The 144179-nt window shown below is 32.4% G+C and overlaps 1 non-coding gene across 1 annotated transcript; it reads right to left on the bottom strand.

Moving 5' to 3' along the window:
* Positions 1 to 132938: 132938 nt before the first annotated feature.
* On the bottom strand, positions 132939 to 133000 carry LOC123644226. The gene has a single exon (XR_006737045.1). It is a non-coding gene; the product is annotated as a U7 small nuclear RNA (small nuclear RNA).
* Between the last annotated feature and the right edge of the window lie 11179 nt (positions 133001 to 144179).

The following is a 144179-nucleotide window of genomic DNA, read 5'->3' as shown; positions in this document are numbered from 1 at the left end:
CTCAGTGATATGTAAGAGAACACAGAAAAAAAATACAAAGAAATAAAAAGAATTCAGGATCTGAATGAGTAATTCAGACCACAGTGAAATAAAACTAGAAACCAATAAGAGGAAGAACTTGAATTGTTTTGGAGGAGTCTTTAGGGTTTTGTAAATATAAGATCCTATCATCAGTAAACACGGTAGTTTGACCTCCCCTTTCTGAACTGGATGCCCTTTATTTCTTTCTCTTGTCTGATTGCTCTGCCTAGGCCTTCCAGGACTATGTTGAATAGAAGTGGCCAAAGTGGGCATCCTTGTCTTGTTCCAGTTCTTTGGGGAAATGCTTTCAACTTTTTCCTATTCATTATGATGTTGGCTGTTGGTCTGTCATATGTGGATTTTATCATTTTGTAATATATAAGTGGACATTTTAGATAATGTATTATGGCATTTGAGATAATTATAACAACTCTGGAAAGTGATTCAAGTAACTTACCTTTCTGGGACTTGTTATATTGTTTGCTTACTTATTTAGCAACTTGGCTGAACTATATTTGTGAAATTTATGTGCCCCCACAGAATGCATCCCCTGATGTTCCCTAGAGAGTGCAGTCTTGGCTTGCACACAGTCTCTCTGACAACTGGGAGGGACTATAATTTTTGCCTGACTCTCATCAATTGTGCCTTTCCCTGGTCTCCTTGTTAAACTTTTTGCTGGTCTGTCTCTATTATTTGATATTCAGTTGTTAATCTCCAGTAATAGCTCTCAGATGTGCTATTGTTTTTGACATCTTGATGGAGTATAAATTGCTCCACAGTCCAGCCCAGTAAAATTTGTGTCCTTTTGCAGGGATAGGGTGCTGCCACACTCTGACAGTGATCCCATGAATTTTCTTTTTAGATTTTTCTTTCGTTAGTTATTTTCTGTTTATACCTGGCCTATTATTTTCTGGGTCTTTGTATTATAGAGCTACCATCCCTTCTTAGGTGCCATTAGTGATGAACTTCCATTCTCTGTTACAAATAAAGGTAGTCTCAGGCAGCCTGGAAAGAACCTCTGTACCACTGTTCTGGAGCTGAGGTAGAGGACAGCAGCCTGCATCTGCTCAGTGATATTCTTGCTCTCTGAGTAGGGCACTGGCCAGTGATTGCAGTTCCTAGTCTTCTTGGCTTGCCCCTCTCAAAGGGGAACCTCTACCTCATGAGAAACCTGTGGTAGAGGCAATTGGGGCTCAGTATTCTTTGCCTGTTGTGCTTGAGGTAGAACTTCTGCCCTATAATTTGTTAGAGATGGGTTAAAGGAACCAGAGTCCTCTTGGTAACACCTAATTAAAAAAGTTTCTGCAACTCAGAGACCAGAATAAGAGATGTCAGCAAGCTGGCTCTCCTAGCGTGAAACTGAAGCCCTAGACTGAACACATAGCCCTAAACTAGGAGTTGGTTGGGAGAAGGAACCTGGTCTTTTGGTTACACGTGACCAGAGAAGAGCTGTAGTAACAATGAGCTGGGGGAGAAAAAATAGGAAATTGAAGTAGACTTTGGCTGAAATGCCACAGACTTTCACTCTTTTTACTGAGATTAAATATAAACTTTAAGCACATATTTAAGCACAATTTGCTCTTTGCCCTTAAAAAATGTCTGCAGACTATATACAGCTTTCATAATTTTTCACTAGTCAAAAATTGTTTCACTGAGACAATGTCTACTGAGCTCCTCTTACCACCATTCTAGAGGTCCCCTCCACCAACTATTGAGATTTCAAAAATATGGTGTCCATTCTCAGTTACAGCATTGTTATGTTATGGAAATGATTACAAAGACCTTTGTAGTAGAAAATGTTTCATCATTTATAAATTTGAAACATGAAATGACCATATAAAGGCTGAATGTGGATAAATCAGGAAGGTGTAATGCATAATCATACATTAGCAATGCTGAATTTCAAAGTTAATTTCAAAGAAGATGGTTTATATGTAACAGTAAAAAGTAAAGATAAGAGCACTGTTGTGTAAAATTGAGATGGATATATCTGTCTCTGTAAATATATCTATATCTATTACTATATCTGAGTGGAAGCAGAACAGAACGATTGGTAAGAACAAAGTAATTATTAGTGAAGTTGTAGACAAGGGTATGTAGGAGTGACAAGTAGGAGATGAAGAAAAAATATAGCTATATAGATATATATAACACATATCTATTAATTATGTATTTTGTGTATATTTTGAATATATCTGTAGGATGATATATTTGTAAAAGTCAAAAATTGTTCTGTTAAATACATGAATATTTAAATTCTGTAAACTATGAAAAATTTCCTTAAAAAGAAGTGAGCTGTTCATTCTTAGGAATAGGAAAAAAAAAAAAGAGATGTTGGATTTAAGGAAATTAGTCATTTTCACCTAAGCATATAACTTAATATATTAGCTCTCTCACAATTTAGAATGTTTATGATGTACCCATTTTATCCATATCTACATTACAACCACAAAGACAACTGTGCTGTTTCTTTTCAATATACATTCAGGAATAAAGAATAATCTATTGTTTTCTGGACATTACATTTATGTTATTAGAAAGTATGGGTTTTATTTATTTTAAAATCACTAAACATAGACATTGACTTACCCTTTTAAGAACAGTGCTTGCTTCAGCAATGTTTTGGAAAGGTAAATTCATTCAGAGTAAGTCAAAATAAAATGTGAGATGACTGTGAAAAATAAGTAAATTTATGGAAAATTAGATAATTTAGCATCAAATGAACAGCATTTTCTCTGCTATAGTTTCCTGCACAACATTTTAAGGTTGATATTTTGGGAAATAATCTCAATCCGTTGATTTTATTATCTTCTGCCACTGCTAAGAGAACAGATGAATCGTTTCTATGCCAGAATAAAATTCTATAAATAAATTATAGATGAACACACAAAAAGTCATTGAGTGGGAGAAAACTGATATCTGTACCACTGTGTGATATGTTTTACTCCCCAACAAACACAGAAAAAGCTAAAAGTGAAATTTAGATTGAGGAATATTTAAATTCTTGGGATTCTTTTAATATGGAGACATTTCATGATTTTTATGACATTTTATAAAAGCCAGAAAATCAGTAAAATGGAAGTAAAGAACTTAGCTACACAGTGGTATGCTGGAAAAAAAAATTTAATGTAAAATGGGTACAAAAAATATTGAAAAAATAAAGTAAGTCCTTTTGAAAAGACCAATTTGTGGGAGTATGTACACAAATGAATAAAACATACCATTTACAAGTTTTATAAAGAGCTTTAGCTCATGCTTTTCCATTTTTTGTTAGTGATTTGTGTTAGTAATTTTATTCTAGCAAGAAAATTTGACTTAATGTTTTAAAAATGATTTATTTCTTTGCAGTTCTGGCTGTATATGGAGGCAAATTTTTTTGGCTCTGTACATACTCAATGGTTTTTGAAATGGAAAACATGCCCCCTTCTGTCAGTGCTCTCCCCTCCTCACTATCCGCCACAGCACAATGTTGAAAAGACCCATAAAAAGATTCACAATAATTATTTGATAAACTTTTTTATTTTAGAATATTATGGGGATGCCAACAGTTTGGTTATATAATTTGTTTTTGTACAGTTTGAGTCGAAGCTATAAGTATGTCCATCACCCAGATAGTGTGCATTGTACCCATTACGTATAAATTTACCATCTCCTCTTCCCCTTCCCACCTGCTTGATTTATGCTGTTTTAGTTCCATATGTGCACATAAGTGTTGATCCATTAGTTCCAATCTGGTAGTGAGTACATGTGGTGTTTGTTTTTCCACTCTTGTGTTACTTTGCTTAGAAGAATGGTCTCAAGTTCCATCTAGGTTGTTACAAAAGGTATAGGTTCACCATTTTTTTAATGGCTGAATACTACTCCATGGTATATATATACCAAATTTTATTAATCCACTCATGTATTGATGGGCACTTGGGTTGTTTCCACATCTATGCAATTGTGAAGTGTGCTGCTATAAACATTCGAGTGCAAGTGTCTTTTTTTATAAAATGTCTTTTTTTCCTTTGGGTAAATACCCAGTAGTGGGATTTTTAGATCAAATGGTAGGTCTACTTTTAGTTCTTTGAAGTATCTCCATACTGCTTTCCAGAGAGGTTGTACTAGTTTGCAGTCCTACCAACAGGATATAAGTGTTCCTTTCTCTCTTTATCCACACCAGCATCTGTTATTTTAGGACTTTTTGATAAAAACAATTCTCATTATTGAAAAAGTCTTGTTTGATAAAGCCTTATTTGATAAAGCCATACATTATCAGCATATACAAACACATGATTAAATTAAATATGGATTATCTAAAACTTTCCTATGCAATCCTTTTTAGTCTTTCTGACTGCGTTGCTTCCTTTTGACCTTTATTAAAATATCTCTAAATTTTGTAAAATGTTTCTGTTACCTTGACTTAATATCCCTTTAAGGATGTCTTAGAAAAGACTCACGTAGCTGATTTTCTCATCATATTTTATTTCTAATCCAGTAAATGTTTCTGAAACCAGTCCTGTTTTCCAATTCTCTCCTTAGTATCCCCACTTAGATATTTCATTCTCATAAGCAGCCCAAGTCCTAGTTTGTGATTTGCAGGTGGCTTCCCTGGAAGGAGGAAGTTTCCTGCAGACTAGAAGTAATGAGGAACAAGAGGACACACAGTGGTCTTGTAGTTTTGATCCAATTTTATCTCTATTAGATTTCTATGTTTTTTGAAATGTTTGCTTCCTTTTTAGAATGCAAAACTCTAGAAAATAAGCTTTGCTTCTGCTGATGCTTTGCTCTATGTCTTTCACACAAAAAAAGAGCCAATAAATGTTTACTCATTGTGTGTGTACTCTGTTTTCAAACGGTTACGTTTTGTTTGTAAAGATTTATTTATTTATTTTATTTCTTGCCTTCCAGAAGATCATTGTTTAAGAGGAAAACAGACAGCTTTATTGAAAAACACAACAGAGAGTAGTCCATACAATTGTGTCATGTGCCTTCCACATTCTATACTTTCTGGAAAACCCCTAGTTTTCTTCTCTCACTTCTCCTAGAATGAAAGCTATTACATAGCTCACAGATGTGGGAACTGCGTTGAACCATCAAATTAGGAACCAGAATATTTATCAGGAGATTCCCCTCTTTTTTTTTTTTTTTTTGCTGCTTTTCACTTTTTCACTTTGGATCTACACTTTCTTCTGTAACTTGTTCCACGTATCTGGTACAGTTAGAGGAATTGGGATCTTCTTTCACTTCAAAAAGAATATATTAGTTAGCTCAGACTTCTGTAAAAAGATATCACAGACGAGCTGGCTTTATTAAGCACCAGACATTGATTTTCTCATAGTTATGGAAACTGAAAGTCCAAAATCAAGGTGTTACAGGGTTGGTTTTTACGTGAGACTTTTTCCTGGCTTGCAGAAGGCCACCTTCTGGATATGACCCCAAAATCACAGGCAACAAAAGCAAAAATAGACAAATGGGAATTTATGAAACTAAAAAGCTTCTGCTCTGCAAAGGAAATATTTAGTGTAATAAAAAGACAACCACTGACTAGGAGAAAATATTTGCGAATCATATATAGGATAAGGGCTAATATCAAATACATACAAGGAACTCACACTACTTAATAACAAGAAAACAAATAACTCTACTAAAAATGGGGGAAGGACTTGAATAGATGTTTCTCAGAAGATTTATTTTATTTATGTATTTATTTTATTTTTTTTATTTTTTTATTTTTTTTTGAGAAAGAGTCTTGCTCTGTTGCCCGGGCTAGAGTGAGTACCGTGGCATCAGCCTAGCTCACAGCAACCTCAAACTCCTGGGCTTAAGCGATCCTACTGCCTCAGCCTCCCGAGTAGCTGGGACTACAGGCATGCGCCACCATGCCCAGCTAATTTTTTGTATATATATTTTTAGTTGTCCAGATAATTTTTATTTCTATTTTTAGTAGAGACGGGGTCTCTCTCAGGCTGGTCTCGAACTCCTGACCTCGAACGATCCACCCACCTCGGCCTCCCAGAGTGCTTGGATTACAGGCATGAGCCACCACACCCGGCCATGTATTTATTTTAGACATTCTTATAGATATATGGAATGGTATCTACTTTGAATTGGCATTTGGTTTTAATTTGCATTTCTGTAATAGCTAATGATATTGAACCTCTTTTCAAGTTCTTATTTGCCTTCTATATATTTTCTTCAGTGAAATATCTGTTTCTGTCACTCATTTTAATTGGATTTTTAAATGTTTAGTGCTGACAATCCTTTTTAAACTAAAAATAGTCTTACCCTGAGACTTAGCAATTGCACTCTTGCATGTATGTAAGAGAAATGAAAATCTATTTTTGTACAAAAATTTGTACATGAATGTTTATAGCAGCTTTATTTTTAATAGCCCAGAATTGAAAACTCTCAATGGGTAAATGGTTAAATAAACTGTAATGCATATATACCATGAAATACTACTAATCAACAAAAAGGAATAAGCTATTTATACATACTACTTTAATGTATCTTAAGCAAATTACCTTAGATAAATAAAGCCAATCTCAAAAAATACATATTGCACTATTCCACTTATCTAACATTTGTGTAATAGCATAATTATAAAGATGGAGAACAAATTAGTGACACTAAGGTTTAGGGATGGGAGGATAGTATATGACTGTAAAGGGGTAGTACAAGGGAGTCTTATGATGATGGTTTAGGTAAGAATATTGATTGTGGTGGTGTTTACATGAAAATACATTTGATAAAATAGTAATTGTGTAGAGCTATATACACACACAGGGAAACAGGGTACAAAAAGAGTGCATGTAAATGTTATGAAATTTGAAAAACCTCTAGGGTTTATATCAACGTTAATTTCCTAGCTTTGATATGGTACAGCAGATCAAATATATAGATATGCAAGATGATAACATTTAGTGTGTGGGACCTCCCTGTAGATTTCTTTGCAACTTCTTGTGATTTTATAATTATTTTAAACTAAAAAGTTAAAAAAAAATTGCCTAATTACTGGATAAGTTTAAAAAATAAATGACAACAGGCTTCAAAAGACCTGTTCTTTGTAGGCTTTATGTTATTAGTCAGCCTTGAATATCAAAAACAGGGTATTTTGTCATCAGAGTTGTGATTTTAGTGCATACTCTGAATAATAAATGTAGTCTGAATGCAGCAGTTTTCTGCTTGTAACAAGGAGTCTTCCAATACATTTCTTCACTTTTGCTGCTTTTCACCCGCAAACCTACTTTAGCCTGTCAGAACAATTAAGCTTTTCCTTGATCTTTCTTTTCCAAGTCTATCATATGAGTTCATTATGTATATAATTATTATATTTATTCTAAAAATTCATACATAAAAATGGGACAATTATTATTGAGTAACTATTTTACTTTGATGATGCAAATTGAAACTAGCATAAGTGTGTTTGTGTAGCCAAATCCTATACACCAGCTTAAAGATTTATATATATATGTAATTTATTATATGTTTGAATCAAAATCATCTCCAAATACTAAACATACACGTAAATTATGACTTTTAATTTACTTCTCCTAAAAGTGAAATAAACATAGTAGTATACAGAAACTTTTCGCATGAAAGCAAAACCTCATATTCCAGGATGAGATGATCATCACCCTTGAAATTAGTGAAATTTCTGTACACAGTAATGTGCCACATAATGACATTTTGGTGAACAACAAACCACATATCCAACAGTGGTCCCATAACATTATAATGAAACTTTAAAAAATCCTATAATTTAGTGACATCATAGCCATGGTAATGTCATAGTGCAATGCACTACTCACGTTTGTGGTCATGCTCATGTAAACACACCTCCTGCACTTCCAGCCATATGAAAGTACATAATAGTTGATAATAATTAATGACTATGTTACTGCCTTATATATTCACTATGCCTTTCATGGTTATTTTAGAGTGTACTCCTTCTAATTATTAAAAATATTAACTGTAAAACAGCTTTAGGCAGATCCTTCAGGAGGAATTCCAGAAGAATACATCGTGATCACAGATCCTGTTCCAAGCATGTTATTGCCCCCAAAGACCTTCCAGTGGGACAAGATGTGGAGGTGGGAACCAGTGATATGGATGATTCTGACTCTGTGTAGGCCTAGGTTAATGCGTGTGTTTGTATCATAATTCTCAACACAAAGATTTAAAAAGGAAAAAAATAAATAAAAAATTTTAAGAATAGAATGAAAACTTATAAAATAAGGATATTAAAAAGAAAATATTTTTGTATAGCTGTGCAATGTGTTTATATTTTAAGCTAAGTGTTATAAAATAGTCAAAAAAATTTAAAAAATAAAAAGTTTATAAAGTAAAAACAGTAACAGCAGTGTGCTAAGGTTATTCCATTAGGAAGCAAGAATATTTTTCTAAATTTAGTGTAGTGTACAGTGTTTATAAAATTTACCATAGTGTACAGCAATGTCCTAGGCCTGCACATTCACTCACCACTCACTCACTGACAAACCTAGAGCAACTTCCAGTCCTGTAAGCTCCATTCATAAGTGCCTTTTACAGGTGTACCATTTTTTACTGTATCTTTTCTATGTGTAGATATGTTTAGACATACAAATACTTACCATTGTGTTACAATTGCCTGCAGTATTCAGTACAGTAATATACTCTATAGGTTTATAGCCTAGGAGCAATAGACTACACCATATAGCCTGAGTGTGAGGTAGGCTATACCACACAGGCTTGTGTACATACACTCGGTGATGCTCACACAAGACAAAATCGCCTAAGGATGCTTTTCTAAGAAGACATCCTCATCATTAAGTGGTTAAGTGATGCATGAATGTATAGTGTGCTAAAGACAAGGACTGTAAAATTCAAACCAAATAGAAGTTAAATAACAAGAGGGGTCATTGAGTAGGAAGTGTATAGTGTGGGTCGGTGACTGATTACAGTGTTAAGTAGAGAAGTCAGAGTAGGCTTCATGATGAAGGTGAGATTTGAGTAAAAAGATGAAGAAGCTAGTTAAGATGACATGAAAGAGAAGGGTAGCGAAACAGCCTTCCAGGAAAATAAAAAGTTTAGCTCCAATGCTCTAAGGCAAGAATGTACCTAAAATATTTCAGGAAGAGCAAGGCCAGTGTGGCTAGGGGAGAGTGGCTAGAGCAGTGAGCTAGGGAGAGACTAGTAAGAAAGGAGGTCAGAAGCTAAGATTTAAAAAAAAGAAAAAGAAAAAGAAAAAAATGACTGATAACTTTTAAGAGAAAGAATAGAGTGTAATTTTTAAAAATGTAGTGTGACATGTCTATTAATCTAAGTTGGCAAGTCGAGTAGTCATTTGCTTATAAGGGCCTACCGTTAGGGAAGAAGATAATGAATTTGGGCATCATCAGCATTTAGTCAGCCCTCCACATCCATGGGTTTTGAATCAGCAGATTCAAGCAACTGTATATTAAAAATATTCAGAGAAAAAATAATGGTACAATAATAAAAATAATACAAATAAAAATATAGTCTATTTATACAGCATTTACATTGTATCAGGTATTATAAGTAATCTAGAAATGATCTAAAGTATATGGGAGGATATGCATAGGTTACACGCAAGTACTATGCCATTTTATATAAGGAACTTGAGCATCCACAGATTTTAGTATCCTGGAGGGGTCCTTGAACCAATCCTGTGTGGATACCGAGAGATGACTGTAGATGCTATTTAAAGCCATGTGACTGCATGATATTTCCAAAAAAGTGAGAATAGACAGAAAAGTAAAGAGATCAAGAACTAAACTTGAGAACTCCAAAATTAAATGTTCTCACAAAAGAGAATGAGCTATGGATGGATAAAGAGGAGGAGAGGTAAATAACGTAGGAACACCACCAAAAGAGTATATAGCCCTAGAGGCTACTCTTAAACTGACAATAACTATGATCATTTCTTTAAGAGAAACAAACTCAGCCATCTTATCTATAATTTATTGGATTAAGGTCAAGTGTATGTAGTTGAATTATTTATGTGGTCTACTCTAGTTGGGTAAAATAATGGCACTATTTTCCATTATCTGGGTCTAAGTGATGACTTGGCTTCCTTAAGGCATCTTAATATTTGTTAATAACTAACTTTGGTCAATGCCTCCCATATATAATCAATTTATAGAATCCCTCACTAGATCCCTGAGGCATGGTTTGTACCACACCTCTGTGATCCTGACATAGACTTAAATTGATAAGCAATTAAACCCAATTCAATAACCAGGAGGAGGGACTTACTTTGATGTGGATTTTCCAGAGATCACTGATAATCACAGAGTTCCAAGATCAAAGATTTTGTTTTCTTCATGTTCTGTTAGACTTGGGACTAATTGTTCAGGTTAGATTCTTAATAACAAAACAGATAGAGGCAAATTAATTCAATACACACAAAAACAGTCTATACGTATTCTCCTCTAAGATGGAGCCCCACAAAACTTTTTTTTTTAAACAGAGGGTTCCTAAAAAAGTGAGAAAAGGCAAAATAGACATGGTCCTTGGAAATAAAATCCATGATGTATATTTGGAAATTAGTCTTAAGGCTGATGACTAAACTTAAGGACAATAATTTTGTACATCTTCGTCTGGCCACAGGGAAAAGGCTTCTAATTTTAGGTGTTTCATCTCAAACTGGCAGAGAATTCAGGGTGGTACAATTTTTTCCTGTATTATTTTAATTGTTTGTTAAATATTTCAGTTAATAGTTTTCTTTTGTACTTTGGTTTGAAAAAATAATTTGACAGTAAAAAAGAAACACAAGACCAGGCATATTTATCTTAGCAAAAGAAGATAAATTACTGGCAGTTTCTTTCTTCACTCAAATTATCAACTATTAAATTAAAACACATGCACACACACACATTTTAATGAGAGGTTAAATAATTAATGCCTCTTAAAAAAATGAGTGTAAACCAAAATCTCTTAAGGAGCCCTTTTAATCATTAGTAAATAACATAAATAGCTGTCATCACAGAAAGACAGTCTAAATATGAACTCCCTTCAATAGTGCCTTTCAAGGGCAAAGAGGAAAGAGGAAGGGGGGTATGGTCACAAGAACTCTTTAAGCTTGTAACAGTTTTACATATAGGTATGGAGGAGGACAAAGGGCTTGGAAAATCTATTTTAGTACCATACTATACCAAAATACAATTCAAAGCCTTACTTCAGGAAGAATACGTTAGTTAGGTGAGCAGAAGGAAGTTGTGTTGTCTGGGATACTTGATTTTTGAGCTATGCCAAAAAGTGATAGATTTTATGACATATTCTCAGGTTTATTGATTATAAAATCCTGGGAGTGTATATGATTTAAATGTTGACCTTCTTTGACATCTTAAACTCCTGAATATTCTTGCAATTATCATCCATCTCTGAAGATGCTTTGGAACTGAACCAGAATGTAGCCTACATAGCAAACTAGAGGAAACACACTCTTGAACACTAAGTGTTTATATAAAATAAGATAGTAATAGGGATTAAGGAAGTTAATTTGTAGCCTTTGGTTTAAAGTTTGGATTATGAAGTATTGGGGTAAGTAAGTAATATTTATCTCTACTATTGCTACTACTGCCATTGCTACTACTATTACAACTACTGACGATATCAGAATCCTTTCTTCAAATTAAAATAGTAGAAAAATCAATCTATAAAACTGACAAAACCAGATTTGTTCTGTTTAAATTAGGGGATAAGGGTATCATAGCTGTGCTTCCTAAGGCACTATCCCTCACTGCACTCCAGAAAAACCATTAGGCTTACGGCCTTACACAATATAATTTGGAAACTCTGTATGATGATATTTAATGCCAAAAAAGCTGTGTTATAAAACAAAAATAAAAATATTTTAGGGGAGTGAAACTAGTGCTTTTGTATGGCTGTATTATCAGAGAGAAAAAGAATGAAAAAAAAAGCAGATACCAGATGATTGAGATAAAGTAGCTGTTGGATAAATGGACATAGAAAAAAATGTGATGAAAACAAATTGCTAGAACAAACAAATAAAAATAAAAATGAGGCTTGGTAACTGATTAGACAGGCATGACAAAGAAAAGTATCTGCATGTGCTAATGTGATGGTTAAGAGCAAGGGCTTTCTAGTGAGACTTATCTAGGTTGTATAGATATATATACATGGGTCTTAAACTTCTAGCTCTGCTACTTATCAGATTGTGAAGGTGGGCAAGGTACTTAAATTTGGTTAGCCTCAGATTCTGCATTAGTAATAGAAATAATATCTCCCTCTTCCAATCATTAACTTGTTTGTTCAATAAATGTTTATTGACTAAATACTATGTGACAGTTATATTATTGTGGATTATTTCTAGGAACAAGATAGATACATGTCAAGAGGGTCTTTAACTTGGAGCTTACAAATTAAGAGGAAAAAAGGGAAATTGAGCATATGCTTTCATGTGTAATGAACATGAGAAAAGAGAAATAGAGGGTGCCATGGTAGCACACAACAGGGTTGTTGAGAGGATTAATATAAGAGATAGCACCAGCAAAGGTTACAGTACAATGCCTGTCAAAAGCACAATTGCTTGTGCTTTGAGGATAAATAGGAGAGTGTCAAGTTTGGAAATGTTTGAGGGATTCCAAATTGGATGGAACCACAGGTTACCAATTCAACTGATTCACAAGGGAAAACATTTCAAAGAATAAAACAAGTTCTGATTATTCATAACGGGTTTGAGAATACAATAAAACAAGCTCTACTTTATAAAGTAAGTGATATAAACTTGGAGAGGTAGAAAATTGTGATTTTTCAAGAGGAATATTAATCATAATCATATATGTATGGTGGAAAAAAATTTTAAAAGCCATAAAAATATCCATAGGAGCAAAGTGGCATAACAGGAAAAAAATAAGTACAGAGGAATATACCCAGTCAGAAATTCTAGGATTTATTAAAGTGATTTAACAATTTACATTTCAGAAAGATGTTGTACCTTTTTGTTGCAAAGAATGGATTAAAAAGGACACAGATTTGATAAGTTTGGTTATATAATGAAGAATGAAGTAGCTTTCTATAGCTCACTTAGTTGAATTATCAAAATAGGCCATTTTTAATAGAAGTTTTGTCCAATAAAAGGGTGTATCTGAATTTGAGAATGAGATAATTCATATTAAGTGAGTTTTTAAACTTAATATTATATTTTATTACCTTTTCTATTCATAACGTGAAGATAAAGCAATTTTTGTTTGCTCTATTGGGTGATTTGGTCTAGTTATAAAATTATTCCAGTTGTTTCTTTTCTTATAAATGCATCTAGTGAGGAAATAAAAGTATGTATGTAAACAGAAAATATTCAAATAATTTTTACTGCATCCTATATTTCTGATTATTACTATTATTTATTTTGCCTACACACAGTCATTTTTACCAAAGAATACTGAGGAAATGGAAATCGTTTTCAGATATTTATAATTAGACAATAAAGGAAGCACAAGTTATTTAAACCAATGTAGATATTACTTAAATTTTAATTTAAAATGAGATAGAATTCTCAAAGTCATGTACATTCATGCTTCAATTACTTCACACTTTCCGTTCTCCATACCCCTAGGACACTAACTATTAATATATTCCACTATGGAGAATCAATAATATAGACAGTTAGGATGTCTTGTATTCTATAAAGCTAAAATGACTGCAAATCATTTGAACTGGATATTTATTCCTTGATTGCTTGCTTTCACGCTTGGAAAAATGATTTACATAGGATCTAGATTCCCTACAGGCAAGAAGGCATCACAGAGTGAAAAGTCAATATGCAAAGTGTCTCAGAATTATTTGGCACATCTCTCAAGCCTTCTGCATTTTGTCCTTACACAGTTTCTCTTTAAACATCTGATCTGTTCCTTTATAGAGTAAGGAAATCTTCTGATTAATATGCACTGGGGCACCACATGGTTGCCCATCTGTGTGGGTCAGTTTTGAATCACTGATCAGGGCTGAAATTGAGTTGAAATTTGGCCAAATAGCCAGCAACAATGACCTTCAAACCTGTCGTGGCTGGCTGATGGGCAGCTCTAGAGAATTTAATTTGCTTTAGAGCTTGTATCTCACATTCATGTCTGATTTTTAAAATGAATTTATTTCTTTTATTGATCTTTGCTTTCCTGATACTTAAGTTTTAGAGAGACCTCTTTCAGGTTTTGAATAACACACTCATCTAAATAACATTCTCTGAAAATAGAAACTTCAGGAAATCAATGTCAATCAAATAATTTATACATTTATGTAATTTTTAGTAAGAGAAATACTGTTCTCTCTTTTTTTTTTCCTTCTCAGTTAAAGGAAATTAATCTATATCTTTCTCTTTCTCTTAGCAGCTGGCATACCACAGTTAATACTTGGGTACTTTTTATTATCTAGATAGATATAAACAAATAAAGAAAATCAAATAAAGAACTGGGATGGATGACCTTTTATAAATGAATGAAATTTGGCAAAACATGTACATTTTGAAAGTAATCTAAGAGCTAACATTTTCATTTGTTTATTTGCTTTCTAATCTTCCACATTTAAGAAATAGATCTACAAAATGCCCTAAAACATAACAAAGCTGATTGTTCTTTCATGCCTCTGTAAAGGACATTTATATATATATTTTTTTTAATTGAGAGAAATATGTCCATGTCCTTAAAATTTCTATATATACAACTAGGGAAAGTTTTACATTGTCAAGTATCAGATTATCTGTATAAGAGGGGAGACAAATCTAACACTTTCTTATACAGAAAGGTCATCAGAGTTATCAATAATCTCTGAATTCCTTGCCTCACTTTCCTTTCCTCAACTTAATGATATCTAGGCTGTGTTACTGACTCCTTGCCAAGGGGTTCAAGAATAATAGCAAAAACTCAATAGATTCTCTTCTAGTCCAGGGCTTTGCTCCACACTGTGGGGACAGTCGATGATGGTGCCCCTTTAGTGATATATTTACATTACAGTTATATTCTAATGTAAAGTACATGTAAGTTATAAGTCTCTATAGTTTAAGGAAATATGCATTCCTTTAAATTTTTTAATAAATCACTTTATAATCAAACCAATTTTTTATATTTTACACATTATCTTATTCTCATTATTTTTGTGTCACCTTTTCACTTCACAATATCCAGTTTTGAACAAAAAGTATGCTGTCACCCTACTCTTAATAATCTATGAAGCTCCAGACAGTAATGCCATGAGTATCCTCACCATCTGTTCTCATTCCATAACTCAGACTGAAAGAGAAGCCTGGGTAGGCAAACTGCAGCCTTCTGATTTCCAGTTTATTCTCTCTTTTTATTTCAAAGTATTATGGGGTTACAAATGTTTTTGTTTACATGGATCGCTTTTGTAATACTCAAGTCAGGGTTAAAAGTGTGCCTGTCACCCAGATAGCGTTCATTGTACCCGTTAGGTAGCTTTTTGCCTATCCTCTCCTACCCCCTCCTCTCTGCTTGATTTCCTTTGAGATTTACTTCCCTCTATGCAAATGTGTGCTTATTGGTTAGTTCCAATTTAATAGCAAATACATGGGGTGCTTGTTTTTCCATTCGTTAGATACTTTACTTAGGATAATGGTTTCCAGTTCCATCCAAATTGTGTTAGAGGCATTAAATTATCCTAGAACTCAAGCAAATCAGCAAGAAAAAAATCAGACAACCCCACTAAAAAGTGAGCAAAAGACAAGAACAGACGCTTCTTAAAAGAATATAGACAAATAGTCAATAAACATAAGAAGAGAATACTCAATGTCACTAATCATCAGAGAAATACAAATCAAAACCACAATGAGATATCACCTTACCCCAGTCAGAATGCCTTTTATTAAAAGGTCCAAAACAATAGATGCTGGCATGGATGCAGAGAGCTAGGAACACTTATACTCTGTTGGTGGTACTGCAAATTACCTCTATGGAAAATAGTATGGAGATTCCTCAAAGAACTAAAAGTTGACTTACCATTTGATCCTGCAATCCCACTACTGGGCATTTACCCAAAGACTGTTCTATTTTAAGCACCAAAGGAGGCAAGAAAACTTAACTTTTCTCGGCTTCACCCCTTTTGATAAAAGGATTTGTTCTATACAATTTGGATTCAGTCAAAAGACAGCACTTAAGGACCTAAAAGTCCACATGCGGCTTTAAGGCAGCAGGTAACGCACCCCTGGCAGGTGTTAAAGAAAAAAATATTCAATGGTACTTGTTTAAGCATGGTAAGGAAGACTTTATTTCGGACCATCGCGATAGGTATAGGAACTGCTGCAATGGGGTCTTGTGGGGGGGGGGAGATATTGGGCTCAACTCCAAATGTAGCATGAGCAAGAGGAAATTTATAACCAAGGAGCAGGTTGAGGGGTAAGTGGGTAGAAAATTCTAAGAGGAAAATATCAGGGGTAAGGAGAATTCTGGCTAAACTGATTTAACAGAACTCTTGCTGAAGAAAGGCCAGGGTGATTAGACATCATCTGGAGGACAGTGGAGGATGAGGAACCCGATCAGATATTGAGGATAATCAAATATCAAGAATAGGGGGTTCTGGCTAAACTGATTTAGTAGGCTTCTTTTAATAAAACTGGATTTTATAAGAAAGTGCAGAGATGAGCCTAGGAGAAGATTCAGAAGCCTGAATAAACTTTGGCCAAGCAAAGAATATTTGTCATAGACAACATGGAAAACAAAAAGAGGAACCAATTCTGCTATATGATATATACTACATATACTACTATGATATATACTACATATACTACTATACTATATACTTCCATGATATATACTACATCCAAGCACAAGTTTTAAAAACTTTTAAAACTTGTGCTTGGGTTAATCAAATGGTCAAGCTCAAAATTCAACAGGGTGGGAAGTATATTCCTCATTCAAAGGGCATGGCAATGAGTAGGGAAGTAAATATTTGGGGTCAAAGATAATATACCATAGACATCTATCTCAATTACATGTATTCACTTCACTTTCATAAAACTAAACAAAATCCACCTGAAAACTCTTAAATTCTAAGAATTAGATGCCATTAATTATGAATACTTATATGTTATATTTCATACATATGTAAATACATTTATGTAACAATTATTTTTTGCACTTTGTTTTTCTTTTCATTTATAGTCTTTTTTTTTTTTTTTTTTTTTTTTTTTTTTGAGACAGAGTCTCACTTTGTTGCCCGGGCTAGAGTGAGTGCCGTGGCATCAGCCTAGCTCACAGCAACCTCAGACTCCTGGGCTTAAGCGATCCTACTGCCTCAGCCTCCCGAGTAGCTGGGACTACAGGCATGAGCCACCATGCCCGGCTAATTTTTTTGTATATATATTTTTAGTTGGCCGATAATTTCTTTCTAGTTTACTAGAGACGGGGTCTCACTCTTGCTCAGGCTGGTCTCGAACTCCTGACCTCGAGCGATCCACCCGCCTCGGCCTCCCAGAGCTAGGATTACAGGCGTGAGCCACCGCGCCCGGCTATAGTCTTATGTATCAAAATTTTGAAATCTATTATAAAACATTTCAATATTTCTCCTTTTGATTTCATCATTAGATAGATATAGATATATATATATACTTTTACAAATATTCTTCATTATTTAAAATAACTTCATTAAATATTAAGTTATGGGTATTTTTTGTGATACTATATTATTATTCTTTCTATTCTGCCATTAATGTCATTCTGGTGACTTACTATAGCTCCATTATAAGATTTAGGGAGAGCTGAAATCTTTAAAATATTGAGTCTTTCCATTAATTAACATGGCATTTCTATGAATATTTTTGGACCTTATTATTTTTATTCTTCAATAGACTGTCATCGTTCACTTCATAGAGATTTTGCACATATCTTGGTAACTTTATCCCTAAGTTTTGCTGTGAACAAAATATTCATCCATGACATATTCTCTCTCATTATTTTTGATTAATTGGAGAATTTTTGATTTCTATATCGATTGTATATGATGCCACTTTGCTGGGCTCCAATATTAATTGCAATAGTGTTTTAGCTGACTTTTCTCTCCCTTACGTGTTCTCTTAGTCTGAACGTTCTGCTTGTTAAGATGACATGTCACATGCTGACTAAGCACTTTGGCTTCTCCTCTTTGAAGAAGCAAAATGAAGAGAGCTGCCAAGTAATGATCAGTTTATAATCTAAGTGAACTTGCTGATATTACTAGCCATCACTGGGAATATTCTACATCATGTTGAACATCCAGACCCTGAGAATGAGCAGCCCTGGGACAACACATGAGAGTTAAAGGAAAATGACAATTTGGTATTATAATGTGTGTCTTTGCCTATTGCAACAATGAAGCAAGCCTTTAAAAACACAAGTGTAAACAATATTTGATAGCACAACAAAGTGACTATAATCAACAATAAGTTAGGGTATACTTTAAACTAACTAAAAGAGTGGAAATAGAATGTTCCTAACACAAAGAAATAATAAATGCCTGAGGTAATGGATACTCCAATTACCCTGATTTGATTAAGTCACATTGTATGCATGTATTAAAACATCACATGCACCCTATAAATACATACAACTATTGTGTACCCATAATAATTGAAAATAAAAACTTTAACAAATGAGAACAAAAACAAGTGTCAAGAATCTAGTGTTTAGAGGGATCAGTTTTATCATCTAATATAGACAAGGAAGAGGATTCTGAAAAAAACCTTTTCACCTTGCACTAAAACCTTCTAACTCTAGTGCCAGCTGAAATTCATGTTCTTAAAAGTATCCACACCATTTCTTGTGCTCTAATATAAAATACTGCAGATCTATTTATTCATTGAACAAATATATTTTAAAACAAATATATCCAATTGAAAATGTTTGTTGCATGTGGAACCTAAAATTACCTATGTATCTCTAAGTTTCCTATTACTCTCATTTTTTTATCCTATTTACTGAGACTGTTTACTAACAATTCTGTGTCAAATTTCCCTTTATTTTCCCAAATGTCTAGCTTTTCAGTGGGTAAGCTGTCAGTTCCTGAAACATATAAATGTAATGTGTTCTATCTGGTGTGCTTTTCTCGTTCACTTTCCCACATCTGCCCTTTACCAACAAAGTATTCTATGTTTTTGAAGAAAATAAGGCAAAATAAGTTATATTTACTCAAGTGGAAATATCTCTTTTCTCTGAAGTTGCCTACCCTTTTTCTTTATTCCTCATCTTCTCTATCCAACACCACCGTGTGAGCAAATCAATTTTATTTTCCTTGGAGTTTCAATTTGCATTTTTTGTTTCAACATTATATCCTCACAGGGCATGTCTGTCAGATCCTAAGTGTCACCATGGGCTACACGTGTTTAAGGGAACATGTATAATATATTGTGCAAAAAAGAAAATTATCATAATGACTGGTAAGATTACATTTTGTTAAAATAATTTGTGGCATTCAAAATATACTTTTAGTAAAAAGAGAAAAAAGAACCTAGCCATTCTCATAATTACCTATTCTTATTCCAAAATCAATTAAATGTACTATCATGTACTCTGGAATAAAGGGAGCATAATAACATAATCATGAAGTAACAACCAATGTCAAGGCCATCTAAAAAACACTGTAGCCCTAAATATTGTGAAAGATTTTTTGAGAACATAAAAAACACTCCTAGAGCTCTTTGTTCAATAGCATGAAGTAGTGGCTTTTTATGTATGATCTCCTCTCGTACAAAAAGTCTCACCTTCCATGGTGCTTTCTTAGACCACTCTATTTGATCTAGATGCCACATCTTATACTCTGTTAGAATTTTCTATAATGCATTACTATAACAATTAAAAATATTTATATATTTTATTTGTTTACTTCCTTACTTTCCCACCCCCATAAAAAAAGAGAAAAAAAGTCTTAAGTGCAGAGAAATTAATGTTGTTTCCATAGCTCTTAACACAATGATAGGTACATATTAACAACAAAAGTTTGGTGGATTGAAAAGAGAATGAATTCATTTTGCTTTTTAAAATTATCTATCTTGATAAGTTATTAAACTCAATGATATATGTTAGACCCCATTTGTTTCAACTGTTCCTTATTATTATGCTTGGATAATTCTAAAACATGAAATCCATGATGAAAATTATTTTTATCTTTTTTAATCTTGACCAAGTACAAAGAGTTTTCAAATTCAAAATAAACGAATATGTCAAGTTTTATACTCTTGCATAGACATAAAACATTTTTTCCAATGGCAGGTCAATTTCTAAAATCATCAATTCTTTAAATGAATAATTTCATGAGCACTTAAAAAAGAAAAAAAAATCCTAAAAGAAATATGCTCAACAAGACATCTTTTTAAAACTATTTTATGACACCATAAACTTTTAGCCTTTCCTTTCAACTCACATTCTTTGGAGTCAAATAAAACAAAAATAGAGATGACAATCAACAATATGAGAAAGTTGTTGAAGCATTGTATTGTCTGTGTGTGGGTAGGGTACCATAACCATGGACTCTGGTCTAACAGATGGACAGATGAACATCAGAGGGAAGCATATCATGGGACTTTAAGCTAAAGATCTAGTGAAAATTAGAAACATGTACATTTATAAGATTTTTAAAAATATTGTTTCCATCTAAGGGGCTTGGGCTAACAAATCAGACCTTCTAGTTAAAAATAATCATTACAATGTAAAAACATCCTGTGTCAATTCATGCTACAGTTTAAAAACTGTTGACAATGGGTCATCAGTTTTCAAATGTACATTGAAACACATTAAGAGTAGAAAAATGTTCATATCTACTTAACAAATATGATTTTTTCATAAGTATATTCCCTTAAATCTTTCAGAGTGGATGACCTGACACATAATGATTATTTATTCTCCCAACACACCATGGAAGAATTGTTTTGTCCTATTCAAAATACATCATCTCCTACATGTACATTCATTTGTACTTAGTATTAGTATAGATAGTAATAGATAGTAGCATATTACATGTATCTATGTGTTTGTGTGTATCATGGCTATTATAATACATATTGTATATTACATATATTATATGTGGTTTTATATTATTAAACCATTCTCTTTCAACATACTTGAATATTTCACAGGCATTGTATAAATTGCTGGGCATGATTTACAAAGTTAAATCACAAGGAGGAATAAATGTCTTGCCAGTTTTTCTTGATGGCATCATAAACGAGAGTGACTTGAATGGCCCACTGTATTTATGAATATTGACAATATGGAGAGGCCACTTCTTTTATTTGTTATTACAATATTGTGTATTCACACGTTCTAGTTATTCAGTACAGGTCTTATAATCTATTGCTAAATAAATAAGTGCATTGTTTGATATAGATACATATGCAAAACATCCAGAATTCCAATGGTCTATACATCTCCAGAGAGACCTTCAGGGTTTTAACTATCTATATAAATCAATTTGGCTGAAATAAGCTTATTTTTATTAGAGAATTTAAATAACTTTTGAAACAAATTTTAATGAAAAGAGAAAACAACAAAACATTAAGCTTGCCATCTAAGGTGGTGATCTAAAAGAAAAAGGAAAGATCAAAGAGTTTTACTTGTTTAACTCATCCATCTTACAAACATATATTGAAAACCTATTATGTGAAAAACACTGCTACTTTACAAAGGAAAAAATGATAACAAAACACAGAGAATTTCAGGTTACCATAAGACAATAGTGACCACCAAGATCTGAATCGCTCAGTATATCCCCCAGATTGTTGAGACCAAGAATAAACAAATAAATAATACTATTCATAATCCACATTCACAGCTTAATTATATTACAGATAATAAATACTACAAATGTGTAGTTACTTAAAATTAGGATAAAGGGTCCTGGAAGAAAAATAAAAGGAAATCACAAACTTAGAAAACGAATCAGTTTGTTCTTCCTCACCCGATACATACACAGGCAAGAAATATTTCTCTAGAGAAGATACCAAGAGCTAGAATTGCTTGGTGATAGTTTTGTCTGCCTGTCCTTTCTTCTTACTTTCCTTCCCCCTTTTCTCCTTTCTTCATTCCTTCTTTGTACTGTAAAAGGGAGTGGCATTCTGTTTTATATACACAGTAACCTTTCTTGGTACACATACATAAATATTAAATATATTTTTAAATTATTAATAATAAGACTGACAGAAAAGTTAAGAAATGTAAATAAATAAAAGTAAACATGCCTGTGAGTAAATTTGAGAAAGCCTAAAACAAAAATAGGCAAAAAACATGAATAGGCATTTCACTCCAGAAAAAACATAAATGGCCACTAATCATAAGAAAAAAAGTTAATTTTATTGGTAAATAGGAAATGAAAATTGAATCCAAAATAAGGCATTCTACATCTTCCTGAATGAACCTATTAAAAAGGCTCATGATATGCTCATCCTGGGATTATAATTTACATGAATAATTTGGAAAATAATTTGGTATTACTCACTAAATTTTAATAAGTATACTCGTACAATCTAGCAATTCTACTTACAGTTACAATGATAATGATTAAATTGATAGCTAAATAATGTACTATTTAGGACATTGTACATTTGTGGCCAAGCTATGCAGGAAATCAATAATATGTTTAACCCAATATTCAGTAGAAGAATTATCTCTTCCAATTTTTTAATTAATTTTTGTTAACTTTTTTCATTGAAGTTTTCACAGTACATGGAATAAAAGGTATTAATCAATATCCAATAGTAAATTTTAAATTTTTCTCCATCTATTTCATTTTGCTGATGGATATAAGGTCATTACTTTTAATATATGGAACCTGTATTAGGTCAATTTGCTGAACATGTTTAAATTAGAAGAGTTTGTTCATTGATGATTCATTCTATTGACCTTCTGTGTAGACAAACATATTATTTAAAATAATGACAGTTTTAGCTCTTATTTTCCCCTGATATTTATATTTTCCTGGATAATTTGCATTATCCAGAATATCTAATCAAATCTTAAAAGATTTACTGTTAGTGTGTATTCTTCATTGTGTTTATAATGAGTATGTTTATGCATTATTCATTTGGATTTATTTTTCTCTGGTTAGAATATGAATTAATGAAGATTATTTATTTTTTTAAAAAATCATTGTATTTTCAGTGCTTAGCTAGGTCTTTGCATTTTTTAAATACTGAAACATGTACCTGCATTAAATGAGTAAATAAGGAACAAATAGACTAAGAAATTACTAAAAACCGTTATTTAGGAGCCATGTTCTCTGTGTGGACTTTGTCCAATTTCCATTGCTTGAATACTTTCATTAGTTGAGGATTTTATCCGCCCTGTCATGATTTATCTATTGTTTTTAAATTTCAGAATATTATGGGGGTACAAACACTTTGGTTGCATATATTGCCTTTGCACCACCCAAGTCAGAGCCACAGCGAGCCCATCCCCCAGAAAGCACGCACCATATCCAATAGGTGTGAATTTGCTCATCCCCTCCTCCCCACTTCCACCTGCCTGACACCCGATGAATGTTACTTCCATATATGCACATAAGTGTTAATCAATTAGTGCTGATTTAATGGTAGGTATGTGTGGTGTTTTCCCATTTTTGTGATACTTTACCTCAAAGAATGGGCTCCAGTTTTAAAAATCAAAGATAGTGATACCAAATCTAACTGATATAGCACTGACTTTAAATGTGTCTTGCAGTGGTGCTATATTTTCTCTTTTATTATTAATAAAAATGATTCAAAATGTGAGATTATATCACTATAATATCACTAATAAAATTGACATTGTTTTCCCAAATCTTTTTAATTTTAATTGTTAATATAATAAAACATATGAAGAAAATAAAATGAAGTACTATTTTTATGCATTCTAAATATCTCTTTTGAAACCTAAGGTCTGTCTTTATAAGAATGCCATCAATCATTTTCAAAATGACCATCATAAAAATCCTCAAAAGGAACATAGGTCAGGTTGCTGTGTGTAGAGTAGGCACCATCTGTGCATAGTCTTGGTGCCTCAGGCAATGAATTTGGGGGGAAATTGTAAAAGCCAGAAGCACAAGTGTACAGTGACATGGTGACACAGTAACATAGTGCAGTTTTGATCTTGCCTATGATGAAATTAACAATAATCTCTAACCCAGTGCAAAGAATAGTGCAACATCCAGTGCCCTTTTGACAGCTTGTTTTCTTCTCAACGGCAAAAGATAATTAGGCTCATGGAATTGTACATCTGCCCATCCTTGCCTTTTTACAGATGAAATTCATAGTCATTGGGTTTATGTTCAAAAAATTGCTGTGAAAAAAATTGGATTGATGTAAATGGATATATGTAAATTTATATACAGGAGAACAAATTATAATTTTTATTTCTGTATGCCAGATCAATTAGATTTTGTTCATAGATATTAATAAAATTCATTTTTTTGCCAGGTACTGTGGTAAGTACTGAGAATAAGAAAGACTATGTGCCTTTGAGGAACAAACATATAAGTGGCTAAGATAGTCTCAAAAATAATTTTAACAAAATGTTTCAAAACTATGGTAAAATATTACAGGTGTGCAGAAAGATCTATGAGAGAGGTAGAAGAGCTAATCAACACAGCCTCAAATGTGGATGTTCTGAGAGTATATATAAACATACATATACATATATATGTATACACACACACACACACATATATATATATGTACCTGTTGACTCTTAAAAATGATGAGTGAATGATGATGAAATAAACCTTAAGTAAAAGCAATTGCCACATTGTAGTCTAAACATTCCAAGTTGCAGAGACGTGAAAGAACATGGTTTGCAAGGAAGTATTTTCAGTTCCATGTTGCTGAAAGGTAAACTACAAGCTAGGAAGTCAGTCAATGATGAGGCAGAGAGGTGCCATGGGTCTAGATATGGCAGAAGACTGTAAATTTGGGGAGGTGCTAGAGTTATCTATTGTTTAAGCAATTGTGTGTTGTGGTTACATTTACAGTTGAGTCAGATTCTATGATGTTCATAGTGGAACATTTTCTTTAACAGAGGCAAACAGAGAGGTCATTTAGGGGAGATTATACTTTTCTGAAATAAGGCACTATGAAATGGACTGTGTTAAATTATTAAATTATTAAATACTATTTATAAATAAGATGGTGATAATGTGATTAATTAAAGTGGCATAAAAAAATAAACTAAAATATCATTTATTTAAGCACTGCCACAAATAGCCTTTCTAATCTCAGGGATAGGAAACATCTTGAGGTGAGAAAATTCTGGAAAAAAATGTAGAATGGGAAAGAGGAGGACTTCTAGAATGGCTGAGTAAGAAGTGTGGTTAACCTTAATGATATGTTCCAAAAGCAATGGGTCTAAAACAACCAGCTAAAGACTCAACAAATTGAGAATCATTTATTCAAGAAAATCTACTAGATCTTGGTAAGACTGAGAGTCCACGGCATTGCAGCAAGGATTGTTCCTATCTCGCCAACATGTAGGACAGGCCTTAAGGACCAGCAGCCCTGCTGTGTTTTCAGATGGGTTAATTTTATCTGGAGTAAATTGTAGAAAAATCCATGTCCAGAACTGTCAAAAACAATAGAGATCTCAGTGGCGAATAATTAGGGCAGGTTAACATGGGATAGCTGGAGGTCACAGTCCTGACGGGAGTAAACAACACAGTGGTGGACCAGACATTTAACAGGGATATCCAGTGAAAGAGACAGCCAGAATGCCTTGCTAAAATCCCACTAATTCCTGGTGGTCTGAAAGGTTGTGTGTAAGTTTGAACCTGATTATAAAGATTAGCAAGGTTCTCAGTGAGTTACTTACACCTGGCTGAACATAGAGCCTACTGAATGCAGAAAGTAAAAAATGTGGAAGAATTGTAAATTCTTTGAACTTAAATAAAAGTATCCATTGAAGAAATAAGGACCATTGAGCAAGACAACTTTAACCCTTCCCTCAGTTTGATTCAACTTTAGATAGGCTTTAGGCCCCTGACATCCCTCTGTCCTTGGCCCTTACGGAATCCAGATGGCCTATAACAGAAGTATGGCCCTACTTTCTTCTAATTATTTCCATAAAGCTAATATAGCACTCTGCCAAATATCTTCGAATTCATTCTTCTCTGCCTCAGTGACGGGACTGTATGGACTTCTTACATCCGGCTCCTTGTCTATGCTTATGCTTGAGTTCAGCCAATGCTGAGCCCCAGAATGAGATTGAAGGGAGGGATCAGAGTTGATCAGGACATTTAATTTCTTAGATTCCTCTCCCTGCAAGTCTCTTTGGCTAAGTCACTTTTTAAAGGAGTTATCTTTTTTGGTTTCTGGTAACACCTCTATCCTCTCATCTCTTCAGTTCTAAATATGCTAGCAACTTGTGGTTCCCATACACCATCCCCAAACCTTTATGAATTTATCATTTATTAAAGTTTCCTTGGATTATTGTAATTTGAGAGTGCCATCTGTTTTCTATAGTGAAAATGACAGATGAAAGTACCAAAAGTAAAATCTGGGAAAAGAGAGGCTGCAATGAGTTAAGAGATACAGAATAATGAGGTGGTAGGATAAATTGAGGAATATTCTTACTGAAGGGTTTCAAAATTATTTAATAAAACATAAGAATATTGAATCAAGAAATATTTTAATTATACCCTGATATCATGAATGTATTATTTGCTTGGTTCTGTAGGACAAATTCTGTTAATGTAACTGCATATTATAATGAATGAAGAGGAAAAATGTGTTCATTTTAATAAATAAAAAAAGTCATTTAATTAAGAACCTTGAATATAAACCCTTTAATAAAATGAAAATAGTGCTAAGATGTAGTTTCAGTTTTATGACAATGACAGGTTAGCCATTATTTATTTTATACTCAATTAAATGTGGTGAGATACTTTTTCTGCTTTCTTTATTTTTCAATATTTTTTCAAATTTAATAATTTAAAAATTAAATATTACCCCCAAGTCAGAATTGAATCAAAATTATAATCACAACAACTAAATAATACAAACACAAAAAAGTTTTAGTGCACCCTGAAATGAAAAGCAGCATATATTTTCATATAAAATTTTATTTAATACCCATTTTAAATCCACAATTTAAGATTCTCTTTGGAATTTTTAATGAAATACCCATTATTTAAGCATTGTGTACACATGGTAAATTCTCATTTTGGGGTAAAGGTTGCATATTTTTTATATTTGGCTGATGTTTTATGATCAAAATAACAAGTAACAAATTCATTAATTTGTTTTTATATTTTTGCTTACAAGATTGATTTTGGGTTTGACTGAGCATGAAAATCTACACTTGAAAAATGCAAAGACATAAAATTCAAATATTAATTTATTCATTGAATACCCTAATTGAGTTAGAAGATTTTCACTTCCAAAATACATCTCTTTCCCTGCAAACGTGAAAATTTGTTACAAAGCTATAATAATCAAAACAGTACAGTGCTGTCATAAAAATAGTCACACAGGTAAATGGAATAGAATAGAGAGTCTAGAAATAAACTCAAACATATATGGTCAACTAACTTTTAACAAACCCACCAAGAAGACACAATGGGTAAATGATAGGCTCCAATAAACAGTATTGGGGAAACTTAATTTTCACATAAAAAAGAATGAAACTGGACACTTATCTTACACCACACATAAAAATCAAGTAAAAATGGATTAAATCCCTAAATGTAAGAACTGAAATCATAAAATTCCTAGAAGAAGACAGACATAAAACTTTTTGATATTGGTCTTGGCAATGATTTTTTTGAATATCACACCAAAAGTTTGGGCAACAAAAAGAAAAATAAACAAGTAGGACTACATCAGACTAAAAAGCTTCAGCATAGCAAATGAATGAATAGACAAAGTGAAAAAGTAACCTGTGGATTGGGAGAAAATATTTGCAAATCATACATCTGATGGGGGAATTCACCCAAAAACTCAAATAACTCAATTAACAAATGAGCAAAAGATCTGAACTGACATTTTTCTGAAGAATACATAAAAATGACCGATAAGTATATGAAAAGATGGTCAATATCACTAACTATCTCAAAATACAAATCAAAATCACAATGAAATATCACCACATAGAATGGCTACTAGGAAAAAGACAACAGATAACAGTTGTTGGCCAAGGGGTGGAGATAAGGAAAACTTTATACACTGTTGGTGAGAATGTAGTTGGTATAGCCAACTACTGCAGTTAATAATATTGCATATTGAAAATGTGCTAAGAGAATAGATTTTATGTGCTCTCACCACAAAAAAAAAGTAACTATAGAAGGTGATGGATATTTTGTTGTGTGTGGCTATAGTGAAGGTATCATTGTATATAGATCATTGTATATTTGAAAACATCATGTTATTTGCCTTAAATACACACAATAAAAATAAATTAAAGAAACATTGTAAACAAATATTTCAATTAAGTTATTATCCTCTAGATATTTCAGCTAATTAATTCATATTTTAGAGAACTGACTGTTCAGTTCCTGAACTAATTAACTCATTATTCTTTTGAACTTGAGCAAGGTGAAACAAAACATAGTACACATCTAATGTGAATTTCCTGATTTTTCTCGTGTTCTGATTTTCTCATCATGGTATTTATATTTTCCTGTCCATACCCAGCATCATCTAGTATGAGAAAAAATGGTCTCTGACAGGCTCTACAGAGCAGCAACCTCTAGCAATATGCGTTTTTGTTAGATATGAAACTGATTTTATGGGAGAAAGCCAATGATGATTACTCTCCTTTTGAAATGTTTCTAAGACCCAATTTCTTCATTAAGTTGGAGAGCATCAAATTTACTTTTAAATGTCACAGTTTTTTTTAATCAGTGAAGAGAATGCTTCAAATTGACTCAGTTTGTCTCCATATTATTTTCTAAATGCATTTCTAATTCATGAAATATCATGTATAAAGCCACATTAAGAGATTCAGCTTGCAATAAAAAGCTGAAAGTGGTTCAGCCAGGAAAAAAATCCACAACCAGGGATCTGATTAAAAATGTTCATAGATTAGGATAGATAATAAGTTGCAACATCTCTCATGTAAAAATAGGTTATTGTATAAGATATAAGACATACCAACAAACATAATATCTAAAATAACAGAAAGGAAGCACATCAAAACCCCTAGGTAAAGTTACCTAACAGGAATGGCTTTTAAATTTTTTATTAGAAACTGTTCATCTATGTAAACAAAAAATTGTTTCCTGAATCTATGAATGCAATTAATCAGTTGATTGAAAATCTAGTCTATATTTTAAACAATTTGCATTTCCTTACCAATTATTTCCTAGATAGTTATTCCCAAAGGCAAAATTAAGTAGGTAGGTAGGTTTTACATACCTTCAGTTCTTGGAGTAAAAACACTGGCAAGTCTATAGGAAAATATTTGAGGACTCTTAGTTATATTTTCTTATGGAAAATTTTAGGAAAATTTATTTTGTATGTCTATATGATTTAGCCCTTTGGTTTAAAGTACCAAAAAATAAGAGCACTTTAATTTGCTTACAGTGTTAAAATTAATAAATCATAGCTCCCATCTCTATTAGACCCATATTCTTCCTAGGGAGAAAGGAAATACTTATTTTCCTGCTTGCCTTTTACTTAAATTTTATTGAAATAAAGATATTTTAATGAAGATTTGAATTTAAAAAGCAAGACTAAGCTTGACTCATTTGTAAATCTCTCTAGCATACAATTTGTTTTACATGGTTTGATTAGTGTTTTTGCTAGTCATGATTAATTTGGTCATAATCAAGTAATGATATTGAAAAATTGCTTTATTATTTTTTAGTTTGGCTGTTTCAACGTGCCTGTGTTCTGTGAAACACTCAGCTTAACAACCTAGGCGGTCCCTGGACTTCAATGTCTTCTAATGAAAATATGTATATCATAACTACTTCTTTTACCCTTTTTTTGTCTTTTTTGAGGAAAGCAAGTAAAAGTGGATGTAATGGCACCTTTAATATGAATTATGCATCTATTGTTTAATTAACTGATTAATATGTTTATGTGGCATGACATAATTTCATAAATGTATCTACTGTGTTAAGGAATTCAAAAGAATTTACAATTAATTATAGCAGATGGTTTTGATGCACTAGACCAGTGATCCCCACCTTTTTGGCACCAGACACCAGTTTCATGGAAGACAATTTTCCATGGATTGGGGGAGTAGCTGGGGAGGGGAGAGCAAGGGAGCATGAGAAGGCAGAGGGTAGGCAGAGCTCAGGTGGAGTTGCAAGGCCCTGTTTTCCTAACAGGCCACGGGCTAGACCAGTACCCGGCCGTGGCTGGGGGTGGGGACTGCAGTGCTAGACCACATTTCCTCTGCTCACATAATGTAAGCACCTTGTGTATCATAAATAGACTTCTAAGATGGTCGATAATAATACAACTTCCTAGTATTCACACTCTTGTATAATTCCTTCCACTTGAGTGTGAATTGGACCTAGTGACTCACTTTTAAAGAATAGAAAACAACAACGACAGATTGTCACTGCTGTATTTAGGTTACAAAAAAGATTGACTTCTGTCTCCTTTGTGGGCTCTCTCTCTCTATTGCTTTCTTGGCTTATATGCTTTGATGAAGAAAACTGCAATATTGAAGAGGCTGTCCTGGCAAGACACCAAGGAAAGCCTGTAGCTATCAGTCAGATATGCACTAAGGTCTGTAGTTTAACTAGACCTTTAGTTTAATCAGTTCACAAAGAACTGAATTCTACTAACAACCATGTAAGTCAGTTTAGAAGCAAATTCTTCTCCATTTAAGCTTTAAGATGACTGAGGCCTTGCCTGACATCTTGATCACAAACATTTGAGTGACTTTGAAGCAAATGCCCTAGGTAAGCTGTGTCTAAATTCCTAACCCACAGAAACTATGAAATAATAAATGTGTGTTGTTTTAAGTCACTAAGTTTTGAGACATTTTATTATGTAGTAATTTAAAAAACACTTAACTTTTTTCTTATTTATTAAAATATAACAGGATAATGTGGTTAATAAATCATTAGTTATTAAACATGAAATATTATACATTCATGTTTGGAGAGTCAAGGGTAGTTCAAATATTTTACTATAGTGTGTTTTTCCCACATTTTTTAAATTTCAAAATATGAAGGGGGTACAAATGTTTTTGTTACATTGATTTTTGTAATGCTTGAGTCAGGGCTACAAGTGTACAACCCAATTATCTTCTGTCTCTAAGAAACACATCTAACCCACAAGGACTTATACTAACTCAAAGTGAAGGGATGGAAAAATACATTTCATACAAACAGAAATCAAACGAAAGCAGGTGTAGTTGTTCTCATATCAGATAAAATTGACTTTAAATCAATGGTGGTAAAGAAAGACAAAGATGGTCATTATATAATGGTAAAGGGAGAAATTCAATAAGAAGACATAACAATCCTAAATATATATGCACCTAACACAGGAGCTTCCAAATTCAAAAATCAATTTCTACTAGATCTAAGCAAAATAGGTAAACGGCAGCATCAAAATTTCCAGGGATTGCTACACCCCACTGACAGAGCTGTACAGATTATCAAAGCAGAAATTAAATAAACACTGGACTTAAATGGGACTCTAGAAAAAAATGGGCCTAACAGATATTTACAGAACATTCTACCCCAAAATTACTAAATGTACATTACAGTAATTGTTCATTCTTACAGTATAGGGTCGGCAGTTCCACACACTGCTGACTTCTCTAAGCTATAGAGAATTTCCAAGCTGCATGCAAGTATATCCCAAAAGTACTTCCTTCAATCAAATGGGGAAAGGAGTCAATGGATACATTCCTCGGTCTTCTCATCCTCCAGTGGGACATTTTTGAAGTATGCTCTGTGTGGTTTATCAGAATGTCTGTGGTGTGAGTGCGTATTCCTTTCTCAAATATCGCAGATAAGACAACAGAGACTCCAAGAAATAGGGGACATTAAAATATGTTACATGGAATAAAAAGAGCAGCAAACAGCAGAAATATAATTAATATTCTTGGATGGGATCTTAACACTCTCTGGTATCCTACTGCAAAAAAAAAAAAAGATAAATAAATTGTCATCTGTGGTCACTTAAAACCAAAGGTTTACTGTGGGTTATGCTCTGTGTAGCCATGTAGATTCTGCTATTGAATATTATAGGAGGTTAGAGAGGTTGTGACTGATGACAATGAATATAAAGCAAGCAAATAATAAGCTTCATTTTTACATTTTATAGCAAGATATAGGATATAATTCTGAACCTCTAAAGAGGCCTTGTTCAAGTAATCTCTTGTTTTATATAGACAGAGTCTCAAAATTCCTGAAAAACAAACTTAGGGCTTGATTCTGAGGGTTACTACATTGCAATTACAGTAAAATTCATAACTTCCTAGGTATCATGTGACAATGAGGATACTGATAAAAAAAGATTTTATTGTGGCCTCTTTGAAAACATTCCCTAATAATTTTCTTCAGCCCCTATTTTTTATATGTCTAAGTATGTCATCATATGCCAAGAAATCTAGCTAGCAATTTGGTAGTTTGTAGGAATCTGGGTTCACTTTTATCAGACATCCTGTCTTTGCAAGCGCTGCCATTCATGTATTTATTGATTGTCTTATATAACTTCATGATATTTCACCGAACAAAACATGGGGACATGAACCTCATTCGTAGTGAAGGATGTAAAGCAATAGATTAATGTTTGAGATCCAATGGTTTTAACATCTGCCTCATCAATCAGAAGCAGAAGGCTTTCTAAAACAGTGGATGACCCAATGTTTTAGCAATAGTGTTGAGATGCTGTCCTAAAGAATGATGCTATAAACTACTGAGCAATATAGAGGCGAGGGTCTCCTAAATCTTTCAAATACAATTGCTGTCTTCTTTCTTACTATCCTACTATTCTAGTCACTCTGGTTCAACTATAGGATTTAGTGCTTAGGGAAGAAATGTTTCCACTAGGGATAACAATTATGATATATTTCAATGGATTACGGGACAAGGCTGTCATTTGAGTTATTTGAAATCCACATTTAACAAGGTAATTAGGCAAAAAAAAAATAGTTATGATTTTTAATTGAAGTGATTGACCTTGACTGTCAAAGTTATGCCTGTGAAGTTGGGGAAGGAAAGGATATGGATGAAAATTGAAGCATCCTTTCTGTTTCACCTTATACTAACACATTTAATGAAAACAATCATCAGAGGCTTCTTCAAACTTCCCCAGGTAGTACAAACTTAGGCTTAGATTCATTAATAATGAATATTTGGGTCACCCTCATTGAACAAAAATGTTTCAGTCTTCTGAGGCTGTGGACAAAGAGAATATGTAGGACATGAAGGATGTGACAAATATTTGTTACATCTGGATGGTCAATCATGGACATGAGAACAATAATCTTAACCATAGTCACTGTCTTACAATATTTTTCTAGTCATGAAATTTCATCAACTTATTTTCTCTTTTCTTCTGTGACCATCCCCATACTCAAACATACACTCCATTTCCATTGTGTATGTATGCTGTATTGTCATAGTTAAATCTACCTTTTATTTTCCCTGCCACTTACTAGTTATATGACTTTGTGAAAGTGACTTTGAGAAGAAACTTTCTGTAGCTCAAAATTTATGTCTATAAAATAGGATCCAGAATTATTATAAGAAAAATAAGTGATATAAAAATTTCTTAGTAAATATTACTCTTACTCCTATATTATAGTTAGGTGAGAAGATCTCCAGAAGGGTAACATGTTACCTTTAAGATGATGGTACTAGAGCAAGGATCTGAATGTTATGTCCTTTTGGGGTTCTGTCTTTCTGCAGAAAGGATGTGTTTTCTGTTTTGTGTGGCATAATTGCATTATAATGAGTAGAGATATTGTGGAAGCATATGTACGGGAAAAGATGGTTAATTTTTGTTTAGCAGCAATAAGAAGAGATTATAGTGAGATCTTGAGTTTTATTTATTTGCTTTGTTTTTGCCTGCCCATAATCATTCTTTCTTCATAAAAACACCCAAATTTTCTTTTGAAAATCAATCCCTTTTGCATTATATATGATCTGGTGCCACTATTTTTAGCTCTATTCCTCCTTACCTAGGTGGTATGTTTATAAACATCCTTCATTTCCACCTGACACTTATGTTGGTAACCCAACTAGAGAGACAAAAAGACAAATAAACATTAGACTTCTTTGATTCTACAAGGGATTCAGTACTATGAGTGTACCTGCTCTGAGACGTTTCTAATAGTGTTTTTTATTTATCCTTCTGTGGCTGCCTTAGTTCTTGCCTATATTCAGATCTGGTTCTCCAAATAGCCTCTGCAGTTTTTTGTGTGCTGATTCCCATATTCTTCCAAAAATGCCCTTTAGCACAAGCTATCTAAGCAGCAGTTTCAGAATGCAGCATCTTGTGGAATTCTGTGACAATTCAATCATGGTATAGCATCATAGATTTATTTTGATATCAAAATAAATATGACATGTTTGTAAGAATCGGTAGTTTTATCAATTTTTAAAGATCAAACAAAACTTCAAATACTTTTGTAATTGTGTTATATTATGGAACAAAATGACCCCACATATGCCAGGGATCATTGTTTATTAAACTCTGCAATTAATATTATTTTGAAGGGGTCATAATAGGGCCTCTGTTTGAGAGAGGGAAATTATCATATTATAAGAGTTAGATTACAATGTAGAGAGAGGAAACCAAGTGGACTAAGATAAAAGTCTCTAAGAAGATTAAAACAAGCAGAACCTTGAAGAAATTGCATCCTATACAGCAGTTGTCAAAGTGTGGTCCCCAAACAAGAGGGATTGGCGTCATAAGGGAACTTGTTAGTAAAGCAAATTTGCAGGCCACCAATCCAGACATACAGAATCAAAAGCCATGGGAGTGATGTCCAACAGTATGTCTACTATTAATAATAAGCCTTCTGAGTCAGAGCTGCACTCAGGTGGGGAAAGCAACACATGTAACCTCAACATTTGTACCCCCGTAATATGCTGAAATAAAAACATGATAATAATAAGTTTTCCAAATGATTTTAATCTGTGCTGAAGCCTGAGAAGCACTGCCATGCCGAAAAGTGGAAGAAGTTTGCTTTAAGGCACAGAGAGTGAGTAAAATTCAGTCTGCTTTGTCAATGTCTCACAGTGTAGTATTGTTGGAGCATAGTGCATGAGGTGGAGATTTCAGGAGATGAAGTTGGTGAAAGAGGGAAGAAGTTTATTGTTCAGATTTTGAAGGACACTGTAAGCCAAACAAGGGAAATAGGATAGCAATAAATGAAAAGAAGTAGACTGTGAAGCCAGACAAGTCTCAGTTCAAATTTCATGATTATAATATGTCATTTAGTTTTCTGAATCTATAAAAGTTAAGATCCTCCAGATGAACATGTATAAATTAACAATTTGAGTTATTGTTCTTTACTATATAATATGAGGATATGCACAATACAACTTACTTAATGGTGTAATTATTAATCAATATGAACTATTTTGTTCAACTACATTTTATTTGAAAAATTTTTCATTATTTTATTTCTTGTTCATTTCATTGGCACCTGTTTCTTTCATAACTCTTAGATATAATAGATTTTAGAAAGCTTCATATCATATAGCTTCAAAATATTTTCTCAATTTGTTCAAATGTTAAGAAGATTAATACATTTTAATTCCTTCTTACTGACCTTATTCTCCAAAACGTTCATCTTAATTCCCCACTCATTTTATCTCTATTTTTCTCTGATATAATCCTGAAATTAAAAGAAATAAAATGTTAGGCTAGTCATTTTATGTATTTTTTCTAGTTTTGTCTTCTTTTCTTTTTTCTCAAGTAACTGGATTCAGCCTAGATTATTAGGAATTTCATGTGGAAAAGGGGAAATTACAATATGCTTTTCAGTGCTTCTAATATCATTCATACCCTCCAATGGTACAGTAGCCTTACTTCAAAGTATACTCAGTAAGTTGAGCTATAATTTCTTTATGTCTTGACTTACATTTTCCTGTGTTTGTATTTTCAGTTAATCTATCTTTTAAAAATGAAAGGTAAGCAAGAGAAAAGAAATTGAGGAGTTTTCTTTCCTTCTGTCATTGTGGGCTTGCTTACATTGTAATATTTAACCAACTGTCTTCCTTAGTAATGGTGATGGTTAGTCTTCTGTGTCAACTTGGTGAAGCCATATTACCCAGTTATTTAATCAAACACTAATCTAGGTGTTGCAGTGAAGGTGTTCTGTAGTTGTGGTTAACATCTACATTCAGTTGACTCAAAGATTACACTCAATGATGTGGGCCAGCCTCATCTAGTCAGTTGAAGGCCTTAAGAGCAAAAACTGAGGTTTCCCTGAGAAGAAAAAATTCTGCCCTCAGACTGTAGCATCAAATCCTGCCTGAGTTTCCAGGCTGCCCTAATGATTTCAGACTTGCCAGCCTCCATAATGGCATGAATCAATTCCTTAAAATAAATATCCCTCCCTCTCCATATGTATGTGTATATCTGTATATCATCTATCTATCCCGTTTCTCTAGAGAACTCCAATGTAAGTAATCTAACCATATTAATGGTTCTGTAAAAATATTTCTGTATCAGGTAGCTATGTATTCAATAATGTGCATCAAAACCATTTCAAAATTCAATAACATAAAAGAAAAGGCATTTAATGCCATGGTCACATGTCTGTCATTCAGCTGCTGTTGGTTTGCTTATCTTGGCAGAGATCAGCTGGGCTTAGATCCAAACTTTGCATTGGGTCCGTGTATCATCCAAATGTGTCTCCTTGGAGCGGAGAGCTATTTTGGCTTCTTTTCCCTCATTTTAATGGCAGAAATGTAAGACATAGCTGAGCAGAAAATAAGATGGCTCTTATCTTCTTAGCTTGGAAATGGCATACTATAACTTCAACCACATTCTTGTGGCCAAATTAAATCGCAGAGCCAAGCAAGATACCTACAGAGGGGGGAGGTGTATTCTCCCTCTAATGGGAGGATCTTTAGTCCTAGGGAAAAGAGTATAGATACACAGAGAAATAAAAACTTGGAACAATATTGCAATTTATCACAAATTTTGTAGCCAAATGTGTTTGGAAAATGTTATGTTCTGTACCTCCCTGTCTAGAAGCAGTTACAATTTATTTGGCATAGTAAGAGACTAATAAATCTTATAAGAAACATAAATACTGTTGACTATTTAAAATAGAATTTCACAGACTTTGTTCTAATAAAATATTTGTTAATATCCCACAGTACTTGTTGTTCTACACAAATCATGTAGAAAAGAATTGTTCAATCCACAGTCATAGTAAATTTGTTGTTCCTAATGAGTTTCCCAATATTTGAACTTGTGAAAAAATACCCATAGGTACAAAATTCACACATAAAACTTTATTCATAAAATCTGCACTGCAATAAGGAAAATAGGAAAATTTTAGCATGTGATCAAGTTCTGGCCAAAGGCTTATGACCAGATTGCCAAGTTTCTTCACAATCTCTAAAAGAAAACTCTAAGATTCCTTTTTCTTTTTCCTTTTCTACTTTCTATGAAGGGTACTAAAAATTATGCTTAAGATATAGAGATGGATACCACATGCTCAGGACAGTAGAATCAACTCTGAACATGTCTGCTCTAACTTGTTATGTACAAAAAAATAAATCACTGTCTTATTTGAATCATACTTGAGGTCTCTTTGTTACATTAGCATTGCCTTTATGTAGCAACAAATCTAATATTGGAGGTTCTGAAGTAGTGCTATGGTGAAATCTTTAAATATGTATCTCACAAATTGAAATTCTTGCACTGGGAAATAGATATTGAAGTTGGAAACCTGGTACCCCTTATTACATGATGGCAAAACTTCTGACCAGTTTCTCATCTTTAATAACTTAGAAGGTGGATCACATTCACAAAAACCTGAAGATCCATCAATAAAAATTGCAAGAAGTCTAAACATATTTTTACTTGTTATTACAAAAGAGCAAAAAAAAAAAAAAGAAAGAAAAGAAAATCCTCAGGAAAGAATTAATCAACTTGAGAACTTGAGAACAGAGATAATCGGAGTATAGCTGTGTTAACACACGTGTTCTCTGTGGGTAGCCTACCGTCAAGATTGACTAGTAGTCCAGTAATTTGGGTATTTGCAGAGTTGGAAAAGTTGACTATTTCTGAACCCCAAGCATGAAGAATATGAGTTTCACCCCAAATCTTTTTTATAACCTTCTCACTAAATACACTGTGCGTGAAAATCTTCAGTTTATGTTGAGGAATTTAATTTGTGATTCAATGACTTTCTTAAAGTTAGGATGAGACAAATAAATGTTTATGAATCAGAGTTGATAACCACATAGCTCCCATTTTCCCAACCTAATTTCTGAGAATGAGAAAGGAATCTAATTGATAGTAAACAAGATATCAATTCTCTTTCTTATAATAAGTAAATTTGAGGGGAACAAATCTTAATTTAGTGGATGCATTTAATAATATTCTCACCTGAATCAGATAGCCTTGATCATCAATTTTAGGAGGAAAAAATGAAAGCTCTTCACTTTTCTGTGGCTCCTTTTGGGATTGCTGATGGCAAAATAAATTTTGCTTTCAAATAATTTTAGTACCTGTCAGTAGAAAACTTGAATAAAATAACTCCAAGTTTATTCTCTATTCAAAGCTATTCCATTTCGCATCTCAAGTTTGGTTCAAGCTCATATGTACAATACAGTTCATCACAGGGATTGCAAAGAAACTAAATGACATTAGGAAAACAGAGTTTTAACATTATGGTCTTCCATTATAAAGTTTCTAGGGTGATGGGATAAGTGAAATTAAAATTTCTGTGAAAGTTAAATTTCAAAGTACAGACCAAGGGAATTGATGTCAAAATTAATTATCTTGTGCATTAATTGTCCTCAGCATTTGTAGTTCAAAATTTCTTCCCCCAAATCTCTTACTCCACTGAGTCTCAGTCAGAGAGAAGTTGACATAGGCAAGGTTCCTAAATTAAGTGCCTGTATGTAATTTCCTTGGTTGTGGTTCCTTTAGAACCTAAAAGTTTAAGTTAGTCTTACACGTATAAGGACATTTTAAAAGCTATGCAAATAGGCTGGGCTCAGTGGCTCACACCTATAATCCTAGCACTCTGGGAAGCTGAGGTGGGAGGATTGCTTCAGGTCAGGAGTTTGAGAACAGCCTGAGCAAGAGTGAGATCCCATCTCTACCGATAATAGAAAAAATTAGCTGGGCATGGTGCCACATGCCTGTAGTCCCAGCTACTTGGGAGGCTGAGGCAGGAAGATTGCTTGAGCCCAGGAGTTTGAGATTGCAATGACCTATGATGATGCCACCGTACTCTACCAAGGCAACAGAGTGAGACTCTGTCTAAAAACAAAATAAAACTATGGAAATTATATTAATACTATATGACTGCATACACATTAATTTTTTTAAAACAATTCTCAGGCTCTGTTTTGCACACTTGAATGAAAAAGACAGTAAAAACAGAAAATCTTTGTTATTGAAATATATGTTATCTGCCTGAGCTGAAAATTGAAAGCTAATTTTTGCTTATAACCCAATCCTTGCCACATCTGTGTATGCTTAGGTAAAGACTGCACCTATATAATTTGGTAGCAACTGCAACACTCAAAGTGCTAACAATCCACAAAGCTAGTACCTTTGTACCAAAATATTCACTCAACTTTGTACAAACCTTCTTTAATTTACAGTGACCTGAAAAGTGTCAGAATTCTATGTAACATATGCTTATTAAGTCTGAGCCTAAATCCATCCTCCATATTTTATTACTATAATTTTACTTGCTATTTTTTAATATTCATGGTCAATGCATTAGATACTATGGTTGAATAGGACTAATAAATAATAATCCCTTTTTCTTCCTTGAGTCCAGACAATGAGATCAAAATATCAGTTTTACTACCAATAACAAATGACTGGAGAATATGGCTTTCATATATATAGGCACATGAGTTTGCAAATATTTTTACCTTAACATAAGAAGACTTACACACCCAGGCATAGCAATAGCTTGGCAAGGCCAGGCTTCTCCAAAATAGACTATCCCCAAAACTTTCTGATACCAAAAGCTGAGAATATATGTCCTCTGCAGACAGGAGAAGCCTGTGGTAGCTGTGCTTATATTTTTCTCATTGTTATTAAAAACCACCGAATACTTATCAATTTTCATTTGATAAGTTTTGAGAAATACTATGAATAAAATAATTGAGGAAACCTCATAAAATATGCATTAATATCAGAATTCAAGTTGCTTTGGAAGAAGAGGAGAGAAGAAGAAACTGACATTTGCATTTGAAGTTTTTTTCTCCAAAACTCATTAAACAAATAAATCATTCCCTTTCCTTGGGGAATGGTGAAGAGGATGCCGCATAAGGTTAGGCATGGTTCCCTTAAAGGATGGTCCATCACATAGAACCACAATTCAAGGGTAAGAAGCCCTCAACTCCAGCACATCCCAACATGTACCGTGTGCCAAGTGCTAATTTAGACTGCATCTATAAAATTACATTATTGTCCTCAAGATATTCACAGCATAGAATAAAATATAAACATATATAAACAATTAGAACACAGTGAGGTAAATGTTAAAATAGAGATGTATGAGAGACTGGTAATGAAATTGGGGATAGAAAATTATTTCTTCCTCAGTCAGGGAAGTGGGAGGGGCACAGGGTAAGATTCATAGATTAGTGGCACTTAAACACTCAAATATCATAATGTGGCAGAAAGAAATATATAATTTTGTAAACAAGGAAATAAATACCTCTTCGAAGTACTTTCTATCATTTCTCTCATCCTACAGGAGTTACTCAGGTTCCGAAATGCTCACTCTCTTCAATAATATATGTGAAGTTTGGTGAATCATCTGGGACAAAAGATTGAAGGTTGTTTCCCATGATCTTTGATAGTTCTTGGAAATGTAAATTGTCTTCTCCGGTAATTGTAGGGTTGCAATAATGAAAAAAAATTACAACCATGCCTTACTCCACACTAATTAGCATTATGCCTGAAACCTTCTCAGTCTTAGCATAATCATTCTAAAATAAAGTTAAGACTTTCAAAAACATAGTGTTCTTATAGAAATTAAAGGAGAATAGATAAAATGCTTATAACACAATTTGATAATTAGTAGGTTTTTAATAAATGGTAGCTGTGCTTATATTTTTCTCATTGTTATTAAAAAACACCGAATACTTATCAATTTTCATTTGATAAGTTTTGAGTAAATACTATGAATAAAATAATGTCCCAGTTTCTTTGAGGAACCTCATAACAGTATGCATTAATATCAAAGTTCTAGTTGCTTTGGAATCGCACAAGCATGATATAGTTAAAATCTCTTACTACAAAACTTTTCAATAAATTTTCAGAAAAAAATTCTAACTTACAAAATCATGTCCTAGCAAGACCAAGAACATAAATGTTTTGTCCTAATGTCATGCAGTAGTTTGGGACATTTGATTTATTGTGAATTACCAGACTGATAGGATCATTTGCCTACTTAAAATAGGTAGTCCTGGGACCCAGGAACTCACAAATTTTTGAATGATAAGTATATAAATATCCAATATAAGAGGTAGATTTCAAAAGGCTAAGAATAAGGAGAAGAACAATGGAGAAGAATATTAATTGAGAAGGGGAGGGGTAGGAATATTTATTTTACATATACAATATGATAATATGCAGCCTACAGAAAAACTTAAATGATAAAACATGTCTATGATATGTTAAATTAATAATTACAGTGGATATGTACAAAATAACATTCACATATATACAATATGTATGACATACGTATATTAAATATCCTCATTTTTACATTCCTCTTTTTATTTCAAAATATTAAGGGGGTATAAATGTTTTTGTTACACGGATACATTTTGTAATGTTTTAGTCAGAGTTTCTAGTGTATCTGTCACCCAAATGGTGTTCAATGTACCTGATAGGTAGGTTTTTACTCCTCCCTTTCTCTTTCCCTCCCCTCTTCTTGATTTCCAATCATCTTTATTTTGCTTGTATGTGACCATCTATTAGCTCCCAATTATTAGAGAGTAAATATGGCGTTTGCTTTTCCATTCCTGAGATTATTAGGATAATGGTCCCCAAGTTGCTGCAAAAGATATTATTTTATTTCTTTTTATGGTTGTGTCATACTCCATGGTATATATATAATACATTTTCTTAATCTACTCATGAATTGATAGACACTCAGGTTGATTCCACAACTTTGAGATTGTGAATTTGTTACAAAAAACATTTGAGTGCCGGTGCCTTTTTGATAAAATTATTTCCTTTCCTTTGAGTAGATACCCAGCAGTGGGATTGCTGGGTTGAATGGTAAGTCTACATTTATTTCTTTGAGGAATCTCTATACTGTTTTCCATAGAGGTTGTACTAATTTCATTTGCACCAACAGTGTATAAGCATTCTTTTTTCTCTGCATCCATATCAGCATCTATTGTTTTTTTGACTTTTTGATAATGGGCATTCTGACAGGAGTAGGGTGATATCTCATTGTGGTTTCAATTTGCATTTCCCTGATGATTAGTGATGTTGAGCATCACTAATCATATGTTCATATGTTTCTTGGTTGTATGTTAATCTTCTTTTGAAAAACTTCTGTTAATGTCTTTTGACACTTTATAATGGGTTGTTTGACTTCTTTTTCTGATTTGTTTGAGTTCTTCGTAGATTCTGGATAGTAGTTCTTTATTGGGTGTATAGTTTGCGAATATTTTCTCCCATTCTGTATGTTGTCTATTTACTCTGTTGATTATTTCCTTTGCTGTGCAGAAAGTTTTTTATGATAAATTCTTCCTAAATCATCTCTCTTTATCTCTCTTTTTTTTTTTTTTTTTTTTTTTTTTAATTTGAGACAAGGTCTCAATCTGTTGCCTTGGCTAGAGTGCGGTGGAGTCGTGGCTCACAGCAACCTCAAACTCCTGGGCTCAAGCAATCTTCCTGCTTCAGCCTCCTGTGCAGCTGGGACCACAGGTCCATGCTTGTCTAAATTTTTCATGTTTGGTAGAGACAGAGTCTAGCTATGTTGCTCAGGCTGTTCTCAAATTCCAGGCGAACATCCTCTGCCTCCCAAAGTGCTAGAATTACAGGTGTGAACCACCATGCCCAGCCTCTCCTTTTTTTGTCTGTTGTTTTCTTCTTCTCTTTTTGATTTTACTTTCATTTCACCAAGAAGATTTAAAAATCACACTTTTGTACATAATAACAAAAATTCAAAATTATAAAGCCAAAATTGGCAGAACTACAAGAGCAAATGCAACCTTTATGGCAGATTGTAACACATATCTCAGTAACTATGATTACTTGTGAAAATTAAATAAAAATATCACTGCACAATATCTCTTTAAGAATGGAAGGTAAATAGTTATAGTTAAACTAATTTGAGATTAAGGAGTTGTCTATCAAAGAATGGATTTAGTAAACACTTTCTAATATTGCTACATTAATCATTTTTGTGTGCTACCTTAACCTGTCCTAAGACTGTTTAAACAGGCTCATTCTAATGCACATATATTCTATTTATTTATACCATTATATAATTTCTTCATTTTGGCTTGGATGTATGGCAAATGACTTGAGAATATTTCAGAATATTTTTGTAATTAGCATTATCATTTTATAAACCATTACAATATCGCCAGAGAAAACTTTAGAAGAATATAATCTAGACAGTAAATAAAAGGACTTTTTAAAATGAAAAGTAATATACACATGAATATATGTTTTTAAATATTCAAGAGATTATATAAAATATAAATCTTAATTGTGTCAACAGAATGTGAATAGAGAATTAGAAATTTTATTCCTGCCAAACTAAATTTATAGCAGCTTTTTAATTGGAAATAAAACAAATTTGAAAGAAAGAGAAGAGCATAAAATGTCCTTGATTCTAACTATGGATCATGCAAAATATGAAAAATCTCCAGTGTAAACAATACACTGTAATTAGAACAATAAATTTTATTCTGTATGCCAGGTATTTAGCTAAGGATGAAATAATTCCCAGATTGACACTTCACATTTCTCTTTTATATTCTTCTTGTTAATATTTGTACTAACCTCTTTGATATTCTACTTATTGTTACTGCTTGATATTTCCCCTTAAAAAATGTTGCTGTGGTTGTGAAGGTTATCTCTAATTCTTCACTTTGTTGTATTATTGGTGGAAAAAAATCATACTTGTCAAACTTTTGTTAAATAAGTTATAACCAATTTTTGACAAGGAAAGTGGGTTCAAAGTATCCAAAAAAATTACAAAAAAAAAAAAATCTTTTGGAAAACTAGCCAGGAGCAATGTAACCCATGGGATATCCTTGTTACAACATGATACAAGTCAGATAATAGTATTTTAGAATTTAATTAAGTCTGAAGGATTAAATATTGTAAAAATTTATTTAAAACTATTTTTATGGTGAAAAGAATAGGACAAAAAAAAGACACTAGTCAGCATCCAATTTCTAATACACCATAATTAAGAGAAATTTAGAGTAATACTGATAGTGGGAGCAAGGTTTGATAATGTTTAATACAAATTTTATTTGTAGCTCAAGTTAGATTTCTAACCTTATTAGGGACTTTTGTTTCTCTGATTTTGAAAGCCCTTTAGTTTTTCACAAAGCTGTGCTTATATAGTACTACTTAATAATTGTATTAGATGTTAAAATTCAATCTAGATATTATTCTACATATAAGTCAACATTTTCACTAGCTTATAAAAAGCCTGAATCATAACTTTCAGCATCTGAATTTCAAGATAATTGTTAATACGTGAATTCTGCTAAAATACAAAGAATAAATTCAGGTAAGAAAGAAAATTATAAATTTTTATACCCCAAACAGGATCTGATTTAAATTAAGGTATAATTATTTTTGCCTATTTATCTAACTATATATAATGATATTTTCCTTTTTGTATTTATTTTTTTAATTAGTTTGAAAATATCCACAAAATATATACACACCTTCTGAATATATCTTTTATATTTAGTAGGTACTGGAATCTAAATTTTCATGCCTAATAGGCATCAATATTTATTAGTGTAGTGTTATATCTGGTTAAAAGAGAATCAGACACAAGTAATATTGAATATTTTATTTTCCAGTGTGATACAAAATATTTCAAAATAATTATTAACATATTATGATTCCTTAATCATTACTTATAATTATAATCTTGCTTTAGACTGTCAGTTATCATACAGTTATATATATTATGGATAGAGAAAATCAACTCAAGTTGACTTTTAAAATTGTTAAAAAATTAGGAGAAGATTAAATTTATATTTCATAACTTTTTGTCTTTAAATATATCAGTTCCTTGATAATTTTGTTGAATTGAATAGCTCTTTTACTATCCTAAATAATAAAAAGAAAATTCATAATACAGGGGGATTTTGTTCACTATTATTCTCTGAGTAAAATTTGGCATCCTGCCTCTTCTTTCATAGAAACATATGAAGAAATATATTTGATATTTTTGAATGCATACAGCATCAGTTTTACCTAGGTAACAAATAAAATCCCTTTATTGGAGTGGGGGAGAGACAGAGACAGAAAATAGATGTGAAGATATGAAGAGTACTGTCCGACAGGGTCTGTGTGGTACAACTGGTGAATAAAATCATATGTATTTAAGGTAAACAATATTATGAATTAATATACATATACACTGTAAAATGATTAGCACAAATTAATTTACTAATATTAACACAAAATAATAAAAAACCTAAAAATTTAAAATAACATCAATTTGTTATAATTGACATTGTTATTCCACTATAATACACTTATTTGTACAATAAAAATGACATAAACAATGACATAAACAATGACAAAAATGATATAAACAATTTAGTTTCGAGTTTTATATATCTCCACTATTTGATACTGTGTGATGATTTGATTTTCCCATTACTGTTCTCTACTTAAAGCATTTCAAAATCAAAATGTTTGTTTAGCAAAGCATGGCATCTTTGGCCTTACTCATTTAAAATACATTATTTACTTTAATAAATCACCTCTATCCTTTTTATATCTATATTGCCACATATATTTTACCATGTACATTAAGATGGTACTAATAAAGCCAATGTAACTGTAAATGAAAAACAACATAGCAACAAAAATTTGCTTTGTAGCACTTGATTTAAGTTGATCATTCAAACAACTGAGAAAACTGTTCATATGACTCTTTTGTATGATTATCAAAAGTAAAACTACATATTTTACACACACACACACACACACGCACGTGTGTGTGTGTATGTGTTTGTATATTTTTTCTTCCAATAGATAATGTAAAATTTGGGAAAACTTTCCCATCTCTTTTCTTTTTTTTTTTTTTTTTTGAGACAGAGTCTCCCTTTGTTGCCCAGGCTAGAGTGAGTGCCGTGGCGTCAGCCTAGCTCACAGCAAACTCAAACTCCTGGGCTCAAGCGATCCTACTGCCTCAGCCTCCCCAGTAGCTGGGACTACAGGCATGCGCCACCATGCCCGGCTAATTTTTTTCTATATATATTTTTAGTTGCCCAGATAATTTCTTCCTATTTTTAGTAGAGACGAGGTCTCGCTCAGGCTGGTCTCGAACTCCTGACCTTGAGCGATCCACCCGCCTCGGCCTCCCAGAGGGCTAGGATTACAGGCGTGAGCCACCGCGCCCGGTCCCCATCTCTTTTCTAAGTCATTGGAGGATTGGAGAATCGTTAATCAAGAGCATCTTCCCATGACCCTGTCCTGTGTAATGGGCAATATGTAACATTTTTCTATAAAGTATTCTTTATTAGCAGTTGAATCTATGGTTGTGAAGTGAAAAGGATAATAAAATAACAATCTACAAAAATACTTTACCAATGACAAAGAAGTCACTATGTATAATTTTATATGTTGGTAATTTCTGAGATAGGGTTCACATTAAAAGGAACTACCAGAGTTACTTCTTTTGCTTGAAGGATGTAGAGTTATTACGTTGAAAATGTCAAAGATCATTCATTCTATCTTTAGCTGAATATTGTCAATTAAATGTACCTCACCAGAACAAAAGCTTGATTGGTTTGCGTTTCAAATGTGTTCTGGGACAGCATTAATTTTATGTCATCCAGAGCTATCTATAGTGATAGAATTAGGGGCAATTATATTTTCTTAATGAGATTCCTCCTAAGAGATTTAGGCAGAATACTTGTGATGAGAAACAAATGAGGAGGTTTAATATGAATTATATTAAAAAAATAGCCCTGGGGAAAATGTCATTTCTTTAAAAGTGTAAAATTAAAATAAACAAACAACAACAGCAAAATTTTGCTTGGAAGTATCTCTTCTCTGCAATTGATTCTTAAACATTAAGGCAATTTTAATACAATGAATCAATAAAAATGAAGGGGCTGATTTTTTTATTTTATCAATTGGCCACTACACATGCATTGAGATGACAGGTATTTATTTCCATTTCATGTTACCCGAAGTGATTGTGATTGGTTTAAAATTATTTGTACTCATTAGTATATTACATGTATTGTATAAATTTATTATTTATTACTTTATATTTTATTCTTAGGAGTATAGCTTTGAATTCTTTGTATCATTTGAAAATTGGAATAAAATGCATTGATAAAAATAAATCACAGAATACTCAAAATCCCAACTGAAGTCTTAGGCTTACATTGTAAAACAATTCTTATTTATTTGTGGTCAAATGGACTAATGAGATTTTTTAACTAGCTTCTTAAAGTAATGTAATTTAGTATATTCAATTTAAATATACGCAATTTATGTTAGAGATGGAACAATGATGGGTGATAGGTAGATAGTTGGATAGTCATATGATTCTGTATATGACAATATCTAAAAGTAGAAAAGGAAAGATAGACTTTAAGAGTGATAGCAGAATAAAAGGTGCGATGGGTACTTGCAGCTACAGTAGAAAAAGAAAAAAACTGCCCATCAGAATTTAAGCTCAAGTAAATGTAGAGACATCTGAGAACGCTTGGCAATTGGCAGATCATAATAATTCTGTGAGCCAACACTGGATCTTCAAAACATCTGTCTTCCTCTCCATCTTTTTTCCTCCTTCAAAATGTTTATCAACAAGGCCATCGATGGACTCCTCACTGCAAAATTCAAAAAATATTGTGGAAAATATGCCTTTTCAACAGCGTTTGAAGAATTACCCACTTTCCTCTTGCAAAAGGTCATGCTGAAGTTTTAAGTCAAACTGGAGTGATATTTTTTTTTGCTAATCCTCCTGAATATTTTCATAATTTCTCTGCAGTGTGTTAACTTAAAGTCTCCTTTTTTACTTTAAATATGCTGTTTACTTAATGCAGGTATATTAAAAACAAGATCCATTGAGAGGGCTAAATTATGGCTTGCATTTAATGGAGTTTTTCAAAACTCTCAAGTTAAATTCACTGGCAGTAGTTAAGAAAATATAAATGAGTATCCAAGACTGATTAATATTTTTAATGAAAAAGTTAAGTTGACATGTGTAACAATTTATTCCATCTACAAATATATTTAGCATCAGCTTGGCCATGTAGCTATGTGTCTATTTGTCTATCTATCTATTAATATCTATCATCTTTCAATCTGTCTCTCAATAACTATCCTGCAAAACAAATAGCAGAACTCAATTGACTATGTCAAGGATTCCCTAAGTCTCCAGATTTAGTCATCTCTACTATGGTAACACATAACTCCAAAATGTCAGCAAACTACACTGACAAATATTACATGTCAACTAAAGATTATCCTGAATCAGTTCCTTGATTCTAGATAATCATTTTCTTTGTGTCTGAAGAAAAAGAGCAAGAGAACTGGTGAAATTAGGTAATGACTCTTATTTGTTCAGATATGGTGTACAACAGATCTGCTCCCAGACACGGTTAAGGCCAATGTCATTAGGGTGGAACCAGAAATCCCATATCAGTGGTATGAGATATATTATCCTCTTACTAACAAAGACAATGAAAACTTAGGAAAATAAAATCTCTGATAGCTAATCCTGTGCCTAAAATTATTTACTTTTTAATTTCTGCCCTCCTTCTCCTAAATGTCTATCTAATCCAACCTATTTTTGTATTTATAATTAGCTATGTAGAGGAAATATTAATAAAAATTCTATAGAATATGCAACAGCTAGCTGCATGTTACATGGAACTTCCAACTTGAAAAGTTACTCCCTAGAGTAACTATGTAAAGAATATGAAAAATTTTATATTATCTTACATATTCTTATACTACTATTATTCCTCAACTTTAAGCTTTCATAAATTTGTTAGTGAGAATTATCCTTTGCAACCAAGTTTCCCTACTTCATTTCATCCTGGATTCCTTGATGATTTATCTTTAGACTCCTCAAGTACCTCTCCCCTCCACTGCTATTTATTAATGTTTCCCACATCATGGAAGGAAAGGAGCTGAAACTTTCATACAATCTTATTTTTATTCCTCTCTCCTAAGGAAAGACTGCTTTTTCCCTTCAGAGGACTCATTGCTTCTGATTGGATTTGAATTCATCGCTAATCATTTTGGCCTAGAGGATGGAATGTACTGTTGGAATAAGCCAATTGAGTCAACTCTAGAGTAATCTCCACCTAAAAGTACTTGGATTCATGCAGGTAGTGGTTGGCCAAAGGAAACTGGGAATTTATACAGAAAGTGGAACAAAAAAATTGAGCATTATAGCCCATCGTAAATTACTAGTTTTCTTCCCTCGGCCACATCACTTGTGTTGATATAACATTACGTTACATTGAAAATCCAGGCATAAGACTGAGAAATTATAATTAAGTAGGTAGATAAATAGATAGAGATAGATACATGTTTATTTGTCATAGAAATTTGTATAAATAAAGCTAATAATTTAGGCAGTGTTTCTTTAACTTTGTAAGAAATTAAAGTGAAAAGAAGTAATATAAAGATCAAAGTTTAAGTTTTAATCTTAAATGTTAGTTTTTGTTGGAAGATATTTTCAATCATTGTCTGTAGGAATTTTCAGCGCTAGAAACACCTACAAGTTGTAGACATAAGCGCGGCATTCTGTCCATCTTTGTTTTTATGTTGAATAACTTAGAAAATCTCAGAATGCTCAAAGCATTCCAATAAGTAAGTGGCTTATGCTTCTGTGTTTTAATCATTTCATTCAAGTACATAATTATCTTTATGATCTTGTTTGAGTTTTTCATTCTTTTTATGCATTCTTTTACTTGACCCCCATCTTAGTGTAAATACTCTTTTCAAAAACTAATATTGCAAACACATGTATTATCTGCCTTCCAAATGCATATGACTACAGTGGCAAAAACTTTACTCTAAAAACTTGAATATTTCTAAAAGATAAATAATTCTTCTAAAAACTTCTAAAAGATAAATAATTCTTTTCCCATGACCCTAGCAAAAGTAAAGCTATTTTTTGCATGTGCTCTTCCAATTACTGTACTATACATATTCATCTATTTGTCCAATAAAAAGCATGCAGTACCTACCATATGCCAAATTCTGTTTTAGCCACTGGAGATATGGTAATGTATCCAGCAGATAATGTTCTTTCCATTTTAGATGGTATATTCTAGTGCTCTTAGGGAACTTAATGGTATAATAGAATGACTTGATGAATCGAATACCATAGAGTGAATGACCAGGGAAGGCCTCTCTGAACATATATGTGAGCCAAAGAACAAAAGGTCATGTGAAAATCCAAATTTACTCAGCAGTGTCATGTAGATTATAAAAAGATGCTTACATTTTTCTTTAGTTAGCAGAATTTCATCAGAGGAATAAGAAAATATATTTTTAAATCGTCATTCTTTGTTTGATCTTAGCCAAGAGGCGGAGAAGTTATTAAATGGTCATTCTTAATGCTATGTGAAGAACTGGCTACAAAAGTACAGAAGGGACAGCAGAGAATCCAGTTAGGTGGCCATTACATTAGTAAGTGTGATTTAGACCAAGAAGGTGGCAGTAGAGATGAAAAGAAGATCGGTTTGAATTACCTTTTGATAGAACTGAAAGGATTTGTTGTTGTACTGGACATAAATGTTGAGTGAAAAGAAAGAGAAGAATCAAGAACACCTCTTGAGATTTTGCTTTACCATCTGTGGTTATGGTGAAGCCATTTATTAAGATAAGAGGAATATGGGAATAAGCATGTTATCTGGGGATGGGCAATGAAGTGTATACTATGATGTATGCTAATATCAAAACACAATTGAAGATATTGAGGAATTAGCTAGAAAAAACTATTTTGAAACACAGAAGGCCTTGTGAGATACATATTTTGGAGACACATGCATATTGATTATTCAAAAAATATTGGAGGGAGGTGGGCTTAGAAGTGTGTTCTGGGTCATTCCAACATTGAGCTTTAGTTAGGAGATAGAGAATCCAGCAGAGAGGATTTATAAATGGTCATTGAGTGAAAAACAAAAAAGAAAGAAGAGAAAATGCTGTGATGTCAACATATTATATCAAGAAAGAAATGTGTTTCAATAGAGACAGATGAAATGTGAATAAGGCAGGTGATAGTAATATTAAGGAATATACCAAAAGAAAAATACAGAATTTGACATAATGAAAACTGCTGGCCCTGATAAGATTAGTTTAATTGGAGTCCTTGACAGGGAAGTAAACTGAAGCTAAATCAATACCACAAGAGAGTTGAAAGAATGGCAACAGAGTTTTATCAGCCCTTCAAAATACATAATTTGAAAGGAAATCCTATTATTTGTGACAACATGGATGAACCCAGAGGACATCAGGCTAAGTGAAATAAGCCAGGCACAGAAAGGAAAATACTGTATGATCTTGCTTACATGTGGAACCTAAAAAAGTTCAACCCATGGAAGAGAGTAGTATGGTGGTTATCAGGAAATAGGGGTATGGTGATGTTGGGAAAATGTTGGTCAAAGGACACAAAAATTCAGTTAGGTAGAAGCAATACGTTCAAAAGCTCTATTACCCAACATGGTGACTATTTAATAGCAATGTATTGTATTCTTGGAAATTGCTAAGAGAGTAGATTTTATGGTCTTACCAAAAAAAGAAAGTATGTGAGATAATGCACATGTTAATTAGCTTGATACAGCCATACACAATATACATATATTTAAAACATCTACAAAACAAATATATACAATTCTTATTGTCAATTAAAAATAAATAAATAATTAATTAAAATATATAATTTGAGGGAAATTATATTTGTAAATGGAAATGTTTTGGTTGTAATTGAGTAGCAAGGAAATTAATAATTCAGTAGTAAATTAATCGCAGGAGCAAAGTTCTTGAGAAAGAGAAGACAGATGTGAACCAAAACATGAACGTGGGTTTGGGGTGGCACGTTTTACCCATTTTAAGAGAAAAGTTTATCCACTATGATATTAAAGAAAGAAGATTACACAAGTAAGAAAGAAGTTTTGTAGACATGGCATTATGTAATACAGGGAATTTCTGCCTGATTGCTTCCATTTCATTAAAAGACTCAATATATGTAAAGCTCTTAGAATGGTGTCTGGCACTAAGTATAATATAAGTGTTAGATATTAATATTTCTCAATGAAGTATGAAGTAAAGTCATCAGCTGAAAATAACAGGGAGGGCAGAAAAATGTGAGGAAAAAAGTGAAATGGTCACTGTTTGGAAGCAACATTTCTTCACAACTGTTTTTTTTTGTCTTGTGAATGATCCTATTTTGTGTCACTCCATTGGTCTTTCTCTGATCCTATACTAATTCTGCCCCTAGAGAGGTAGAGAATCATATCTTAGTGGCAAATTTCAAAATAAATCACTGGGTATGCATAATTTGGTCACACCCAAGTTTCCTCTTGGCAGCAATCTCTTTGAAGTTAGCAGGAAATCTCCTTTGTCTCTCCATGCCATGCCATTAATTTAACTGGGCTAAATTAATGCAATTGGCCTAAGCTCCTGCAAAGTTGAGATCTTTCTTTGTCCATCACTACCACGCCAGCATGTGTATATATCTGTCTCACACTGGAGTTTATTATGAGTAGGTTTATTTGCTTATGAAAAACCATGTCCTCTAACTTAAGACTTTATCATTAACAAAGGTGATGCTTCTGTCTACTATCCTTTTGTCTTATTGGTCACTTGCATTAGAACAGAAGCAAGGAACAAAGGAAATATTTAATTGTTCTCCTTAGAGACTACCGCTATCTTCCAAGAGATTACTGGTTGTGTAGTGTTGGGCAAATTAATTAATATATCTTTAAATCAATTTCCATATCAATTAAATATGGATAATAAGAGAATTGATCACATAGGGTGGCTTAGGGGACTTGTAATAATGATTAAAAGTAGACTTTCAAGTTAGTAAGTGCTTTATAAATGTGAGCTCTTTTTTTGAATGTAGATCCATAACAAGAACAGTGAAACCAAGGGCCAAGGGCAGAAAAATAATAGCACAGGAAACGGATAGAGAAACAGGAAGAGAGCGTATATTTAGAGAATCTCAATTAGTCCTCTGACATTTTTAGACTCAATTAGGAGATAATTCCTCAAGTGGCACATCAAAAATCAAAAGCTGTTCTCTACTTCATTTTCCAAGTTGTTTATAGGAAAGATGACAAGTTAAATGTGGGAGGACTACAAATAGATTTTTTAATCCAAGTTGGCAACTTAACATCATAAAAACAACAAGATTTTCTGCTAGGGTCCAAGTTTCATTCTATTGTGTTATTTGTTAAGTTTAGTACTAAATATTCATTGATGCAAACGTTCATTCAAATTGATAGAGGTCGTTGACTTGCTTGCTGAAGGAGAAAGATATAATTATGCCAATGCCTGGCACAGTGTTCACATGGAACAGGGTGATCACCAAAAGTGCATTAAGGAAATTTGGTTTTGGTTTTGTAGTTTATTTTCTCATACCCTCCTTTCCCATTGAAAAGAAACAAAAGGAATAGACTCAAGAGAAGATGGTATTTCAGGCAGAGGGAAAAATATATGCAAAGGAATGGAGATAAAGGAAATGCAAAATATATGCAAAGGCATAGAGATAAAAGAAATGCAAAATATTTACGAAATAAAATCTAACACGTAGGTCAGCAGATGGAAATAAGTAATCTGGAGGTTTAGTCCACAAAAGAGTTTGAATTTTATTCTTAAGGTGATGGAGAAACAGAGTAAGATGTTAAATAGAGAGTGATGTGAAAAGGCTTGTGTTTTAGAAAGTTTTCTTTTTTTGGCAAGATAGAATGAGAGCCTGTAAGACTAAAGGTAGGGAGGCCTGTAAATAGGTCATTACCATAAGTCAGTAGAAGCTTGACTGGAGTGTGGCAAATTGTCTTATTTTGCACTTTAGGAACATAACACAGCCCTACTCATTGCCATGTGACTTGCAGTGATTCCCTGTAAAAAAAAGTATATACTTCCCCATGCTGCTGATTGGCTTGGCTATATAACTTACTTGGGCCACTGAAATGTGAATGGAGTAGCAGTGTGTTACTCCTGTGGAACATTGGATATTTTCTTTTGCTTACTCATTTCCTTCTGCCACATAACAGCATGTCCCAAAGAAGGGCTGCTTTTTTTGGCCTAAGTACCAAATGTAAAGACATATATAGCAAAAGATGCTCACATCAAACATGAAAGAAAAAGAAATGTTTGTTGTTGGAGGCCATTGAAACGCTGACATTTCTTGTTACCTGCATAGTATATTGACAAAATACACTTACTTAAAGCTGCATCAACAGGAGTGAAAAAAGGGTGGATTAAAAGAGATATATAAGCAAATGATCAAAACAAATGAATGACTAGGAAAAATCAAAGGTGATTCTCAATCACCTGGGTGAATGACTAACCATTATAGAAGTGCAGGCACTGCATTCATTTTATTCTCAAAGCAATGCTATAACATAAACATTACATTTCTCCTTTTACAGGTAAAGTACCTCACACTCAACAAGAGTCTGTCCTACATCAAACAAGTAGTTAGTAGGAAAACAAGGATGGCAATATGACACCCCATTATAAGTGAAGAAGGGGGAATAAGTTTGTGACTAATAATGAGTAATAAATAATATTAAATGGTATTTTTCTAGTTGAGAGAGATCCCCACGTTAAGCATAATCAATTGATCCACGTCTCTGGTATATCCAAAGACTTATTCAAGCTGTAGACACGCTGCAAGCAAGAGCTCAATATCTTCAAGTTGCTGTTTTTCCTCCTGCAGATCTTGAATCTAATTTCTTTTTTATGGCTTAATTCTCAGTTTCCACTAATGGGTTAGAATACAGTTGCTGGCAATTTAGAGATAATGATCACAGAGGAAGCTATCCAAACTAAAATGAATTTATTGAAGAGATTCTTATTGAGATTATTTGGGCCAGATATCCATCTCCTGAACTAATTACTGTGGAATTAGGAATAACCGACTAGGCCTGGAGCTATGTGATGGGCAAGATAATGAAATAGAGCATCCCTTGAGAACCAGTTAAAGTTGTGAAAGGTTACTATAAAAAGTAAGCAGGGGGTAGGTAAAATAAAGTACGGAGGGTGCCACTATATACAATAGTGGCTTGCAAATTTATTTTGAGCATTAAGTAGTGTATCCAGTGACAGGTATATTATTGGGGTACAGAAGAAAGTCCTGGACTAAAGCTATAGATTTTGTAGTTACTGGCAGACAGATGGCAATTAGGGACTTCAGTTGTTCTCTACTATTTCTATCATTTTTTTCAGTGAATTTTATACTCATTTGCTTTTTCAATTTATACTTAAGCAGTCTTCATAATTTAAAAATTAATTTGAAAAAATAATAAGTAAATTAATAAATTATACTGATTTTGATTCCTTTGGGTATATATCCATAGTGGGAGTTCTGGATCGTATAGTAATTCTATTTTTAGTTTTTTCTGGAACCTCCATACTGTTTTCCAAAATGGCTGTAATAATTTAGTTTCCCACCAGCAGCATACAAGGGTTCCATTCTCTCTCTTTTTCTCAGGAATTGATGGAAATATATCATTTAAGTTATTTCCCTTTTTTATTATTTTTATCACATTATTTTTATCACATTGTGGTTATTAAAGTACCAATCCATATCTTAACAATGAAATAGCAAGATCAGTATCATCATTTACAGTGATATGAAGAAAAACTGAAATAATTTCAAGCAATTATGTTTAAATTGGTTGTATCTCAATCTTTGCTCAAATGCTCTTTTAAGCTATCGTGAGAAAAAAACTAAGAACAACTATCCACTTTTTATGGAAGTCAGACGTTTAGTATGCACTATTTTTTTATATAATTGAAAAAAATGAAGTTTTACAACCAAACAACTTGACAGGTGTTCCTACTGTAAGGTCTACTAGAATAAATATTTGTTTCTTTTGAACCTAAATGACAAGGAGTGCCTTGTTATAATAGGGGTATGCTATTTTAAAGGAAAATGATATTGTCTTGAAACATTCACATATAATTAGAATTAACACAAGTGAAGTTTATTACACCACCTTGTCAAATGGCAAAAAAGAAAGGATTTAATACTGTAAATATACTAAACAACATAAGTGTTCTAGAAAAGGCACATTTTAATAGACAGAACATAGTTCTGTCAAGTTAGCAATTATTCTAAACCGTCTGGTTTAATGCTAATGAAAAATTCATTTTCCAAGTACTCTGTGAAAAAGAATTAATATAAATATTAATTCAAAGTTGATAGAAGAATTTGTTCCAAAAGCTCTTTCAACATGAAACTTCCTGTATGGTTTAGCAGAGCATAAATGTGCAACGCCATGACTTCTCTACTGACAATGAATGTTCTCTTTATTCTTATCAAGTCTCATTCATGCACTTATATAACTAGCTTTCCTTCTTTACATCCATATTTTTATTTCTGTTTACATCTGTTTTTAATTGTTGCCTTTAAACATTCTATATAGGATCATCAATTTAAAATGAATAAAATGAGAGAAATGATAAAAAACATTGACATGAACAATTTAATACTTATATTATTTTAAGGTACATGGCCATTATGCATATGTAAATAAAACTTCCAAGAATTAGAAAAGCAAACAAGAAGTATAAACCCTTAGCCACAAAGTACCTTACATTGGTACTGCCTAAGAAAAACAAAACAAAGACACATTCCCTCTTATGTCACTGAGAACCAGCTTGCAACCTGGACACTACAATGCAATTGCTGTCAATGGACAGCGAAATAGCAGCAGAGACCATGGGGCACACTTAATTGTCCATTAAGAAATAGCAGCAGAGTTTCAATTCCTGCTGGAAGAATGTATTGTCAAGGGAGCACAAGAGAGAGGGGAGAAGAAAATAAGAAAGGGAGAGAGGAAGGTGGTGGTGGGGAGATGGAGAATAGTCTAGGTAAGAATAACAGTGATGTTGTGCAAAAGAATGTTGCAACTGCCAAGAGGAACTGCACCTGTAGCAAGAGCTGCAAGAATAAGTTAGGTAGAGGAACAGAAGCTCTGAGCAATAGATTGAAATTATACAGGAGAGGAGCAAAAATACCCGATAGAAAAGAGATTTATTTTTCTTTTATTTATTTACTTATTTATTCTAAAAGATAGGGTATTGTTCTGTTTCCCAGACTGGAGTACAATTATGGGATCATAGCTCACTGCAGCCTGGAACTCAAGAGATCCTCCCACCTCAGCCTCCCAAGTAGCTGGAGTTATAGGCACAAACCACACTCCCCAGCTATTTTTCTTTTTCATTAGCTCAAGTGCACCTGGGAATTCCTAGTTTTGGTTTTTTTTTTCCTTATGGCTGGGGTAGAGTTGTGGTGAACTTTGTAGAGACTATAGATGTTACATGTTTTGCATGTTTGGGGCTACAGACAGTGAACCTGAGTGATAAGAATTACTAATACTCAAATTTTATACATAGGTGTGAAGCAGGTTCAATGTGTACTGGTTACCAACTTGTTGGAGTCCACTGAGACAGAACACCCACGTTTCAACAAGTTATACAAAACAGATGTGTTACTTACAGATAGGCAGCCAGGGAAAACAAGCCTGGGATTAATGACTAGCTGGTCCTCCAAGGCCCAGAAAAGTTGCCCAGGGCAGATGGAGTCTCGTTTGCATATGCCCCACTGGCACTGTTGCTGAGAGACCCCAGAAAGCAGCCCTGGGTTTATACCCTGGGGAAACATGACTGCTAGGCTGTCATACTGAAAGGCATCCTGTTTCTAGGAGGGACAGGAACAGATCTCGGACTATTCTGGCCAGTCCCTCTTTATCACAGGGTATTGCATTCCCAGCACAATCTACAGTTATTCTTGAGAACTACAGGTGAGAAAGAGGGAAGAACTGGGTCAGTCCAAGGCTACATAGGCAACAGTGCTACAATAGGAAATTGAGTCCTGAGAAGCATGAATTGTATTTAATCCCTAAAGAAAACTAATACTTATTTTCTATCATTGAATATGGAACTGGGGCCCCGTGGAATAGGAGAATCCCTATATAATAGATTAGCACAACTCAGAGTATTTATAAAAGCTACAGAATGATTGTCTTAAAAAGGAGTGATGATTGATGTTTTGGCCTGATTGTTGTAATAGTTTGTCTATAGGCAGTTGTCAGCAAAGACCCTAAACAGCATTTTCTCTAATAGTGTACTAAACAAAATACATTTACAAAAATTTTGGTCACACTAGTTTCTGGAACTATTCTGTTTCCATGTTTATATGTGGCTCGGAAAGTCTTGCTTACAAAGGCAGTCATATTTTCAGCACAGAAAGCATGTATAAGATTTTCATAAGGTACTTGGAAATGCCTCTAGGTTGTTTCTTGCAAAAAAGCATCCCAAATTATAAATTATTCTCCCATGCATTTTAAGTTAAAATTACACAAAATACATGTACAAATAACATATGGTGAGTAAAATGATTTACGTTCATGATTAAGAGAAAATGCTTTGGTTCATACTAAATCCTTCTGTAAAATTCTAAGATATATGCAAACAATAAGCATATTTTTTTTTATGGTTGGTTGCTCACAATGCCTAGTATGGTAACTTACTTAAATTAGAGGCTCCCTAAATGTGAGTAAATTGTTTTTTTGATGTCATTAATTTATGCGTCTCTCTCTTTCCATATATATATACACATATACATATACACACTTATAAAACTTTTGTACATTTCTTGAAACTATAATAATTTCATGAGTTTAAGCTTCACTGGGGAGTCTGGTCATGCATGAATTTTTGTGGCTGAGTACATTTCAAAACATTCTGTAGAAGACTTATGCTGTAAGTAAGAATCATAGAATATTATTAAATATAATTCAAGAATAATATTGAAAAAAGCAAAAAGAAAAAAGCTAATTCAATAAGACAGAGACCATAAAGATGTGGCTTATGTATTCTATATGACAAGATCAAATTGTATTAAAAGCTGAATGAAAAAGAAAATTCTAAATTGCTAAAGACATTAGCATTCAGACTTCATTACAAAGCCACAAGTGTATAGTATGTGTTTTAATTTCTCTTCACATTCATCTATAATTTGCTTGATAAAGCAAATGCTACACTGCTAGGAAAAAAATGATAAAAGACTCTGATGATGTCTTATATTCAAATCAATAATTCCCAAGGAGCTTGCCATTGAAAACTGAAGCATCTAGAGCTATTTTTATACATAGAGTAAAGAAAGGAAATGCGTAGAGACAAATGGAGAACCCAAGGGAATAGGGATCACTCATTTCCGGTATTCTAGTAAGTCAAACTATATGGGCCAAGCCAGTCCCCACAGAGTGTGTTTTAATTGGAATCATGTTGAAAGCGTACTTTGGGGAGATTTAATATCTTAAAGATATGTAGTCTTCCTATTCATGAACAAAAATGTGTGCCTGTTTTTAGTGAATAGCCTTTCTCACCATTCAATAAGATTTTATATATTGTAATATGTTTTTGGACTTAATTAGTATATTTAGTGTAATTTTAAACATGCTGCCTATTTCAGTAGCATACCTAGCATATTTGACATTTACGTATAACCATTTTTAGCACTCCCCTCTCTGTCAGAGAAATAATAAATTTTGGTAATTTACTATGTTATAATTATTTTATAAGTTTTTCAGATTTAAAGATTTTTTTTTCAAATAAGGATAGATTTACAATGTTAAGTCTATATGTTAAAAAATTTCATGGTGTGGGGAAAATAAAGCTGAGAAATCATTTAAAAATTCTCTTCCAAAAATCTAGTGAAGACACTGAATATCTGAGTTACCCATTTAATTGAAAATGCATGCCTACTTCCATGGGTATTTCCTGCTTTACACCTCTTTATACAAGTATAAAGTAACTTTTTATACAAACCTTGCTTTTATGTGTGTGAACCTTGTTTGGACTTAATAATTGTTTTCACCACTCAGTTCCACCATCTAAGAACTATGGTGCTGATACTAAAGTAGAAGTCAAGCTGTCATGGGTTTATTTACTTGACCAGAAATATCTGAGTTGATAGTTTTACATCGTGAAACCAGAGAATCTTTTTAAATAGATCTATTTTGAAAAATCCCTAGAGAAGAAAACCCATCAGCCCAGATTTTGTGAAAAGGATACAAACAGTTCCCAATTTAACTCATGGGTTTATCGCTGGATGAGGCAATTGACGAATGCAAAGAAACAGGGTAGTGTGATTGTACTCCAACTGGGAAGAGGGTACAACAATGTTGGAATAAATCAGTTTGAAAAAACACAACAGAAAGAAAACATTTGAACAGAAATATTTCAAATATATGTTTTAATAAATCTCTGGAAGTTTTAATAAAAACTGGAAGAGGGCACAACAATGTTAGATTGTCATGTGAGAAGCAGAATGAAATTACATACATAGGCTGGGTATTCGTTATCTTATTCTTTTTAGTTTTGTATTTTTCTTTTGAAAATTTCTATAACTGAATAAAAATAAATGCCTATCTTACTCCATTTGAAAGAAAAATAATTATATTAATGAATTTTAAAAAACCCTTAGATTTACCCTTAAATGTAAACATGTAAAAGAACCTTTTCACATGTTGAAGAGTCATCTAACTGAAATCTTCCAGCATAGGAAAGTCTGTGTTGTCATGTGTAGTTGATAAACTATTAACACACATTATAAAAGGAAACTCACATTCTCTATCTTCTAAAATATAAAGTTAATCTATTTATATCACTAGACAAATAGTCTTATAGAAGATTATGAAATGATATATGAAAAGAAGGCTTTTATTAGAATAGATATATTTAAAATATTTTTGTTCAAGTGTTTTTTCCTGCTGTTTTTTCAAAAATTTAATTCATGGAATGTTTTATCACAGGTACTTTGAAAGGTTCAACATGTACTCTTATGTTACTATTGTGACAAACTTGAAGTTTCTGACTCAACATCATTTCTTGTGCCTTAGAATTACTTCCCATCAATTAGTTATTGCATTGTCAGGTATTCTTCATTAATGTCATCATTGTTAGGTTTCACTGGCTTAATTTCTCTATGATAAAAGTGTCCCACCCTACTAATTATCTTTAATTTCAGTATAGAAATAATTTCATTTTACTCTTACAGTGTTAGTAACAATTTCTTAAGAATAAAAAGGAAAAATGTTTCTTTATAAGTAATTTGTAAACATAAAAAGTGGGTCTGAAGATAGGATGAGTTTCCATTATCTTCCATTATCTCTCTCGTCTCTTTACTTCTGAGGTTCAGAAATGAAATGTTAAGTACAGGGAACAAAAGACAAATGAGAAGTGCCACTTTGTTGATAGCTGGGTAGCACTCTAATACATTTTGAAGAAATTCAGAGCTCAGCCCAAAATGCATAAGGGGGAGCTCCAGTAGCCTTTCTCTTACAATTAAGATTGTCAACTCTGTAGAACAGATTATAATTTGAAGTAACCAATCAGTCCCACACAGAGATGCTGGAAGAGAGCCATAGAATGTCTGAACTTTCCTCAGAGTGGCAAGTCTTTGCAACATTTATCTCAGAAGGAGAAACAACAGAGTATATTACATACACATATGAAGCAGCATGCCAAAGGCCACAGTGGGGGTTTCTACCTCTAAAACACGGCACAGTTAACACAGCCAGTTAGTAAAATGTGCTGCAAATAAAATGTCTTAGTTCCCCAAATTCTGAGATTCTCTTAGATAATTTTAACTTTTTATTCTTTATGCAATACTTTTGATTTGCATGTACATGCCTATGGAATTCATTATCACCTGTCTACTATTGCCTATTTCCACCCCCGGCTAAAACGTAGCTGTATTCCACACTGCTCTGTTGAACCCTAGATAGTAACCCGAATTAATGACTCAACCCACACCACAGTATCCTTTTCAAAACACTTACCCTTCACATGCACCCATATCAACCACAGCAAATCAACAATTTGTTGAAAGCCTATGAGACCCAGGCACTGTTCTAGGAATAAAACACACACACAAAAATAGCCATAACCACCACCAAAAACGAACAAAATAGCAATCATTTTTCCCTCATGTAATTTATGTCCTTGTAGAGGGAGATTGGGAAAATTGTCCCTTGAGTGAAGAATTGAAGGACATGGTAGACGTAGCCATTGTAATAGCTGGCGAAGGGCATTGCAGGCAACTGTTCAAGAGTGCAGTGTGGCCACAGAAGCAGGGCCAGCCAGTATGGCTGGAACAGAGTGACAAAGACAGAGAATAGTTGGAGATTAGTTCAGAGAGATATTAGTAATTTCTAATCACTTCTTATATCCTCTTGATTTACACTTCTACATATTTGGCATACATGTTCCTACTTCTACATCTTTACTGCAACTGTTTTACATACATCCTCATCATCTTTTGGTTGGGTTATTATAATCGTCCTCATCCTTACACAAGCCTTAATGCAATACATCTTTCATTGGAGGTTTGCCAGAGCCCTTTAAATTTGGAAATTTGAATTCTTTCTAACATCCTTACTGGTTTCCATGGTTCTCCCCTAATTGATCTACTGAAATGCAGGTAGAAAAATACCTTCAAACAAGTTTATCTGACTCATACAAATGCCACCTCTGAGAAAGTCTTCAAAACCACATGTATGGCCTCGCCTTCCCTCTGCCGCCCCCTTCTGCTGCTGCTCAAGCTGATCCTCCTTCTTCCCACCATGCTTCAGCCACTCTTGTCTTTCTTTCAGGGTCTTAGACCCTCTGATCTTTTCCAACTTCAGACATGGGACATTCTTTTGCATCATTTCCTCTGTTAAAATGCTTCTTTATGCTGCATTCTATTTATTCTTCAGGGTACTGCTTAAACAGCCACCTACTGAAGATATTTCCTCTGATTCCTCTTCCTCTGCAATCTAAATTAGGTATATCCTTGTTATTTCTTTTCAGAACACACTGTATCTTCTTTGCACTGCTCATTTACCAGAATTTGTAATTTTGCGTTTATATGTAACTCCTCACTAAAACATATGTCTTCAAGACACAGATCTCATATATTTTGTTTACCCCTTTGTTTCCAGAGCCTAAGACAGCATGTATAGTGTAAATGCTCAGTAAAAACTTATTCAAGACTTATTGAGTAATATATTACTAATAACATTCATTTCCTGATTACCTAATAGGAGTAAGCCAATTTGTACTTTTGTAAATTCTAAAATTCTGATTTAAAATCTTAATAATTACCCCAAATCACAAAATTAACAGGGTTTAAATACATGCTGAAACTAAAGAACTCCAAAGTCTATGCCCTTTCCTCACATTTCTTTGTCATTATGCATTTGCATTTATATCACAATGGGAAACTTCAAAAACATACCCACAATGTTTTTAATATAGTTGGTGCTTGATTGCTTTCATGCTAGTGTACTGGCTTTTTAGTTCTGTTCAAAATGTAAAATATGCACGGTCTCTGAGCTTCTGCCAAGAAATGCATATCACAGAAATCACCAAGAATCTCATGTAAATAATTAAGCTACAATAAGCTTTATTGTTTTTTGTAGTAACATACCATTGCTGACACTGACAACCTAGAGACATGCTGTTTCTCCTAAAAATGGTGACGTATTTCATTTCTTTCAAAACCTTTTTGGCTTAATTGATGGCAAAACTTTCCCAGACTTACTGGATATTGACAATTCATACTATTGCATCTTTCAAAATATACACTTTACTCCATGCACCTTGTTCTAACACATTACTGTGCTTCTTTTTAAAAATAAATTATTATATTTCCATTTATTAAAATTGAAAGTTTCTTTTTACATAATTTTTCTTTAAACAATCTATTTATCTTTTCTGAAAAGCATCAATAATGGGGTATTTTTCCCTATAGATTGATATGTCATTATCATTAATAGTATGGCATCTTTTTCTATAAAAAAGACATTTTAAATCTATGTTGCAGCCTTCTTTTAACAAATGTGTAGCTATACCACTACCTTCACCTTCTTTTACTCTTTCTTGCATGAAGCTGGTAGGATCATTTTAACTTTTATCTCATTATAGTTTTTACTATAAAATTACTAGCATTATAAGTGAAACATGGTTTATTATTTTTTTTATGTTGACCTTATTAAATCCCATAAATTAAAGTGTTTTAATATACATGCAGTCTTGTAAGTCACATATAGTTCTGACTTGTATATTTAGGCATCTTGATTACATTGAGAACACTCAGTTTTTGTTCTCATGATGTGCTTAAGAGGTTGCTTTTTGATGGAAATATCCTTGTTCTGGGAAAAGAGGTGTTCCAAAGAAGTTTCCTGAGAGCATGACGATAGAAGAGCCATAAATCGTGATGGCATTCCATATTATATGCTACTTTTAGCTTGAAATGATTTGCAAATCTAAAGATATGGATGAATACTGACTTAGCCTCCCAAACTCCTTGTGTATTCAAACCCATCTTCTCCATGTGTAGATGCCTTGCCATGGTGGCAAAGTACCTGGCCTGGATTCTTCCATTTATGTTTAGCACTGGCCAAAAGGAGACTAAGATAAAGAATGGCTGGAAATCAGAAAACAGTTTTGCATTGTGAATTACTTACAGGAAATGTAAAGTTTCATCTATAACAGTCATAGTTACCACTATTTATCCTAGTATGTTCCTTAGGCTGACTCCAAGGAAAGGAGTTAGACATGAGCCTTATGAAAAAACAATTTTTAATGATAGGTACTTCTTACCTGGTTGCCCATCTTGACCACTACAATCTGTAATGCAGTGGTTAGGCAGAATCCAACCAGTTCAAATAGCTATTTGTAACAAGGCCAAGAATTTAAAGCCAAATCCAGCAATTCTTAAGAGATGCTTAATTACAGAGGTGATGTTGCTAGGCAACCACTTCACCTTCTGATTCCACTGCTTCGCCTAAGTGTGGTACTCAGTTTGCTCCATTGTTACTGAATGTTAAAAGAGATGGAGAAGTGCAGTATAAAAAATTTATTTTAAACCAGGTGAAAATAGAGATTTAGAAAACGAGTCTTTAAAATTCGGTTCTGACTAGGAAGGTATGTAAGCACACTTTTAAACATTTTTCCTCCTGGTTTGAGAGATTATTTTTAGTGAACAGAAATTTAGTATGGAATTTCAATAAGAATAAAAGGATTATTTGAATAAAAACTATTATATTTGAAATCACAATGATTTAGAGCAGATGCACCAGACAGCAGGATCCACGGGCTGTGCCACTGGACAGGCACAGGGTTCCCACAGCTGCAGGTCCCTGCTATTTCAATAGAATTGTCACGGCCAGTATCTCCTAAAAATATTACCTCAAACTTTCTGAAATTGAATTACGATTCCCACATTGTCTTTAATTTGAAATCCTCATTTCTTGACCCTAGATTTAGAATCTTGAATTTTTTTCTGCTAAGAATTTGCTATCTCTTGCTCAAACTATGAATTGTTTACCCATGGTCATGCCCTAACTTAATTATGATAGATAAAGTTTCAACATCATTTCTAGGCCTTTTCAACATGCCCTTTCACAAAACAGCTGTCTGTTTTTCCATGGCTTCAAGGGAATTAAAATTCATATTCGTATTTTTTTGTTTTTTGAAGTGGCCTGGATGGCGTGGGCTTCCCCACATATTTGATACTAAGGGGTAGTCCATCCTCTAACTTTGCTAGTTTGATAACTGAACTTGAATCCACCTCTAAATTCCTTCCCTTAGGATAGCTAGGTCAGTGAATATTAAGGGGAGTATTGCACATGATGAGCATCTGTCCTTAGTGTTAATAATATTCATAAATTGGCAATATTAATTCAATCATTCACTCATTAAGCCACTCAGCAAATACTAATTGTCTCCTAAGTGCCAAACACTATCAGTATTCCATGTAGAGTTTATTACCAGATGAGTACATCTGCCTTTATGCACATATCCTGGAAGAGAATGCCTCATTTCATGTTGATCTTCAGATCCTGTGTTCTTTAACAGAGATCCAACATTATTTTTCCTTGCTAACTAAAGCAAAATAATGAACTAATATACAGGAGACTCTCTCCAACTTCCGATTAACTGAATTGCCAGATTATTCAATGTTTCTGTTTTATTATAAGATATTCCATGCTATGTGCATTGCACACTAAAGTCTGTGGCTAGTTTGTTTATTAGATGTGCACTTACACATATCTACCCATTGAGATATATGTTTACCAAAAATCACAACCTATTTTTATTCACAACCCATTTCATTTGGTATTGAAATTACATGACAGGGTAAGATTTACTTAAAGTAAGAATAAAAGGCAAAAAGAAAGGGTATCTTTTCCTACGGAAAATATTTATGATTTATAATGTCATGATTTAAGATAAGTCCAAGAAAGAATTGCACATCTACAAAGGACTAAAACAAATTATCAACATCTGGAAAAAATCTTTCTTTATAATTGTTTCTCAAATATCTCTGAATCCAAAACACATATTGAAGAAATAGTTACTGCCAAACTAAGGCAATGAATTCTATGTGATTTATGTTTTGCCTGAAAGTGTTATGTCACTGTAATGTATGATGTGCTATTTATATTAGAACTTGAGGTTTAATGTCAACAAAACCCATTCATTTCTAAATAACTTTTAATTAACCTGGACTACAAAAATTACCTTCCTGGAAGGTACAATTGGTAGACGAGTGTACTTAAGACTTAATTTTAAGTAGGCGGTTTGATCTAGCTAAAAAAATAATAGTGGTCAAATAAATTTGAGAAACCCCACCTAGGGCATTCTTTTAGCTTTGCACCATGCATATTAACTGTTAGGAAGAGGTCTAAAATAAAGGAAACTATTTAACTAACTTTTTATAACTATTTCCCAACATCTTTGCCTATGTTTCCCAGTTTGATCTAGAAACTACTAACATTCCAAGAACTAGTGATTGTAACAGCTTTAGAAGTGCTGAGCTATAAAATGCCTTTCGTGTACGTCTATGTGTTTTAGTAGTCTATGTGAAATAGCCACATCACTGTGGATTACACATGCCTGCTGTAAATGAAAATATGTTACTAAAGTAATAATTTGAGAGTGACCATATACTATTAAGAAAGCTCTTTACAAAATGAGAATCTCCAGCCCTTCAGGATTTCTTTTAAAAAGTTTACACACTGAGCAAATACAGCACAGGGTAAATATTTTATTGAAATCTGATTTAGAGTATTTGGTCTTATTCTTCTTGTGCCTCAAATTTTTTTAAAAGATATGGTAAAAATAGTGGTAAGAACAGAGGACTATATATATACACACACACATACACTTTGTATTGTCTTCCAGGGTATAAATATGGGAAGATTTTATTGTAAAAAGGAAAGAAAATGAGTTGTTGCTTTTTCCCCCAATAACCCGAAATATCTTAGATAGAATTTAAAATGGAGAGAGTAAATGTAGATGAGACTTTAGCATATAAAACACTAAGAGAAGTATGTGGAGTAGTGTGTTCAGGGATCAGCCACTTACATCAATCTTTGCACCCTTCTCTGAATGCAAATGTAATTAATAAATGTAATGTGCACCAGAATAAAGGCGTACCTTTCACATCTATAAATATTACATTATCAGTATTCAAGAAAGAGAATATAAATATGCCCATTCTTATGTCAGGCAGATCCAGGTTGACGTAAAGTGCTTGCCAGAATATGCACCCACTTGAACATAACTACAGCTGCTGTCACATAATTCATGTTCTTAATGCAGTACTTGGCACAGGTAGAATTTCTTTTGAAGGGAAGGGGTGTCAGAGCTTACATTCTAGGCAATGGTTTTTTGATGGATTGTATAGAATGAACTACCTTTTGCATTACAATGCATTATTTAAAAGTCTAGAAATGGACAGGTACTGTCATCAGCATATGCCACTTTGTAGATGTTTTTTCACTTATTTGGCAACAAGCCCAAATAATATGATTAATCATATCAATGTATATAATATATATTTCAGATCAAAGTTAATTTTATATGGAAAATGTGAAGTAATACACTTCCCCATCTTATAAATATTATTTTATATTATCTTATGATACAATATTAATATACAATCAATCTTAAATTCTATCTTAACAATCTTGTAACAAAATATGCATCTATATGTACATTTATATATACACATATATGTATGTATACACACACCCTTTCACATGACTCATGCCTTTGCCTTACATTTAGCATTATAGTTTACGTAGGAATTCCATAAACAATATTCACAGTGGTCTTACCATAAACTGTCAACACGGCTAAATTTAATTAAAGTTAAGACAAGAAAAGTGATTATATTGGAAAATCATCTGTGTATGGGATCATGTGGGCTGCACAGGATTACCCTGTATAAGGGTCAGACACAGGTAGATTGGTGTCACTTAGAACACCCCATGACATGTCAGGCTCCATGATCAGCTTGTGAACTATGAGATTTAGTTATTTTCTACTATAATTTTGTTCTGAATGAATGCATCTATACAGCATTTACTTACTAAAATGTGGCAACTTGCTATGCAACTACCTATTAGATGTTCCCCTTGTGAAATATAGATGCACAGACAAAAGAATTTTAAGTCCCTGTACATATTTTATTGACCTATTTTTTGTTATTGCTACTACATTTAAAATTATTTATAGTAACCTTTTACTAGATACACGAGAAATTTTTTATAAAAGATTATAAACAAGTGGTACCTTTATAAATACCAAATTTATTTTTTTTTTAAAGTATCTCCTTAAATTTCTAGGCTCTTGTGAGCCCTTCCCTCATCTCATTCCTTCTTTCTCACTAGGAGGTGACCAATATTTTGAGGTTTTCAGAATTAATGTTTTTCTTGCTTTTTTAATTTTTACCACATATTTTATATACAAATACAATATATTGTATTCCAGGCTATTGTTCCTTATAAAATTGTAACCACACTACATATATATTTTATGCCTTATTTTTTGCACTTAACATTATGGATCTGAAACATATTTACACTGTTGAATGTAGGTGTAGTTGACACATTTCTACCACTGGTATTCCATGGTATGAATAAACCAAGAACTTTACTTGTTTATTCTAATATTGATGGACATTTGAATAAATTTTTGTAATTTGCTATCACAAAGTTCAGCTTTAAATAATCTTGTATATATCTTTTCGTGGCTTTGTGCAGGTTTTTCTCTAGGGTACATAGCCAGAGAACTATGTACCTAATCCTAAACCTAACCCTAAACCTTTTCAGTGTACTTAATACTTCCACTAGGAATGGAACTGCTAAGTTTTAAGGTATGCACATTGAAAATTTTACTATATAATATGAATTTCTTTCCCCAAAACGGTATAGTAATTTGTATTCATGCTAGTAGTCTATAAGGCCTACAGTTTTCTACTTTATTGTAAATACTTGATCTTGTTGGATTTTTAAGTTTTATGAATTTAGTAACCACTAAAGTGGGTAAAATAGTATCTTTTATTTTGCTTCAGTTCTTACTTCATTTATCTGATTACTAGTGTGACTGATAACTTTTAGATTGTTGTTTACCATTACGGTTTTTCCTTTTACTAAGTGCTTACTCGGGTATTTTGCTTATTTTTTCCTAAGCATTTATTTGCCTGTGTTCATATTTCTTTAAAAGATTTTTCAATATATACTTATACAATCCATTCTAATCTATCTTATATTGTTAATTAATCCTTTTTTTCTGCATTTTGCCCCTTCATTTTTTATACAATACTTTGATATATTTTAATCCACTAAAATTAAGAAATTCTGTTCATCAGTCCTTCCCTTTGGGATGTGTTCTCTCTGTTTTTTGCTTAAGATACGCTTTTATATCCCTAGCTCATATAGATACTCTCCTATATTTTATATTATAGTATCTTACATCTAGTGTTAATGTTAGGTCTTTAATCAACATTGAATTAATTTTGTATATATTGTGACAGAGTAGTCTAGTTCATTTTCTTTTGTTTATTGATTACTACCAGTAAAAAAATCAATAAATTTTGTTCAATTTCTTATTTCCTTAGTGAGTTTTAATTGGGTACCTTTAATTAATTACTGTATGTTAAAATTCCCCCTGTGTTGGTAGAAGTGTTTATTTTACTTTGCATTATTTTAAAACAAAACCAAGGAAAGTAATTGACTCAATAACTGAAAAGTTTACAAGTTGATCAAAGTTTTATGCACAGCAGGATCCAAAGATTTTAACAATGACATTAAAGCTGGTCATACTGCATCTCTCAGTTCTTCTTTGCTCTGTTTCATCTTCTTTCTCAGGTGGCTTGGTCTATGGTGGCTCCCAAGAGAGAGCCCCTCTTTCCCAGGGTTTTAATCAATATACTTGGCCTGATCTCATTGGTTCATACGAGATCACATGCCTATTTCTGATCAAAGCTAAGGAACAAAAACAGCTGATTGGTTTAGCATGTGCCGATCTCCGGAAGTGGGATTGAGTTGAACTTTATCTAAGCCATATAAACTAAAATGAGAGAGAGGGTGTGTACCCTGCCACTTATTACTCAGTCAAAGTAAGTACTAGATTCTTTTCTAACATTATAGATCATATTTTTATAAAATTTATATAAAAAATCATATAATGTGTAATATCTTATGTCTGTTTTGTGAATTGTATTGATGCTATTGCAAGGTGTAGTAGTTCACTAATTGTCATTGTTATATTGTATCATACTACATGAAAATATGATAAAATATCCATCTATTCTACTCTTGATAGATATTTCTTTAGTTTGAAATTTGAGGCTACTCAAAATGTGCCCATGTACATGTCTTTTGCATGGAAGTTTCTTTTTTTTCTTTCTGTGAGGGTGTGTGTGTATTTTTTCTTTTCTGAATATTCCACCTAGGGTTAGTACTGCTGGGTTATAAGATGAGCATATGTTCGGCTTTATTAGATATTTCTAAACGATTTGCAAAAATAGTTGTATTAATTTATAATTTCACCGATGACAGGAATTTTTCAAATCTGTGCCAACTCACTAATATTTCTTTTGCATTGTGGTTTTAATCTAAATTTAATTTGAGGCTGGGCCTGGTGGCTCATGCCTGTAATCCTAGCACTCTGAGAGGCCAAGTTGGGTGGATCATTTGAGCTCAGGAGTTCGAGACCAGCCTGAGCAAGAGCGAAACCCCATCTCTACTAAAAAAATAGAAAGAAATTATCTGGACAAATAAAAATATATAGAAAAAATTAGCCGGGCATGGTGGTGCATGCCTGTAGTCCCAGCTACTCAGGAGGCTGAGGCAGAAGGATCGCTTAAGCCCAGGAGTTTGAGGTTGCTGTGAGCTAGGATGATGCCATGGCACTCTAGCCTGGGCAACAGAGTGAGACTCTGTCTCAACAAAAATAAATAAATAAATTAATTAATTAATTAATTTAATTTGAAATCCCTTATGGTTGATAAACATAATTCACATGCTTAATGGCATATGCATATCTTATTTTATCTAGTGCCTACTAAAGTCTTTCCTCATTCTTCAATTGGGTTATCTTTTTCTAATTGATTTGTAAAAATTTTGAGCTGTCATTCATTATTAGTGCCCTGTTCATTTTGTTTTTATTCTTTATTCTCTGAATTTTATATCAGATGGTTTCTAATGAATGTCTTCAAATCCACCAAGCTTTCTTTTGCAATCATAAATTTGCTACCACTTCTACCCAGTTAATTTTTCATGTCACACATTGTAATCATCATCTCTAGATAATTGATTTAGACCATATGTATATCTTCCGTGTCTCTAAGTTATTTTTGAATATGTGGAATAGAGTCATAGCAACTCTTTTAATGTCTTTCTGTGTAAATTCTAACATCTGTGTCAGTTCTGGGTTGGTTTAAGATTGATATATCTCCTCAATATAGGTCACATTTTCCAGCTTCTTAGGATGCCTGGTATTTTTTGTTTTTTTTCAATTAGATGCCAGACATTGTGAATTTTATCTCGTTTAGTTTCAGACTTTTTTTTTTTTATTATTCCTATAAACGTTCTCAGGTCTGCACTTCTGTACTTGCTCACAGTTAAGTTACTTGGAAACAGGAAACAGTTTAATCATGTCAGGTAGTGATTTCTTTCCTTTTTTAAATTTTCTTTTGTTTTTCAGTTGGATCTGAATAGTGTTGTTGAGTCTAAGATTCATCTTTCCCAACTACTGAGGCAAAAACCTTCCTCATACTTTACCCAGTTGTCCAGGAATTCTGAAGTGTTCCATTCTGGTCTGTGGGGATAGAACTATCTGTAGTTTTGGCTTCTTTAGGATGGATATAGAGTAGCTTTTACTTTAAGGTGTGCTTTTTATTTTTAAGGCATGCCTTCAGGTGGTCTCTCACCTGAAGTCTCATTTCAGCTGGGCCTCTGCATTTTGTGATGTAACTTCAAATTCTCCTAGTCTCTACTGAACTGAATCTCTACTCAACAATAAGCAGCTTTTTTCTTTCAGGCCTGGCAGATTCTCCTCTGTACATGCACTGTTTAGTATTTCTCATGTTTCTGTTCTATCGGGCAACCTCTTCTCTGTTTGCCTGCCTCACAAATTAAACTCATTTCAGCAACTTTTATCTCTGTTTCCTCCACCCAGCAAGGTCACGTCTTTCTGTTTGTGCTCAAATCTCATTGCTGCATTTGGAAAATGCCTTTACAAAGAAAGCGTGGGTGAATATGGAACTTACCTCCTGTGTTTTCTTTTTATATAGGGATCACAACCTTACATTATCAGTTGTCCATTTCTTTAAAACCATTGCTGCACTTATTTTGTCCCAATTGTAGTTGTCTGTGGCAGAGGATAATTGCCATATCTAACACTATGTCGTAGTCAGAACCAGAATATAATTTGTAAATCTGAGATAAAACAATTCCTTCAGGAACTACAATTTTAAAATAACTCAATGCTAAAGTAAAATTCTCATTTCCAATTTTTTTTTTAGTAAGTAAGTAAATGCACCTGTAAGTACACATTTAGTCTTGTAATATGAGTATATTTTTAGATTCTGAGCTCTTTAACTATAGAGAAAAACCTTTATAATATGATTTATTTAAAATTTGATATTTAAATTTCTGTCTAGCTTTAATATAACTTATATTTTGCTTATTAATTAATACATTCATTATTACTCTTTTAAGTTATTCAGTAAATATTTATTTATTAAAGTCTACTGAGTGCATAAATTGTGTAGCGTACCAGGGATTCAATAATAAAATAGATGTACTTTTTCCTTAGGTAGTTTATATTCCATCAAAAAAGAAATTGAACAAGAATTTATGATAAGAATTGTGAAGGGAAAATACATAGTATTAGTACATAACTTTAAATGCTATTTTTAAATTAAAAATGTGGCCAATCCTTTTTTTTCTCATGCCTAGATTAATATTTTGTACATAGTGATATTTGCGTAATTATTTGCTTAGATTAGGTAGGATTTACATCTTTCCATTTGATTTTATGCAGTAAAGGACTTGGGTATATTTGTGGACATTTAACTTGAAGGTATATATTAGAATTTTATTTTCTTGAATGTTTTGTTTTTACTAATTCATAAGTGATTCTTTGAAGGATAAATATTAATGGCTATTTTTGTGTATACTATCAAAGGCAAATTTGTAAAGGCAGATAAAACCTTAATATAACAAATATATTATCCCAGACTTCAATATTTTTTATAACAATAATCATACAAATTATAATAAAATGGAAGCTCACGTGACCCTGCTAATAGTTCATCTACCTTCGTTTTGCCACCCTGCTCATTTTTGAGTTTAATCTTCTATAAATCTCATTTAAGAGAAGGGAGACTATGAATGATAGATAAATAGAGTAAGAAATCAAGCGCTTCCCATATATCGTCATCATCTTTATCATCAACCTGTATCATCCAGTTTGCACTCAGACATTATCTATTTTGTTTTCCCTTTTAAACTCCATCATGACAGGGATAGTAAAGACTATTGACTATACAAAATCCACTAGCTTACACTTATTAAAGGATTACTCTCTTCCAAGAGAACTAGTCCAAAAACTAACTTTATATGTATTTTTAATTTCATCTTCTGAGCATTCATATATAGGTGAAGGAACTGAGTAAAAAAGATATTATATAACCTTCCAAGGACACATAGGTAAAGACAGGTGAAACTAGGATGTAAACCAAGACAATATAATCCAAGAAGCAATTTTATTAATTTTCCTCTAGTGCATTGATTTTTGGAGACGTGGACACTCTTGGAAATTCAAACGTGTTTTGATGTCGGTTTACTTGCTGTCATGTCATATTATAGGCCTATTCTTGGGAATGCAAACAATTATTAATAGCTCTGGAATAGTAACAGTGATATTGTATTAAATAGCAGATTATAAATTATTTTTCAATTAAGTAGAAGATGAGAAAATAAATCTAATGAACACCGTTTTACCACTGTATGCTTCGTAAATTATTGTTTGTTGATTTCACTTAAAAAAATGAATGCTCACTACAGTTTACTAACTCAATGTCTGATTCCTTATTAGCGAAAAGGGATTTATAAAGATAAGATGTGCGATCATATCACACATATCTAAGAAAGAAAAGAAAAAAGTTTTTGCAGAACTAAAGCTGAGTAAGCAAGGACAACCAGATAACTTTCTCCCTTCACCCTCTTTTTATCAAAAACAACAAGCACATAAAAAACCCATGAGTGACATTAGTCAGTGTTATGTCAGCCACGCCCTGTCTTCTGGTTCCCCAAAATGGTTTTTCATTTATAGAATGTACCTCCCTATTCTTATTCATTCTATATTATATCACAGTAGAAACCTGAAATATGTTGCCTTTTCCAATAATCATATTAATCACTATATTCATTTTCATTACTTTAAAAAATTTTTTCTCAAATCATTAGACAGATCCTCACATTGTTTCCATTTAAAATTTTTAAACACAATTAGCTAAGTTTGTGTATGTTTATGTTTTTTGCAAATATGTTTATTTGCAAAAATATATTGATATAATAGTTTTCAAAATTAGATCCATAATCAAGGCATTAACAAGTAAGTTAAATGCTTGATAGCAAAATAAATAAAGATATATACTCTCTTTACATTATAACCTCAGTTCATTCAAATGAATATTCATTATCACCTGAGCATTCCTCATTTTTTGCTGTTTACCAAGATTTCCCTTCCCTATTAACTAAAAAGTTGAAATCATACCTCTATCCTTTAAGGTTACTCAGTTATATGAAATTCAAAAATCCCTTTTCAAAACTTTCAGTTAAAAGATATTTCTTCCTTCTGCAATGCCATGTCACTATTATGATTTTTAATAAAAAAATTATATCTTACCTTCTACTTTAGTTATCTATGCATATAGTTCCCTCTCCTAGTAGACATAAAACTGGCTCACATCATGAATGTGTTTTGTGCACACTGGTATCTAAAACTATACACAGAACCCTTAGAAATCCTTAACAAAATATACTGAATATCAGTAAACATTGGGATAATATATATACTACATCTCTGCCTTATACTTAGATATGATTTCTGTAGAAACTAGGCCAGAAAGAAGATGTTTATGGAACCTTTCCATGAAGCCAGCAATAAAAAAATTTTACTTATAGTGGCTATAAAATAAATAACTAAAGAGCATGACTTTAAAACATGGAAAACCAAGGTGAGCAAAATTTTCAGAATACATATGTAATGCAAATTTGGGAATGATAAATAGGTATATATTTTTATTTTTTGTTTGTTTATTATTTTTTTCTTCCCTAGACTTTCAATACTAAGTAGAAAAGGTTAAAACAAATAAACAAAAAGAGGCATGGTGTTTCCCTTTATTCATTTTTGTTGCTATTGTTTGATTGATTTTTAACCAGTGAAATAATGATACTAAACTAGTTTTAACTTCAGCAAATCACACTCCACACATTTTTGTATATTTAAGCAACTGTAAAATTCTTCTAGTTGATTCATAGTAACATGGCTGAGGAAAACATTTTATATGCATGTTTTTAAAATTGGGCATTTTTACCTATGTTTGCATTAAAAAGAAAATTTATGGCAAATTTTAATTTTAGAAAAATTTTACAAATATACAAAATCTGAGAATATTTAAAATGAAATTTAATATCTGTCTTTTCTCCAGTTGTAACAGATAAAGTACCAGAAGTCTGGGTTGCTACTCATTGTCTATATTACCTTTAGTGTGTGACATTAGTACCCTGTTCCTTAATCTCTTAATCTATAAAATGGAGAAAATAAAAAGATAATAGAAACAAATAAGAAATCTTTTTCTGCTTGCGATTTTCAGTACTAATGCACTATGTGTATATAACAAAAGTGTGGAAGATACTATTTTAAAAAGGATATATAATAAACTCAGTCTCTTGCCGCAGTTACAGGGTGTATTAGTGTTTCCAGGCTATCGTAACAAATACCAAACATTGAATGGCTTACACAACAGATATTTATTTGCTCACAGTCTGGGAGGCTAGAAGTCCATGATCAAAGTGCCAGAAAATTTGGCTTCTGTTGAGGTTTCTGTTCCTGGCTTGTACACTGCTGCCTTCTCACTGTGTTCTCACAAGGCCTTTCCTTGCCGCATGTGGAGAGAGAGAGAGTCTCTTTTTTAAGTACACTAATCCTGTTAGATCCAGGTCCCACCCTTAAGAAATCATTTAACCTTAATTAATTTCTTAGAGGCCTCATCTTGAAATACAGCCATACTGGGGGTTAGGGCTTCAACATACAAATTTTAGGGGGGCATGTTCAGTCCATAACACAAGATACCCTTGAAACTAACAGGGCACCCAGACGGTGGAAGCCTTACAAGTACACAGCCTTTTCAGCTTCCAGACTCATTATGTCTCTGTTTTCTCTTCCTAAATTGTTAAACTGTGCCCCTGCCTCTACACTTCACCAGGGAATAGTCAACCTAATTTCATGAGTAGATTTCAGTCCAAAATCAATGGCATATTTCTACCTTAATGGCATATTTCTACCTTAACTTGAAGTCACCTAGATAAATCCCAGAAACTGCATGCAAAGTGTAGCCCTGGAAAACAAAATGACTTTTGACAGGTTTAGTCTTTAAGTTATACCAATAAAGACATTTTATTCCTCCTGTGTATGGGACCAGCCTAGAAAACCATAGGTATTAATACAACTTATGAAGACTATTATTTTGGTCCTGCCTTGAAATGTATACAACACGCCACCTATATCCTATAGAAAGATAGTTAAAATACTATTAATAATATTATAATAATGCAACCACAAAAGAGATATATGAACCAGAATCAAATTGAAAGGGTTATAGCCCTAATGAAATTTTAAATCTATTCTTTGAGATGAATTTTATTTGTTTTTTATTTGTACTTAAAATTTAAATATGTAGAATTATAGTTAAACACAACATCAAATTTTATAATGTTGTTTTACACAGACTTCACTATGATGTAATTACCAATACCAATAGAGTAAGACCTATAACAATAGAAGTGTGAAAAAGAAAGGATATTCATAAGGTAATTAATTACTTCCAAAACTATATAAATTAATCATAATTTTTCATGTGCCATTTATTTTTTAATTTCATGCAATGCCAACAAAATATTTTTATTTCTATAAATACATGTTTTTTTTTCCTTCAGGTTCATAATGATCTATACAAGTAACAAACTATGAATGCTACATGACCTGACTAAATTTCATTAAATATGTATTTTGATTTACATAAACTAGCATAAGTTCAACACTGGGCATAACATTCAAAATTACCTGAAGTAATACTTTTATTACCTAAAATTGAAAAAAAAGTAAATTCTTTCTAAGTAGAGAAAGGGACTGGTAATCTATTTAAAGCAAATGACTCATGTCTACTATATACTCAGATTGATTAGACACTTGTTACCTTTAATGTTCATTGGTCTCAGTTGATAACTGGAAAAATTGCTTTTGCTTTTCAATATTGAATTGATGAGTCAAAAAGATACAATTTCCTGGATCTCAAATAGATTTAGTAAACTTATGATAACATCTGAGTATTCATGATTTAGCAAAGTCATTATGTGATTCCAATGCACATAAATGTTACAACCAATGGCAATTTGACTCAATAGTTCCTATTCAAAGATTTTGTAGCCTTTTGAAGAAAATGAATCCTGGCAACTGACCGTAATAACATTAGCTTCTAAAAGATTAAAATTTAATGTTTAAAATCCTGATGTAGAAACTGTTTGTATAGTGATTTTCATTTTCTTTTACTTTTCCTAAAAATGTAGTTTGTACTAGAGAAAAGCTAAGACATTATTGTGAAACATATTATCAAAAAACAACTTGGGCCATCTGGTTTTGTAGCAGACAGTAAATTTCTAATAAGGGAATGCCCCATACAGTCTCTAGTTATTAAATATAAGCCATTAAATGTCTTCAATATCCTCCCTGCTTATTCTCAGTGTTAGTGTCTAGGTAGTGTGCTGTGACACAGACAAAAAATTTTAATGCTGTTATTTTCATGTAAAAGTCAGGAAGATGTATTCCAGAGTACGATAATTTTATTAGCCAAACAGGATATTAAATGCAGAGTGACTTGGCTTAGAAATTGGATTATTTTTCTTTGTACATTAAAAACTTGTTCAAATATGATCCACCAGTTACAATAAATATGGCTAAATTCCAAATTATTTTTTTTTCTACTGTCAGCTTTTGTGGAACATGCTAACAATGGAATGACCCAATTTAAGAAAGCTCTATCCTTCTGAATACTAATAAATTATGGTAAGACATTTCTTAAGGAAAAAAAGTATATTTCAGCATTTAACTGTCCAGTGCAATTACAGGACACAATGGTGTATTTTACTTTTAAGTTCTATTCTAATAATAACTTGATAAATGCTGATGAGACAAGGCTTGGCCATGTTCCCAACCATGGTAGATCACTGGAAATAAGATTTTTCCATAAATAAGATCTATATAGGAGGCTAACTTCTGTCTATTGTGAAAAGATTTAGCATATATACAATTTGGATGTTTTTATGGTACATTCAATACTATTAAAATGTTCATAACTCCCAAGAGCACTATAGGTGATAAACAGTGGCTAACAAAAAATGACAAATTGGTTATTTCATAGTATATTGGGCAGAGTATTAGAGGAGACATGAGATCAAGTTAGGTCTTGGCCTTACTAATGACCAGCCTTGGCCTCTTAATTAATCATTTTATGTGAATGTTTACTAAGGTGAAAAATGGTACAGGACACAAGATGACATTTTATGATTTCCTTCATTTATTCAAGTATTTTTTCTTTCTTTTTTTGTTATTCTATTTCAGAATATTATGGGAATACAAATGTTTTGGTTACATAAATTGCTTTTGTACCATTTTTAAAAATTTTTTATTGATACATAATAATTGTACATATTCATGGAGTACGTGCTACATCTTGACACAAGCACACAACATACACTGATCAAATCAGGGTAACTGGGACATGATTCACCTGAAACATCTTTGCTTTATGTTGGGAGCATTTGAAAACTTCTAGCTATTCTGAAATACAATAAACTATTGTTAACTATAGTTGCCCCATTGTACTACTGAACATCAGAACTTCTACCATTTGAATCAAAGTTATAAGTGTGCCCATCACCCAGATAGTGTGCATTGTACCCATTAGGTGTGAATTTACCCATCCCCTCTGCCCCTTTCTCACCTGCTTGATTTCTTTCTTTTTTTTAATTTCAGGATATTATGGGGGTACAAACATTTTGGTTACAAGTAATGACTTTGTATACTATGGAATACTACTTACCTGCTTGATTTCTGATGAATGTTATTTCCATATGTGCACGTAACTGTTGATCGATTTAGTACCAATTTAATGTTGAGTACATGTGGTTTTTGTTTTTCCATTCTTGTGATACTTCACTTAGAAGAATGGTTTCCAGCTCTGTCCAGCATAATACAAGAGGTGCTAGATCACCATTATTTCTTATAGCTGAGTAGTACTCGATGGTATACATATAGCACATTTTACTAATGCACTCATGCATTGATGGACACTTGAGTTGTTTCCACATCTTTGCAATTGTGAATTGTGTTGCTATAAACATTCAAGGGCAGGTGTCTTTTTTATAGAATGTCTTTTTTTCCTTTGGTTAAATACATCCAATAAAAGGCTGATAACTAGAATCTATAAGGAACTCAAGCAAATCACCAAGAAAAAAATCAAACAACCCCATTAAAAAGTGGGCTAAAGACATGAACTGAAACTTTTCAAAAGAAGGTAGACTAATGACCAACAAACATATGAAAAAATGCTCAACATCTCTAATCATCAGGGAAATGCAAATCAAAAACCACAATGAATTATCACTTAGCTTCAGTGAGAATGGCTTTTATTGAAAAGTCCCAAAACAACAAATGCTGGTGTGGATGCGGAGAGATAGGACCACTCATATACTGTTGGTGGGACTGCAAACTAGTTCAACAAGTATTTTTTAACTGGTTGTTTCTATCAGGAGGAACTTGTGTGTTTCTAATACAGATTTCTCTAATAAAATGCTATAAAATCATTCCATTATGGCCAAAATTATGTGGGGCTTTTTTGTTTGAAAAATAATAATATGTTTTATGCTAATGTACCCTGTAATATTTATAAGCTCAAAAATATGTATCTTTGTTTTGTTTCAGTCTTTATGATTCAAAGTTGCATTTCTGGTGTTTAATTGTGGTGCTGTGGAAACTGGAGTTTTTTAGCACAATACCTACAGATATTAATTTTCATGAATAGAACCTAAAGGGAACTCTGTGCATTCTTATCTTATAAACTGGCACTTCTGGGAGTATACATGTCATAGTAATTTCACTTCTTAACCTAATAAATAGTACTCAAGAAAATATGTATACATTGAAACTGTTTACTAGTCTTATAATTATAGCTTATTCTAAGTCATTATATTTATTAATAATACAGAGATAATATGTTATGACTTCCATTAGTACTTCAGAAGTTACCATTGCAAATGAATTAAACTGCCCTTTGAGAATAAGGGCATATTCACTTTAAACTCTGAGAATGATGGATTGTTTGACATATTACAAACTAATCATTCAAACCAAATTGTTTAGGGCTTAGGAATTGACAGTTACAACTGGAATTGATTATGTATCCATAGTTTTATTTGTTATGAGAAGCAAAAAAAGTTGGAGTTAAAATGTTACCTGAAATGGTGGGAATTCTATATGAATAACACTGCAGAGAAAAAAATTCTGAAACTTCTTAAATGTGTTTTGTACACCCATCCATTAAAAAAGAAATCTCTTTACATAGTGTTCCTATATTTTCCACATACCACAATAGGTTAATTCACAATTTCTTCCTTTTCTTTCTTTTTTAATGGTATATTAAATATCACTCCAAAGTACTATGTGCATAATAAATAAAATATAACCCGCAGATAACCTGCCTTGACCAATTTAGCAAATTTAGCATCAACTCTCAAATCCTAGCTCTTCATTATTTCAATTAATTGCACTTTTAAACTTTCCTGTTTTGTTGAATTTTCTCCAAAATACAATAGATCAAGGTGGCAATTTTTAATATTCACAGTATAATCTGAAAGAGATACATTGCAGATAAAAGCAAGATAAAACTGACCTCACAATTATATTTCCCCGTGCCATGGGGACTAAATATGACTTGGGGACCAGTTGTGGCAAAAGAAACACGGACATCTCCAAATGCCTGCTATTTCATTTTTCCCAGGATCAAACCTACTTTTTAAATATTTTGCAAAGGGAAAACAAAATAGCAAAAACCAGTAAGCCATATAATTGGTTATTAAGTTATACAGCACCTATACCTCTTCTTTCCAAATTCATTGTCATTGCATCCTGAAGGAAAACCTCATCAGCTTTTTAATGTAATTTGAGGGATCATCTGTTTTGTGTCTCTCCATGACTTTTAGTGTTTAAATAATATTTTAAAAGTTTTGGCTATTTATTTTAAAATATTACTTTATTCAAATGTCATTTATAATAAGAAACAGTGTTTAATTTTACAACGTGTTAAAATACTATACATCCTAAATTTATGCTAAAATTGTTAACCTTGACCTCAGAGTGTTGTTATTGGAACATCCCCTAAATGATCTAACCTCTATTGAAAGATAACATGAAAGTTTTGGTATTTTATATGCTCAAAATGAAGGCAACAGTTGTGATTTTTTCTAAATTCTAAAGATATAGAAAGAACAAGACAACTTGCCAAAATATCACGTAAAGTAGCAGTAAGTTCCAGCTTGTTGAAACTCTAATTATGTCTTTCTTGAGGCAGCAGTGGGTCTTACTTCAATACATTCAAAGGTTAGTGCTGAAAATGACCAAAAAAAAAAAAGAAGTATTATAATAAGTATAAAACAAAATGGGGGAAATTAATACTTTTTCAATTTTGAAATAACATAAAAAATGATATTCATAAATTCATATGTATTTTGTTAGCTGTATTGAGAAAAACAGTAACAGAAATGACACTACACTAAAAACCAAGCAAATTGAAGTTATTGCCTCTTAAACTCTGCTTGCTTATCCTTGGAATATAATGGTGATTGATAGAAAAGTGACAGATCAGTATAAGATATTTCTAATATATATATAGGAAGTACAACAGAGAATTAATTTGTTTCCTCATAATTTTAGTCTTCATTTACATGTATGAGTTTCACCATAGAATGCATAAGGTATCATACAGAATAATGGGGAACTGTAAAGTGAATAGAGAGGAGTTGAGTGGAAGGCTATTAGATGGGGGTATCTTGAATTATAAGTAAAGGGGGAAGGGAATAAAAGTAAGAAATTGAAAAATCGAAGCAGCTTTGTAAAAAAATCATTTTGCAAAAATTCCACAAATTACAAAGGGAAAGGACTACAATTTGATTAAAACTAGAGAGATGTAGAGGAAGAAAGAGCGCTTATGAAAGAATGTTGTTTAATAGTGAACCTCCCAAATTTAAGGAGAGATATGACATAGGACTAATGGATTAGACCACTTATTTTAGGACAGAAGTATTATTAACAAGCTAGGAATTTAGTATTGACATAAAGAACTAATACTATAAATATAAAAAAAGGAGGATGACCTTTTCATCTATGAACAAAAAAAAATAATGCCATAGAATGATATATTTGTAGTTTCCTAACAAATCATCTAAAAATATATCAATGGGGGGGAAGTATTTTTGAGTTTCCCCCTAAAAAATCTCAGCAAGATTCCTAAATTCCCAATATTAATAAAATAATTTAACACTTGATTACAGTGTCTTCAGACTCTAATTTTCAATGTGGCTATCTACTTTTTCTATGTCAGAGCTTTCTATAATTCCTTTATCATGGCAGGTATATGAGAGCTTTTTAAAAACAGTCTTGGATTTGACCAACAATCAAATTATGAGTTTAATGCAAAGCAAGGCATGATCCATGTTTTTGTAAAATCAGTAAATGTACTCAAATAAAGAAGAATAATTCTTAAGGCAATTGATCAGAAAACCAGTGAGACAGGGCTATCTATTTACTTTATGTAAACCAGTTAGTTATGTAATGTTATTTATAATGTCAGCAAACATTCAATTATGACTTGAAATACATGGTTATATTGAAGTTAGTGAACATGTGAGCCAGTATTATATGGAAATAATAAGTATTTTCAATGATGGGTGAAGAAGAAATATTTTTTAAATATTTTTTTCAGATCAGTTATAGGTTTACAGTAAAACTGTGAGAAAGATTTATAGATTACCCATATACTCCCTCTCACCACACATGCATAGCCTCCTTGGTTATCATACCCTACCACAGAGTATATTTGTCACAGTTGACAAACCTACATCATTATCATTCGAAGTCCATAGTTTAAATTAGGGCTCACTCTTGGTGTTGTATGTACATTCTATGGGTTTGGACAAATGTATAATGACAGGCATCCATCATTATAGTATCATACAGAGTATTTTTACTCCTCTGTATTTCCTCTGTTCTCTCCCAATTCATCCAAGCTCAACTCCTGGCAACCACTGACTGTTTTACTGTCTCTGAATGTTATATAGTTGAAATCATATAGTATGTAGTCTTTTCAGATTGGCTTCTTTCATTTAATAATATGTATTTAAGATTCTTCCATGTCTTTTCATGACTTGAGGGCTCATGTCTTTAGCATAGAATAATATTCCATTGTCTTGATGTGCCAGTTTATTTTTCAATTCACTACTGAAGGACATCTTAGTTATTCCCAAGTATTGGCAACTGTGAATAAAGCTTCTATAAACATCTGTAAGCAGATTTTTGTGTGAACATAAGTTTTTAACTCTTTGGGGTAAATGTCAAGGAATATGATAACTGGATCTCATGATAGAAATATGTTTAATTTTGTAAGAGACTTCCAAACTATGTTTAAAAGTGGCTATACCATTTTGAATTCCCACCAGCAATGAATGAGAGTTTCTGTTGCTCTACTTCCTGGCCAACATTTTGTGTTGTCAGTGTTCAGCATTTTAGCCATTCTAATAGGTGTGTATGGTACCTCACTGTTGTTTTAATTTTAATTTCACTGATTGCATATGATGTGGAAAACTTTTCCATATACTTATTTGCCATCTGTATATCTTCCTTGGTGAGTTGTTTCTTAAGATCTCTAGCCCATTTTCTTAATTGGATCATCTGTTATAATTTCTCCTTTTTCATTCCTGATTGAGCTTATTAGAGTCCTTTCTTTTCTGCTTCTCGTTAATCTAGCAAGAGATATGTGAATTTTGTTTATTTTTTTCAAAGAACCAACTTTTTGTTTTATTAATCCTCCATATAGTTTTTTTATTATCGAGTTCATTTAGTCTCACTCTGATCTTTGTTACTTCATTTCTTCTGCTGGGTTTGGGGTTGGTTTGCTACTAAGTGAAGTATCACAAGAATGGAAAAACAAGCACCACATGTACTCACCATCAAATTGGTATTAACTAATCAACACTTAAGTGCACATATAGTAATAACATTCATCAGATGTTGGGCAGGTGGGAGGAGGAAAAGGGGAGGGGTATATACACACCTAATGGGTTCAGTGTGCACCATCTGGGGGATGGACATGCCTGAAGCTCTGACTTGGGTGGAGCAAGGACAATATACGTAACCTAAACATTTGTACCCCCATAATATGCTGAAGTAAAAAAAAGTTGGATCATCTGCTTTCTTATTCTTTTTAAGAGCTTTGGTATCTTTTGAATCAGATTTGGTATCTTTTATCAGATGTGCCTTTTGTAAATATTTTCTCCTGATCTGTGGCTTTTCTTCTATTTTTCTTAACATTGTTTTTCACAGTACAGAAGTTTTTAATTATAGTGAAGTCCAGATTATCAATTATTTTTTCCAAAAATTGTGCTTTTTGTATCATCTAGTTTTTCTATATTATTTTATAGGAGCTTTATGGTTTTACATTTTGCATTTAGGTCTATAATCCTTTTTTGAGTTAATTTTTTACTAATGGTATAAGGTCTGTGTCTATATTTTTTTATTTACATGGATTTTCCACTGTGTGAGGAGTTAGCACCCCTAACTCCCACACTGTTTAAGGGTAAACTATATATTCATGTGTATGTGTATTATTTTAATATTTTTCTTATATATTTATTAAAGACCTTATATTGCTATTTCCAAGCCTCTATACAGCTGATCCTTCTATAGATTTATTGCTATTGACTGGTCTATTCTCTTGAATCTAGGTCACCTTTTTTTCTTTTTTGTTTGCTTCTTATGTTTCTTTTTACATTTCCAAAATTGTGTGAGGAAAAAAGAAGAAAAAAAATAATATTTGCTGCCAGAAAAATGTACACTCAATTCATTTCTCATGATTGCTGGGGTAGGGTCCTGAGTCAGTCTCCTTGTGTTTATAGTTAAGCTGAATGTAGACCTGCTAGAAGTTGGATGTGGGAAGTTCCCTTAGAATTAGTTCACCACTAGCTCCAAATATTTTGAAGAGGATTAAGACCTTATGTTCAACTGGCTAGTCTCTCAAAAACTGTTTTTCAGTTATAGACTTACTGTTAGGTTTTTTAACCATCCTATACTTTAGAGCCCAACAGTCAGGTTTTCAGGTCACTTGGAAGATTTTTTTCCAATGCCATGCTGCTGGCCTGACATAGACTTTGGTTCGTCACTGCTTTGTACACAGTGTTGGCCCTATGAGTTTGGGGAGATAAAAACTAAAATTATAAAATTTCTAGAATAAAAAATAGAAGACAAATATAGCAGAAAATCCTTGGAACTTGGACAAAATTCCTTAGATATGATAAAAACATCAAAAAAATATTAATCAAACTTTAAAATAAACTGTTTCTACCCTTTGAACAACATATTTAATATAATTAAATTTAAACCTTAAACTGGGGGAAATGTATATATTTATCAATGAGTAATATTGCATTGGTTATCAATATGCAATCATTTTGATATATATGTACATTAAAGGGCTTGCTCTAAATGCTAAAGTGAATTACTTCACTCAAAGATAAGGAAAACAACCTAATCAAAAATCAACAAAATATTTGAAATAATGTTTCACAAGAAAAGATAAATGAACGACCATTTATCACCTAAGAGGCTACTGAACATAATCAGCCATTAGAAAAATGCAAATTAAAATCTCATGAGATACTCAACTGATTGGCTAAATAACATTGACAGTGCCAAGTTTTGACTAGGATGTGGAGCGACTAGAACACTCAGACATTGCTGATGGGAATATAAAATGTACAACCACTTTGGGAAACAATTTGACAGCTTCTCATACAGTTAAACACAAACATATGATAGGACTGAGATATTCCTTCACTAAGGATTTGCCCACGGAAATTAGAACATCTGTATACACAAAGATCTGTATATAAATGTTCCTAGTAGCTTTATTCTTACTAACCTAAAACTAGAAAGAGCCATGATTTTCAACAGGTAAGTGGATCACAAATTGTGCTAGACATATAAAATGGAATAAACTCCCAAAATAAAAATGGATGAATGACATGAATTAATCTCAAAAACATTATGCATAACAAAAATGGTAGACTCAAATCAGAATATATTACATGATTTACATGAAATTCTAGATTGAATACAACTCATCAATAGGGACAGAAACCATTTAGTGGTTTTCATGAGCTGGGGATGGGAGAATGATAGATAGCAAAGAGAAACTTTTATGGTAAAGGAAATAATTGTGGTAGTGTTTATATGGGCATACATATTTTTCAAAACTGACATAACTGTACAAATAAGATAGTTGCATTATATTGTATGTAAATTTTACATTAATATACTTGAACAATAGAATATATTTTTCTGTCACATGCTCAACTTAATAAAGCTCTGGAGACACCTGCACAAGTCAATTACAACAGGGTTAGAAGGTTAGAGGGATTGACCTGTTTAAATACGGACTCTAGAAATGTGATTCTGGACCTTTTATGCTTGTGACACTAGACACACACACAGACACACACACACACACACACACACACACGTTCACTAAAATTTGAGCTGGTTTCTTCTTACCTCCTAGGCACAAACAGCTTGTCTAGTCTTAAAATTAAGATTTTGTTTTTGTTTTTCTTCTATAATCAGGTAAAGTATATATTTTTTGCATCCTCAGCTACATTAATAGCTTTTCAAGAATATATGATTTTTGTAGTTTGTCCAACTAGTCCTATTTGTTAGGTGTTGACCAACAGGCTTTCAAGGCTTTTGAATTAGTGGAAAGCCCCTCATAAATGTTGCCTGTGTTAGGTCTCCTTCTGCCTCAGAGGCGTTCATTCCACTGTTTAATACATAACCTTAAATGCATATGTCTCTGGGAATACAGTGTTTTGTACATTTGAGCTTTTAATTTGTATGACTAATATCATATAATAAATTTTATTTATATCTTTCCTCAATCCTTATGTTTTTCTAATATTTCTTTTCCTTTTATTTGCTCTTCACACAAAGCCAGTATTTCAGAAATTGCTTTCTACTAAATAGTACTTTTATGAATCTCTTTTTAAAATAGGTTTATATAATGGTTTAGAAAACTCTATATACTATATATTTCTATCTTGAAGATTTAACTGCCATATTCAATTATTAATGTAATTAAACATTCTTAAACTCTAATTTGCTCAGGAATGTCCATGTGTATATGGATATGAATTTTTTTTTCTTTTCATATTTATAAAGTTTCCACAAACAAACTTTAGAAAACATATCTGTAGGTACATATACAAATCATGTGCCCTAAAAATTTCTTTTTACTTTGGTGTACATTGCATCCTGCTTGGAAAATACTGCCTTAGTGAACTGTTTCTGAAATCTTATCATTTCTTTATGTGCACAGTCAACATCTCTTTCTGAAGTAATCTTGATTTTAGTACGTTGAAATGTCATCTCCTTCCTATACTCCCATTCCACTTGGTATTTATCTGATCATATCTAGATGGTTTTTCTAATTGGAATCTCTGAAACCACAGATGGGGCTTATCAAATAGAAAGCTTCACAGTTTTGTGGTTAAATGAGAACCTATTTATTTGAGGCGAGGATGCTCAAATGCCAGTATCTCAAGGGTTTTTTTAGGTTCTTCAGAAGATATTCCTCCAAACTATTACCTTTGGGATATTGGTTTGGGTTCATATTTTTTCACCCTTATTTCATTTCTGATTAGTCTATAAATTTAACTAGCCCCAGTTACAAGTCTTGCTTAAAATTAAACTCCTTTCATCTGACAGAGTTGAAAAAGAATTAGTTTACTGGAGATTCAAATCCATTAATGTTTATTCAGCTTCAAACATGTTTTTATTTATCACTGTTAAATAGAAAAGTAAGTGATCATTAGTTATTTGTGGAAAACTCTAATCACAAAATACATAAAGACAAAATAAACAAATAAACCAACAAAGAAAACAATTGAGGTAAGATAACTTTTAAAAAGTATAAAACAGCATATGCAGTAGAAGAAAGTTTCAAAACAAACAAAAATATGTAAAGTGATAAAGAAATATGTTGCATTTATGAAACAACAATGATGGATGTTATTTAAGACGAATCTATTTAAAAACTCTAAAAAATTAGACATAATAACCAAAAAAAGAAAATAATACCAATCAGTAGAATGATAGGAACAAAAAAAAAATTGAAAAAGACAAAGTATAAAAAAATTACCAGATCTATACAAAAGTTACTGGAAAAGAAAATTAGAAACAGAAAATATTAAATAGATGAAACTTCTTAGAATTCAGATAAATTACAAGTTAAAGGATCCACCATGTGTTCAGAGCAATGACTGGACAAAATTCTCACCAATGTGCAACATTCTGAAATTTCAAATGATAAACCAAAAAAGTCCAATAATGTGTGGATGGGGATGGAGAGTGCTCTCACTCAGGAAGAATAAAAATCAGAGTAGCATCAGGTTTCTGAAAATCAATTATGGATGCTAGAGGATAGTACAGAAATGCTTTTCAAGTTTCTGAGGACAAATTAGTTCTACATTATAATTCAAATTATCAACCAAATCACCAATTATTTTTGACAATAGGATAGGATAAAAATATTTTCAGATCTAGAATGACAATAAAAAAATATACCTCTCATGCCTTCTTTAGGAAGCCCATACAAATGTACTCTAGTAATAATAACATCAGCATCCTCCAGCTGCCACCACCACCACCGACTAAAGGGCAGAGGAAGAGAACAGAGGCCAGGAAATTGCCACCCTATATCAAAATTGGAAGTCATCTGAGTATCATTCCTAGAAAGCTACTAGATTTTGGAGATGGGATAGGTATAGAACAGAAATGTCCAGGAAGAAAAGAAGTTATAAAGCAGGGAGAGGCTTTTGAAAAATAGTAAAGCTATGCGGTTACCAAGATATGCTAATAAAAATTACTTACAGATAGGAAACAATAACACTGTGGAATATGTATCATTAGACAATGTTTGGCATAATATTAACTAATAAATTTAAGACCAGGCATGGTGGCTCACTCCTGTAATACTAGCACTCTGGGAGGCTGAGACAGGAGGATCACTAGAGGTCAGGAGTTCGAACAAGAGCGAGACCTGGTCTCTACTAAAAGTAGAAAAATTAGCCAGACATGGTGGTATGCATTTGTAGGCCCAGTTACTCAGGAGACTGAGGCAGGAGGATCACTTGAACTCAGGGGTCTGAGGTTGCAGTGAGCTATCATGACACCACCGCACTCTACCCAGGACGACAGAGCTAGATCTGTCTCAAAAAAGAAAAAAAATCAAAGTAATGTAAGATCTGATTACTGACTCAAATTTTTGATAAAACTATTGTTACAGCTTGCTATGATAGACTTTACTTCTCTTATTTAATAACTTTATTGAGTTAGAATTTATATACAAAAAACTATACATACTTAAAACATACAATTGATGATTTTAGATATATGTATACACCTGTGAAACCATCACCACAATCAAAGTGATAAACAAACCCATCACCTTCAAAAGTTTCCTTAAGTACCTCTTTTTTGTGTGGTAAGAACACTTATGAAATCTGCCCTCTTAACAAATTCTTTAAGGGCACAATATAGTATTGTTAACTATAGGTGCTATGTTGCACAGCAAATCCCTAGAAGTTATTCATCTTGCATAACTCAAACTCTCTGCCCCTTGACCAACATCTCCAGCCCCCTTCCTCCAGCCCCTGAAAACCACTGTTCTTCTACTCTCTCCTTCTGTAATAGGAGTTTGACTATTTTAGATACCTCCTATAAGTGGAATCAAGCAGTATTTATCATTCTGTGATTGACTTATCTCACTAAGCATGATATCCTTCAGTTCCATCATATTATCACATGTAGTTCTTTTATTTTTTTATGGGTAATACGCGTCCACTGCATGTATATACCATATTTCATTTACTGATTCATCTGTCAGTGGACATTTAGGTTGTTTCCATGCCTTGGCTATTACTGTGAATAATGCTGCTATGTACATGGGAGAGACATTATATCTTCAAAATACTGATTTTATGTCTTTTGGGTATATAGAAGTGGGATTTCTGGGTCATATGGTAGTTCTATTTTTAATTTTTTGAGGAATCTCAACACTGTTTTCTTTAGCATCAGCACCATTTTACATTCCCACCAACAGTGAACAAGGATTCCAATTTCTTTACTTCCTGACAACACTTGTTATCTTTTTAAAAAATTTATTTTTCATAGTAGCCATCGTGATAGGTGTGAGGTGATATCTCATTAAAGGTTTGATTTGCATTTCCCTGATCATTAGTGATGTTGAACTGTCTTCTTTGCAGAAATGTCTATTCAGGTCTTTTGCCCATTTTTTAATCAGATCATTAAAAAAAATTTTTTTTTTGCTATTGAATTTCAGGTGTTCCTTTTATATTTTGATATTAACCACTTATCACATATATGGTTCACAAATATTTTCTCCCACTTAGTAAGTTGCCTTTTCATTCTGTTTATCAGTTTTTGTTCTAGAAAAGCTTGTTAGTGACTCTAAAACTTTTATTTACTTGGCTTGTTTAGTGAGCCCCCAACTGAGACTCAAAACTAGGAACAGAGTGCTTTCAAGTAACAAATATGTTTTGTCTAGGCACCATTTCCAGGATTCAGTAGGAATAAATCAGTCCAAACCAGTTTTCATAACCAGAAACATCAACACAGCTGTCCATGTTTAAAAACATAAGCCTCAAGGAAAAGTGGATCTTTGTGGTCTAGAATTATTCATCAGGACTAATTATTTTTTTACCCTATTCCCCAACAAGAGAGAGTGGGCTTTCTTTTCCCCAAAGCCAAGTAATATGATGGTGGTGTAAGAGTGTTAAATCTTAAAGGAAATTAATTGATAATATCTAAAGTTAAGAAAATATTGTTAAGCATGACATTTAAAACTTATGGGGGAACAAATTGCAGAAAGAGCTTCAGAGGATGTAAGTGGTTGCCTGATGCTAGGGATATAGAACTGAGGAGCAGGACTGGTGGGAGGCAGATTAGTACACTGGCTCCTTATTGATGTCTTTCAATACTATTCACCTATATGTACATATTATTTTGACAAAATAGGCATTCTACATATATATATTTTTAAAGAGTTGCTTTTATGGAGATTATTAAAGAAAGAATGAACTACTGATTAAGGAACCGGTGTCTTAAGAGGGAAGCACATTTCTGAGAACAATTTTCTAGATTATGGTGACACGGATGAACTTTACAAACTACAACTTCTGTTCTGAAGCTTGGTAGTTGCAGACAGTGGACCTTAGAATATCCATATGTAAACTGACTGTAGAAGCCTCATTTTCACTACTATGTTCATGAAACACAGTATGGTGCCTATAGAATATGATAATGTAGTGTATATTTCAAGATAGTTAGAAGAGAAAATCTTCAACGTTTTTACCACAAGGAAAGTGTAAATGTTTAAAGTGATTGATATGGTGATTACAGCAATTTGATCATTGTGCAATGTACACATGCATGGAAACATCACATTATACTCCCAAAATATATACCATTATTAATATTATGTGTCAAATATAAATAAAAAATTAAGTAAAAAACGTAGTAATACATAAGCCAAAGATCACATTTCTTATTGAAAATGTAACAATATAATCAATCACTGTATTTGTCATCACAAATATAAACACACAGCCACATTCAGTAAGTACTTAATTTGAAATAATTTTACATTCAAAAAATTGAAAAACATAGCCAAGAGTCATATTTGAGGAAAAGACCACAGGGAATACTCTGTAGAAATAAGACACCTCAAAATTCAATTGGCAATGTTAGTTACCAAGAAAGAAATAGATGAACAAAACTCTCTTAAATTGCTATCTCATCTTCTATCAATGCAATTCAATGGATGAATCTTTTCCACTATACTAAATTTAGTTTCTGATTGGTACTTCATCTTGTTTTTATCATTTTAAACAATACCAATTTAAATTATATGATAGTGGCAATGTAAGTACCTGATGTGTCAAAATGATGAAACACCAATCCTTGCCAAAAATGATAAAACAGCACATACTCAGTATCAGTTGAAAAAGGGACTATAGTTTCTAGATTACAAATCATCTTTTCATAACTGAAAAAAAAAGCACTGATAAAGTACAGGTTTATTTAAAGACTTTAACTCTCTTCATAATAATTAAATATTTTGCACAACCTGAAAATATAAAAGATGAGATTCTCATTGTTGTCATTTTAAAATAATAACATTTTTCTTTTATCTTAGAATTTTTATATTCTTGCATAATGACTTTCATAAATACTTTAAATCTCTAAAGGAACTGACAATTGCACTGTCTACAAAAATACTATCAGTTACATTCATGGAAAAGTAAACAGTGTTATCACTGAACATTTGATAGTTATTTAAACATTAAATCATCACCTAACAAAGTACATATAAGTCAAGATGTAGTACCATCGTCTAGTGTGTAGCACTGATAGATGCTAGATTAATAAGCTTTGTGATGACAATGAACAAAATTTGGCTTTATTTGTACTTGGTATCAGATATTTTCAATATTTAAAGCTAATATGGAATTATTAAATTTGTTTATTTTATTACAGTATAATTAAAATTAATATTTTAAAAAAGGAGTAGGAGAAATGAATTACTAGTTACCCCAAGTGATACTGAGTGAATTAATATGGCCTGAAAATACATCAAATGCACTGTGTATATAAATGTATGTGGCTATGTTCTTTTGGATATTTGTCATTTAAGGTAATTTGTAGTTTACATAAACTATTTTCTCTATATATAAACCTTTAAAATATTTATTTTCAAGACTTGCATAAATATCTTAGTATCTATTTATATTAAGCAAATGTCAGTGGAAATATAATAAAACATGTATTAATATAGATAGCATTAACATATGGGGAAAATAAATGCTGAATTTTCTGCCTACATTTAATGTAGAAAAACAAAATCTTGTAAAGTTACTAAACACTTGCCAATTTCATATATTTATGAGCTTCCAATGTTACTCTAGTGTCAGATTTATCTGATTTAAAAAAATTAAAATCTTTTTGTGCCCATATTTCTAGCTATTAATATAAAAATGATACATTTGTTATTTGAAAAGCAATATATGAGAAATATGTAACTGGAGAGTTTCCAGTTTGGGATAAGATGAAGAAAGTGCACCCTTTTCTCTCCCACAGAACACATAAAATGGTGACAGAATATGTGGCAGAGCTATTTGAGGACTTTGAAATGTAAACAGCCATAGGCAGATTGAGGCAGAACACCAGAAATTAAAGTACCTCCAAACCAGCAGGGAGTTTGCCTTTTTTGAATCCTTTAAGTGTCTCCTGGCCTGAACTTAACTTATTTGGGAACCTCAGATGAGCCTGTGGGATAACAACAAATCAAAACAAAACAAAAACAAATAAACAAAAATGCCAGGAAAAACTGTTTAGTTCTAGTTTGAAAAGTGGGTAAGGCAATTATTAAAGCTCCTAGAGAGAGAGAGAAAATGAACTTTTCTCTCTTTTCTCTCATACCAGAGCCACAAGGCAATCCTGTGGTGGTGGCAGTAGTGGTGGCAGCCACAGCCGCAATGATGGCAGCCTGCAGGAGCCACGAGTGTAAGGAATGCGAATCTCTCCCTCTATTCCCTCTGGAGTTCTAGATTCAGAGGTTAGGGACACAGTGCAGTTGTCTTTTCTCTGTCTGTCAACTATATCTATATCTATGGCTATAGGTATATAGTTCTGTATTTGTATATCTATTACTTGTATATCTCCTTATACCTTTTGGGCTCAGCTGTAGAAGTATTTGCTGTCTGCCTGTAGGATCCAAAAAGCCCGAGGTAACAGTGGGGGAGATTGTGGAGAGGCAGAGCTTAGAACACCAATCCCATAAAGCAATTTGTTAACTACTGGACCCATCTGTGGCCCATGCATGTGAGGATCTAATCCTAATTAGTATACAAAAAGCACTAAGAACTGAACTAAAAGATTTCTGCCCACATTCTTCATTAAACGCTGTGCTGCATACATGATATGGAATTGTATAGCACTGTCATAGGTTTGAAAATGAACTGACATGGGAACCCTAGACCAAAGAATGCAGGTTAAAACTTGCAGCCTGAACCTAACCAGGTAAATTTCCTAATAATACATAAATTTGACATTCTTCACAGGATTAAAACAAGACTCAATGTCTCATAATGTAAAATTCAAAATGTCAAGGATATAATCCAAAATTACTCAGTGTATGATGAACCGTAATAATATCAACTTGGCAGAGAAAAACAATCAAATGATGACAGAGATGTTGGAATTATCTGACAAATACATTAAAGCTGCTATTATAAAAGTGTTCAAACAAGCAATTTAAAACACTTTGACATGATGTTAAAATATAAAGTGTAGAAAGTACATAAGATATGAAGAAGAACGGAATGGTAATCTTAGAACTGAAAACCCCACTGAACAAACTCAATAGCAGAAGAGAAATGAGAGATGAAAAAGTCAGTGAACTTGAAAATAGATCAATAGCTTTTATTCAATGTGAACATGACAGAGAGAGAGAGAGAGTGAACATTGAAGAAAGCTAACAAATGGAGCCTCAGAGACCTGACCTGTGGGAAAACAATACAGCATCCAAAATTTGGAGTTCCATAAAGACAGAAAAAATAGTGTGATGCTGAAAAAATATTGGAAGAAATAATAGATTGAAAGTTCCAAGCTTGGTGAAAGACATAGACCTATAGATTCATGAAGCTGAAGGAACCCTAAACAGAATAAGCAGAATAAACTCATAGAAACCTATGTTCATATATATCATTATCAAATTGCTATAAACTTTAAGCAAATAAAAATCTTGAAAGTAGCCAGAGGAAAACAATTTATTACCTAAAGAGGAACAATGTGATTTGAATGATTGCAGACTTCTCACTGCAAACCTTGGAGGCGGAAAGAAAGGGGCACAGTTTTTTTATTGTTGTTTTTGTTTTTTAATAGGGAAAGAAAAGAGCTGTCAATCCAGAATGCTGTATTGAGTAATATTGTCCCTTAGGATGATGAAAAAAAGACATTCTCAGATGAAGGAAAACAAAAATAATTTGTAGCCTGCAAAATGTTCTAAAATAATTATTAAAGAAAATTCTTCAGACAGAAGAAAAATTATACTGGACGGAAACTTGGGAAATTAGAAATCATGGAGAAGAAACTTAATTGAAAATATATGGTAAATTTAATAGACACTACATCTCCTCTTAAGTTCCTTAAAATATTTTTGAAAGTTGAAAACAAAAATTATGACAGTACCTCATGGGGGCTTCAACATATATAGATGCAAAATATAAGACAACTATGGCATAAAAGGAAGATAATAATGGGAGGAATATGGTGAAGTTTTCTACATTCCAATGGAAGGGATAAAATATTAATTCTATGTAAACCATGCAAAGCTATGAATGTGTTTACAATATATAAAGGAAAGGATCTTTAGTAGGGGAATGGATAAACAAATTGGGATATATTCATACAATGGAATAGTAGCCATCAATGCTTGCAACAGTTTGGATACATGTTGATACATGCAACAACTTGTATGGATCTCAAAGACATTCTCCTGAGTAAAAGAAGTCATTCTCAGAAGGTTACATATTATATGATTCTATATCAGTGATAGTCTTAGAAAAAAAATTATAGTGAGGAGAACAGACCAGTGGTTGCCAGAAGTCACAGGAGGATGTGACCACAAAGAGATAGCATGAGGGAATTTTGGGGGTGATGGAAATGTTTTCTGTTAATATTATGTTAGGGTTACATGAAATTATACGTGTTAAAATTCATAGAATTAAACACCAAAAGAAAAGTTCATTTTACCCTACTATAATTTCAAAAATAAACTGAAAAACAAAACCTTTTAAAAAGTATAGCTGGGATAGTGGATAATTCTTGATTTTTTCAAGTTGTTCTTTCTTTACTTTTAGTTAACAAAATATTATATTAGTGTTTCAATCAGTTGTGTGTTATTGATGTAATTTCAAAATAAAAATCAATCACCTCAAAGGTCCTATTTTATTAAAAAAGATTTTTTTCTTTTCCTTTTAATTGCTAAAATACTTAAATATGTAATTTTAAGCCATTTTCATTGTGGATCACATTTATTTTTCCCTCTCACATTATCCCAATAATAACTAGAGCTACAAAAAAATGAAAATGCCATTTCTAATATCTCTAACTCTACACTAAAAATTCTATGCCCATTGACCAAATTCATTCATTTCATGTACAAAATATTGCAATTTGATCCAGTTTGTCTTTAAACAAATGGATTATATTAATGTATAATCTGATGTTATTACAGGAAACTTGAATTTTAATGAGCCCTGCTTGAGTTGAATGAGTCAAGACAGGCATAACACAACTGAGTCAATTAGCAAGAATTCTGTAATCAATGTTGATTAAGAAAATGGGATGATGGTATGTGCAGAATTTGGAGACATTTCCTACCTTGAACATGAATATAATAAACATTGGCATTTTAATGGTAGCACATTGCTCTGAAATGAAATGATAGATATTTTTGATACATGTAAATATTAATCTGTATATCTTTGATTATACATGACTGGAAATCCATTTAAAGCAGATCTAAGAAAGAACGATAAATTGTTCTGCTTTCATCTTCCAGTAAATCATAACCAATAAACCTGCTATTGCTAAATATGTAATAAAATAAATCTAGAATAGAGATACATAATTATTGTGATTAGATTTTTGTCCTATATATTACTGATAAAGATATATCCTTGTTTTCGAGTTTTGTTTGTTTTGTGTAATTTGCACATTACATATATATATATAGGTGCTCCTCTGTCATTGTTACAGACATTGTTTTTCTTGTGGAGAAACCAATGCATTTAAACACTTTATGTTTACCAGTAAAATGTATACACATGTTTTCTATTAGTTCCTTATAGCATCAATTGTTTCTCTCCTTAATATATGTACTTTCACTTCTCAGGTTATAGTGAGAATAATTGTATTTTGTTTTACCATAATGTTCCTTTAAATTATAGTTTAGTTACCCTATTACCCTATGTCATTGAATATCTTTTATTAATGATTTTGGAACATTATATGATTTTATAACATAGAGCTGAATATTGAATATGAATTATCTTTGATAATAAAGTCTTTGAAGCAATAAAATCATCATGTTTACAAATAGAACTCATACCAGACCTGAGAGCAACAATTCATATTAATTCACATAAAACAAAGACTTAAGAAATTGAAATATGTCAGATTATGATACTGAACATGATTAAATGTTAAATATATAAAACAAAAAATATACAGAACAGAATAATAAATTTATTTTAAAGAGAGAATTAACATCTATTACATATATTTTGTATCTGCCAAACATCAAACCTTTTCTTGAGTAACTGTTCCTGATCAGATTCCATTTTTATATGTAATTTAGAGTTTATCAATCAAAGGAACTGAAAATCTATTAACATATACTTTCTGCTTATTATATTTTCTTTCTCAAATATTGTATTATTAATAAAATTATGAACATAATTAAGAGCATTTGCCACATTAATTTCCAGAGATATACTATCTTTATCATATAAAACTGAAATGTTATATTAATATTTTCTTAGATTTTTTATATATGATGATATATTTATTCATTTATTCATTAAGTGAGAAATTGTAGTGCATCCAATGTTACATTTAAATAATTATTTTTGCAAAAATTAATCAGAGAATCTAAATGCATCTTTTGCATATTTTTTCCTAAGCTATTCTTAGAATTTTTTTGTTGTATTATCAATTTTATATGAATTTTGATAGAATTATAATTTGTTTAAAAACACTGAAAGCTTATAATACAGCATTTGCCCAGCATTGTGATAGGCAATGTGATTATTTTAGGAAAAAGGTAAACACTCTTTCTAGTGTAGAGTAGAACACAGTCTGTAAGCAATTTGCAACATGCTGAGTATAACAAAAGGTGAAGCACAATGTTGTCATGGAAACACACAACAAGGAAATTGGATATGAATCTGTGAAGGCCTCTCTGAAGAATATGTTTTATCTTATAAACAGCATATAGCTAGTTCTTGTTTTCTTATCCAGACAATAAATCTTGCAATCCCTGCCTTTTATCTGGTGTAGAACATTCATATTTAAAGTGATTGCTGATATCGCTAGATTAAAATATGTCACCTTATATTTTGATTTGTTTTATTTGTTCTTTCCTTCTTTTCTCCTTTTTTCTGCTTCCCTCAGGTTTAACTGAGCATGTTTTATGTTTCTGTATTATGTCCAAAATTTTTCATCAGTCTTTTAAAAAATTAATGATTTTTCTACTTTTATTATAAATAGATGTGTTTGAACAACATGAATTTGCCTTTAGAGAATATTTTACCACTTCAAATACATAAAAATGCTAGAACTCATTCCCTACTCCTCCTTCCCAAGCCTATATCATCACTGTCAAATATTACATATTTTACATATATTACAAACACATTACATATGTTCCCATTTTGCTTTAAACATCCAATTATCTTTTAGAATAATTAAAAATAATGAAAATAATGTGATTTCACCTTCATTTATTCCATTTCAAATACTTTTTAGTACTCGGTTTTAATCTGTTTCTTTGACCTAGATCATATCCCTTCTACATAAAGAGATTCCTTTAACATTTCTTGTAGTGTAAGTCTGTAAATTAAATTAATTAATTTAATTCCTTCAGTTTTTGTTCATCTATGTTTTTATTTCTGCTTGACTTTTAAACGATATTTTTGTAGAATATTCTTCAAAATTCTGGTTGACTTTTTCTTCTTTTTCAGTACTATTAACAGCTTTACTCCACTGTCTCCTTGTTCTTATGGCTTCTGAAAAGAAGTCTGCTGTAATTCTTATCCTTGTTCCTTTGTAGACCAGCAGTATTTTTCTCTCGTTATTTTCAAGATTTTATTTTTTTTATTTTCAAAAATTTGAATACGATAATTATGTTTCTTCTTTGCTATTTGTTCTGTTTTTTTATTCTTTGAGCTTTTTGGGCCTATGGTTTGATATCTGTTATTAATATTGGAAAATTTTCTACCATTATTTCTTCAAATATTTCTTGTATCCATTCTCACTTCTTCAGTGATACTGATTACAATGTCAAAGCATTTGATATTGTCCCACATCTCTTGTATGTTTTGTTCTATTTTTCTTTTACATTCTTTTTTCTCTATTTGAATTTAAATTTGGGTAACTTCTATTGGCCTATCTTGAAATTTACTGATTTGTTCTCTCAAATCTGGCAAGTCTACTGATGAGCTTGTTGAAGGCTTCTTCATTTCTATTATTGTGCTTTGATTTCTAGCATTTTTATTTTTGTAATTTTTATAACTTACATTTCTCAGCTGAAAGTATCTACCTGATTGTATATGCTGTTTATAATGCAAACTAGAATATCTGAAGCTTAACTTTTTCATTAGAGCCTTTGATGTAATTATCATAGTTATTTTAAATATATCTTCCATATCTGATTCTTTTCAGCCAGTGTTTATTTTCACCTTTTTGCATACCTCATAAATTTGTGTTTCAAGCCAGATATGTGGTAAAATATACAGAGGTGAGGAAGTTTATGTTTGAAGGTGAGCACATCTGTTCTTTTGCTAAGTCTTTACTATGGGGGCACTGCATTCATCTAGTCAGGAGTTGGGCTTGGAATAGAGGTTTTTATTGTAATGATTCCTCTCAGATTACCAGAGATTCATATTCTTCTAATGATAATTTGTGTTTAAAATGTGGGCTAATTTGTAAGTTCTCCTCTGTGGTTCATTGAGTTATCGTTACTTCTGACTTTAGATTTTTATATTGTTCTCCAGAGAGAATCTGTCTCTTGCAACTTCTCCAGTTATATTCCATTGTTATTTTTACTCAATGCTTGCTTGAGTGACAGTGTGTGTGTGGCAGGGTGGCAGGGGTGTTCTCTGATGTTTTTATTGAGCCTTATATATTCTAGTTTGGGTTATAAAACTATTTGGCATTGATATGGCTCACAAAAGTCTTTCCGTCCCTCAACCAGAGGTAATGCTGGGCCTAGTATGTAACACTATTCTTCACCTGAAAGTAGAAATTTTTCATGAAATGATGGTTATCAGAGCCTTGGAAGGGAAGTGGGGTGGGGGGCATGATAAGGAGGGAATTGTTAATGGGTACAAAAATACAGTTAGATAGAATAAATAATACCTAGCATTTGCTAGCACAGTATAGTGACTACAGTTAACAATGATTTATTATATATTTTAAAATAGCTAACAGAACAGAATTGGAATGTTCCTAACACAAAGAAATGATAAATGCCTCAGGTAGTATATACCCCAATTACACTGATTTGGTCATTATATATTGTATGCCTGTATCAAAACATTACATGCATAAATATGTACAACTATTATGTATCCCTAATAATTAAAAATTAAAAATTATTAAAATCTAAATAAGTAGAGATTTTCATTTTGTTTGTTTTTGGTTTTCTTTCTTCTTTTTCCTATGGATGCCTCCCTCACCTGTACTGCTTCTCTACCTTTGACATCAGGCTACAACTTTTGTTACCCTTCCCTCTGTAGTGTAAGATTTTTATTTATTAAATGAGACAAGTAAGATGTGTCTGGGTAGCTTTAGCAGTGGCTGCTGCTCCACTCATCCTGCCAAAACTCTGCTGAAAGCTTTATCTTAATTCTTCCTGAGAGTGAATGGTAAGATATCTGAAGGAAAGCCTGTGAAATACTGAAAACTTTCTATGTCTGTGACCGCCAGGAAATCCTCACACTTTCACACCAATTTGCACTTGACCATTGGCAATTTGGTAATGATGTCCAGCTAGATCTTCCTTCTGGCTTATATGGCATTTAGTAATATCTGTTTCAGGTAAGCACGTTTGGGTAGAGTTTCTCACTACAAGCACCTATCTGTCTCCAAATTTTCAATTAGCTGTTTGAATTATGACCTCAGATCTCTGATGGTCTCAACAAGTGTCATTATTTGGCTGTTTAACCTTTTTTCCTGATGTATGGATGAGAGCAATATTCTTTCTAGCTCTTCACATTAGCTGAAACAAATATATATAATATGGGAGTTCCATTTCCTGATGTAATCATGTCAAACTGGACATCAACCTTTCTTTAAAATGTTTTGAAATGACAGAAAGGTTGTAAAAAATTGTTTAATAACCTATATAAATATTTACACTAGATGCAAAGTTACCCCGGTCTAATTTTCATATATAACAATTTAGCTCAATTTCCCATTTATTGTCCTTAGTAGGTATTGTGCATAACAAATTGTAATTCCGCATTTATCAGAAAAAATATAATATACTTTAGTGCTTAAAATGAATAATGTAACATTTAGGTTACCTGTATTTACTCTTGTTTCAGATAGTCAATCTTAGAGAAATGTATTGCATATAAAGTAATTATACCTGCTGTAGATTAAATTTCAGTAATAAATCTTTAAACCCTTTAATCAATTTATATTTCATTTTGAAAAAGTCAATAAATTAACCGTAATATACTGCTTACTTGTTTTTATTGAAGTGCATATAACTTCTAATTGTAGCAAATATCAGACTGACATTTTTAGAATTATAAAGAATAGATGGCAAATTACTTAGAACTCTTATTAGATTAAATATGATACCATATGAGAATATACTATATGCTAAGATTACTTATTTTTAACTTTTTACTTAACATTTTTCTAAATTTAAAATAAAGTAATAGGACTTAAAATATTAGTTTCACAATTTTAGGTATGCCTAAAGAATTAAATTTATATAAAAAAAATCCTAGGAGATATTTGTTTTACACTGAGGTACTCATTTATTTTTAATTATTGTACCTACTTTAACATTAAGAAGCAAAGGAATTTAGTGTAAATTCCATGATGTGAAATGTGTTTAATCAAATGTTTAATAATTTTTACTAGTGAAACTAATGGCCATAGTGCTAGAATTTCTTCCTTTGAAAAAGTAAAGATTTAACAGGATAGTACAATGTGCAGATTCTAAAGCCCAAGTGGCTGAGTTCAAATATTATATCTCTGTCTCTATCTCTGTATATACCTATGCCTGTATCTAGCATTAAGTAGCTGCCCAAACTTGGACTAGTTTCTTAAATATCCCTTATTTATCTATCAAATAAGTATAATGATAGTATCTACTTTATAGGTTTGTGAGAAAATTAAATACTTTAATTATAACAAGTAGTTACAAAAGTCTTCATTAGACAGCTATTGTATTATTTTACTAGTCACATTTTCTCAACTCCTTAGTACATTTGTTGTTCTGTATGAAATTATTCAGCAAGAACAAAGATTAGAAACCATTGTGTTAATATGCAAAACATGTGCTAGTCACTTCATAAATCTTACTTTCTGTTTTCACAACTCTGATAGATACCTCTGAGGTGCCTAGGTTGGAAATAAGTGGTAGTGATTGCATGCAAAGCCAGGTTCATGAGAATCCAAACATATTCTTTCAACATACAGGAGATAATGGGTGAAATGATTGGTGCTGAATACCACTATCCTTTTCCTTTTCATCCTCAAGTAACTCCACCACTGAGGTTCTATTAGCCTGCACATCCTACTGTAGTCGTTTTGGCTGTTCTTCCACATGGCTTCACCCTGTTACCTTCCAAGATTCAATGACTATAATCTTCTTCTTATCCCCTTACAAAGTAAATTAAGTAGGCAGTATTTAGTTTACAAAAAATAAAAAATAAAATGTTACTCTTTGGGCTGGGTGTGGTGGCTCAGGCCTGTAATCCTAGCATTTTGGGAGGGTGAGCTGGGAGGATTGCTTGAGGCCAGGAGTTCAAGGCCAGCCTGGGCAATATAGCGAGACCCCATCTCTACCAAAATTTTAAAAATAGTTAGCTGGGGCTGGTGATATACAACTGTAGTCCTAGGTACATGGGAGGCTGAGGCAGGAGCATTGCTTAAGCCTAGGAGTTCAAGGTTTCAGTGAGCTATGATAGCCTGGGTAACAGAGAGACCTCATCTCTCTGTAATTACTTCTGTGAATTACCTGTATTTCCTTGTGAAATACCTAAGCAAGCATCCATAAGCATCCTCAATAAAAGTATGCAAATAATTGTTTTAGCTCCTTACACTTTGTTTATGTGATACTAGATCACTCTTCTAAACAGTTGTTTAATATATATTTGTTCATTCATAAAGATTAATTGACCAATCACAATGCATCAGGAATTGAGGTACACATTAATGATTATGGTGAGAAAGTGATAAAAGAGAAAAGAAACGATGTAACAAGATATGGATTTTAATTTTTTGGAATTCAATGAGAGGAGATTTTTTTTTAATTGCAGAAAAGTATGAAAATATCAAGCTCACACATAAACACAAATAATAATCAAAAATACCTCATCTTATATTTTTTCAGTATTTTTAAACATAACAAACTAATTATCAACACATATGGAGACTCAATTTTTCCCATACCTAGACCCCAGTAATAGGTATACTTTTCTACATTATTTTCAATATTTTAAATGTTTTTATATATAACTTAAAACATATCATCCTAATGCTTGTTTTACCTTTATGTTTTTGTGAACTGTCTTGATTGATATCCGGCCTATGTTGATCTGTTGGCACGGATATTTAAACCTTCAATTTCTAAAGCTTCTACCCTGGTTCCTTGAGATCATACAGACTCAGTTTCTGTCTCTCCTTTCTCCAACTTGGGTCCCATCTCAGTATTATGGGATTTATTTATTTATTTATTTCAACTATGAATTTAAACTTAAACATAGTATATTTTTTATATCTATGTATTTGGATTGGTTTGCAAATGGTAGGAGAGATTCTATTGATAATAATTTTCCCTTACTGTTGGGAATTAGGCATAATATTTAAATAGTTACTGTAACTCTGTCGGGGGATACCAAATACAAATGCATGATCTTTGAACACAAGAGGTTAAAATTGTAGCTATAAAAATGAGAATTATCTACATATATTTCCCTTTCCCAATAAATCAATTTTATGATGCTGAGAAAGCAATATTGTATTAGCAGGAACATCTCGATAGGGGAAATCAGGTATTCTTAGGAAAAAGTATTGACTCAAACTCTGGAAGTGAAAGGAATTTGTCTTTCTTATATATGTACACATTATACATCAAAATAGAACCTTATTTTATTCTCTAATTTTTACATAGCAGAAAATATTAAGCTCTCAGTATAGCATATTGAAAAATTTAAAAAGTATTAGCGATTCAAATAATGTGCTTAATGTTAGATTCAATGACAAATTTTTTAGTATTTTTATCAAATTATGTTAAAAACAAATTGTAAAACATTCATTATATATTTCTATATTTTAGAAAATGCTGAATATATGAGATAAAATAATTTTAGTTTTATAACTCCAGAAACATTCTCTGCATAATATGATTGATTCAAAACATAGAAAGTTAACACAGCTTGTATTTCGCACTAGAAATAAGATAAATTGCTGACTGAGATTTCATAATTTTAAATTGGGCAATATGTAAACATATTAAGTTTGTTATATTTTATATACACACTTTAATTATGAAACTAAAGTATGCATTTACCATGAAATATCTGTTAACAAGAACAAGAAGAAAGTATACAATCCATGGTTCATCACACTGAGTAATCTTTTATCTTCATAATATTAACATGTTTTTATTTGTGATGCATGAAAACAATTTTAACTTGCATTTTCCTTGCTACTACATAGTTTTCATAGATATACTTTATATATTTTTATATTCATTTATTTATTTAATAAAAATTCACAGAAATAAAATTACTGGCTGAGAATTTATCATTATTTTTTATGTGGTGACAGCTTGAATAACTGAAATAAATACTGTTCTGAAAATCCTTTATCAACTTACACTTTTACTAGCACTATAAAAGGGAACAAGTTTTGTTGCAGATTACCTAACTATAATTTTATTTTATATTTCTTTGATTAATAGTAAGTCTGAAGAATCTGTCTTTCTCTCTCTTTTTCTCTCTTGTACCCTGCCACCTTTCTTAGAAACACAATGGGCTTCTAATTCATGTGATTTTATGAGAAAGTTATTTTCTCTTTGCTACTTTATATTTTTCAAACATGAACTTTACCTATGAGCTTGGTAACTTTGTCATGTAATAAATTGTGTGGTTATAAAATTTACATGTCAGTCAAAATGTACTATAATAATTAAATATCAAATTCTCATATTTTGAAAACAGTTCCCATATATGTCCAGTAAGATTTTGCTTTAATAGATATTACTCACAAATCTTCCTATGGCATTGTGAAGATACCAAAATATAATGCAATCTTTATATAACATAAATATAAATACACACACAACTGAAAGGAAAGCTAACTTTATAGCTAGTTTCTTTTTCTTCATTGTAGCCTTTTGATTATTATTGAATACCATGATATTACAATTTGTTTTGTACTCTCATATTATCATTTATGTTTTAAACTAATAACCAGACAACTATAATTTTGATAAAGTAAAGAAAAAGAAAAAAAAATAAAACAAAAACATAGGCCTGTATATCAATATAAATTGTGTTTCTTCACCATTGTGTAAACTGTATGCCAATCTATTTTTTGTAAGAAATTGCTATTAGGTGTTTACTAGTTATTAGCATAAAAAGTGGCTGTAATTTTTCAGGTTATAATTAGTTATGGTTACCGAATCAGACCAAGGACTGGCCCATCAGCTGTCTTAGATTATGAATGCAAGACATTACTTGCTCTCTTCCAGTCAAGGCAATTCATTAGTTATGCTGTTTGAGAGCAGCTGTACCCTTTGAGATGTGATTTATTCAGATTCCCTCAATATTACTGCAGAAGCATGGGGAGATAAGTGATTTGATGAGGCTATGTATTTACTGTCAAATGCCATTATATTTTGAATGTGCAGGAGCAGTGATAGGAAGTTTGTGTTTTAAAAGCAAAAGAATTAAGTCAAAAGAAAAACTCCCAGAAAATCCAAATGTTCAAAGTCTTATCTCCTATAGGCATGCATTGTTAAAGGGTATGTAATATCCTTTAAATTTAAATAATTAAATTTCCTCTTTACTATTTCTGTTTATTAATTGTAAACAGTAGATACATTGTTTAAAATATAAACATAGAAGATATAATTGTTACAAATATAAATTGTCAAATTTTATCCATTGAAAATAACTGTAATTGTCCTATATATGTTGCAATGATTTACTTTAATTTACACAAGTGTTTTCTTAAAAAAGATACATAAAAGAGGAATTTGACTTGAAATGGGCTATGTATCTGGACAACTTGATTTTTAAAACATTCTCTTGAGGTTGTGTGATACTGGATAAACAAATCAAATGCATGCTTATAGTGTTTCCCCAACATCTGTCTATCTTATCTATAAGTTCATTGAAGAAAAATATTAACAGAATGTGTGTGTATGTGTATGTGTATATATATGGTTATTAAATATGAAATGTCTGATTTCCTTAAGTACCAAGTTTGACAGTTGGTATCTCTGACATTTCACTTCGACATTTCTTGTTTCATCTTCATTATGAAGGTACATCCTCAGTCTTTCAAATGCATGGTTTGGCTTGTGATTATATTTCAAAATTGTTTTTAGAGCAATTTTTGTGAAATCATGCATAAGTCAAAAAATTTGTGTCATGTAACCATTGCAGCACAGAGAGTTTGAAATATCAACGAAGTGTTTGGGAAAGATGTGGCTAATGAACACACAGTATGTCAATGTTTTGAGAAGTTCCAGTCTGGTGATTTTAATCTTGAAAATGAGCCACATGGCTGACCTGAGACCAAGGTGGATAATGATGAGCTGAAAGCTGTAGTGGAAGAGAATCCATCTCAAACTATGCGTGAATTAGCAGCAAGGTTTGATATTACTATTCCAACAATATTGGACCATTTGAAACAAATGGGAAAGGTAAAGAAGCTGGATAGATGGGTACCTCATGAATTAAACAAGTGTCAGAAGAGAAACCATCTCGAAGCTTGTCTTTCTTTGCTGTTGTGACATAAAGGCAAACAATTTCTACACTGTATTGTTACATGTGATGAAAAATGGATTCTTTTTGACAATTGCAAGCATTTGACACAATTGTTAGATAAAAATGAAGTGCTGAAACACAGTCCAAAACCAAATATTCATCAAGAAAATCCAATGGTGTCCGTTTGATGGTACAGAGCTGGTATTATCCACTACAGCTTCATGAAACCTGGTCAATCGATTACAGTGGATGTCTACTGCAACTAGTTGGATGAAATGATAAGTATGCTTGTGATTAAGCAGCTGAGATTGGTCAATAGGGACAGGCCAATCCTTTTGCAAGACAACGCTCCATCACATGTCGCACAAACAACACTGCTCTAACTACAGAAGCTGGACTTGGAAACTCTCTGTCATCTACCATGTTCACCAGACCTTGCACCAACTGACTACCATTTCTTCCAGGCTTTAGATCTCTTCTTGCAAGGAAAAATACTCAATTCTCAACAAGCTGTGGAAAATGCCCTTTGCGATTTCATCACCACTCACTCTCCAGGCTTCTTCGTTGCTGGCATAAACAAGCAACCATTAAGACGGCAAAGCTGTGTCAATAGTTTAGGTTCATACTTTGATTAATTTTACTGCTTCTTGTTTGAGATATAATAAAATAAACTTTTAATTTGAAATCGGACGTTTCATATTTAGGCCTTGAGAACAAGTATTATAGTGCTTTTCCAAAATTTTTGTCCTTGTAAACTTTATCAATCTAGATTTTAAATAATATTTATATATAATTATATGCATAATATATGCATAATTACATATACATATATTTAAATGTGCACATACATTTATAATATACATACTTATATATGCAGATATAATATATTTATTGTATATAAAATATACATATTTACATATAACTATGTGAGTGTGCGTGTGTGTGTGCGTGTGTGTGTGTGTATCAGCTGGAACTTATCTAGTTTAAGATAGTTTCTGAGGTCATATTCTGCTTCCCTTCTTTCAGTCTCTTCCACCCATGAGGCCCTGCTGAGTCTCTAATGTCTCAGGTGACTATTTTTTTTAAAGATTATTAATTTTATTTTATTGTGATAAGAACACTTAACATGAGCTGTATCCTTTTAACAAATTTTTCGGTATACAGTACATTACTGTTGATTATGGGTACAATGTTGTACAGCAGATCTTTTTTTAAACAATGGATCTAGCCCAGTGCATGTGTAACCGAAGTGGAAAGTTAGCGTCAGAGATTGCAAAGTTCACATGGCACATGAAGCAGTCAGTGATGCTTAAATCCAAGTCTTCTGAGTCTGTGCCCAAGCTCAGGATATTCTCCTAGGTTCCTTCAAAGAGAAAAGAAATGTCCCAATGACCATATATTCAATCTCCTATTAAAGCATGCCACTTGAGGATTCAGTCATGGCTATAACTAAACAATATAGCAGTTGTATATACAACAGTTACAAAAGTATATTTCAGATTTTTTTTCTTTTCTCAACAAATAGCCTGCTGTCAGTTTCAAATGATCTGGAGAAATAAGGCAAATGACAGCGGCTAAGAGGTAGAGGAACCAGAAGGAGGGGAGAGAGTGAAAAAGAAAGGCTTAGGCTAGAATTTAGAGTTTGCTAAAACCAACAGCAATCACCACAAGACTGAAATCTAAAGCAAACTTCTACAAATGTTAATCACAGAACTTTCTATGTTCAAAGTGCTGAGCCAAGAAATTTGAACGCAATATAGTCCTCAATGTATACTTTCTGGAGGAGGAAACATACATAAATATTTACAATACAGTAAAATGAGAACATATACATTTATGAGAGATGCATAACATGGTAATTAATTTGGTCTGAGATTAGGGAGTAAGGATATTTAAACTAGGTCTTGAGGAAGGAATAAAATTCAATAAAGAGAATTTAGGATGAGAAGGCAGTGAAATTATCCAGGCAAAGGGATATGTTTTCTCAATTAAACATTAAACATCTATCTTCTTAGAACTAATAAGTCATAATAATAAGTCTTAATCACAATAATAGGTAACATTTGAATCCTTAATATGTGCCAGGCACAAATATAACTTACATTTATAATGATTTTTAAAGGACTGTTAAAATATTTTGTATTGACTAACTCATACCAGTTGTATCAGCATATTTAACCTCTCAACAACGTATGAATTTGCTGTGATATTATACCATGTGATAGGCAAGGAAACTGACAACAAGGGTAGTTAAGTAATTTCCTCAGAGTGCACATTTTGCTAACCAAATAGTGGAGCCAGTGGTCACATTCAGTTACTTTGGAGTTAACCTTTTAAACAATATATTATTCTACCTCCTTTAGGGGAATACATAAAACTATGACCGTTATTGAACATATATCATCTATGATTCTCAACAGTAAATAGAGAAAAATTTGAAACATAGAACAAGGTTCCTTAAGCTGTCATCAATGCACAATTATTCACAGTTAGAAGCTCAAGATCGCCAACTAAACTTTTCGAAAAGAGTGGAACAAAATATGTTATAATTAAATTGCCTTCATATCCAGATACAGTATTTGGCAAGTCCCCTTGCTTAAAAATTAAAGGGTCTTTAGTAGTCACTTACATAAAATTAGTAAATTAATTTTCAAAGAGAATAACAAAAAATGCAGCCTGGTTATTATACAAAATCTGTTTTGAGTGTATAGTTGAAGAAAAAGCTTCCTTCCTATTGAAGGATCTTATAAATATGTACAAAAAAGTATATACAAAAAAGTAAACTTTATATTAACAACATAGAAAATAACTCAAAGTGTTTTTAGTGAAGGTGATCAAGTTTTTTCTGCATATATAGATTAGACATTAACACTCTGCAAGAGTATTGGTTATATTCTATTTAATCTAAGAATGCTGGTAATAATATTTTAAATTGATGATTCTAATTATTTCATAATGGTTCTAAATCCTAGAAGAGGAAAGGATCATAAAATAAATGGGAGCAATGCTTTTTCTCACAATTTGTCTGAAAGAGCATAGATACTATCCTTTTATTAATACAAAAATCATAAAATAGTCTTTGTTATACATGTGCATAAATAGTATTTTCTCCCAAACTGTACCTCTCCTCCTAGCATATTTTAACAAATAGAAGGTCTTAATTTCAGATAAAGTAAATTTATTTTATTATTTTAATATCTACAATTAGATTGATTTTTATATTGTTAAAGACATTTTTATTACTAAAATAAACGTTTGGTAATTATACTTCAAGAATATATTTCTGTTAATTTTTCTTGTATTTTGTTTGGAATTTCTTTTTTTTTTTCCATTTAGGAGAGAGATTTACTTGGAATTTTTCTGTCTTGTAATGTCCTTGTCAAGTTTATTAAGTTAATTCTGGCCATATATAATAAATTTAAAGTGTTCCTCTCTTTTTCTGTTCTCTGATAATGTGTATAAAATTTGTGTTTCATTTCAGAAAAACTAATCAGTGAAGCCTTCTGAGTCTCGAGTCTATTCTATGAGTAGGTTTTAAGCACAGATTCCCTTTCTTTAATAGGTAGAGCATTACTTGTTACTAGTACTTTCACTATGTCTTATAGAATCATACTCAATTTGCTATAGTTCCTTCTTTCTTTTCATGCCTGTCTGTGTATTTTCTACCAATTTATGTTCCAGCTCAGTAATCACTACTCAGTAAGTATATTCTATAGTTGTAGAGTTTCTATTCAACTCTTCTGGATACTTTCTAGTTCTCTTATGAAATGTTCCTTTTTATTTTATTTATTTTTTTAATGCATTTATACAGGTCACTTTAACATCATTCTAAGTCACTTCTAGCAACTGGAGCATTGTTGATTAGTTCCTAATTTCCCTCTTGGTTTTGGATTATGTATTATTGATTAGTGGACAATATATGTGAAAATGTGGAGGCTCTGAATGAGGTTACAATTCTCTTCTGCCTTGCAGTTAGGAACAAATGTTGATCCCTTGCTTTAATCAGATATCGAGTAGGTTCTAGGGTTTTTCCAGACTTGTTAAACTTAGTAAATATCTGGTTGTCCATGTTTCTAGATCTCTGAGCTGCCTGTTTTAGAAAGCAGTCAATTCCGAGTGGAAAAAGCGACTGAGAATGTCTAGCACATCTCAGTTTTGTTCCCTTCTCTCTGCGATCTTGGCTTCCTGAAGTCTGGCTGCCTTTCTTGCTCTCTGATCCCTTTAATTACCCTTTTTGTTTGTTTATTTATTTCTTATTGTTTAAACCCAGCTTTTATCTCCCATCAAAATCAAAATTTTTAATTTCTGTCTATCAGGTCTAAAAACCGAAAATGATATATATTTAAATACACATTTTTTACAATATCTAGATTATACTAGTTCCCCCCAAATTACATATAAATCTAATTTTCTTATCAAATCCTTTGATTCTATTGATTTTCATGTTATTTATATATGATTTTGGATCAAAATGCTTTCAGAATGATAGTAAATTTTATTTTTAAGTAATTTTATATTTAAGTGTTCTTACAACATTTTAAACCATTCATATTAAATTTTAGGATTATAAAGTCATTTGTCAATAATTTTGTCAGAAAACTTTTGGAAAGCAATTACATAAAGCAAGGATCTTAGATATAAAATCATCTGAGATATATTATGCTAAAATAATTATATGTAGTCAGGCACCACACAGTGGTGTTTTGGTCAATGACAGACCATGTATAAGATAGGGGTCCCATAAAATTATAATGGAACAGAAAAATTCCTAGTGCCTAGTGACACTGTAGCTGTCATAACATCATAGTGCAATAACTTTATTTTTTTCCAAACTTAGTGTAGCCTAAGTGTACACTGCTTGTAATGTCTACAGTAGTTTATACTCATGTCCTAGGTCTTCACATTCCGTCACCACTCATTCACTGACTAACCCAGAACAACTTCTAGTACTGTAAACTCCATTCATAGTAAATGCCCTCTATAAATGTACCATTTTTTATCTTTCATATCATGCTTTTACTGTACTTTTTCTAGTTTAGATACCCAAAAACTTACCAATGTGTTACAATTGCCCATAGAATTCAGTACAATAACATGCTATACATATTTGTAGCCTAGGAGATCGGCTATACCATAAAGCCTATGTGTGTAGTAGGCTATCACATCTAGGTTTGTGTAAGTACACTCCATAATGTTTGCACAACAATGAAATTGCCTAATGATGCATTTCTCAGAATGTATCCCCATCATTAAGCAATGCATGACTGAATATGCATTGAGTCTCAAAGTAAAGGGCATAGTGTAAACTAATTAAAATGAGTAATGTGTATAATATTATTGCCTTATGCTACTTCTGCATTACTGGAATAGGCCATTATGTGGTAATCATATTACTTTTTAAAAACATCAATTCTTTTCTTTCTAATTAAATTTGAGAGACACCATGGACAATATTCAGAGCAAGTAAGACAAAGCCCTCTTTTATTTTGAGTCAATAATAAAGAATTTATATAAGGGCTGGGACACTGAAACAGGAATAATCACTACTCATGTGAAATTTTCGTGAGAGATCTTTACCACTACTTTTTGTAGCATTTAGCAAGGCACCAGTGAGGTAACACTTGGACATAGCTTGCTCAAGTAGGGCACTAAATTGGTGACCAGCATAAAGAACAAATCTCATCAACTCTTTTTTTTTCCAGAGACACATGACTGTTATTTAATTTATTTTTTTTTTCAGGTTACACATTTTATAGCACCACAATCTAGGCTACAAAGGTAGCTCTTTATATGATTTTTAAATTTTACAGTATCCAATTTCAAAATTGTCTAGTAAACAACAATAACAAAAAAATTCTAAGCCAGCAGGTCAAATAGAGCATGAACTGTTATTTTCCATCTTATTTGGAAGCTTCATTAAATATAATATCATGTTACAACAAATGTCAGACAGGATAATCAACATAGGAACTAATATGGTAATAATAAGGGAGTGCATAATGCCCACAAATTGGAAGCATATAAATTAGTTATTAATTGCAAAACATCCCTTTAATCTTGGCTCAGATTCGCCTCCATCACTGCAGCATAGCTCCAATGCCTCCAAACCTTCCAGGGCCAATATGTTTTGTTGCTGTCAGCCTGTAAGAATCATGTCATTCTTTTATTTTTATTTTTTTACTTTTTAAATTTTTTTAGTTTCTAAGTAGTTTAAATTCTTTCTTCTTTTTTAATTAATTCAAAATATTATGGAGGTACAAATGTTTTTGGTTACAAGGATTGTTTTTGTTATGCTTGAATAAGGGTTATAAGTGTGCCCATCACCCAGATAGCGTTCCCAACATTGTATCCATTAGATAGGTTTTTGCCCATCCCCTCCTCCTGCCTCCCCCTTGCTTGATTTCCACCTAGTTGTATTTCCCTCTGTGCATGTATGTGCACATCCATTAGTTCCACTATAGCGAGTACATGTAGTGTTTATTTTTCCATTTTTTAGATACTTCACTTTGGATAATGGTCTCTAGTTCCATCCACATTGTTAGTAAAGGCCTTAATTCATCCTTCTTAATGGCTAAGTAGTATACCTAAGAAATGGCTAAGAAATATACCTAAACAAGGAGGTGAAAGATCTCTACAAAGAGAACTGCTAAACACTGAGGAAAGAAATTGCAGATGGCACAAACAAATGGAAAAACATGTCATGTTTATGGATCAGTAGAATCAACATTGTTAAAATGTCCATACTACTCTACCCAAAATGATTTACAGATTCAATGCAATTCCCATCAAATAACAACATCCTATTTCACAGATCTAGAAAAAAATATTGTACACTTCATTTGGAACCAGAAAAGAGCCTGAGTAGCCAAAGCAATCTTAAGCAAAAAGAACAAAAGTGGAGGCATCACATTACCAGTCTTCAAACTATACTACAAGGCTATTGTATCCCAAACAGCATGGTATTGGCACAAAAATAGACACATAAAATGATGGAACAGAACAGAGAACCCAGATATAAAGCCATCTACATACAACCAACTGATCTTTGACAAATCAGACAGCAATATACACTCAGGAAAAGATGCCTTATTTAATAAATGGTGCTATAAAAATTGAATAACCACATGCAGAATAATGAAACAGGATCCATCTTTCTCAGCACTCACAAAAATTAATTAAAGATGGTTAAAATACTTAAATGTAAAGCATGAAGCCATAAGAATGCTAGAAGAATATGTTGGAAAAAAATGTTCTAGATGTTGGCTTAGGCAAAGAATTTATGAAGAAGACCCCAATTCCAATCACAGCAACAAAAAAAAAAAATGGGACTTGATTAAATTAAAAAGTTTCTTCACAGCTAAGGAAATAATCAACGGAGCAAACAGAGAACCTACAAAATCGGAGAAAATATTCAAAAGCTATACATCTAATAAAGGACTAATAACAAGAATCTACAAAGACTCAAGGAAATCAGCAAGAAAAAAAAACATTAAAAAGTGAGCAAAAGACATGAACAGAAGCTTTTCAAAAATAGACAAATGGCCAATAAATATATGGAAAAAAATGCTCAATGTCACTAATCATCCGGGAAATGCAAATGAAAACCTCAATGAGATATCACCTTACCCTAGTGAGAATGGTTTTTATTAAAAAATCAAAAACCAATAGATGCTGGCATGGATGCAGAGAGAAAGGAACACTTCTACACTGTTGGTGGGACTTCAAATTAGTACAACCTCTATGGAAAACAGTATGAAGACTCCTCAAAGAACTAAAAGCAGACCTACCATTTGATCCAGCAATCCTACTACTGGGTACTTACCCAAAGGAAAAGAAGTCATTTTATTAAATCCTCTTAATCCTCAATAACTGATAGAATTTGGGGGTGTTTTCTATGTTCTATGTATTGTTTTAAGAGCTTTTTGTGTTTATTAATTTAATACTTATCATTAGGGGTTAGGTGATATAAATATTATATGTGTTTTATAGGTAGTGTAATATAGGCATAAAGAACTTAAATGCGTGACCAAAGCTCACAAGTAGCAAATTTAAAAGTCTAAATTTCCACCCTGTCTCTACCATGAAATAGTCACTTAATCATCCTTTAATGTTGCCTTTATCAAGGAGATGCAAAAGACACATTAGTATGGAGTAGGGAGTGATCAGGTAGATATCAGTGATAATAAAGGGAATAATAAGAAGGGAATCATCAATATTAATGTCATAAATTAAGTTATAAACTATGTCTAACTGAGAACAAACAGGGTATTCCAGAGTGAGAAAAGTCAATGAATGTGAATATTGTATCATTAATAAGAAAATTAACGTGATGTTGTCTCTTTATAAATTTTTTATGTTATATCTTGGTCTAGTTTATATAATTAAGATATTAATGATTTTTTCCAGTTAGTTCAATAGGGAGATAATATGTATAAAATGCTTTTATTAGTATGTGGCACATGTTAAGCACACCATAAATAATTATTATAATTTTCTAGGTTATCTTAAAAGTCTACAACAACATAGTGACAACACCACTAACAAAACTGTATTTCTCTGGTATTCTATGCCAGCTGAGGGACTTGGGAAACCTTGTTTCTCTCAAGTAGTCTCCGTCTCTGGCAGCCCCATGGAAATCTCAGGAACAATCAATGCTAAGCTTTTAGTTGTTATAGCCACATTCTCCAAAGACCAAAGCCAGGGACTTGCACTTCCTGCCTCCACCTTCATGGCTTATTTTTTCTCTACTAAGTTTGATTGTCGTATTCCATTCACAGATGTTGTAGATGCTACTCTGGATATTTTTGTTATGAGCTGTAAATCTAATCATTCCCACAGGAGTTCTCCTTTCTGAAGGTGGTCTTCATTGTCACAGCAGTATCACCTGTGGATTGGCTGAGGTATTGTGAAAAACAATAACTTTATGTGGCTTATGTAAAACACGAGTAAACAAACTGAACTTATTGAAACTATCCTGGAAATATTACAGAATCAAAGGAAGCCTGGAGAAGCAGCCTTTGTAAAACAGGCAACAGAAATTACAACAGTGATAGAACCACAGAAACAGTCTGCTGGGATGGCCTGCTGCCACCCCTGCATACTCACTGTGATATTGCTAGACAATGAACTTTATCCCTGCTCTAAATTATATCTGACTTTTACAGTTTCTCTGAGTCACTCCATCCAAATTAAAAGACCAAAAGTCTCAGTTTGCCAAGATTATTAAAAATGTCCATTGCTTTAAGTTTTATGAATAAAAAGAGACAAAATGCTGCAGTTTATTTTAGTACCAAAGTTGGAGAAGTGTTCTTCCTCTCACAAAGACTTACTCATTCAGGGAGTTTGTATGCTGTATCGCCAATGTTGCACATATGTGCTCTATACCTTCTCATTAAGCACAGATGCATTCTGTATCTGAGTCCAGATTATAGCATCACATTTCCTATGACTGGACCATGCAGTTTTGCTGTCAACATTTGAGAAAATATGCAAACCTCAACAATTACACCACTTGAAAGGCCAGCTACCAGATATCATCAGAGTTGAAATACCGTGCCCAAGAAGAAATGCTTATCTAAAGGGCTGAACGTGTCTTTAGAGACGTTAAGTTGCACCAAACATAATGCATAAAATCACGGGCAGTACCTTATATCTAACTGTGTCTGCTCTAATGTACTCAAGTTACTTATTCTAAAAAGCCTTTCCTTTTCTTTTTAACTCCTTTCATTATAATTTTCCAATAGAGTATTCCATCTAAAATGTTTGTGCTAAAATACTAATATTTATTGAATAGTCCATATATCTGGACATTGTTCTAAATCCTTTATATGTATTAAGTCTCAAAATAATCCATTAATTCTTACTATTATCTCCATTTTACACATTAGGGAACTGAGCTATAGAGAGCTTAATTTATGCATGTTCATGTGTTTATATAAATATATAGAGAGAGGCAGAGACAGAAAGTTCAAAAAGCAATTAAGACAGCCTGAGACACAACTCTGTTTGCAATATAGTAAGATTTTTTAACTAAAATGACAGTTCAATACTGTCAAAGCCAAATTTGTTTACAAAATACCAACACAATCTCTTTTGTTTAAGGAACCACAGTGAAAAGGTAGACAGGACATATGTGAACATTCCAGCACTTCAATGTCCAATTGTTTCACCTATAAAAGATTTAATAAACAAAACCAAACCAAAATGGCAGTCTCACATCTTTTAGGTTTTATAGCACAGCAGTAATTCTGCACAGAATGAATTAGATTTAGGAAAACAGTTGTTACAGGAAATTGTTGATGAATGGATTTTATACTAAGATGATTGGTTTCCCTGGCTTTTCTCTCAAGATGATTCATTAGTTGGCTCCTCATATCAGGTATTTTAGAGCAGAGTGTTCTCTTACTGGGGATCATTCTTTTTGTGAAAGCATAAATGATGGACACTTGGCAAACAGTTTAAATTTGCTTCTGTTCTTGCTACTGAAGTTGTCTAAATTGTTAAAATTGATTATTTTTCAATAAAAAATATTTGATAATATCTGATTTTTCACTAGTGATGATGAGAATATAGTGATGATGAGACTCAATATAGAAGCAAAAATCACATAATTGGCATGGACTATTCATTAGATTAAAAGTTATCATTAAAGTTATCAAACAATCATTAAATCATTAAAGTTATTAAAAGTTATCAAACAATTGTTTATTAAACCTTTTATAGGTGAAACAGTTTCTGAATATATCATTGAGGCATTTGTTGTCATTATAACAGGTTTGATCATAGCAGTATTAGATATTATGTATACTGAGAAGTTATTATGCATATTATTTCATATTTTATGCCACTAATTGAATGGTGATGCCCATTAATATAGAGGTCCAAAAAGCTTATTTACTCCAGATACAAAAAACAAATTATGACTATTATCCAGATAATTATGCTTTATACTTTTTCTAGAGGCTATTAATACTATAAGTGGAAATGGAAATCCTTAAATAGTTGGCCTGAAATTATATAACATTGTGATAGAAGGAATCGAATGAATTTATATAATTATCTTAAGAAGCTAATTTCTAGCCTTGAATAATATCACATAATTTCTTTATTAATAAATTATAAAGATAATATCAATAATCTATCATAATTTTCAATACATATGTGAATATTTCAAGAAAATATTAACTCAAGGACTCCACTGGAATAAAAATAGTAATACACTGTGATTAAGTAGAGAGATTCTAGCACAGAAAGTTGTTCAGTGATGGAAAATATGTTAATATAATTCATCACAACAATTTTTAAAATACAATAAAACCTCGAAAAGCAACCCCTGAATAACATTCCATGTTAATTCTTCATTAGTTTTTTTCAGAAATCTAAATGTATTAGTCAGGGTATAAACTTTTCAAAATAATTCATCCCCAAATATCATTTGCTTAAGACAAAAAGGAATTAGTCTTTATTCAATATGCTTAATGAGATCAGGGTTGCAAGTGGGGTGAGAACATGTGACACCTCAGCTCCACGACATCAAGTTTTACATTCCCAAAAAAGCAATAAATAAATAAAACCAAAAATGCCTATTATCACAGATTTTACTCTATTTGTTTCAAAATTTCTGGGAAAATTTTAAGCAATTGAGAGAAAAGAAAGAGCAATAATAAGTACACGCATAAATTACCATTATTTGTGTATGATATGGTTATTTGAAAATCTCTATAAAAACACAAAAAAACTACAATTTAAAAACAAAGTAAATTGACAAATTAAAAATATATATTAGACAGCAATGATTCTTCCAAAAACATGATCCCCAAAAGATCCAAATAAAAAGTGAAAGAAAACAGAAAATCTGCTCTTGGGATGTATTTATTTATTTTATTGTATACATTTAAGGGTACAACATTATTTTGATATACATATACATAGTGAAATAATTACTACAGTCAAGCTAATTAACATCCCTCTTCTCACATAGTTACCATTTTTTTCCTGTGAAAAATCTACTCTCTTAGCAAATTTCTAGTATATAATACAGTATTTATTAACTGTGGTCAGCATGCTGTACATTAGATGTCTAAACTTATTCATCCTACATAACTTAAACTTTATACACTTTGATCTATATCTCCCATGTCCTGGTAACCACTGTTCTATGCTCTACTTCTTTGTATTAGACTATTTTACACTCCACATAGAAGTGAGATCATGCAGTATTTTTCTTTCTGTGTCTGGCTTATGTCACTTAGCAAATTGGTACAGCTATAATAGAAAATAGTATGGGGTTTCCTCAAATAATTAGAAATAGAACTGTATGATCCAGCAATCCCTCCTCTAGGCATATACACAAAGGAAATTAAGTCAGTAATGTATCTTGAAGAGATATTTGCACTCTCATGTTCATTTCAGCATTATTCACAATAGCCAAGATATAAAAACAAAGTGTTCATCAATTGATTAATGGATAAAGAAATTGTGATTTATATATACACATGCAATGAGATATATGTGTGTGTGTGTTTGTGTGTGTGTGCACGCATACATTGGGACATTATTCAGCCATAAAAAAGAAGTAAATTCTGCCATTCGCAACAGTATGGACAAACATGGAAAATGTTATGATCTTTAGATTTAATGAAAAGAATTGAATAAGTGTAAAATACACCTTATTCTTGAATTGGAATATCAATAGTGCAATAAATTCAACAATTTTTGTACATTTTATACATATATAAAATACAACCCAAGAACAATGAAAAATTTTAGGTGGGGTGGTAAGAATTTGACAATATTAGTTCAAAGATCATCTAGAAAAAATACCAAGTAAATGTGAATTAGAACAGTCAGCATTTATCCTGAAACTATAAAACTAGTGGAATAAATATAATTATACCAAAATATTTGTGTCATCTTATGGAACGGACGTCCTCAAATGTTTAAAAAAGGCAGAAACCATAAAGAAAGGAAAAAATAGTTTTGACAATTATTTTTGCTGTTTTGCTATTATGTACAAAATATATAGACATATGATGTTATCTTTAAAAAAAACCAGAATACAAAACACTTGTAATTTTATTGACAACATGTTTGTATCTGTATTTTTATGTATATATTACACATATGTATGTATGTATACTAACAGTATGTGTATTTTATACACACGCATTTTAAAAATCAATAAGAACATATGGAGACAATTAAAATTAGGCAACTGATAAGTTTGCCTATTTGCTCTTCATATATTTTTTGGGCAGGTAATAATTTCCCTTTTTAAAAAATTTCAGAATATTACGGGGGTCCAAATGTTTTGATTACATGATTTGTACACTACCTTGTTGATAGGCACACTTATAACTTTGATTCAAACTGCACAAAAGCAAATCATAATTTCCCTTTTTGAAATATCTTAATGTCATCTAGTTCTATGGAAAAATAAAGGTTCTTGCATATTCTTAGAGCAAAGATAGTTTACAGTGAGAATGACATTTAATAGAAAACTTCAAATCATATTGATTGTGTAATGCTATATCACTCTCTAATTTGCACAGTTTTAGAGATTTAGAACCTAAGAATTTTTGCTGTTCAATATTTTAAAAATTATTCCAAAGATTCTGTCTATGTGTCAAGTCATTTTTCAAAAGCTTTAATGTTGGCTGCAATTCCAGTATAGTTATTTTGAGTTGCTCAAGCTCAGCATTTTCGTACTCTCTCTTTTAGACAACACACGTAATTTGTGTTTTAAATACCACAGGGAAAAAAATTATGAAAACTAGAACGAACTAATATATACAGAAATGCATTGTTAATTTTATCTACAAACAGGCCACTCCATCTGTTCAAACATAATGCTCCAAACCAAGGAATATGTTCCAAACCAAAGAGCATGATATTTGACAGATGGAGAGGTCTGTAAGCCTGTCTGGAGCACAGAATACTATAGAGTTTGTAGCAAGGTCCAATTTTCCACACTAAATGAAATCTAATCGAAATTTCTCCCCAATAAACATCAAAATCAGCATCAATTTTACCAATTGCTATGCACCATAGACCAACTCATTTTATGTGTTTTCTTTCTTATATAAAAGAAACCCGTATTTACTTTCTGAGTTAATTTTCTACTTTCATGGTTGTTCTTCTACAAAAATAAGTACAAATGTCAAATATATTTCATATATAATAAAAGTCAACAATGAATCAAAGTTAAGATGTTTTACTCTTTGGCATAAAAATTTCATTGGGTACTTTTTAGAATGATTAATCATTTAAATATTGAGTTATAGTACGTAAGATTTGGGAAAAGCCTATGATAGGTTTTGATAAATCTCTTTAATTTATTGATTTGAACAAAAAAATGAGATGTCTGATTGTCTTCCCTAAAAGCATGCAGTCAGTGTGAGGCTGAATAAGATTCCTTTGCTCTTGTCTAGGGCTCATTTCTAAAATCCAGCATTCTAATGTGTGATGAAGGACGTGGGAGATTGCCTCATCATTATTAAAATTTCAGTGCAATTAAATTAGACAAAAACTTTGCTGAAAATGTCATATGGGTTGCTAGGAACTGAGAACACCATTTCAATTTCTATAAATTAATTGTAGGCTTATCAAACAGAGCATGAGGGCATCCTGTGAGAAATGTGTAGATAAAATATATTAACATTGATGGGTGTCACATGAGAGCTCAATACGTAAAGGTGAGACACAGTTCAATATGTAATTTCAACATTTCAAAATTCAAAGTTGCTTATGACTTTGTACCCCAGTAAACTTGGCATAAATTAAATCTTGCTTCTAGCCCTGCTCAGTTCGAAACCATGGTAGCAATGACTATGCCCCATCATCTAGGGTGGTTTTTAGGGCAGGCAAGAATATTTACGATAACCTCATAATATATTTAGAAATTTAGCAGAAATTTCCACTAGGAAACCCTAAAGGGAGCCAACTTGTACCTTCTTCAGAAATACTGTAATTACATATGAACTGCTGTTCTAAAGATATTCCTTTCATTCCACTTCAAAGAAATATTCAAAGACTATTCAAGCAACTTGGCCACGAATGTAAAGACTGAAATACTTATTCTTCATTTTTTGGATATAAAAACCTTCATAATATTATGTAAAATTCAGGTAAAATCAATATTTCATAGCCATGCTTGAGCTATCCCAATCATCTTTTTTTTCTCTAGCCAGGAAATAAATTACTCCAGATTTTAAAATCAGGGATTCCAACCTTGAGTGGTTATATTATAATTTTGATGGCCATTTATTTGGCCATGCCATTCCCACATAAAATGCTTTGAATAGTCTCTTTCTCAAGTTTACATGATTCTATTAGATACTGTTTTGTGTAAACTGCCTAATGACATACTCTCAAAATTTGGTTATTTCCCAATTATAGGAAGTTTTACTGGAGCTTTATCTGTCCACATCAATAAAAATTGACAGGGTGTTTGCAGTGCCCAAGTAGCTCTCCAGATACTTCTTTGAATATCAGTCAAATTTCATCATTTAGTTTTAGCACTTACATATAAGTATGTCCTTACATCTTTTATTTCAATTTCCTTCTATTTTTCTTATGATTTCTAACCTAGAATATATCTTGTAACAATGCTAACTGCTATTGCCAGATTGTGTGTGCATTCGCGCGTGTGTGTGTGTGTGTGTCAAATTTCAATTTACCCATGAATTTGAGAAAATAAAGCATATTGATAAAGAAAAGATAAACTTCTTTGGCTAGTACAAAGATTTTTGGTCTGCACCACCAGATTGTGCCTGTGTAGTATTCTCCTTTGAATCCCAGACTCAGATATAGATTTCCACTTAACTTATCCACTTGTAAATCTAATATCTTCATAAGTCTAAAATGAAATTCTTGATTGCTCCCACCCTAATAAAAAATTCAACTACACTTCTCATTATGTTCTCTCCTCACATATGATGCCAAAACCAACTGAATTTTATAGAAAAAAATGTAAGAGACATCATTCATTCCTCTGTACTCTCTACTGTCCTTTGCATCCAATTCATTGACAAGTTCTTTCAGTTTCATTTTCAAAATAGATTTCTAATCAATCCAAACCTCTTTATCAGGCAATGATTTTCTTTTTTTTTTTTTTTTGAGCTAATACAATAGACTTTTTCCATTCCTGATCCTACAGTTTATTTTCCACACTGCGATCAGAATGTTAGTTTACTTTCTATCTTTCTTATTGCTTCTTTCACTTCCTCCCTTCCTTTCTTAATTCTTTTTTCTTCTCTCCCTCCCTCTCCACCTTCCTTCATTCCTTTCCTCCTTCCTTATTCCATACTTCTTTCTTTACTTCCCCTCTTTTCTTTTTCCCTTTCAAATTATTCAGATTGTAAGTCTCCTTGCTTTAAGGATGGAAATCGATATTTCAAGTAAACGGTAGCCAAAAGGAAGCTGGTGTGGCAGTTTTAATTTCCAATAACTTAGTTTTTAAACCAACAAAAGTAATAAAAGACAAAGATGGTTACTATATACTGGTGAAAGGTACAATTCAACAAGAAGACATAACCATACTTAATGTATATGCACCCAACTTAGGCGCACCCAGATTCATAAAGCAAACCCTACTTGATCTGAACCAAATGATAGACAACAATACTGTAATAGCTGGAGACTTTAACACCCCACTGACAGTACAGGACAGATCCTCCAAACAGAAAATAAGCAAAGAAATAATGGACTTAAATAGAATGCTAGAACAAATGGGCCTAACTGACATCTACAGGACATTCTACCCAAAGTCCACTGAATATACATTCTTCTCATCAGCTCACGGGACATTCTCTAAGATTGACCATATCCTAGGACATAAAGCATGTCTTAAAAAATTTAAAAAAATAGAAATTATACCATGCATCTTCTCAGATCACAGCGGAATAAAAATAATAATGAACCCTAACAGAAACTCTCATTCCTACTCAAAGTCATGGAAGCTAAATAACTTTCTCCTGAATGATTATTTTATAAAGGAAGAAATCAAAGAAAAAAGTTTCTTTGAATTAAATGACAAAGGAGACACAACTTATCAAAATCTATGGGACATAGCTAAAGCAGTCCTGAGAGGAAAATTCATTTCCATAAATGCCTATTTCAAAAAGACAGAAAACTTACAAATAGACAACCTAATGAATAGACTCAAAGAGCTGGCGAAAGAAGAACAGACTGACCCCAAACCCAGCAGAAGGCGAGAAATTATTAAGATCAAATCAGAATTAAATGAAAAGGACAACAAAAATACCATAAGGGAAATTAATAAAACAAAAAGTTGGTTCTTTGAAAAGACAAACAAAATAGACACACCTCTGGCTAGACTAACCAAGAGCAGAAAAGAAAAATCTCTAATAACCTCCATCAGGAACATGAAAGGAGAAATCACAACTGATGCCACAGAGATACATGATATGATCTATGAATTCTATAAAAATCTTTATGCACACAAACTGGAAAATGTGGAGGAAATGGACAGTTTTTTAGAAACATATAGCCTTCCCAAGCTCAATCGGGAAGAAATAGAATTCCTGAATAGACCAACATCAAGAACTGAAATTGAAACAGCAATAAAAAACCTTCCCAAAAAGAAAAGCCCTGGTCCAGATGGATTCACACCCGAATTTTACCACACATACAAAGATGAACTGGTGCCCATCCTACATACACTATTCTCCAATATCAAGAAGGATGGAATTCTCCCCAACACATTTTACCAAGCCAATATAACATTGATACCAAAACCAGGAAAGGATGCAACAAAAAAAGAAAACTACAGACCAATTTCTCTCATGAATATAGATGCAAAAATTCTCAATAAAATCCTAGCAAATCGTATCCTTGCTTTAATCTTTCCTATTTTTTTTAGTTGTACATAGTGTAAAATTAAAACTCTACCATGGCCAAAAAATGCACTAAAAGATTTGGCCCTTCCTAATTCTTCAAGCTTAATCACACACCACTCTGTTCTTTCTCAGTATATTCCAGCTGTAGTGCAGTCTCATCTCAGAGTCTTTGCTCTTAAACTTTTCCTCTGCCTGGAACAATTTTTCTTAGGCTCTTGGCATGACACTCCTTTATATCATTTAGTTCTCCAATGTTACCACCTCCATAGAAAGTACTCGCCTGTCCACTCTATCTATAGTTCTAAAATGCTCCTCACACACGAATGATTAGCCTCTGTGATTATTAATTTTATCTGTCAACTTTATGGCCATGGGCCAGATGTGGTGGCTCACTCCTGTAATCCTAGCACTCTGGGAGGCTAAGATGAGAGGATTGCTTGAGGTCAGGAGTTCGAGACCAGCCTGAGCAAGAGCGAGATCCCATCTTTACTAAAAATAGAAAAAAAAAATTAGCTGGGCAACTAAAAATAGAAAAAATTAGCCAGACATGGTGGTGAGCACCTGCAGTCCCAGCTACTTGGGAGACTGAGGCAGGAGGATTGCTGGAGGAGTTTGAGGTTGCTGTGAGCTAGGCTGATGCCATGGCACTCTAGCATGGATAACAGTGCGAGACTCTCTCTCAGAAAAAAGACAACAAAAACCAACCAAACAAACAACAAACAAAAGCTTCATGGCCATGGGGTACCCAGATATTTGGATAAACATTATTCCTGGTTGTGTCTGTGAGGGTGTTTCTGGATGAGATTGATATTTAAATGAGTAGATTGAGTAAAGCTGGTTGCCTTCCCCAAAGTAGGGAGGCCTCATCCAATCCATTGATGGCCTGAATAAAATAAAAGGCTGAGTATGAAAGAATTCCCTCTCTCTTCCTGATTGTCTTTGAGCTGGGACATTGTTCTTCTCTTGTCTTCAGACTCACTCAGACTGGAACTTGCACTAACAGCTCTCCTGGGTCTAGACTTCTGAGCTTCCAAGTTCACATGAACCGATCCTTTCATATCAATCGCAGCTTTTTGCAGCATGCATCTCTAAGCTTTTCTATTACTCGAAACTCTATCCATTACTCAATTCCAAAGCTGCTTCCACATTTTTAGGTATTTGTTACAGCAGCATTTCACTTCTCCTTATCAAAATCTTTACTAATCTGCTTGGGCTGCCATAACAAAATACCATAGACTGCATAGCTTAAACAGTAGACATTTATTTCTCACATCTGGAGGCTGGAAATCCAAGATCAAAAAGGCAGCTTTGGTTCCTGGTAAGGGCCATCTTCCTGGGTCACTCTGATGGCCACCGTCTCGCTCACTCTGGTATCTTGTTACAACAGCTGGAGTAGAGTAATATACTCTCTATTGCCTTGAAATAATGAAACATATCTGATATATGTTATTTCTCCGCAAATTTATCCATTTATATTCACAAGTTGATTTAGAGTTTCTGGTAGTCTTTTTTTTCCTTTTAATTTCAGCATATTATGGGAGTATAAATGTTTAGGTTACATATATTGCCTTTGCCCCACCCGAGTCAGAGCTTCAAGCGTATCCATCCCCCAGATGGTGTGCACCGCACCCATTAGGTTTGTATATATCTTTATTCATACTCTTGTTACAGGCTCCACAATCACAGGGCAGTTTAATTATTAGAAGAGCTTTATTAAAATATTTTTCTCAAAGCTCCTAGTGGAAAATGATGGTGCAATCGATTAACTGTCAGAAGTGGAGCATTGGGTTGGTACACCAGTGGAGGAAGAGGCTAGGTGATGCAGTATATTATTAAATAGGTATTTGAGAAACATGAGGGAAATAGCACCTTCAAGGACAATAAAATGTAGTGGCTATTGCTAAGATCAACAAATGCTCTAAAAAAAGATAAAGAAAGGCTGAGATTAATTAATAGGCAATTGAAAGCTAAGTGTGAAAGCCTGAGGTCTCATTAGTAGCAAATAAAGAGGCTCTCATCTCCTGATTTGGGAGGAGTTGAGAAGATTAGTTGAGAAACTAGCCAAATAATGTCATCAATTACAACCACCTGTGCCATATATTTTAGTCTCTCTACATAAGTCCTTTCCACATAAAAGAACTAGAAATGAATTCTTATTATAGGCACACATTTTAGGTATGGGTTTTCTCTTCCTGTCTGAAAAGCAGCAATAGAACCACGACATGACTTATGAAGCATCACATGGTCCAACATAACATTATGTTGTACCATGGGATCGTCCTTAGAGAAGGAGAAATACAACAGTGTGCTCATTAGTTAGCTCATTGATTGTATCACATACTCCACCAACTCCACCAACTAGCAGATGCTAGCTAGCCAGAACAATCTGTCTGAAGGCACAGCTGAAAGTACCAACTTGGAGAATACAACTTATAAGGAAGCAAGGATGAGTCACTATACACTATATTATATATAACTTGAATCAAATATTTTCACTTCCCCATGACTCTTGGGAATAGGAATAACTATATTTACTGTCACTCTCAATGAGCTTCTCTGGGGGTTTATGCTTCCTATCCCCACAACTTTGGGCTCCATAGGGTTTGAGAGCTGGGTTTCCAAAGGGAGAACACTTTTTCCAGGAGATACAGCAAGAACCCTATCGAGCTACAAACTAATCTTAACAGTGACATTAATTTGCTATTGTCTATGTTCCATGGCATCAGTAACCATATCACACACCAACAGAAAAATAATGTAGTCTAAGGTCTCCTTGTTTCTTGATTATACTTTTTTCATATGCCTAACATTAGAATTAATTCATTACACTTGTACACTTGTGTGAGCTATGTCTGTTTTGAAGTCTTGGCCCTTAATTCCATTTAACTTTGGAGTTCCGATTGCTTAATTTAGCTCTTTCTATTCTAATATGGTGCCGGTTTCTTTTTGTTAAAACAAAGCATAAGAGAGACAGATAGAAACAGGATAATATTATCTATAGGGAATACTTAACTGCAAGAACAATTTGGGAACCTATGTAATCTAATTGGGTATCCCCAAAATAATTTTGATAGTGATTCAAGTAAATCTATTCTCCAATACACATTGAATTTCTACTACAACTATTTTTACACATCTGAAAATAAGGTGTTGTTAATCCTCGGTGAAAAGGGAACTATATTGAGATATTTAAAGCATTTTTAAATTCCGATTCAGTTGGGAATAGTAAAATTCAGGCCTCTGACCATTCTCTGCTTACAATTAAGACCTTTGTTTAGGTTTGCTGAAAACCTGGAGGTATAGTAAAATTGTTTTATTAGGAATTAGGCTTAATGTGTCCTGAATGTGCCAAGGTTGCTATAGTTACTCTATATTTTGTGGATTTTTGAACAGTGTGTGCCAAGTTTGTATTCTAACATCAGCCTGTTTTACTTTGTTTTTAGTAACTGATTTATGATTTGCTTAAGTGGATTATTCTGCACAGTGGAGTTCTTGATTTTAGCCTGAAAGTTTTGGCCTCAGTATCCCACTCCCAAATTTTATATTTATTTTAAATATGTACTTGAAATCCTCATCAATAATGCTTCTACATCTATCTCACATGCTTCTAAAGGTTAAAAAAAGAAAATAAAATTTTTTTGAAAATGCTTTGAAACTAAAAATAGTATTTATATATATATAGAATATTAATACTCTTTGGGCAAGTTACCAAATAATTATTCATCAAGACTGAGAGTTTTATTTTAAATAGCTAGCTAGTTCTATACAATTTATACTGGGCTCTTTTTAAATAGATTTGATTCTATGCAGACACATATGTATTAGAGTTCTTCAGAAAATATGGAACAAATAGGATGTATTTCTATCTATCTATCAGAGAGAGAATGAATGAGGTTTAAGTTAAGGAATTGGTTCATTTTGTCTGTAGAGGCTGGTAAGTTCAAAATCTACAGGATAGGTAAGGAGGCTAGAGACCTAGGGAAGAGTTGATATTGAAGTCTGAAGTCAATCTGCTGAAAGAATTTCGTCTTTTTTGAAAGAGATTAGTCTTTTCCTTAAGGCCTTCAACTGACTTGGTAAGGCACACCCACCTCATGAGGGGTAATTTCTTTGTTCAGTCTATTGATTTAAATGTTAATCTCATCTAAAAAATACCTTTACAGCAGTATCCAGATGTGTTTGACCAAATATCTAGATATTATGGCCTAGCTACACTGACACATATAAAATTAACTAGCAACACACACACACACAAACACATGGTGTCAGAAAAAAAATGTATGTGTCAAGGTTTACATTTAACTCAGGTAGGAAATAGAATCTCACCTAAAATGTTATTCTTGGTAGCCTAAGGCACATTATTCATGCTAATGATAGGGATGTAGAGAAAAAGAAATTTGACCTTTTTCATATGTTACACATATTTCAGCCTAGATGTGAATACCTGTCTAGTTGTAGTCTGTTCTGCCTTTTTGTAATCTCACTGATGCAATTAAATAGAACCTACAAAATCTAAATTCCAGGCTTAGTAAAACAGAGTAACTATTGGTATCAGTTACGTTGTTAGAAGCAAAAATGATCACCCATAATATTGCAAATGGAAATGAATATTATAATTACTTATGGACTATAAAATATATATATTGCAGAGACCTTAATCATAGATTCTGATTTGTAGGTTTGGAGTAGAGCTTGCATCTGCATTGTTAAGAAATTCAATAGATTATTTTACTGTGAACTATTGAATGAGAATCACTGATAAAGAGCCTGCTGTAGAAGAAATAAAAACAAAGAACTTGCCTTTAGAATTAAAAAATAATCTTGAAAATAAAAACACTTAGGACTCATTCAGCAGGTCAATGAATCAGAATTTAATAGGACATGGACTATAGACACAACTACTAATGCAGGCGAGATAGGACTTCAGGCAATGAGAAGTCCATCCAGACAAAAACAGCATGATAGCTGGAAAGTCTGGTTAGCTAGGCACCAGTTTGGTAGACAAAACATAAGATCTGCATCCAGCCAAATTAGCCATTGGTATTTATGAAAAATATTTGACAAACATAAATACTAGGCAATCCATTGGTTATCAAGATGATTTCAAAACAAAGAATGGGAATCTGATAGGTGAGAATCTTCTCTTGCGAGAAGGCCTATCAGATTGGAGACATTACCGTTGTGGGACAATGAGTAGTTTTCCAAGCTGAAGTCTCACAGGAAAAATAGGAAGCCAGAAGTACTTTATGTTTGTTTCCTACTGCTTCATGCTATATTTCTTTGTTGTATTGTTGTTTGGCTTTTGCTTTGTTGAGGTATAATTTATGCAACATAAAATTCATCTTTTTAGGAGTACTGGTCTATGAGTTTCGAGAAACTTAAACAGTGAGTGTCAACATCACCAGGATTAAGATATAGAATATTACCTTCACCTCTAAAAGTTCCCTCACGCCCCTGTGTAGGAAATTCCTTTACAATACCACCAGTTCTTGGCAACAACTGATTTGATTCCCATCTCTGTGTTTTCTGTCATTATAATTTCAAAGTGTCATTTAAGTGAAATCCTTTAGTATATAGCCTTTGTTCTTGGTTCATCCTTTTGCAGAGTTAGTTGCCATTGTACGGATAGATGACAATTTTCCCATCCATTCACCTGTTGATGACTATTTGGATTGTTTCTAGATTTGGGGAATTATGAAAACATCTGCTATAAATATTCACAGACGTTGTTTAAACATGTCATTTCTCTTTGGTAAACACCTAGGAGTAGAAGTGTTGGGTCACATGGGAAGTATGTTACCTTTACACAAAATTGCCTCTTTTCCAAAATGTATGTATCATTTTGCACCCACACTGGGAATATGTGAAAGTTCCAGCTACTCTGTATTATCAAGGCTTTTATTTGAAACAATCTAATAGATGTGTAGTAGCATATTACTGTGGTTTTGATTTACATCTCCCAGTTTGTGGCTTGTCTTTTCATTTTCTTCACAATAGGTTTGAAAGAGCAGAAAATTTTAGTTTTCATGAAGTGTAACTTATCAACATTTTATTTATTTGTTTTTATTTTTTTGTGTCCTACATAATAAATCTCTTCTTAACGCAAGGACCGAAAGTCACAAAGATTTATTTTCTTATTTTTTACTATAGATTTAATTGTCATAGGTCTATGATCCATTGTGGGCTAATTTTTATACATGATGCAATTAAGGATAGAGATGAACATTTTTGTATATGAATGTTCTATTTATCCAGTTTCATTTATTAAAAAGGCTATTCATACTTAATATAATTTCCTTGACAACTATGTCATGCATCAAATGACCATATCTACGTTTTCCATTCTGTTCCATTGATACATATGTTTATACTTTTGGCAAATCACACTATTTTGATTATTGTAACTTTATGGTCATTCTTACAATCAGGTAGTGTAAATCTTTGAAATTTGTTCTTTCTTTTCAAAATTATCTTTGCTATTCTTTTCTAAATTTTATTTTTTTATTTTTTTATTTTAATTTTTATATTTTTAATGGGGGGGTGGGTCTTCCAGTTAGGATCGGAAAACCTGCTAGACAAATTCTAAAAGAGCTGTAACACTATCTTTGCTATTCTAGATCCTTGTTTTCTTTATAAATTTTACAACTAGCTTATTAACACAAAATTGCTGCTGGATTTTGATTAAGATTACCCTGTATCTATAGATAATTTGGAGGAGAATTGATAGTTCGGCAACTTTTTAGCTTCTAATCCATGAGTACATACATATATCTAGCCATAAATTTAGGTCTTATTTGATTTTTATCATCAAATGTTTTATAGTTTTCAGTGTAGAATTTTTCCCACATATTTTGGTGGAATTATTCATAAATATTTAATATTTATTGATATTATAATATGTGGTTATTCCCAAATTTTAATTTCTAACTGCATAGATAAACAATTGATTTTTATATATTGACCTTGTATCCTGTGACTTTACTAAGCATACATATACTGTCTGTCAGTTCTTTCTGGATTCTTTGAGATTATCTACATAGACAATTAAGACATCTACAAGAAGAAACAGTTTAATTCTTTCCAATACACATGGTTTCATTTAATTTTCTTTCCTAATTTACTAACTAGATTCCCCATTACAACTATGAAAAGGAATGGCAAGATCAGACACCCTTGCCTTGTTTCTGATCCTAGAGGAAATAGATTCAATCTTGAAGCATTTAGTATGATGTTAGCTGTAGGTTTTCATGAGATACCCTTTGACAAGTTGAGAAAGTTATCTTTCGTTTGTGCAGATTTTTTATGACATATTGTAGTGAATGCTTAAAATTTCATATTGTGTCAGCATCCATTTTGAATGCAGGTTTAGCTTTCTCATGGCAGAGGCAAATCTCAGTTACCCTTGACTTAGTTTCCTGCTCTAAACCACACCAAAATGGCTCAAGCCAGTGGCCAGAGATAAGAATTTAGAGGCATCTCTCCCACCTAGCAGACTGGGCTTCCCTCTTTCCCACAACTTCCTTTAAAGGAACTATTCAGACATTTGCCTGCAAACTTAAAGTGACCCATACCCTATTCCCTTGTATCTACCACTTGCTTGTTGCCACACTCTCTTCTCTCTCCCTCCCTGAGCTCCCTGACCTCCAGGTGTGCCATGTACATCCCAGTGTCTGTGAATTTGAAAAACTCTGAAACTTTCACATTGTGCTTATGTCATTGAAGTCTTACTCTCAATCCTACCCCTGATGGCAAGGCCACCTGGAAGGAACCCAAGCAGGTGGATCCTCTATTGGCTGCAGGGGACAGTAGCTACCAGTTAAGTTGATAATGAAACAAAGAGTTTCATTCAAAACATATGTTGACTCTGAACTTTGTCAAATGCATTGCTGTATCTATCAAGATGATCTTAATGTTATCGTTGATTTTTATTATTATTTTTAGGCTACACTACATTAATTAATTTTTGAAGATTAAACAATCGGCCTAAGATAAATTCTACTCTGATATGATCTGAGAGAGAGAGAGAGAGAGAAAGATAATGATAATAATGACAATGATGATTTTTTGTAATATATCCATGAGGATTATTACTCTATAGTTTTCATGTAAAAGCTTGTTCTGGTTTTCATATCAGTGTAATGCAGACCTCATAAAATAAATTGGAAGATGTCTCATCTTCTTTTATTTTCTGGAAAAGCTTTTTGTAAAATTAGTATTATTTATTCTGGCAGATTTTTCTAGAGAAGACGTCTGAGCCTGGGGCTTAGGTTGTTGAAAGGTGTTTAACAATGAATTCAATATCTTGTAGTTACACTATTACTTATAGAGAGAAAAAGGAAGAGAAAGAGAAACAGAGATCTCTATATAGACCCTATTGGTTCTGTTTCTCTGGAGCTTGAAAAATACATACACTGTCAGATACTCAGGGATGTTTTTTGAGCCATTTATACTTTGAACGTATGATTCATGATTTTTTCAAGAAGCTGGTAGAAATATAGCTTTATTCTGAGGCAAAATAGTTGTTTCTCCATGTTAATTGGCTCACATGAGACAATACTGATGATTTTGCCAAGAGCCAATCTGCCTGCATCATATTTCTAAAAAGTGAAAGGTAGACTGAAAGACAGTGTTTCACTTTGCAATTGCTAATTAGAAGAGCATACAAAAGAATCCTATATGTTCTTTCTTTAGAGGGAAATTTTACATATAACAGATTTTAAACCTGCAGTAGCTATCCATTTAAGAAGAAAGATTCAGATAAAATAACATTAAAAAAGAGATAAACTTGAAAATTCATGTAGGAAATATTACTTGAAATAAGTACTTTTGGATAGTTAAAAGAAGAAAAAAAGACATTTTATTCCTTTTCCTTAAACCAAGTAAAATAACATGTAGCTTGAATTCTAAAATAATGTATCAGTTACTCTTTCCAAAACCACAAAGACAATTCATTAAGGTTTTGCCTTCTTAATGTAAAAGAAAAATGATGTCATGACTCTGGAGATGCAAAATCATGTAAGCTTGGAAGTGAAATAGATAACTGGTCTGTATTGAAAGTATAAATTATATTAGTTCCAAGTATTGCATTTTTCTCACTAATATAGTCAATAAAGTATTTGCTTATGTATTTTTATAAGTTAGAAAAACTACACTTTATAATCTGACATCATACTTTTAACAATAAGACTTAGGCAGATTATTGTATTATGGTAGGAATTGTAAAATAACATTTAAAGAATTAGGTTTAGTTTTTAACATATAAATGAAGAAAATAAAAATAGAAGCCTTCAATAAGTCTACAGTTTTACACTGCTATTTACTAGATATCATTCAGTTCATATTTAGATATTTCTACACATAAAACTAACCATTGTGTTTTCTGATCTTTCACGAATATTAGAGTATCATCTTTTTGCCTCACTTGTCATGAATTTTTTACCTTTTTCTTTAGAAAACAATGTATTGCTATACAATAAATATTTTTCAATTAAAATTGAATGTGTACATGTTTCTGTATGCACAACCTTTTTCTCAAAGATCTCTTAAAATAAATATAAACTAAAAAGATTAATACAAATTCTGCAAAGCTAGAGTCATATATTTCTGATTTCAGCTCAGTTTTTTCCTCTATTGCTGTCTGACAAGTTTTTTAATTACTTTTAAAAAATACTTTTTAACATACATCTAAATGTACATTTATCACCTAAAATAGCTAAATTTCTCTTCATTCTTAATTTACTTCATTAGAGCAACAGAATATTTTGCAAATACCTAATAAAGCATAAAAAAGAAAATAGAAATTAACAACTCCATCACAAAACATAATAACAAACATTATTTTCAGTTTTTTTATTAACATGTATAACTATTTTATAAAACAACTCCATCTAAATTTAGCTAAAATATTCACAGAGGTGTTAGACGCAAACCAAGTGCTAGAATGCAACTTAGTGTCAGATAAGCACAACAATAGGACTGGAAATAGAATGGATTCATTTTCTCACCTCTGCTTCTTTCTACTTTCAGCTTATTGCTATTACTCTTCTCTCTTGCTCCCACCATTATCCTTATTTCTTAGTCTACATAGCAGGATATGGTCACTCAGCTACGTTATAGTCAGTCCATCAACACAGGGACACTAAATGGATCTGTTAAACAGTTAAGAATTCCAAAGAAAGAAAATCAGATTGGCCTAGCCTAAATAAGGTTTCCACAACAGGTTGAATCAATTCTGTGAGAGCATCAGTGGAAGAGGAGGGAAATTACAGAAGTCATTTATACTTGCCAGTTATCTTTCTGATTGATCAAATAAGAATCATAATCACACCTCACACAATTGTTGAGAAGACCTAATGAGATTATGCTTGTCAAGAATCTAGCACAGTGCTTGGCATAAAATAAACATAGACTATTAACTTCTCCTACTATTAATTTAACTGTGTCTATTACTATTGTTTGTAAGACTCTACCCTCTGAAATTAGGCTACATGAATTCATGTCCCAGCATTATAATTTGATTTGCTAAAGATCATAGCACGATCTTGAGAAATTTATGTATTCTATCTATTCTTTCACCTTTATATTAATAGGTTGAGACATGTAATAGTATTGTTTCATGGGATAACTTATTATTTCTCTGATTATAGTTTCTTGCATTTCTTCTCATGGAATAAACATTTTTGCACGCTACCTCTTTAAATGCAAAAAAAGCATGTGCCTATAGAATTTGTCAGAGTTTTCTCGTATTATCAATGACTACCTGACTTGGATTTATAAAGGTGGTGGACAAGACAAATGTAATGGTTCTCGTCACAATCAGCGTCTGAGAGGTGAAGTAGGGCAGTTGCTCAGCTCTGTCTACAGTAAATTGTTATTCCTTGAGTCAAAGGGCACCACTGGGAAAGGTACAAAGAGATTAACTGTCTTTATTCAGGCTTTCTTTTTCATGATGTGAGTCCAAAAAATTTGCTAACCTTGGTTAAACTGTTCTTGAGTCCAGTTATGATCACTTTCAAATTACTGTCAATTTGTCAATTCTGGCATAATGCTTTCTGTCAGTCTTGATTTTCAATGTTACAAGTCTTTTGTTTGTGTTTCATTTTGTTTTCCTATGTTTTCGCTTTAGCAGGAAGTTGGAAGAAGAAACATTAGGGATTGCCATACAAATTCTATTTCAAACCAGCCCATTTGAATGCTTTTTAAAAATCACTATTTCTTCATTAGTGAGTTTAAAATAATCAATACTAGGGAATACTAAAATTTTAAAACTCTACCAAAAGATAATTGTATCAGCACATTTTAATGTATTTTAAATTTAGCAGGGCTTGCATTTCTGCCATCTAATATATAGCCCAAAATGCCTTAGAGCAGAAGATTTTTTAAATGATAACATGTAAAGGAGAAATGATCATCAGTACTTAATGAAAAAAAAATGACTGTAATGATTATGTGTTGAAAAACGTGTTTTGTGTTCATAATTAATAAAAGGGAAATAGGAAAAAATTTACTATGGTACCTGGTCTAGGCTTATTTTTATTCACAGAAAACTCCAAAAATGCCTGATAATTTTCTTGTTGTGAGGAGGCATTGGAGGAAGCAGGTCAAAGGTGCTGAGGAGGCTAAATGAGCCTCCTGGGGAAGATGGTAGCATCTGATCTGTACCCATGTCACATTCGGCAACATTCTGCATGGCTGCTGCTGAGCTCCCATCTGTCAGATCTCAACAGAGAGAACAAAGACTAGAGATGTGAGTAATTCAAGAAACATCCTTTTACTAGCTGGCAAGGGAAATAAAATTAGGAGGAGGCACTTTCTTCTTGTTACATGTTATTGATATATGTTCCACCTGGCCATACCACATTTTATATCAAATGTTTTCAACCACTTTATTACTTTCTTAAATTATCTTATTTCTCTAAACCTGCTCACAATAACTAATATGCATATGCTTCAAATATATGGTATGATCTGTAGTCATTCCACAATATGCATTTTTATTGGCTTAACATCTATGAGTATTTAATAAAATTATATTTAGTCACTAAGAGAGAGATATTATTTGGTACAGATCTTGGGAAGTGCAGTATTGGTCTTCTACACTGCTTCATAAAAAGAATAGGCTTTTCTTAAGATGTGAGTTAAATTTAATATTTGCATATATAAAACATAAAAAATAAAGTGTTTTGCTTTGAAAGCTCTGTTAGGAAGAATTCAGCAAAGTAGATCTCTGAGAAATTAAACTGAAAAAAAATTTATTCATTTCCAAGAAGATTAATGATAATGTGCCACAGGTATTCAAATTCTATATTTTATCTTCTAGTGCCAGCTCATCTAACAGTGGGCCAATAAGTAGTATAGAAATCTTCTGCCTTTCATACATTTTTTCTTACTGACAGCTAAAGTAACATTGATTTACTCCTGTATCTTATGTGAGCACTTGAAATGTTGATACAATGCATACTTTATTTTAAGATTGAATAGAGAAGAGATGTTTTGACATAAATGGAACTAAAACCATAAAAAATTTTCACACAGAAAATTAATATATCTTTGAGTTATGGCCCATTGTGTTCTAAAATGTGACTTGCTTAGATTGAATTACTTCTCTACATATGAGACACCAAGAAGTTAATGTTTTATTCAGTAAGTATGAACAATTTGCTATCTGTCAGACACTTAGCCATGTACTAGGACTTCAAAAAAAATTAATAAATATAATAGATGTGGACTTTTTCCTCAAGGAGCTCAAAGTTAAGTAGAGGTAAAAGAAACAAGCACAGATGAATGTACTATAATAGATATCTGGGGGGAAAACATATTACATGACTATAGTAATGGTATTAGAGGATTAAAAAGAGGAACCTAACTCAGTCTGGGGGTTCCTACTTTGGCATCTTAGAGGAGGTGATTCTTGCATCATGAGCAACAACTTTAGTCATTCTTTTATTATCATAAAATTTATAGTGTATAGTTATTAAATGGATGGGGGATACTTAGAATGAAAAGAATTGCTATTTATCTGAACCTCAAATTTAACTGGGTGTTCTGTGTTTTTTTTTAATATTGACAATCCATGTAGGCTACCTACTAGGGAGACAACACTATATGATATCATTCTTATGATTTATCTGGTCTGCAGCTGTTGAAGTAGTGAAGACTGAACAGTGTTAAAATCAATAGGGAATAATTCTCTATGCCTAGAAAGGCAATATATAGCATATGAGGTGGGTACTAAGGTAAAGCAGAATTTTAAAAATATGATAATCTAAGGAGAAGTCATTCACATTTGTGTTTTTTGAAGAACAAGAAAGAAGCCAACTTTATCTCCAAAAAAATGGTAGCTGAGGAATTTGGCATCTTCTACTCTTCCTGTGGGAAGAAATTCAGGATTTATTTATTCCTAGGTTCCCTTCAAGTGGTTTGATACTCTGCATGACTATTAAACCAGGGAACAAAAATTACGGAGGACCCAGTGGAAAAATATTGGAGGAAACTACAGGGGGAACATGGAATAGGTAAATAGATAGTCTCTAAGTAGCATGCATATGAGAACAGAAACCAATGGGGCTTTTATCTTGGGCTCTTACCAAAATGACAGGAATATTAGGTGAGATTCGTTGCATGGACTTCGAAGTTCCAAACAGAACAATGATAGAGTAGCACTGTTGGTGATGATGTAAACTGAGATCAGAAGGGTTAGTATCAGCAGCCCAGTGAAACTAAAATTTTTGTTCTGGTCTGTTGATGATATGATTAGCTTAGTCCCAGAATCATATGATTGCAGACTTTGTCTGAAAGTGCTGATGTCAGTGCATGGATAGTTCCCAAATTTGCAGAGCCCGTATCTGTAAGTGCTATAATCTAGCACCAGACCAGACTCAAACTTCATTAATCTCATGGTAAAATCAGTGGCATAATCACTTTATATACTAAAGTATTTATTGAATTATTTCCAGTGCTCCATTAATTAATGAGCCATTAAAAATATTATTCTGTTTATATAACCTCCTTTGACATTCTCCTCTTGTCCTTTCAATATACAAATCTGTGTATTTTGGATACTCACTATAAATTTTATATAAAATATAATCATTACATGATACTATGGTGTCTGATATTCTAAAATCACAAAAATGGAAGAAATGAAAGAAACTTAGGGAACATCTCATAATATCCTTAAATTTCCAGCTGAGGAAACAGAAACTCAAAAGGTTAGATAATTTTTTCAGAATCCAATAAAGCTCCTGACACTGATCTCCTAAATGCTAATTCACTGAATCTCAAAATATGCTTCCTTCTCCACATATTGAGTTCTGTTCCTCAACCCCTTCTTGTTCTAGCTGACAAACAGTTTAAGAATTGACAACTACTAGAGTGACTAAAACACACTCTCTGGTGCAAGACTCTTGGGTTCTAATTCCAGTCATACTTAATTGATGAAGAACCTGAGATAAGTTATTTCAACCTTCTGGGAGGGGAAGGATTTTCACACAAATGAAACTCAATAAAGTGCGTTGTAGACGTAAATGAATTTTAAAGAAAGTATAGGAAGAAGAATTACTAAATCTGATTGAGGAAAGTAAAAGAAAGATTTATATTACAAATAACAATTTAAATGATACTTAGAGGATGGGTTAGATCAGGAGTTACCAAATTACTTTTTTAAAATTTTATGACTCATTAGCTAAGAATGATCTTTATACATTTAAATGGTCGGGAAAAAACAAAAGAATACTATTTTGTGCCATGTAAAAATTCATGATATTCAAATGTCAGTGTTCATCAATAAAGTTTTATTAGAGGAGAGTCAGACACATACACTTACATATTGTCTACAGCTGCTTTCATGCTGCACAGCAGAGTTGAGTATTTGCAGCAGAAACTGCATGGTCCACACAGTCTAAAATATTTACTACCTAACCCTTTACAGAAAAAAAGTTTACTGAACCCTAGTTTAGAGAAATGCTACTCAAAGTGCCAGTCTGCAACGAGTTAAGGACCTTATACCAGTGTGTTAATTAATGTACAAATTACTGTATAGAAAAAGTATTGCTATAAAAAAGTGGGTGTCAGAGGATCCAAACTAAACCATGTGCTTTGTCAAATGATAGATTTACATTCTGATGCAAGCTCTTTATCTTTTCGTGGACAGAGAGCTAACAGTTTGAGGACCTCTTAGCAGTCCACAGATGACATTATGAATACCACTGTTTCAAAGTTTACAAGATATAAGAGCAGTGGATATCCATTAAAGACAGTATAAAATAGTATATACTAAATAGTATATAATAAAGATATGCATCTTAGCATTAGTTGAGAAATAATTACAATTTTACTACTTGTCTTTATGTGTAGATGGTTTTCAGTTTAAAATGTAAAACTAAACTGTAAAATATTTTAAAATACCCTATGTAAATGTTGAAAGTGTATAAGAAGCTTGCTCAAATAGAGAAAAGTTTAGCAATATAATAGGCAATATCACTAAATTGTCTGCATGTAGTATCCTATAGGGTGTCCATCAAAGAAAGAGTTAATTTTGAAAAAATGGAGGGTGAAAAAGCGAATACACTACAGATTTCAAAACTAGCACATAGGGCTTTGTATAATCAATTATCTTCACAGATTTAGCAATTATTATTGGTAGCTTCATCTTGTTCTAACATGTCTTTTTAAATCATCTTTATGAGTCATTGAAAATCAGAGATTGGCCCAGCTTGAAATAACATACTCGACCTTTAATATTTTGAAATTTAGGCTTCAAAAGTTAGAGAAACATTAATTTTATGAAGGCAATAATCCCTTTTTCCTTTGTTGATAGTACTTCTATTATCTTCCTATTTACTGACAGGAGAAATAGAATGAAACTGAAAAGTAATTTCTTCAAAAACAACCACTACTATATATAGGGACCTCTGATTCTGAAGCCCAAAGATAGCCACATTAAATACCAATTTTATATACTTCTTTTTTTTTTATGGTTCTCAAATATTACTGTCTTTAAGAATGTCTTCATTAATTTTAATAGGCTTTCAAGTTAAATTATCATTTTCTCCTTCAAATTTTTATAAACATTTTCAGCATTATTATTTTACTCTACTCACTTCCTTTTGTAAATGACAAATGCAAAACTAATTCATTTTCATCATTTTTAATTGTCTTTTTTTGGAATAAGGGCCCCTATTATTACATCTTAAAAGCAAAATGTTCCCTAAAATTCATATTTTGCAATATTAGGTACATTTCCATTATATTATTATCTGCTACTTTACTGTATCTAAGTTATTAGTCTTTCTTTTTTTCTTTTGTCTTTATTTTTTTATTTTAATTAAACATGTAAAGGTTAATAAACAGACATAGTCTAGAGTTAGTAGGTTGGTATTATAACATTTATTAATGCTATGAGTTAATAGAAACAGCAAAGAACCAAAGAATTAAAATACAAGTTATGTAAAATCCCAACTAAAACCCAAAAGTGTCTAATGTATCCATTCATTAGCTAACTAAAAGCTCAAAAAAGATAAGACAGGCAATATAATAAAGTACTGTAAAACAATGGGCAATTTTCAGATATCAAAATTGTGGATTTTGCATTTTGTATCCTTTTCTCAATCAAGAAAAAAAAATTCTGTTTGAATGTTATATAACATACATAAAAAACAAGATAGAAAAATACATTATAAACTTGTAACAATAGCTGTAAATACATTATTTTACATTGTTCTCATAGGCAATAGGTTGGTTATGGTACATACATAGCATGAAACTACTAAGATAATATAGAATAGACAAAAATGTATGTCAGCTATACGGTAACATACAAGTGATGCTCCCATCTACTCATGCTAAAAAAATTACATAATACTGTCAGAAAAAACCTTAAAAACAACATATTTTAATAACGAATAAATTCAGTGTAAAGAATGATAATACTAAGAACCAAGGCAAAGATTTCAAAAGTCATGCTTTTTTTTCAGTTAATCCAAAATTTTGTCAACTAAGTTTTCAAAAATTTGTTCAGAGCCAACATTACTCAAAATGTCATACATTTATTATTTCATATGTTTACTTTCTTCCCCATAAGAGAACTTTGATAAGCAGTAAGGAGATTTCTCAAGAATTAAAAGTAGACCTACCATTTGATTCAGCAATGCCACTACTGGGTATCTACCCAAAGGAAAAGATGTCATTTTATCAAAAAGACACCTGCACTCAAATGTTTATCACAGCACACACAATAGCAAAGATATGGAATCAACCTAAGTGTCCATCAACTGAGGAGTGGATTAAAAAAACGTTGTGTATATATACACACCATGAATTGATTACTACTCAGCCATAAAAACGAATGAAATAATGTCATTTGCAGTAACTTGCATGGAACTGGAGACCGTTATCCCAACTGAAGTATCTTAGGAATGGAAAAACAGATGCCACATGTTCTCACATATAAATGGGAGCTGAATGAATGATATTTATGGCCATAAAGAGCAGTAATGGACATTAGAAACTAAGATGGGGGAGGGCAGGAGCGGAGCTGGGGATAAAAATCTACCTATTAAGTACAACATACACTATTCTGGTGATGGGTGCACTGAAAGCCCTGACTTCAGCAATTTATCCACGTGACAAAAATTACTACTGAATTCTAGGTAGAAGTTTTGCTTTTTTAGTAGTGATATAATTTCACAATTCTTAAACTCATATCTGCACGTTGTAAACTTGAATAGATACATAAATATGTAGAAGATAGTGAGAGATTTCTTACTGTTTTAGAAGGTAATT

This window comes from Lemur catta, chromosome 8 (assembly GCF_020740605.2).
Source record: "Lemur catta isolate mLemCat1 chromosome 8, mLemCat1.pri, whole genome shotgun sequence".
Classification (NCBI taxonomy): Eukaryota; Metazoa; Chordata; class Mammalia; order Primates; family Lemuridae; genus Lemur; species Lemur catta.
Note: the sequence above shows the minus strand (reverse complement) of the source record. Positions and strands in the feature narration are given on the sequence as shown.